The sequence below is a fragment of the Chiloscyllium plagiosum genome, unplaced genomic scaffold (genome assembly GCF_037043375.1).
Source record: "Chiloscyllium plagiosum isolate Xiang-an unplaced genomic scaffold, Cpla_swu_hap1 HiC_scaffold_12, whole genome shotgun sequence".
NCBI lineage: Eukaryota > Metazoa > Chordata > Chondrichthyes > Orectolobiformes > Hemiscylliidae > Chiloscyllium > Chiloscyllium plagiosum.
Window position 1 is genome coordinate 50,490,058 of NW_028270150.1, and position 144,179 is coordinate 50,634,236.

Genomic DNA, 144,179 nt, shown 5'->3' on the forward strand with positions numbered 1-144,179 from the left:
TTTAAAATACAACTTGCATTCCTTTGTCCCAAATTCCTTAGAATCCTTTAAAAATTCCTCACTGTTATATTAGTTAACAGGTTACAAAGCAGTGTGTTAGCAACATAGTTTACATTTGTAATATTAGAAATGCTTTTACTGAGAATCTGAAAACAAATCCCTGAAAGTCACCAGTAGCCATTGTCCCAAATTAAAAACAAAGTTTATTACCCTATGCATTTCATTGCAAGTTGTTAATTAGCTAATTTGTCATTAAACGCACGAGTTTGGATCACATTTAAAATACTATCCAGGTGGAACATTATCAAATGCCTTTTGAAATTCATGCAAATTACAAACATTCAGTCAAACCTAGATAAAAATAGGTTTTCTTAGCTATTAAGTAAATATCATGAGGCCTGTCATCTATAGTACAAACTGATTAAAAAGATTGGAATGTTTTTCCAATTAAAAATGGTCACCATGTATACCAATTAGGATTGTTTGAAAAAATAGCTGGAGTAGTTCCAGCCTCTTTACTTAATCTAATGCAGAAATTACATGGGTGAGTTAAGACTCTGGTTTCTTGAAAATGAACCTTTTTGACCATCTAATGTAACTAAAAAGCCTTGGGTGGCCATTTTATTTCAAGTTTAGTCATGAGTGGCTAAAAAAGGTAGAATAATTAGGGTTGAACAATAAGCACTGACTTTACTAATGATGTTCACCTCCTATGAATAAACGAAGGAAGAAAAATAGAAAGTTAATCTCTAACCTATAAGAAATTATAACCCTTACAATCCAATATTTTCTGTATAATACAGATAAAAGAAATTAGCTGATACAGCATTGATTTTCTCCATCTGAAAAGGCATAAATAATTTTAAATAGGCAGTTGACAAGAGAACATAAAAAGAATGTCACAACGCCTGCATTCCCAGCACTGGTTTAACTACATTGCTGAACTGACAGCAGGAAATCACCTGGTATCCTATGCTTATTTCTGTAAGTGTTTAGAAAGAACCAAGAATGACCTCAAACTGGGAGGTGGGCGTTCTGACATTTTGGGTATCTGTCATTTGATAGAAGAGTTTTAGATTAGATTAGATTACATTACAGTGTGGAAACAGGCCCTTCGGCCCAACAAGTCCACACCGACCCGCCGAAGCACAACCGACCCATTCCCCTACATTTACCCCTTTACCTAACACTACGGGCAATTTAGCATGGCCAATTCACCTGACCTGCACATCTTTGGACTGTGGGAGGAAACCGGAGGAAATCCACGCAGACATGGGGAGAACGTGCAAACTCCACACAGTCAGTCGCCTGAGGCGGGAATTGAACCCGGGTCTCCGGCGCTGTAAGGCAGCAGTGCTAACCACTGTGCCACCGTGCCGCCCACCGTTCAAACAGGTAATTGATACAAGGTAAACTACCAGCCCCTAGAAGTAAATTATACTAACAAGTGCTCAGGACAGGCTGCCCTTGTCAGTTGGCAGTTCTCATTAGGCTTCTTCAGATAGATGATTGGCAAGGAAATATGGAGAAAGACCAAGGGAAGAGCTCTTGAGCACTTTAACTAGAGAGCAGGATGTTGTCATCACAAGCTCCTGAGATCAATTCATTCCCTGGTATAAGTAACGAAACCCTAGCTGTCAGAGATTAAATATTTCTCCTGCCTATTTAGCTGATATATCATATCTATACTGTTACCTCTGTTACTGTTAACCTTAAATAAACTACCTTAAAATATTCAACTTTAAGATTTGTGCTGTCTGAATCCAAAATCATGCAAGTGACTACAGGCATATAGGATGGCAAATAATATGTGGCTTTAATTGCAAAGGTATTGGTGTACAACAGTAAGGAAAGCTTTAAGATATTTGATAATGATGTTAAAATTGTGAAAATTTAAATACAGTTTAAAAAGTGCAATTGTTTCAGATGACTGCAGCTTGAAAACCTAGGAGGCACTGATCTCTGGGACTGGGAAAGATCCATAGGTGACAATTCCTTTTTAATGCAATGAATATTTAGGATGTAGAATGCACTAGGTGGATGCAGGTTTAATAGTAGCCATTGACCAGCAACTGGATAAATATTTGAAATAGAGAACAGGTAGGGAGATGGGAAAAAAGCAGCCAAGTGGCACTGACTGAATCGCTCCATGAAAACATCATTCAGACATTGGTAAATGCCCTGTTTCTGAGCTATGCAACTTTTTGTCCCTATTTACAAATCCAAGTATCCATGTTCTTATTTAAACACATTATCAACTCAATCTGTAACCTTCATACAATTTTGAAATGCATTTCCAGGATTGTCTGTTCTTACACCTCTGCAAATTTATGCCTGTTGGATCACAGTCTCTCCATGGTGCGTCTCCCAAAATGTATCACTTCACACCTGTCAACATTGAATTGTATTTTCCATCTGTCAGCATATTTCATCATTCTGTCATTCTGAATACTGCTACTGTCATGCCACTATTTACGATGTTGCCAGGTCTTGTATCCCACTAACTTCAAATTATAATCCCTACAGATCTATTGTATATCAAAGGAAAATCTCTCAAGAACACCTTCTGGGGAACACCTACTTCTCAGAAAAGATCTGTTTGTTACTCGTCTCTGCCTCCTGTCCTTCAGGCAATTTCGTACCAATGTTATCGATGCCCCTTTCATATGAGATTGTAATGAGATACTTTATCAAATACATTTTGAAAGTCTATTTATAAAGATATAAAACTATTTCACTACCTACAATCCTCTCTGTTACATCACAAATCATTTTTAGTATTTGAGGTTAATGATGTAAGGTCAGAAAGTGAAAGGTCATCAACCTGTTAACTGTTTCTCTCTCCACAGGTGCTGCAAGATTTTCTGGGTTTTTCAAAAATCTCTAACTTTTATTATTGTCAGATATGATTTGTCTTAAACAAATCCTTGTGAATGTCCCTTACCTACCTGTGTTTCTATGAGTGAGAATTTCTTTTGTCTTTGACAATTGTTTCCAGCAATTTTCCATCCTCCGATATTAGACTGATTGACCAGTAGTGACCAGATTAATTCGCTGTCCTTTTTTTGAACAGCCTACAAATCTAAATTTACACAAAATACCTAAAGGAGGGTCATACAATATGATGGATGTGATTAGTTCAATTACAACAATTAAAATTAGTGTGAAATTAATACTTCAGACTTATTTTCTTTTGTAACCTTTAAATTCAACCACATGCTATTAGATTACTTACAGTGTGGAAACAGGCTCTTCGGCCCAACAAGTCCACAGCAACCCACCCAGACCCATTCCCCTACATCGAACACTACAGGTAATTTCACATGGTCAATTCACCTAACCTGCACATTTTTGGACTGTGGGAGGAAACCCACACAGACACAGGGAGAATGTGCAAACTCCACACAGTCTGTCACCTGAGGCAGGAATTGAACCTGGGTCTCTGGCGCTGTGAGGCAGCAGTGCTAACCACTGTGCCACCGTGCAATATGTATAACATGCCACACATCTCACAAACAACCAACTTCTTGACTGGAAATAGCTTCAAATATCAGGGATTCTTGAACTATGAGATTGGTGTATGCAGAATGAGGGCAACACAAAGGTTAAATGCCAAATGCAGGGAATATGCTAGGGTTGCTACACATCATTCCATGCTTACACTCACTTTAGGAGTGAACTTATGGAATCAGTATTAGAATAAAATGGTGGAATAAGTTAAAGGTTTAATAAATGCTAAGAATTTCATGACTGGGGGCACATTTTTAAGGTGAGAGATTTTAAAAAGACATAACTGGCAATTTTTTTACACAGAGGGTGTTTCACATGTGGAATGAACTTCCTGAGGAAGTGGTGGATATAGGTGCAATTACAATGTTTAAAAGACATTTGGTTGGATACATGAATAAGAAAGGTTTGGAGAGTTATGGGCCAGGAGAAGGCAGGTAGGACTAGTTTAGTTTGGGATTATGTTCGGCGTGGACTGGTTGGACCGAAGAGTCTGTTTCCACGCTGTATGACTCTATATGTTTATCTAACTTCCTTTTAGATGCATGAAGTTATGCCATCCATTCCTTGTGGTAACAAATTGCACAATCTAAACATGTATATAAGCTTTCCCTAAATCCTCTTTTATGTTTATTAGTAACTGTTTTATATTTGGCTGAGTTTATTGCCACCTGAACTGCAGGGGGTACACTCACTGTCCATGTAATTGTGCTGCCCATAGACCACTGCCAAATGAAGTAGGAAGACCTAACAAGGCACAGGGAGATCAGATGGAAGGGATGTGGCTGAGATGGGTGCTAGGATTCTCTACTGGGAGTGGAAACACTGGTACTCTCTTTGTCATGACACTATCTAAAGTGCATTTACAGATAAAATGACTTTTAACATACCTGTATCTGGTGCCTGTTACTACATTCCAATGTTATAGGCACACTCTTGATTACTTACTTTAAAATCTGTTAAAAGTCCTGCAAATGGCCTTATTTTTTTTCCTGATGTGTTTCTCTACAATTATTATTCATATGGTGATAAATGTCTGAAAAATTAAACAATTCTCAAACTAATATCTGTGCTTAGAATGTGCTGTTTAATATTTGGAGTGATTACCATTAATATTTGGATGTTCTCAGTATTAATAGAAATTCATTCATTATTCATAACAGAACTATGCATAATGCAGGTAATTTATCTTATCCAACAGTTGACTTACAAAGCAAATATCCCAGAGATTTTACAGATGCATGAGGATGAATGCCCCCTGAAATGGCCTTACAAGCTTCCAGGCTGTATACTAAAAGGCAGCTCAACACTTCCATTTCAAGGGCAATGATAATAAATGTTGGCCCCATGAGAAACACACCAAGAATGATTAAAAGAAACAAACCAAGGAGAAAAAACGGGGTGATCAAAAGGTTAGTCAAAAAATTGTCCTGTTTTAGAACGATATTAAAAGAAGTGGAGGGGCAATGCATTATAGGAAGGGAATTCCTATAATCCATTAGGCGGCATGGTGGCTCAGTGGTTAGCACTGCTGCCTCACCAGGGATCTAGGTTTGATTCTAGCCTCAGGCGACTGTCTGTATGAAGTTTGCACATTCTCCCTGTGTCAGCTTGGGTATCCTCTGGGTGTTTCAGTTTCCTCCCACAGTCTAAAGATGTGCAAATTAGGTGAATTGTCTGTGGAAAATTGCCCATAAGGTTCAGGATTGTGTAGGTTGGGTGCATTAGTCACGGGAAATATAGGGTAAGGGAATGGCCCATTTCCACACTGTAGGGATTCTATGGTAATTCCAGAGACTGGAACTTACATTACAGAGGTCAAAGCTAACAACCATAGACCAAAGAGTGGGTGTGATTGGGGAATCTCAAAGACACTATTCTGGGAATGGAGCGCTAGGGTGAGGCAGTAGTGATGTGAATGGGACAGGGGATTGGGGTCAGGGAATTCACAAAGAAATTTAAAATATGAGATCCGTGAGGCTAGGCATAATAGCAATAGGCAATGCTGCATGATAAGTTTTGGGCAGCAGAGCTTTGTATAAGATTTACAGATGGTAGGAAATCAGGCAGAAAGCATTGGAGCCAATGGGCACTATTTAATGGAGGCAACAGAGCTCACCTATGGCTGAGAGCCAGCAAGGCACAGTGGCACAGTGGTTAGCACTGCTGTCTCACAGCACCAGAGACCTGGGTTCAATTCCCATCTCAGGCAACTGTCTGTGTGGAGTTTGCATATTCTCCCCGTGTCTGGGTGGGTTTCCTCCTGAAGATGTGCAGGTTAGGTGAATTGGCCATGCTAAATTGCCTGTAGTGTTAAGTGAAGAGGGGAGTGGGTTGCTCTTCGGAGGTCGGTGTGGACTTGTTTGGCCGAAGGGCCCATTTCCACTGTAAGTAGTCTAATCTAAGAATTCTGTGCCATCCCCTTTTGAAGAGGCCTGCAGTGGGCTTTCCCTGAGATCAAGAACTGGAGTTTGAAATCTTGCTAGCCAAAAGATGTCAGCTAGAGGTGTTCAGCTTTTCATTGATTGATAGAGCGACCAGGAAAAGTTGTAACTGCTGCCAAAACTACACCCACCCAAAGTTGACAGGATTGCCATGGATCCAGACACAAATGAGTGATGGCAAAATGGAGTGATGACAACAAGACAGGGAATTACCAGCACCCCTAATCCCCTCATCTCTCTTTCCCAAAGCCAGGTCCCTTCATCATTCATGCAGTGCCTTTGGATAAAGAGAGTTCACCTTGCCTCCAGGAGCCCACAAGTAAACACCAAATGTTTGTTTTTAATGATAACTGGTGATAATTTCATGGTTACTGTTACTGAGGCTAGCTTTTCATTCCAGACTTATTTATTAATTGAAATAAAGTTCCACCAGCTGTCATGGTGGAATCTGAAACCATGGCCCCAGATCATTAGCTCAGTGACAATATCACAATCCAACCACCTTGGCACAAAGTAGTAATGTATTTGCCCACTGAGGGTCTCAATTGGTAATGGGGAAGGAAAGCCAACCACAAATTCCATGGCAGTAATACAGATTCATCCACAGAGTTGACTTACCTTATGCATATTTATTTCCCTTTCTCTTTATGTACTGATTACGCAGATACCAAAAGTATTTGAATTCATGCTGTATTTATGGGCAGACTCTTAAAGGGGCATGAACAATGTTGACTGTGGCAAGGTTTGTAGCAGAATCACGCAAGAAGTTTACCAAGATCTATCTTAATATCTGGCACAACTTGCTGCATTTTTTATGCTGCAACTCACCTCATTAATATTCAGCTTCCTACTTTAACAAGTTAGACATCAAGAATTTTCAACATGGAAGTCAGAGCAGGTACCTGGCAACTTCAAAACAGCAACTGCTCATGGCACCTCTTTAATCCACTTGCATAATACTTAGGATGCACCCAACTGCAGAGCACACCAGCAATGTAAGTTGAAAGGCTGCAGCAGGAATTCTGTATGTAGGGACAGGGACTCAGCTCACAGATCGGATCAGGACTGCTTGCTTGCTCTTTTAGCACTTGCTTGTTTAACGCTTACTAGCATGTTCACAGCATCTGTGCCTTACCATGCGTGTTGGTGCTTCAAAGGCTATCAGTACTGCAGCCTTTAACACAGACAGGCTGCTTTCCATGGCTGTTAATAATGGCCTGTCCCACAGAGGGACAGTTTGATGGACAGCATACTAAGGCATCAATCTACACAGCATGTGCCAGCTGCCAATGTGGCAAACATACTGAACATTTATTCAAGAAGTGAACATATCAGAAAGTAGGTGAAGGCTCATCCTCAGTCCAGTCTTGGTAGAAGGGAATGCCATTGATGGTCAAGAGGCCCCAGCACCATCAGTCCCTGGTATGGTCTGCACACTGTCTAGGGGCTTGTCCACAACTGGTCTGGAGACAGGTCCAGCTGCAGTTTCTGGACTGGTCAACACTCAATCCTGAAGGAGAAAGTGAGGACTGCAGACTCTGGAGATCAGAGTTGAAAAGTGTAGCAGTAGAAAAGCACAGCAGGTGAGGCAGCATCCGAGGAGCAGGAGAGTAGGCATTTCGGAAACAAGCTTTTCAACGGGAATGTTGGACGGGAGAAGGGCGCTGAGAGCTCCTCGGATGCTGCCTGACCTGCTGTGTTTTTCCAGTGCCAACTTTTCGACTCAGTCCTGAAGAGCCATCACAAACAAACTTGAGAATCATGTATCCACTCAGGCAGGTTCGTCATCATATCTAGGGGATGTTCATTGAAGTCGGTAGGAAATCTCATGTAAACACAGTCCTAGGGATCCGTGCATTGATTGTTGAGGAACATCCAAGGACACCCTGTAGGGGCAGTGGGAAGATCACTACCAAAAGTGATGAGGGAGTCAAAGCTGAGGGGGAAGCTGAGACTTATGCAAAGATGAAAACAGGAATGGTGATGGGGAAACTCAAGGTGTGTGAGGAGTGGTGGAACAACATTGGAGGGCATGGAAAGTTACAGAAGTGGAGTTATTGGCAGTGAGCACCATTGTGACTGGGTCAACACCCAGGGTGGTTGGAATCAGGGTCACTTTGATGGGTGCAAGCACGTGATCCAGGTCTATTGGGCACAAGGACATTGTAAAGGCATGAATACATGAAGAATTGTTACTGATTAATAATTACTTAGCCAATACAACACCTTCACCAAAACTGTGTGCATGCTGTGATCAGGACAGTGGTGAAGTGGAAGGTTCCTGAAGATGCAGTTCTGCTGCTTAGACCAGTCAAGAGTGGAGTCACATCCTCACGTGCTGTACAATGCATAATTGGAGAAGTCAAAGGTGTGATGTGATAGATGCTTAGGAACTGGGGGAATAGGAGCAGTCTTTCAAGGAGGAGGATGAGGGGAGGAGGGGGCACTCATTTTGTGTGACAGAGCTCAACTGTAACAGGCTGGTTCCTGTAGATGAGATCAGGAGGCAGCAGAACATCATAGACTGTAGAACAGTTGTTGATCGTGACGTTAACATCTCTTTTACATTATGGGGTCGAATAGCAGCTTTTATTAATTTTGTCTGTGTTTACCTTTGGTTTCTGGAAAAAAAACATGTTTGGAATTGCCTGATTGCTTTCCTGCATGTGATGTTCCCTCACTGGGTACTGGAGGCAGGGTAGTGGTGATGTAGAGAGGTATTTAGGTGGATGTAGCTGAGGGCATGCAAGCTATCTGGTTTGGTGGGGTAAATGGTAACTAATTTGAGAGAAAGGGGCTGTATGTGTGAGGGATTGTCAGCCATGTGCTGTGAGCAATGAGGCCTTTTAAATATGACATGGCCACATTGGATGCTGGTCTTTTGCTGGAACTTTGCTGAATGGAGATTGTTCATAGAATGGCATGTAGTAAGATAGGAATAGAATCAGGTGAGTGAGAAACCACTGGGATGGGTAGGTAATTAAAAAGGGAGGTTTGGTAAGATATAGCATATAATCTCACAAGGCCTTGCAGCAAGAAATCTTCCCAAACAAAAACTCAACATAACTGGCACTTAATCAAAAAAATTGAGATTCCGCCAATCATGATCCAGCTGTAGTCCAACTCAATTTGCAACAATGCTTTCATTTTCGACTCTAATGATTCAAATTGTGCTTCATATTGTGCTTCACAGCTGATATTTCTGCTTGAACTTTAATCCATAATTAATCAAGAGGGAATAGCAATGCTGTCCAACATGTCTGTGTCTGATCCTAGCTGACATTTGTGGTCAGATTATTTAATATATTGCCAATGGGTTCCTGTTGAGATTCCTGCCCTCACATTTTATGGACATTGGTTTCAAGGATTAATCCCCAAATTTTTACTTTATTTACAAATATTGTCATTGCAATTGATTGCCGAGGCTTTAAATATTTAATATTTCAGGTGATCATAACAATCCTGAACACTGTGTTGAATGCCTTCCTGTAACCTTTAACAGAGAAGCTCTATGGTTCATAATAAAAAAAATATCAGTTTGTGTAAACTAAAATTTGTTACAAGCATTTTTAATGAATATTAAAAAGACTTAATTTAACCTTGCTTTTATTATAATGTCAACAGTATTCACTTTTGCAGAGACAGTATTTGCCAAAACAATGCTTGTGAGCTTTCCCTTATTCAGCTGAAGAAGATTATCTGAAGTATAATTTAAGGTGTTAGCCATAGCTCATTGATAGCACCCTTGGCTGTGAGACTGAAGGTTCAAATTCCACTTCAGATACTTGAGCATATAATACAGGCTGCCATTTCAATGCAGTACTGAGGGAATACTGCATTGTTGGAAGAGATGTTAAATCCAAATCCCACCTTGCTGTCTTTGGTGAATGGAACATACTATCAAGAAATAGATTATCTGAGCGTTTTGTCATTGCTGTTTTTGGAACTTTTCTGTGTTAAAATCATTGCAACATTTTCTCACATTAAAACAGGGACTACACTTAAAAGGTATTTCATTCACTGTAAGGTGCTTTCAGTTGTTCAGGGGTAATGAATGCAAGCTTGGTTCTCATAAATACAAAGATGTGGTAAGGAGAATGAGGAAAATATAGATTAAAGAAATAAACAGAGAGCAAGTTGTATAAACCAGGTACTTTTCATTTCAAATATCTGAGATTTTATCCCAGGGCCTTATTTTCGCACCATGGGAATTAGTATTCAATTTCAATTACTCATCTTAAATTACAAATATATCAATTTAAGAATACCTTTAAACATGTAGAATTAGAAGATTTGTTGTTCACAGTATAGATAATTAATCTTAAACTGAAGAGTTAATCGTCATCATCGTCATCATTATCATCATCGTCATCATCATCGTCATCATTGTCGTCATCATCATCATCATCGTCATCATCATTGTCGTCATCATCATTACCATTGTCATCATCATCATTGTTATTGTTATCATCGTCATCATCTTCTGTATTGACTTTTCCTGACAGAACATCATGAAGCCATTCTTCTAGTTCATCAGTTGATGGTAGATCATCATCATCTTTAATATCCATCCAGACACTGTCAGCCTATAAGATAATAGATGTGAAAAGCAGTGCTAAATCACAATCAATCAGGAAAATTATAAATTATTAACTTTCAGAAACATGCATATAAATACAGATATTATCATATATATATACCTACAAACGCTACATGAAGTCCTACAATCATGATTGTTAGGAATGGACATGACTATGAATAAATTCATCAAGAAATCTCATTAGCAGGAAATACAATAGTCTTCGACTAAATCAGCAAAAGTTATTCGTCAGAAAGAGACTGGTTCCAATTAGGAAAAAGCAAACTCTAAAACACTTAGGAATTTTTAAGTCTACGGTCAAATTTTCCAGTGAGTGATAATTTCGCACAGATTGGCCCTCCAGCCATTTGTTTTTTACAAAAGAAGGGAGCTCTGCACTTCTGAGAGGAGATTCAGCACAGGGTTCTTAATTCCATTTTGGCAGTTCTTTTATAATGCAGAACTATCAGTGGAAGGCAAATCATGTCAATTTTTCACAGCAGTCAGATGCTGTAATCTGAAACTTAAAGGTCTTGACAGACACTTTGACAGCAGCTGTCAAACCATAGGTACATAAGATAAGTAAGACGTTATGGTGCTAGGAGGGCTGGATGCCAAATGGGTAACGAGTATGGTGCCAGGCAAATGGCGTACCTAGTGGGTAGGGTGCCAAGAAAGTAGGATGTCTGCTAAAAACGCATAGGGAACCGGGTGATAGAATGCCACATGGAGTGCGGGTAAGATGTCTGGGTGCATGGTGACAAGGGGATTAGTAAATGTTTAGGATAGGTCAGGATGAGTGGGTCCTGTAGGGCACAGGGAGGGTAGGCATTGTGTCTGGGGTGTCAGTGGTTATAAATGATGTAAATATGGAGTCAGTTTACTATTTACTTAGGAGTTAGACTATGTATTTAATATTACATATTGTTCCGAGTAACTATTTCACTTAACTTCATCTGAACCATCCAAAGTCTCCAATTTTAATAAAGACTTTTTGTAGAGATCCAAATGTAGTGGAATTGCCCAAGGAAAATACAATTTCCTTGGCAATTCCTTAAGAGAGTGCTCCAATGGAATTTCACAGGGTCCCCATCCTCAACTCCATCTACGTCCACACAATGACTGACTGGCCTACAGAAAATGTACCCCAATATTCTGTTGCTGTATGAGGTGCAAATCCTTTTCTGACTTGCAGGGTACTGGCTGGAGTTTTGGATGACTGATGTTATGCAGTGTGGTAGAACATCCGACAACAATTCAATAGATTTCACTTTTGGCACCCAATTATTTTGCTTCCTTTCATTGCATTGGACTTTCTTGCAGAGATTACAGAAGTTGGGATTGTTTTAAAGCACCTTCACCTTGAGGGAGATTAGTTCTTTTTTCAATTATTCATGGAACATGGGCCTTGCTGGCAAGACCAACATTTACTGCCAACGCTAAGTGCTCTTGAAAAGGTGGTCATGTAATACTTTCTTAAGGCTCTTAGTCCACAGGGTGAAAGTACTCCTATAAGACAGTTAGATAGGGTGGCCCAGGAATTTGATGTAACAATGATAAAGAAACAGCGATATATTCCCACATCAAGATTCCATGTGTCTTGGAGGGGAACTTCGAAGTGGTGATACTCCCTTTCGCTGTTGCCTTTGTTCCTCCAGCCAGGAGGGATGTGGCCTCAGGCAATGTTTTTTATGATCTGCGGTGAGTTTTCAGATATACATTACAGCAATGGAATGTTTATAAGCTTATGAAGGGGTGCCAATCAACTGGCTTTCTTTGTTCTGATTGGGATTGAGATTTTTGAGTGCTATAGCAGCTGTACTCATCCAGCCAATTGAAGACTATTGCATCATGCTCTTAACTTGTGCTTTATAGATGATGAAACAACTTTGGGGAGTCAGGAGGTGAGTCAATCCCCACAGAATACCCAACTGTGGTTATAGTATTGATGTGGCTGATCCAGTTAAGTTTATGGTCAATGGTGAACTCAGGGCATTGATGGTGGGGATTAGGCAATGGTATTGCTATTCAATGTCATGGGAAAGTGGTTAGCCTCTTAGAAGTAGTCATTGTCTGACACTTGTGTGACAGGATTTTTCATTTGTCATTTATCAGTCCAAAATTGAAACCTATCTAGACCTTGACATCTACAGACATGAACTGTTCCTTTATATGAGGAATTGTGAATAGAACTGAACAATGTGCAAGCACCAGCAAACATCCCCACTTTATGAAGGAGTTGAAAGTCATAAATGAAGTAGTTGAATATGTTGATCCCGGGTTACTGTCCTAAGGAACTCCTGCAGTAATGTCTTAGAGCTGAGGGGATTGGGCTCCAATAGCCATAACCATTTTCCTTTGTGTTAGGTATGAGTCAAGCTAGTGCAGAGGTCTTATCTTCACTCTGAATGACTTCAACTCTACCAGGGTTCCGTGATGCCACACTTGGTCAAATACAACATTAAATGTCAAGGGCAGTCACTCTTACCTTACCTACAGAGATCACCTCTTCTGTTCATGTTTGATTGTAATGAGATCTGGTGCTAAAAAGTCTTAGTGGAACCCAACTTCAAGCATCAGGGTTTTGGAGAATAGGAGAAGGGTGATATGACAATCCGTGGACTAATAATCTAGGACCCCTGGACACAAGGTTCACATCCCACCATGGCAGATGATGGAATTTAAATTCAATAAAAATATTTTTAAAACACAGAATTAAAAACAGATTCTAGCCTAAGAGTGAGCATGTGATTGCCACTGATTGTCATAACAACACATCTGGATCACTGATGTCCTTTAGGAAAGGACATCTGCTGTCCTTACCAGATCTGACCGACAAGTGAATCCAAACCCATAGCAATGTGTTTGACTCTAGACAATTAGGGATGGCAATAAATGCTAAGCAAGCAATACTCACATACTATAAATTAATAAAAAAAAAGGAGCCATTTGATAGCATTGTCAACAGCCCTCACATCATTTTTCTGATAATTGGGATAACTGCTGTAATTAATCAGAATGGATTTGTCCTAATTCTTGTGGGCAAGTTTTCAGTTTCATGGCTAGATGTTAGTTTGCTGTTTGGCTGGAGGTATAGCTAGTTATAATGCTAGTTACAAATTTTCAGTACAGCATCTGGAATGTGATTCTCTTCATTATATCCAGTGTGTTTGACTGTTTCTTCACATCACCTGAAGTGAGTTGAATTAGCTGAAGACTGGTTTCTGTGCTGAAGACCTCAGGAGCAGGATCCACTGTTGATTATCCATGCAACATTCTGGCTAGTTGAAAATGCTTCAGCCTTGTCTTTGCCTACAAATGCTAGTCTCATCCATCTATCAGCATGGAACCTTCTCTTTCCATTGTTTAACTATACATCACTATTAATGACGAGGTAGCACAGAATTGCAGACTTTAGATCTGATCTGTTGGTTGTAAGTGTAGTCTATAAAAAGCTACTTTGTGGTTTATTGGGCATGTGCTGTACCCTATTGTGGTTGCCACTTCATTCTAAGGTACATCTGATACAGTTTTTCACATGTTTTATAATGCTCCTCACTGAACCAGGTAATGGTTGAGTAAAGATGATTCTGGGTCAAGAGATTACAGATTATGGTGGGATACAGCTTTACTGTTGAGGTTAACCCACAGCACCTTATGGATGCCCAGTTTTGAGATTTCTTCTAAACTGAACCTTTTTATGTTGATGGCACTGCCACACAAACTGTGTTCATTGCAAAGATGATCTTGCCTTTATAACTGCTGTGTAGTGGCCAATACCACCAGTACAGTCATGGTTAGATGCAACTGTGAAAGACAAACTGATGAGGATCAGGTCAAGAAGGTATTTCCCTTGTCTTGTCTCTTAGCACCTATCACAGGCCCAATCTAGAAGCTAAGTCCTTCAAGACCCAGCCAACCTGATCAGTCCCGATTCAGTATACATAACGGGGTGAATGGTTAATCTCCTTTTGTGCTGTATTCTTTCATTAGTAGCTCTAGGAAGTGATCAATAACTAAAAATGAATCCTGGTCATTTCTTTTGCACTCACAGTCAACGTCACCGATGCCTTTACCCCAAACTTTCTTGCACCCCCAAAAAAAAAGTTCTTCTTTCATTCTGGATACTTGACTTGCATTCGTCTGAAGCTTTAAGTATGCACACACATTTCCTTGCAAATCCATCCATAGTATCTAATCCCATATGTTTATGTGAATAATGAAATTGAAAAATACCATCACATAGTTACACAATGTTTTAAAGAAATAGATATTGAGTGAATATGTAGTGATATCTTTTGACAAAGGGTCAGTTAGACTCAAAACGTCAGTTCTTTTCTCTCCTTACAGATGCTGCCAGATCTGCTGAGATTTTCCAGCATTTTCTCTTTTGGTATGTAGTGATATCCATCTGCAGTCACAAATAGTATGTAAAATCACAATTAAAACAAAACATGCAGACATAAAACATGAACATGCATTCCGACAGTTCTCTAGATCATGGTAAAATATAGTTATATGAAAAAGATTAAAAGAATACCAGACCAATGACTGGATTTTGCTGATACTACTTACATCAGTGACATTAACTATACCAATCTGAGGCTTGTGAAGGTCAATCTTGAAAGTTTTCTCCCAATAGGTAAACAGCTGAAATAGTCACAGAAGGAAAGTAAGATTAAATTACTACAATATAATTCCTACTTATTTGTTACTCTGTGACATGCGTACTCACCAGTGGGAAGTCATCAGGGTCAATCCACACAATGCTTAGGTCTGGATTATTTGTGTTTTCTCTTGCTACCTCTTTTAAAATTGACAGAAATTCATAACCATCTGTAAAGGAATAGAAATTCCTTAGTTACCCCTAAGCATGTGACCAAGAATTACTTAGATGAACAAATATTCCAGAGATAACAATTCACTTCTAGCTGCCTATGAAATACATTTTTGGTGGATTGAGGCATCAACTTTGTAGGATAGATACAATCCTTGAAATAATCATCACCAATATTAGTGAATAGACATTTAATACACTCGAAAACCACAGCAGGTCAGGCACCATCCAAGAAGCAGGAAAATCGATGTTTTGGTCTGGAGCCCTTCACCAGAAATGCCCCACTGTCTCCTATTTAATACACTTGCAATTTGAATCTAAAGTACTTGAACGAACACTCGAAATGTCATAACGCTCAAGGCTAATGGCCAAGTGTGAAAAGTGGAATTAATGTAGATAAATTGGTGCAGACTTAATGAGCTGAATGTTTTCTTCTATGCTGAATGACTCTTTGAATTAACACAGGAAAAGCAGAAGGCTATTCAACCTCTCAAGCCTGTTGAGTGGTTCAATTCAATCAAAGCTGATCTATTTTGCTGCATTTCACCTATTTTCCTTGATAATCTTTAATAAATATCTGACTTTTTTTTGTCTTAAGAGTTTCAAATTCCCAACATCCTTTTGAAGTAGATGATTGGGTACTTTATCAATATTATTCCATTGTTGAATATATTCAAAGCTGGAATAGATATACTTTTGATTTCTCTGAGAATCAAAGGACATGGGGAGTTAGCAGGAAAGAGGAGTTCAGGCATAGATCAGCCATGAACACACTGAATGATGGAGGAGACTCAAGGGACCATATGATACCTAATGCTGCTTCTGTTTCGGAGGATCTTTTATTCTCTTCATTCTTTCCTAATGTTCCTGTCCTTTCCGAATATTTTGTCGAGTGGTGTTGCTCAGTGTTTGGCACTGCTGCCTCTCAGTACCAGGGATCCGATTTCGAGTCTTGCCTCGGGTAACTGTCTGTGTGGAGTTTGCACACTCTCCCCGTGTCTGCATGGGTTTCCTCCCACAACCCAAAGATGTGCAGATCAGGTGAATTCGTCATGCTAAATTGCCCATTGTATTAGGTGCATTAGTCAGGGGTAAATGTAGGGGAATGGGTCTGGGTGGGTTGCTCTTTGGAGGGTTGGTGTGGACTTGTTGGGCTAAATGGCCTGTTTCCACACTATCTAATCTAATCTATTACTGCAACAACTACAGCTTCAATTCATTTAGTGTTTTTAACATAGCAAACATTTTATACAATACTTGTGTTAAGTCTACTATCTACATTTTATTTTTACAGACAGCAATTTCCAGTCTAATTTGAATATAAGGCCCAGATTTCCTGGAGAGACACAGCATATCTGGATGAATCTCTGGCAATCCCTACCTGATATGGATTTACTGCAGGGCAGGTATTTAGTTGTGTCTTTTCTCATCTCTTATACAATTTACGCTTCCCTTTTTTTGTTGAAGCACTTACTTGTTTGTTCACATATGTGAATGTGTTTTTCCTAATTCATTTTAAATGTGTGAAAAAACTGATGATTTTTTTGATGTGAGATTCACTGGTTAATTCTTTTGTACTTGTCCACAGATGCTGTCTGACTCAATGAGTGGTCCAATATATTTTCTTACAGTTTCAGACTTCCAGAATCAACATTCTCATTTTATGTCTACAGTAGTGTGAGCTGTCCCACAAAAAAGCATTTTAATAATAACTTAAAGTTTATTCAATAACACGAGGACTTCCTTTGAGCAGTGAGGGTAGGAAAATTTTAAAGTGATCCTTTACAAAGAGGTTTATAGTTTTAAGTTTCAAATCTAAGATATCTTCCAGATATTGCCGTATAAGGTTTCACCCACATTCCTCAATAATGTAACATAACTTAGTGATATGAATAGAAAAATACACTTTTCTAAAAGAATCACTCAGTGCAAGGCAACATTTCCACAAAGGTATATAACAATACATACAAAAAATTGGAAAATGATCCTCAACTGGTAAACTAAAAGAAAAAGAAATACTTAAGTATCACATTTCAAGATTTGTTTTCAGGAATCTCATAGGCAGACTTTTTTTTCTTGTGAGAACTCTTGCCACAACATTTGCAGGGTGTGACCTCTGCCAGCCCCTGTAGCTCATCATTTTTCAGTCGTGGATTTCAGATATTCACAGTTAGGGCAGGGCACAGCAGCTGAAGTCAAGAATACATTTTATTTTTAACTTTATTACGCAAAGGGAAATTAATTGATTATCTTCCTTCAAGGGGTGAGGTAATTATATTTCCAAACTTCCCACAAAGCTGTATGTCATGAACACATTTGTGTTACTTGTGTCCGGTGTTGCTATGGTATTGATGGGATTACATAATGTCATCATTAGTACATCATTTGAATGTACATTCTCTCTTTGGCTTTCATGTCTGGCAGAAAGTCCCACAAGTAGCAGGAGGCTCAGGAAGACAGCTGAAGAGCTCCAAGCCAGAAATCCTGCTTCCTGCCTATCCTGCATCTTCTCAAAATCAGGCAAATGTGACAATGAATTTAAACAGATGGAATTATTTTGAAATCGGATCAACTATTGTCCACTTTAACATAATTCTCATAACATTTAAACTGTATTTAGATATTCACTTGCATTGCCACAGCCTCCAGGGCTACGGGCCAAACTTTGGAAAACTGGTTAGTGTTGTCACATTTTTGTTGACTGGTGTGGACACACAATGGGCCTCCTTCGAGCTGTAAGCAACTATGTGTCTCAGTCAGCATGATAATGTCAAATAACTACAGTTAACATAACAAGTCATTGGACTTCAAAGTGATTCACTGGGCTGAATTTTACCAGAAATTGGCTAAGTATCAATTCTGGGCAGTTTCATGGAGAGTGTTGTGACAAAGTCTAGCAAATTTCTCACGTTACCTTCCAAACTTCACCTCCTTAGCCATCTATCATAGCCTTATGGTACTTTGCCTTTCATATTCTCTCATTTGCCGTAAATGAAAGTACTTGGCACTACTAGACTATCCCAGGATTCCTGGCATCAGTATCAGTGCACTAGTTGTGCGCCAGGTGAATTGTTGGCAGACTGGAGTTGCTCTGGGCAGTTTGTGTTGTTTGCCCTGGACATGTTAGACAAAAGAAAATCAGTGCCCTGCTTTGAGGACAGGAACCTGAAAGGCCCTGGTGATGAGGTGGTACACAGGAGGGCCATCTTCTTGCCCCAGGACCAGCCAAGAAGATCACACCACAAGACCTTGGCCTGCCTAGTCGAAGACTACCACTCAAGTCAGTGCAGTGTCGACAATTTAGAGAAACATCCAGCAGTGCAGGATGATTAATATTAAATAAATCTAAATCTAAAGAAGGTCAATGACCTTCTCTGCTCCACAAGGATAAGTGCCATCATCATCTATATTCCACCTCACACTCACTCTGTCTCTGTTACTGTACCCACCTCACACATACTCTACCATTCTTCCCCAGCCCACTCTCATCCCTACCATCTACGAATCCTGCAATCCCTCTGTACTATACTCACCCACCCAGGGTGTGAAGTTAAACTACGGTTTAGACAAGTGAGAAAAATAAGTGATATGTCACATGGTTTTATTTGTATTATAGCTGATTCAGCTTTAATAGAATTTACCAGGGTCTTCTTCTTCAGCAAAAGCAACAATCTGGATCCCATCCATATCATCCTCCTATACAAAAGAATGACAAGTTTATGTTACTTTGTGAGAGATTTGAGGATGTTCCTGAATATCGAAAAAAAATCTTGTACATATATGGTTGCTTTTACATCTTTAGTACATCTCAGAGTGATTTACATGCAACATATATTTATCTAAAGTGGAGTCATTATTGCTAGATTCACAACTGCAACAGCCAATTTGCATTCAAAATCCCACAAACAACATGGAGATAAAATCTGTTTTGGTGGAGGAATAAGTATTTGATTTTCTCTTTGCATTGTGTAGTACAGTGGGATCTTTTGAATCAGTGTAGGGTGTCAGGACTTTATGTTAAATTCCAGATTAAAGATGGTATCTGCAATAATGCATTACTCCCTCAATACTGCAATGGTGTCAGCATGATTAAACACACAAGTTCTACAGAATGGCACGAACACTCCTTACATGATTCAGAGATAGCACTGAGTCATGTTGAAATTATAATATCATACAGTATGATACTTTTTGAGTACACGTTGTGCCTGAATTTTGCTGAGAAAGGAACCACACTCTTCAGTATCTGATTCTCCTAATCTGTGGCTTCTAATTTGTTCAGCCTAGTCATCCTCCTCCTTGGCTGTCTTATTTATTAATGATGCCTCTTGACCTACCATTTTTCTCATTGAGAAAATAAACCAAATTTATTTAAATTTAACAGCTTCCCATTCTTGCTAATAACTCAAAATGTCATTTCAGGTTTGTCTTACCCATGTCTCAAACACATCCTCTGGACGCAGTTTCCTGAGGGTTGATCTAAAAAGAGAACAAACACAGCTTTAAAATAGTTACTATGCTCCACTGTTCAAGATTTTCCAACCTACCTCTCCTTGTGTGTATTCGTAAAGGATTGACCTTATTTTGGATCATGTTTGTATGTCTTCTTGATACTGATTTGACTGTTGTCTCTATCAGAAAATCTGAAATTGACCCTGATGTCCACCCAGAACTTCCCTATAAAGTCCTAGCAAGGAAGGGATAAAGTGGATGACCGTCTGCATGACCACGACTATATGACAGAAATATAAGCAGAAGGTAGAAGACATAGGATGGTGGTGGAGGGCTGTCTTTCAGACTGGAGGCCTGTGACCAGTGAAGTGCCACAAGGATTGAACCTGGGTCCACTTCTTGTCATCATTTATATAAATGATTATGATGTGAACATAGGAGGGACGGTTAGTCAGTTTGTAAATGACATCAAAATTGGAGGCGCAGTGGACAGTGAAGAAGGTTACCTCAGAGTACAACAGGATCTTGATCAGATGGACCAGTGGGATCCTACCACTGCTAATGATTTTACAGTGGCACGGAGGCCCTGTGGTTAGCAGCACCAGGGACCTGGGTTCGATTTCAGCCTCAGGCGACTGTCTGTGTGGAGTTTGTATACTCTCCCCATGTCTGCGTGGGTTTCTTCCGGGTGCTCCAGTTTCCTTCCACAGTTCAAGATGTACATGTTAGGTGAATTGGCCATAATAAATTGCCCATAGTGTTATGGGATGTGTAGATTAGGTGTATCAGTCAGAGGAAATGTAAAGTAATAGGGTAGGGGAATGGGTCTAGGTGGGATACTCTTCGGAGGGTTGGTATGGACTTGTTGGGCCAAATGGCCTGTTTCCACACTGTAGGAATTCTATTATAGGTGGAGTTTAATTTAGATAAATGTGAGGTGCTGCATTTTGGAAAGGTAAATCAGGGCTGGACTTACACTCTTAATGGTAAGGTCCTGGGGAATGTTGCTGAATAAAGAGACCTTGCAGTGCAGGGTCATAGTTCCTTGAAAGTAGAGTTGCAGTTAGATAGGATAGTGAAGAAGGCAATTGGTATTCTTGCCTTTGTTGTTCAGTGCTTTGTGTATTGGAGTTGGGAGGTAATGTTGTGGCTGTACAGGGCATTGGTTTGGCCACTTTTGGAATACTGCATGCAATTCTGGTCTCCCTGTTATAGGAAAGATGTTATGAAATTTGAAAGAGTTCAGAAAAGATTGATGTTGCCAAGGTTGGAGAGTTTGAGCTATAGGGAGAGGCTGAATAGGCTGGAGCTATTTTCCCTGGAGGGCGGAGGCTGAGGGGTGACCTTATAGAGGTTTATTAAATCATGAGGGGCATGGACAGAGTAAATAGACAAGGTCTTTTCCCTGGAGTGGGGGAGTCGAAAACTAGAGGGCATAGGTTTAAGGTGAGAGGGGAGAGATTTATAAGGGACCTAAGGAGCAACTTTTTCACGTAGAGGGTGGTGTGTGCATGGAATGAGTTGCCAGAGGAAGTGATGGAATCTGGTACAATTATAACATTTAAGAGGCATCTGCTTGGGTATATGAATAACAAGGGTATAGAGGGATAATGGTCAAATGCTGGCAAATGGGACTAGATTTATTTAGGGTATCTGATTGGCATGGATGAGTTGGATGCAAGGGTCTGGTTCCATAACTCTCTGACTCGAACTAGCCATTCAAATTCTCTGGCAACATCCGAGGAACAGGAAAATTAACATTTCCTGGGGACCTGCCCGAAAAGTCGAATTTCCTGATCCTCGGATGCTACCTGACCTGCTGTGCTTTTCCAGTACCACTCTAATCTTGACTCTAATCTCCAGCATCTGCAGTCCTCACTTTCGCCCATTCAACTTCTCTGCCATTCCAGAAGATCCTGACTGAGCCATTTGTTTTACAAATACTACATTCCTATCGACCCATGATAATCTTTGACTCACTGCCTAATAAGAATCTATAAACTTCTTGCTTTAATGACCCTGCCTCCCTCTCTCCTGAGGGAGAAATTTCATAAGTCATATAATCCTCTGACAGAAAAAGCTGTCCTTACATCTGCACTAAAAGGTGGCCTCCTCTTCTAAAACAGATCCCCTCTCACTCACTTCACAAGAGGATACATTTTTTCCATGTCCACCTTAGGACCTTATCCACTTCAATCAAATCACCTCTCACTCTGTTTAAAGTCCAGTGGAAACAAGGCCAACCCATCTAACTTATCCTGCTAAGACAACCCACTTATTCCAGGTACGTACCTAATGAAATCAAATCAAAACAGCCATTGTTATCTACCTTTTATGTTCTTGAATAAATTCTACGATTTCTTCCTCTGAGTGAGGTTTATCCGGAATCGTGACCGAATCATCCATGAAAGGCTCATAAAAATCCACCTCATTCATCTTCAGTGAGAGTTTCTTTGCGACCTACCCAGAGAATGCATCAATGAAGAAAATGATAAACATAAAAGGATAAACTTAAATAGACCCAAATAATACTGTAAAGTGTATCCTGCCACAATTTTAGCATTGAAGAGTATGGTGCTGGAAAAGCACAGCCGGTCAGGCAGCATCTGAGGAGCAGGAAAGTCAATGTTTCGGGCATAAGCCCCTCATCAAGAATGAGGCTTGTGGGCCAACGGGGCTGCGAGATAAATGGGAGGGGGGTGGGGTTGGGGGGGAACGTAGCTGGGAATACGATAGGTAGATGAAGGAAGGGCAGACGTGATAGGTCAGACAGGGGGGTGGAAAGGAAGGTGGACTGGTAGGACCATTCAAAAGGGTGGTGCCAAGTTGGGAGGTTGGAACTGGGATAAGATGGGGGAAGGGAAATGGGGAAATCCACATTGATCCCATGTGGTGGGAGGGTCTCAAGATGGAAAATGAGGCATTCTTCCTCCAGGTGTCAGATGGTTAGGGTTTGGCAATGGAGGAGGCCAAAGACCTGCATGCCCTTGGTGGAGTGGGAGGGGGAGTTAGTGTTAAAGAGGTGGTGGGGTTGGTTGGTGTGGGTGTCCCAGAAATGTTCTCTGAAATGATTCGCAAGTTGCCGTCCTGTGTCCCCAATGTAGAGGAGACTACATCGGGTGCAACAGTTTCAGTAGATGATGTGTGTGGAAGTACATGTGAATTTCTGTTGGATGGGGAAGGATCCTTTGGTACCTTGAACAGAGGTGAGGTGGGGGGGGGGGTGGGGGGGGGAGGTGTGGCTCAGGTTTTGCAGTGGTGGCTGGGTAAGGTGCTGGGAGGGGAGTTTGGGTTGGTGGGGGGTGTGGACCTAACAAGGGAGTTGCGGAGGGAATGGTCTCTCCGAAACGCAGATAATGGTGGAGAGGGAAATAGCCCCACTCCCCTCCCATTTTTCTGTCAGACTCCTTGGCCCAAAAGCCTCATTCCTGATGAAGGGATTTTGCTCGTAACACCGACTCTCCTGCTCCTCAGATGCTGCCTGACCGGCTGTGCATTTCCAGCACCACATTCTTTGACTCTGATCTCCAGCATCCTCCGTCCTCACTTGCTCACAATTTTAGCATGTCAATCCAAAGGATAGAAAATGACAAAATATATATTTCACAACAAACTAATATAAGCCTCCAAAAAGCAATGTATTTCAAAAACAACACCAAATAAAGCAAGCTTATACATGTAAGTGGAGGCTGGAATTCCTGACATAGCTATACGATACAAATTAAGCACATTGAGAAAGCAATTATAATTAAATGGTTTTCACTTATAACCACAGCTGCATTTCTGTTTTAAATGTTTCCATTTGGAAGCATGTAACGTTATTAAATTAATTAACATTCATTATGAAATGCTGAATAGATAGACATTGTTTAACAACATTATTACTACAGGCAGTACCCAGGTTGCAAAAGGATTCTTGAGTCCGTTCACAAGTCAATTTTCACACAAGTTGAAGCACAATGCAGGAGAATGCAAAGCAAACATTCGTAAGTACAGGAAATGGTCATTTCTAAATTGGGGACTTCTGCTACTGATTGCATCACTGTAATGGAGGGCCCATACTCTTCATGAAAGTTATTTTTAAAAATCTGACAAAACATCAAATGGCATATCTAACTGAAGTCTAATAAAGACATTAAATACTATAGATGCTGGGAATCTGACATTATCAGATCTGCTGAGGTTTCAGTGGGAACCTTATGTTTCTTATTTTTGCTTTTGGACAGCAGCAGTTCATAATTCTGTTATTCTCACTTTCTCTGGCCCTGTCTTTTGTCTCATGTTTGTTTATCACGCCCTTTGGCTATTCCCATCGATTTGTAATTGTCACATAAGGTTTCCCATCCTCTGCTCAGTCACAGGCTTGATTATTTTTTCATTGTTCCAATCTTCCCATCTCATCTCCTTAAAAATGATTGCATTTAAAACTTTTTCCAGTTCATTCGAAAAGTCATGACCTGAAGTATTAATTTTGTTTTTCTCTCCACAAGTATTGCCAATTGAATATTTTACAATTTTCACAATTTAGTGGTTTTACTAAAGGGGGTTTGTATTTGACAAATCTATTGGAATGTTCTGAGAATATAACTAATGAAGAAGATAAAGATGAAAGCTGTAATAGATGCATTTTCAAAAATAAGCATTTGATAAAGTGCCACAAAAAAGGTTAATAGGCAAGATAAAAGACCATGGATTTGATTTAATATGTTAGCAGAAATGGACGATTGGATAACAGGCAGGAAGCAGCTACTAGACATAAATAGGGCATTTTTAAAATGCCAAGTAAGAATGGTAACATACCACATGGATTAGTGCTGGGACCTCTGCTATTTCCAATCTATGTTCATAACTTAAATGAAGAGACAGGGACTGCTGTGTCTAAATTTGCTGAAGATATAGAGCTCGTGCAAATGGAAACTATGGCGAGGACACACAAAAAGGCTCATCAATAAAGAGATGACCTTAGTAGAAACAAGATGGCAGATGGATTGTATTAAACTGAACTATGCAGTTATTCCTTTTGGTCATTTGACTAGACAGGCAGATTTTTTTTTAAAAGCGTGAAACTTGTAAGTAAAAGCAAAATATTGCATAAGTTGGAAATCTGAAGTAAAAACAGCAAGTGCTAGAGAAACTCAGTAGATCTGTCTAGTTCTGAACAGTCATAATGAACTTGAAATGTTAACTCTGTTTCTCTTTCCATAGATGTTGCCGGACCTGCTGAGTTTCTCCAATAGTTTCTTCTTTTATTTGAAACTTTTAGGTATTTGTTAAAGATTGGTGTCTTTGTAAAGGAATGCAGAAAGTTGGCATTCAGATACAGCAAGCAAATAGGAAAGTATATCATATATATGCCTTTGTTGCAAGTGAATTGAACTACTGAAATAAAGAAGGTTTGTTAAATTTGACCAGGTTTTGGTGAGACCACATCTGGAGGACCATGCCTAATTTCCAACTCCATATTTAATAAAAAATATATTTTGTTAGGACTGTGAAAGGAAGGCCAATTGATCTTCCTCTGTTTAACACCCTCTCCATCAGCTGCAACAAACAATTTTTTAAAGACACTGCTATAACATTCCGAGTGTACTACAGCAAATTATCAGGATTTGCTTCGGTAAAAGAAAACATGTCATCAAACATAGTGAAGGTAATAAGTGTAAAACAGTGAGTAACTGGTATAGCATGGAGAAAAATGCAGTTCAGAATCCTACAGTCATTGAGCTGTTATAACTGAACCCACAATTATTTGTTGTCTGTTATTTTCAAGAATTGTGAAGTTTGAGGGATCTTTGAGCTTTTGATGAAGATTGTTTCCCCAGAATGTTTTTTCACCAGGTACCATTTCCTGGGGTGATGAGAGAAATTGGCAGTGAGAGAAAGAGGGAGAGAGATAGATTTTTCTAGTTCTTGCTTCAAATCCATGTTTCTTTCTCTCTGCTATGCTGCATAAAAGCAGCTACTTAAATGATAATTCAGTGTATTTACTGGAGTCTGGCTCCATTTTCTGTACAAGTCAGATAACTAGCAGGTAAACTTTTCATCTCCCAAATCATGGAAATTATCATAAAAATATGATATGTAAATTTCTTGACACTGACTCAATTGCCTGGTTACATTGTCTTTCAATAAAATGGTAATTTCAGTGCTAATGGATTAATTAATTGCACAAGGTGCTGATGAGATCACATCTGGAGTACTGTAAGCAGTTTTGCTCCCTTTATTTACAGAATGATGTGATTTCATTGGAGGCAGTTCAGAGGAGGTTCACTAGGAAGATGATCTCTGGTATGGAGGGATTGTCTTATGAGCAAAGATAAACCACGTTGGGACTCTACTCATTGAAATTTGGAAGAATGAGGAGTGATCTCATTGAAGCATATCAGATTCTTAATGGGCTTGACAGGGTAAATGTTGAGAGGATCATTCCCTTTCATAGCATAATTGTAGAACAACTAAAGACTGAGATGATGACAAATTTCTTCTCTCAGAGGGTCGTGAGACTTTGGACCTCCTTGCCATAGAGAGCTGTGAGGGCAGAGTGCTTGTTCATATTTAAAACTGAGATGGTAGATTCTTGATCAGCAAGGGAATCAAGGGTTACTGGGAGAGGGCAAAAAGGTGGAAGTGAGGATTGTTGGAGAACCATAATCCTATTTAATAGTGGACAGGCTCAAAGGGCCAAATGGCTCACACCTGTTCCTATCTCTTATGGTCTTAAGAACTTACATTGTTGGCAATGCAGTGTATCTTCACTAAATTAGCCCCTGGGAAGACGGGGTTGATTTATGATGAGAGGGAGAGCAAACTGGTTCGATTTTCTCTAGAATTTAGAAGTATGAGACAATCTCATTAAAATATACAAGATTTCAAAGAGGTTTGATAGGGTGGATGCTGGAAGATTGATCAGAGAATCTAAAATGCATGGGCACAGTCTTGTTACTCTGTTCCTAATACAATTAGTGGCAATGGTTTGCACATTACTCTTCCATCAGACTTAAGTTTGTACTTTATAACTGGATCTAATCAGAGTGATAAGTCAAAGCGTTGATTGTTTCTGGTTTAGATGAGGAGAAATTAGTTCACTCAAGGGTCATGAATCTTTGAAATGCTCCGTACCAGAAGGTCATGGATGTTCCATCATCTGATACATTTAGGACTGGAATGGACTGGTTTTAGATCTCTCAAGGAACTAAGGGATATGAGAATTTGGCAGAAACGTGAACCCTCACCCCATAAAATTCAATGCATGCTTTTCATAAAACCTTTAGAACACGGCAACGCATGAACTTTGGAGTTTTTTTCAAGTAGCTTTTATCGTAAATAATTTTCCAGGTAGTCCTTATTTACTGACAGAAATATGCAGGTAGACATTGACATTGAATGATAGAAATTGATGGACAGATTAAAAAAAACTACAGAAACACAGGGAACCTAGTTTTGATGATGAGTCATCTAGACTCGCAAGGTTAGCTTGCTGTCTCTCTCCAGATGTTGCCTGACCCATTGAGATTCCCAGCAATTTTTGCTTTCAGTGCAGCAACACAGTTAGCAAGAGGTTTAGACAACAGCAAGATTGAATGAATTGAACAGTAACATGAAGCCAAAAAATATTACACAACATTAAGCTTCTGTAAATGGAATATTGATTGTATTTTTCAATGTATAATCTCAGTTACATCACACTGTAAACTTTTGCTATAAATTCTATGTCTTACAATTGTGTACTCCACAATCACCTGATGAAGGAGCAGCGCTCCGAAAGCTAGTATTTCCAATTAAACCTGTTGGACTATAACCTGGTGCTGGGTGATTTTTAACTTTATACACCCCAATCCAACACTGGCATCCTCAAATCATAACTGTTCCTAATATAATTCGTGGCAATGATCTGCATATTAGACTTAAATTTGTTTTTTTTGACTGGATCTAATTAGAGTAATAAGTCAAAAGAATATGTAGATCAGTATTTAGCAACAAACTGTTTTGCCATTTGGCTTTGCTTTTTGCTGAAACAATGGTTGGCACAGTAAATTGCAATGGCATTACATCGTTTTGTTAATTATTTTTGAAAAGCACATTAAACCAAGACAAGACATCCTAACAGCCTGTAGAGCAGCTACATAATTAGAGGCAGTAGAATTAGGAATGTAAGTGCAGAAATAGGTCATTCAGCCTCATGAGCCCGGTCCATCATTCAATCAGTTCATGGATAAAGTGTATCTTATCTTCATCCACCCACCTTGACTCCATATCCCTTTATACCCTTGGATAGCAAAAATCTATAATTGTACTATCATTTAAGTTTTATTTGTGGGAGATTGCCAAATTTCTACAATGTTTTCTTTAAAAAAATGTTTTGTAACATCTCTCCCAAATGGCTTGATTCTGATTTTACCTCCTTGTCTATGAATCCTGAACTAGCAGGAAAAGTCTGTCTCCATCTACCATATCAACTGCTTTCAAAATCTGAAAAATCTCAATCAAATCAGTCTCAATTATCTCTATTCCAGAAAATACAAGTCTAGTTTATGTATTGTGAAATCTCTCATTAGTATTTAATCTTTAGTGCTTTGTAATATTCTGAGGAATCTGTGCCCTTCCAACGCTGATATATCCTGATAAAGGTGCGCAGGACATTTCGTACTACTCCAGATGATGTAACCATGATTTTAAATAAGTAGAAAAAGCTAAAAATCACACAACACCAAGTTATAGTCCAACAGGTTTATTTGGAAGCACTAGCTTTCAGAGTGCTGTTCCTTCATCAGGTGGTTGTCCTGATGAAGGAGTAGTGCTCTGAAAGCTAGCGCTTTCAAATAAACCTGTTGGACTATAACCTGGTGTTGTGTGATTTTTAACTTATTACACCCCAGTCCAACACTGGCATCTCCAAATCATAGAAAAAGCTATTTCCAATTATACTCTAATCTTCCAGGTATAAAGATTAACATTCCAGCAGTCTTTTGGATTATATTTCACACCTGACTGCTACATTTTATTTATCTGAATGCATAACATTAAATCTCATTGGAAATCTACGATACTAGCTTTTCACCATTTAGAAAGCAGTGGATCTACCTTTCTTGGTCCAAAAAATATCAAATTTAGTATTATGCAAAAATAAAAACATAAAGTGCTGGATAAACTCAGCAGGTCCAAAAGCATTTGTGGGATGTTTCCTGGAATTTCCGAAGCAGAATCATTGCCGACTTGAAACATTTAACTTTTTTCTCTCTCCAGAGATGATGCCAGACCTGCTGGGTTTGTCCAATATTTTCTTGCAGCACTGCTGCCTGTACTTCTGGATTGTAGATACAGCACTGACCCAGGCAATGACCACAGACCAGGCTTCCAGGGTCTGGTGGTGTGGCTTTTTCTGACAGTCTTCCATGGAACGTATTTCCCTCTTCTAGGCCACCTGGTCCACTAGGGTGTCCAGGTGACTGTCGGAGAATTGCAGCGCCATTATCCCTATCTCCACCACCTTTGGAATGACTGTCCTTCGAAGAGCAGGGTCATCTTTGGAAAGCCGAGCTCACCTGGGTGCATAGTGGCCTTTTAAAAATGGCACACGTGCCAGAGATGCTGGGTCTTTAGGTGGATATGCAGTAAGTGGTGAATTCTTCCGGGAGCAGCAGGGTGATAGATTGGGGTTACAATTGGGAAAGGTGGCCACTATATAGTTGGGGTATGTAATTAATGAAATATTAATATTATTAATAATTAATAATTGGTAAGACACAGTGACAGATCATGCTAGACCTCATGTAGAGAAATCCCTATGAAACTCGCCGAAATTGACATGCAGCCAGAAATAATGGAAGATTTAGCTCCATGAGCTTTTCCTTGCCATTCCACTGCATGCACAGAATCTGCATACATACATGAAGTGTTGTGGCAGAAATAACTGCATCTATTTATTTTAATCAAACTGTTCAGATATCTTATGGCTAGCCTCAACAGCATGTGGGACTTTAGCCAGAACCACTAGACAGAGATAGGGATGTTGTCACTGTGCCACAAGACCTTTGAGTTTTTAAATTTCACAAATTGCTCACGTGATTTGAATCCACGTTCATTGGTACTAAGGTGAACCTTACAATTACAAGCCCAGTGACATTACCACAACACTAGATCTCCCCTCTTAAATAATAAAGGGATGATAACCTTATTGGGATTGTATTATAGACCCCTCTAATAGTCAGAGGGAAATTGAGAAACAAACTTGTAAGGAGATCTAAGCTATCTGTAAGAATAATAGGGTGGTTATGGTAGGGGATTTTAACTTTCCAAACATAGACTAGGACTGCCATAGTGTTAAGGGTTTAAATAGAAAGGAATTTGTTAAGTGTGTATAAGAAACTTTTCTGATTCAGTATGTGGATGTACCTATTAGAAAAGGTGCAAAACTTGACTTACATTTGGGAAATAAGGCAGGGCAGATGACTGAGGTGTCAGTGGGGGAGCACTTTGGGGCCAGCGACCATAATTCTATTCGTTTTAAAATAATGATGGAAAAGGATAGACCAGATCTAAAAGTTGAAGTTCTAAATTGGAGAAAGGCCAATTTTGACAGTATTAGGCAAGAACTTTCAAAAGCTGATTGGGGCAGATGTTCGGAGGCAAAGGGACGGCTGGAAATGGGGAAGACTTCAGAAATGAGATAATGCGAATCCAGGGAAAATATATTTCTGTCAGGGTGGAAGGAAAGGCTGGTAGGTATAGGGAATGCTGGATGACTAAAGAAAATTGAGGGTTTGGTTAAGAAAAAGAAGGAAGCATATGTCAGGTATAGACAGGATAGATCGAGTGAATCCTTAGAAGAGTATAAAGGCAATAGGAGTTACTTAAGAAGGAAATCAGGAGGGCAAAAAGGGGACATGAAGTAACTTTGGCAAATAGAATTAAGGAGAAACCAAAGGGTTTTTACAAATATATTAAGGACAAAAGAGTAACTAGGGAGAGAATAGGGACCCTCAAAGATCAGCAAGGCGGCCTTGGTATGGCACCGCAAAAAATGGGGGAGATACTAAACGAATATTTCGCATCAGTATTTACTGTGGAAAAGGATATGGAAGATAAAGACTGTAGGGAAATAGATGGTGACATCTTGCAAAATGTCCATATCACAGAGGAGGAAGTGCTGGATGTCTTGAAACACATAAAGGTGGATAAATCCCCAGGACCTGATCAAGAGTACCCCAGAATTCTGTGGGATGCTAGAGAAGTGATTGCTGGGCCTCTTGCTGAGATATTTGTATCATCGATAATCACAGGTGAGGTGCCGGAAGACTGGAGGTTGGCAAACGTGGTGCCACTATTTAAGAAGGGCAGTAAAGACAAGCCAGGGAACTATCAACCAGTGAGCCTGATGTTGGTGGTGGGCAAGTTGTTGGAGGGAATCGTGAGGGACAGGGTGTACATGTATTTGGAAAGGCAAGGACTGATTAGAGATAGTCAACATGGCTTTGTGCGTGGGAAATCATGTCTCACAAACTTGATTGAGTTTTTTGAAGAAGTAACAAAGAGGATTGATGAGGGCAGAGTGGTAGATGTGATCTGTATGGACTTCAAATAAGATGTTTGACAAGGTTCCCTGTGGGAGATTGGTTAGCAAGGTTAGATCTCATGGAATACAGGGAGAACTAGCAATTTGGATACAGAACTGGCTCAAAGGTAGAAGACAGAGGGTGGTGGTGGAGGGTTGTTTTTCAGATTGGAGGCCGGTGACCAGTGGAGTGCTACAAGAATCGGTGCTGGGTCCTCTAATTTTTGTCATTTGCATAAATGATTTGGATGCAAGCATAAGAGGTACAGTTAGTACGTTTGTAGATGACACCAAAATTGGAGGTGTAGTGGACAGCGAAGAAGGTTACCTTAGATTACAACAGGATCTTGACCAGATGGGCCAATGGGCTGAGAAGTGGCAGGTGTAGTTTAATTCAGATAAATGTGAGGTGCTGCATTTTGGGAAAGCAAATCTTAGCAAGACTTATACACTTAGTGATAAGGTCTGAGGGAGTGTTGCTGAACAAAGAGACCTTGGAGTGCAGGTTCATAGCTGTTTGAAAGTGGAGTCACAGGTAGATAGGATAGTGAAGAAGGCATTTGGTATGCTTTCTTTTATTCGTTAGAGTATTGAGTACAGGAGTTGGGAGGTCATGTTCGGCTGTACAGGACATTGGTTAGGCCACTGTTGGAATATAGCGTGCAATTCTGGTCTCCTTCCTATCGGAAAGATGTTGTGAAACGGTTCAGAAAAGATTTATAAGGATGTTGCCAGGGTTGGCGGATTTGAGCTATAGGGAGAGGCTGAACAGGTTGGGGCTGTTTTCCCTGGAGCATCGGAGGCTGAGGGGTGACCTTATAGAGGTCTACAAAATTATGAGGGGCATGGATAGGATAAATATACAAAGTCTTGTCCTGGGGTTGGGGAGTCGAGAACTAGAGGGCATAGGTTTAGGGTGAGAGAGGAAAGATATAAAAGAGACCTAAGGGACAACTTTTTCATACAGGGGGTGGTACGTGTATGGAATGAGCTGCCAGAGGAAGTGGTGGAGGCTGGTACAATTGCAATATTTAAGAGGCATTTGGCTGGGTATATGAATAGGAAGGGTTTGGAGAGATATGGGCCAGGTGCTGACAGGTGGGACTAGATTGGGTTGGAATATCTGGTTGGCTTGGACGTGTTAGACCGAAGGGTCGGTTTCCATGGTGTACATCTCTATGACTCTATGCAGTTTACCCAGTACTCTTCGTCCATTGACAAATCAATCTCCCAGCTAGGATGATACTTCGCTTTCAATTTCATGAATTTTAATTTGACTTTAATTACTTACCCCTTTATTAAACGTTGCAAAGAACTTGATGTAAGGGTGGAAGTGCTCTGCTGCATCTTCAAAAGCTTTGTAATCTGCATTAGAAAGAGAAGACAAAATAGAAACAAGGGTAGAAATGTAAAATAGAATACTCAGTGCATTTTAAAGATGTGATTTTGTAAGAACATTATGCAGTATCTTCAAATTTCCATGTTTGTGTTCCGAATCCCACAAGAGCAAAGGTGTAGAATAACAAAGTTTGTAAGATCCTAAACAGTTATGACTGAGACGGATATGGAAAGGATGTTTCCCTTTGTGGGTCAGTCCAGAACTAGGGGAGATGGTTTTAAAAGTAGGGGTTGCTGTTTTGGCTAGAGAGGAATGGAAATCTTTTCTTTCAGAGGTTTGCGTGACTTTTGAACTCTCTGCATAAGATAATTTTTAAGACAGATGCAAAGATGTTTATTTGGTGAGAGAATCAGAGGTTATTGGGGAAATGAGAATGTGGAATTTCAGCACATGAACAGATCAACCATGATATTATTGAAGATATGGTGGAGCTGGCTTAGATGGGACAAATCACCAAATTCATATGCTTGCATGCTTGGTGCATAAAATGTCTCAGTATTTTAGCCAATTAAAAGTTAATTTTGATATCACTAAAAATGTTATGAAATGTTGTTATTTTTCCATTGGCATCACTAGAGCATCATATAAACCATCACTGTTAAAATTCCTCCCTTAGTCAGTGTGGGCTTGCCCATACAATCCAGACTTAATAGATGAAATGTGTGCAATAAAAAGATGTGCTATCGTATAACCTGCAGCTGCTTGACATGTCACCAGTGAATATTTCTTTCATTTCAAGTATCTACACATTTGGATTTGGCTTCTGACTATTTCAAACTCAGACAGCCAGTCACACCAGAATCCAACATTTGTCGCCCATCTCTAATTGCCCTTGAGAAGTTAATGGTTATCTGTTTCTTTGAAATTTTGCAGTCCATGAGATATCAATATTCATGTGGTACTGTTCAAAAGGGAGTTTTTGGATTTTTGACTCATCAACATTGAAGTACGGGCAATACAGTTTGAAGTCAGGATGGTTTATGGCTTGGAGGAGAACTTGCAGGTTGTGATATTTGTATTCCTCAGCTGCCCTCGTCATTCCAGGCAGTTAAACATGCAGGATTGGAAGGTGCTATCAAAGCAGGTTTGGGAGTTGCAGTTGTGCATCTTGTAAAGGGTACATGCAATGACCACAATGTACCAGTAATGGACTTAATAAATGCATAAAGTGGTGGATTTCAGGCTGCCTTGTCCTGAATGGTATCGTATTTTTCAAGTATTGTTGCAGCCATTCTCATCCAGACAAATGGAGAGCATGCACCATGCTCCGCACTGTGCACTTAAGGCGGTGGATATCATCAAGAGTCAGGAGGTGAAGTTACAAGCTGCAGATTGTAGCTTCTGACCTGCTCTTGAGGCCATATAATTATAATGCTGGTCAATGGAAACCCTAAGGATGTCAATAGCAGGAATTCAGCGATGGTAATGCCATTGAACTTCAAAGGGAGGTAATTAGATTCCCTCTGGTTATAGGCAGTCTTTGTCTGGTAGTTGGGTGGCATGAATGTTATTTGCTACTTAGCAGCCCAGTCTGAATGTGGTCCAGATGTTGCTGCATGTGAGTACTGCTCAGTTCTGAGGTATCATAAACGATATTGAAAACTTTCGATTAGCAGCAAACATCCCCACTCCTGGCCTAATGATGGAGGGAAGGACATTGATGAGGCAACTAAAGATGCTTGAATCTGGGACCACCCTGAGAAACCCCTGCAGTAATATCCACACCAACTTCCTTTATGCAGGTATACTTTCAACCAGTGGAGAGTTTTTTTCCCATATCCCACTGACGTTAACTTTTCTTAATTTCTTTGACATCAGTCTTGGTCAAAAGGCACTTTGGACAGTCACTCTCATCTCATGTATTGAATTTGACTCCTTTGCCCATATTTAGACCAAGTCTGTCATGAGATCTGGACTTGACTTAATGCCTAAACCAAAGAAATATACAGGTATAAATTATTGGTGTAACAAATTGATTAATTCTTGATTAAATATTGCACTGACTGCAACATTTAAGATATCTGAGCTTTCTGCAGAACAGAAAATAATGATCAGGTTAATTATTCTAATTTTTATATCTGACAATTGTTTCCAACCACAAATTCTCTTATTAAATTGTCACTGTAAACCACTCCAAGTTTAAAGATATTTTAAATGCTACAATTGAACAGGCAGAGTAAGTTTATGCAGCAAATATGAGGCCATTCTGAGTTTTCTTCTGTTTAGATACATTCAGGATACCTTATCAATGCTACAACATAGGCACAATTCAATTTTTAAAAATCTATTTTTTTTAACATATCAATACTTCTGTTGTTTAAAAACATAGAAATAGGTAAACTGAGTAATTATAGACCAGTCAGTCTAATCTCATTGTGGGCAAATTACTGGAAAAAAAATTAACACGTTTTAATTGATATTTAGAAAGTCATAGATGATTCAAGAACAGTCAGAATGATGCATTGTGGCAAGGTCATCGAGTCATAGAGATGTACAGCATGGAAACAGACCCTTCGGTCCAACCTGTCCATGCCGACCAGATATCCCAACCCAATCTAGTCCCACCTGCCAGCACCTGGCCCATATCCCTCCAAACCCTTCCTATTCATATATCCGTCCAAATGCCTCTTATATGTTGCAATTGTACCAACCTCCACCACTTCCTCTGTCAGCTCATTCCATACACATACCACCCTCTGCGTGAAAAAGTTGCCCCTTAGGTCTCTTTTATATCTTTCCCCTCTCACCCTAAACCTATGCCCTCTAGTTCTGGACTCCCCGACCCCAGGGAAAGACTTTGTCTATTTATCCTATCCATGCCCCTCATAATTTCGTAAACCTCTATAAGGTCACCCCTCAGTATCCGATACTCCAGGGAAAACATCCCCAGCCTGTTCAGTCTCTCCCTATAGCTCAAATCCTCCAACCCTGGCAACATCCTTGTAAATCTTTTCTGAACCCTTTCAAGTTTCACAACATCTTTCCGATAGGAAGGAGACCAGAATTGCACGAAATATTCCAACAGTGGCCTAACCAATGTCCTGTACAGCCGCAACATGACCTCCCAATTCCTATACTCAATATTCTGACCAATAAAGGAAAGCATATCAAATGCCTTCTTCACTATCCTATCTACCTGCGACTCCACTTTCAAGGAGCTATGAACCTGCACTCAAAGGTCTCTTTGTTCAGCACCACTCCATCGGACCTTATCATTAAGTGTATAAGTCCTGCTAAGATTTGCTTTCCAAAATGCAGCACCTCGCATTTATCTGAATTAAATTCCATCTGCCACTTCTCAGCCCACTGGCCCATCTGGTCCAGATCCTGTTGTAATCGGAGGTAACCCTCTTCGCTGTCCACTACACCTCCAATTTTGGTGTCATCTGCAAACTTACTAACTGTACCTCTTATGCTCGCATCCAAATCATTTATGTAAATGACAAAAATTAGAGGACCCAGCACCGATCCTTGTGGCACTCCAGTGGTCACCGGCCTCCAGTCTGAAAAACAACCCTCCACCACCACCCTCTGTCTTTTACCTTTGAGCCAGTTCTGCATCCAAATTGCTAGTTCTCCCTGTCTTCCATGAGATTTAACCTTGATAATCAGTCTCCCATGGGGAACCTTGTCAAACGCCTTACTGACGTTCATATAGATCACATCTACTGCTCTGCCCTCTTCAATCTTCTTTGTTACTTCTTCAAAAAACTCAATCAAGTTTGTGAGACGTAATTTCCCACGCACAAAGCCATGTTGACTATCCCGAATCAGTCCTTGCCTTTCCAAATACATGTACATCCTGTCCCTCAGGATTCCCTCCAATAACTTGGCCACCACTGAGGTCAGGCTCACCGGTCTATAGTTCCCTGCATTGTCTTTACCGCCCTTCTTAAACAGTGGCACCACGTTAGCCAACCTCCAGTCTTCTGGTACCTCACCTGTGACTATCAATGGTATAACTATCTCAGCAAGAGACCCAGCAATCACTTCCCAAATGCGAGGTCTTGCACTTTGGGAAAAAGAATAGAAGCATGGATTACTTGCTAAACGGTGAGAAAATTCGTAAAGCCAAAGTACAGAGGGATCTGGGAGTGCTAGTTGAAGATTCTCTAAAGGTAAACATGCAGGTTGAGTCCGTGATTAAGAAAGTGAATGCAATGTTGTCAATTATCTCAAGGGGGTTGGAATATAAAAGCACTGTTGTGCTACTGAGACTTTATAAAGCTCTGGTTAGGCCTCATTTGGAGTACTGTGTCCAGTTTTGGTCCCCACACCTCAGGAAGGACATACTGGCACTGGAGCGTGTCCAGCGGATATTCACACGGATGATCCCTGGAATGGCAGGTCTAACATACGAGGAACGGCTGAGGATCCTGGGATTGTATTCATTGGAGTTTAGAAGATTAAGGGAAGATCTAATAGAAACTTACAAGATAATACATGGCTTGGATAGGGTGGATGCTAGGAAATTGTTTCCGTTAGGCGAGGAGACTAGGACCCGTGGACACAGCCTTAGAATTAGAGGGGGTAAATTCAGAACAGAAATGCGGAGACATTTCTTCAGCCAGAGAGTGGTGGGCCTGTGGAATTCATTGGCACAGAGTGCAGTGGAGGCTGGGACGCTAAATGTCTTCAAGGCAGAAATTGATAAATTCTTGATGTCACAAGGAATTAAGGGCTACGGAGAGAATGCGGGTAAGTGGAGTTGAAATGCCCATCAGCCATGATTGAATGGCGGAGTGGACTCGATGGGCCGAATGGCCTAACTTCCGCTCCTATGTCTTATGGTCTTATGGTCTCTAGCTTCCCACAGAATTCTAGTGTACACTTGATCAGGTCCTGGGGATTTATCCACCTTTATGTGTTTCAAGACATCCAGCACTTCCTCCTCTGTAATATGGACATTTTGCAAGATATCACCATCGATTTCCCTCCAGTTTATATCTTCCATATCCTTTTCCACTTTAAATACTGATGCAAAATATTCATTTAGTATCTCCCCCAATTTCTGTGGCTCCATACAAAGGCCGCCTTGCTGATCTTTGAGGGGCCTATTCTCTCCCTAGTTATCCTTTTGTCCTTAACGTATTTGTAAAAACCCTTTGGATTCTCCTTAATTCTATTTGCCAACACTATCTCATGTCCCCGTTTTGCCCTCCTGATTTCCCTCTTAAGTATACTCCTACTTCCTTTATACTCTTCTAAGCATTCACTTGATCTATCCTGTCTATACCTGACATATGTTTCTTTCTTTTTCTTAACCAAACCCTCAATTTCTTTAGTCATCCAGCATTCCCTATACCTACCAGCCTTCCCTTTCACCCTGACAGGAATATACTTTCCCTGGATTCTTGTTATCTCTTTTCTGAAGTCTTCCCATTTTCCAGCCGTCCCTTTACCTGTGAACATCTGCCTCCAATTAGCTTTCGAAAGTTCTTGCCTAATACCGTCAAAATTGTCCTTTCTCCAATTTAGAACTTCAACTTTTAGATCTGCTCTATCCTTTTCCATCATTATTTTAAAACGAATAGAATTATGATTGCTGGCCCCAAAGTGCTCCCCCACTGACACCTCAGTCACCTGCCCTGCCTTATTTCCCAAGAGTAGGTCAAGTTTTGCACCTTCTCTAATAGGTACATCCATATACTGAATCAGAAAATTGTCTTGTACGCACTTAAGAAATTCCTCGCCATCTAAACCTTTAACACTATGGCAGTCCCAGTCTATGTTTGGAAAGTTAAAATTCCCTACCATAACTACCTTATTATTCTTACAGATAGCTTAGATCTCCTTACAAGTTTGTTTCTCAATTTCCCTCTGACTCTTAGGGGGTGTATAATGCAATCCCAATAAGGTTATCATCCCTTTCTTATTTCTCAGTTCCACCCAAATAACTTCCCTGGATGTATTTCCAGGAATATCCTCCATCGGCACAGCTGTAATGCTATCCCTTATCAAAAATGCTACTCCCCCTCCTCTCTTGCCTCCCTTTCCTGTAGCATTTGAATCTGGAACATTAAACTGCCAGTCCTGCCCATCCCTGAGCCATGTTTCCATAATTGCTATGACATCCCAGTCCCATGTTCCTGACCATGCCCTGAGTTCATCTGCCTTCCCTATTAGGTTCCTTGCATTTAACTAAATGCAGTTTAATTTATTAGTCCTAACTTGTCTCTGCCTGCACTGACTGTTTGACTCACTTCTGTTCTCAACTGTACCAGTCTCAGATTTATCTTTTTCCTCACTATCTCCCTGGGTCCCACCTCCCCTCTTCCCCTCCCCCACCTTACTAGTTTAAAATCCTCCCAAGCAGTTCTAGCAAATTTCCCTGACAGTATATTAGTCCCCTTCCAATTTAGGTGCAATCCGTCCTTCTTGTATAGGTCACTTCTACCCCAAAAGAGATTCCAATGATCTAAAAAAGTGAATCCTTTTCCCATACACCAGCTCCTCAGTCATGCATTCATCTGCTCTATCCTCCTATTCCTGCCCTCACTAGCTTGTAGCACTGGGAGTAATCCAAATATTACTACCCTTGAGGACCTCCTTTTTAAAATTCTGCCTAACTTTCTGTAATCTCCCTTCAGAATCTCAATCTTTTCCCTTCCTATATCATTGGTTCCAATGTGGACAATGACCTCTTGCTGGCCGCTCTCCCCCGTGAGAACATTATGCACCCTCTCCAAGACATCCTTGATCCTGGCACCAGGGAAACAACACATTATTCTGCTTTTTCTCTGCTGGCCACAGAAACATCTGTCTGTACCTCTTACTACAGAATTCCCTAATACAATTGATCTCTTGGAAGCTGATGTACCCCTCGTTGCATTAGAGCCAATCTCAATACCAGAAACTTAGCTGTTCGTGCTACGCCCCCCTGAGAATCCATCACCCCCTACATTTTCCAAAACAGCATATCTGTTTGAAGAGGTGATATCAGGCTAATGCGATTGAATTTTTGGAAAAGGTAACAAGCAGGTGATAGTGTACATAATGTGATCTTAAAAGGATTTTTATCAAGGAGTCACATGCAGACCACTCAAAAGAATAAAAGCCCATGTGATCTTAGAAAAAGTACCAAATTGGATCTGAAATGTGCCCAGGGCAAAAAGAAAATAACCGATGTGTCTTTTCAAGATTAGAAGGTTATTTCCTGTGGTGCTCCATGGTGCTCAGTACTATGTCCTTGCTTTTTGTTTGGTATCTATTATTTGGATGTTAAATCAAGAAGTTCTCAAGAGATTAAAAAAATGGACAAATGGTTTATAATAAGGAAGAAAATGATAGACTGCAGGAAGTATTGATGGACTGATCAGGCAGATTAATAAATGTCAAAGTGAATTCAATCCAGAGAAGTGTAAAGTACTGTATTGTGGAAGGGCAAGCAAGACAACAAAATACACAATAAATGGGAAGACACTGAGAAGTGCAGATGAACAGTGAGACCTTGAGTGGAAGCCTACATAGGCAGAAGGCAGTAGACAAGGTTATAAACAAGCATAGGGTATACTTTCCTTTATCAGATATGGTTATGGTGGGATGGTCGAAAACAACAGTTACGCTAAAACTATGATACTACATAAAATACACCAGAAAGGGTGTATTTGCATCAGGGAGAGCAAGAAGAGATTTGTGATCCAAAAATGTTAACCAAGAGAAAAGTTTTAGTAGGTAGGGGTTGTCTTCTTTGGAACAGAGGATGCTGATGAAAAACTTAATTGAGATGCTTAAAATATTGAGGAGTTCATTTGAAGTGAATTCATGTTTCTGTTAAGAGAAAGCCATAGATTTAAAGTAATTAGTTGGAGAATTTGACAGGAATTGAGCAGAAGATTTTCACCCAGAGTGTGGTGACCTGGACCACATTTAAAAAATGTGTCGACATGTAGTTGAAATGTCTTAACTCATAAACTTATGGACTGAGATGTGGAATGTGGGATTAGGTTGCATGGCTTGATTTTCTGTCAAAATGGGTAAAATATCCTGCTTTTGTGCTGTATGCCTCTCACATTCTTTCTACTGTTTTATATTATCATTTGAAGGTTTCCTGTGTTTATAAAATCTTTCACACTTACAGTTAAGTTTCGAAGCTGATGTCTTTCCAACTAAACCATTACACAACAGTTATCGTTGGCACTAATCAATGAATCTGCTACAGTTCCTTTGCTGTTTATTTGCCTCAATGTGCAGTATCTTTATATTTATTTCTATGGTCAGGCATGCATGGCATCTTAAAAGTGACAGCGTGTGAACCTTGTGCAGTCCCCTTGATGTTCAAATTACACCTGCACAGTTTAAAGGGAACACTGAAGGTGACTCACGTTCAGAAACTTCACTTTTAAAGTATCCAATCAATTTGATCACTTCATCAGTTCTTTCAAAAGAGCGAACCTCTGCCCGAGATTCAATTATTTCCACTGGATCTTCCATCACCTGTTAATGAAAGGAAAGTTCCAACATCAGTCTCATTCTTAAACATTGTTATATTTCAGCGTAAAAAGATGTCCTTCAATACTTTTTTCTGAACTAAATACAGCAGTGTTGGATATCGCACATTCATAATACTGGCTTCTTTAACTTTAATGCAGCAACTGGTTGTTTTCTGAGGAACAGTTATTGTCATTTTGTATCTTCATAGCCTTCCCTTTGGTAGATGTTGTGAAGTAATGTAAGGATTTTCAGTCTAACTATCAATTGAACAGTCTGCAACATGAATGATACCTCCATGTCTGTAGCCATCAGTCAACAGGATAATTAGTCCTGAAGAAAAGGCAGCATCACAGGTGGAGGGAGGTCATCTGTTGGACTGCACATCCAACTTGATAGTCCTGGCTGCCCCAAGGCATACCAACCTCGCTATAGAGGCTTCAAATGTGCCTGGAGACCCATACTTCTACAATAACATAATTAAGGCTTCAGTGTGTCTATGTAACTGTTATTGTAAAGAGTAGTCCTGACCATTTTCATGTGCAATAATATCATGTTCCACATCTTTCAGTCATTTGAAATCTTCAATGTGCTTTGAAACCCTACACGTTGTCAAGCTTATACTGAAGGTGTTCACTTCACAGAATTAACTACTTTTTCCAGAGGAGAAAGTGAGGACTGCAGATGCTGGAGATCAGAGCTGAAAATGTGTTGCTGGAAAAGCGCAGCAGGTCAGGCAGCATCCAAGGAGCAGGAGAATCGACGTTTCGGGCATGAGCCCTTCTTCAGGAATGAGGAAAGTGTGCCAAGCAGGCTAAGATAAAAGGTAGGGAGGAGGGACTTGGGGGAGGGGTGTTGGAAATGCGATAGGTGGAAGGAGGTTAAGGTGAGGGTGATAGGCCAGAGTGGGGGTGGGGGTGGGGGTGGCGGCAGAGAGGTCAGGAAGAAGATTGCAGGTTAGGAAGGTGGTGCTGAGTTTGAGGGTTGGGACTGATACAAGGTGGGGGAAGGGGAAATGAGGAAACTGGAGAAATCTGAGTTCATCCCTTGTGGTTGGAGGGTTCCTAGGCGGAAGATGAGGCGCTCTTCCTCCAGCCGTCGTGTTGCTATGGTCTGGCGATGGAGGAGTCCAAGGATCTGCATGTCCTTGGTGGAAAGGGAGGGGGAGTTGAAGTGTTGAGCCACGGGGTGGTTGGGTTGGTTGGTGCGGGTGTCCCAGAGGTATTCTCTGAAACGTTCCGCAAGTATGCGGCCTGTCTCCCCAATATAGAGGAGGCCACATCGGGTGCAGCGGATGCAGTAAATGATGTGTGTGGAGGTGCAGGTGAATTTGTGGTGGATATGGAAGGATCCCTTGGGGCCTTGGAGGGAAGTAAGGGGGGAGGTGTGGGCACAAGTTTTGCATTTCTTATGGTTGCAGGGGAAGGTGCCAAGAGTGGAGGTTGGGTTGGTGGGGGGTGTGGACCTGACGAGGGAGTCACGGAGGGAGTGGTCTTTTCAGAATGCTGATAGGGGAGGGGAGGGAAATAAATCCCTGGTGGTGGGGTCCGTTTGGAGGTGGTGGAAATGACGATGGATGATACGATGTATATGGAGGTTGGTGGGGTGGTAGGTGAGGACCAGTGGTGTTCTGTCCTGGTAGCGATTGGAGGGGCGGGGCTCAAGGGCGGAGAGGCGGGAAGTGGAGGAGATGCGGTGGAGAGCATCGTCTGGGGGGAAATTATGGTCTTTGAAGAAGGAGGCCACCTGGGTTGTTCGGTATTGGAACTGGTCCTCCTGGGAGCAGATGCAGCAGAGACGAAGGAATTGGGAATATGGGATGGCGTTTTTACAGGGGGCAGGATGGAAGGAGGTATAGTCTAGGTAGCTGTGGGAGTCGGTCGGTTTATAGTAAATGTCCATGTTGATTCGGTTGCCCGAGATAGAAATAGAGAGGTCTAGGAAGGGGAGGGAGGAATCTGAGACGGTCCAGGTAAATTTGAGGTCGGGGTGGAAGGTGTTAGTAAAGTGGATGAACTGTTCAACCTCCCCGTGGGAGCATGAGGCAGTGCCGATACAGTCATCGATGTAGTGGAGGAAAAGGTGGAGGGTGGTGCCAGTGTAGCTGCGGAAGATGGACTGTTCCACATATCCTACGAAGAGACAGGCATAGCTGGGGCCCATGCGGGTGCCCATGGCTACTCCTTTCGTTTGGAGGAAGTGGGAGGATTGGAAAGAGAAGTTGTTCAGGGTGAGGACCAGTTCAGTCAGTCAAAGGAGGGTGTCAGTGGAAAAGTACTGGTTGGTACGGCGGGAAAGGAAGAAGCGGAGTGCTTTGAGTCCTTCGTGATGGGGGATCGAGGTGTACAGGGACTGGATGTCCATGGTGAAGATAAGGCGTTGGGGACCGGGGAAGCGAAAATCATGAAGGAGGTGGAGGGCGTGGGTGGTGCCCCGAATGTAGGTGGGGAGTTCTTGGACTAAGGGGGACAGGACCGTGTCGAGGTATGCAGAGATGAGTTCAGTGGGGCAGGAGCAGGCTGAGACAATGGGCCGGCCGGGGCAGTCAGGTTTGTGGATTTTGGGCAGGAGGTAGAAACGGGCGGTGTAGGGTTGTGGGACTATGATGTTGGAGGCAGTGGATGGGAGATCCCCTGAGGAGATGAGGTTCTGGATGGTCTGGGAGATGATGGTTTGGTGGTGGAAGGTGGGGTCATGGTCAAGGGGGCAGTAGGAGAAGGTGTTCGCGAGCTGGCGTTTAGTCTCAGCGGTGTAAAGATCAGTGCGCCAAACTACCACCGCGCCTCCCTTGTCTGCCGGTTTGAAGTGAGGTTGGGGTTGGAACGGAGGGAGTGGAGGGCTGCACGTTCCAAGGGTGAGAGGTTGGAGTGGGTGAGAGGGGTGGAGAGGTTGAGGCGGTTAATGTCACGGCGGCAGTTGGCTATGAAGAGATCGAGGGCAGGTAAGAGGCCAGCACGGGGTGTCCACAGGGACCTTTTCCAGAGTCTACTTCATTTAACAACATTTTCTTCATTTGAATGCAGAGAATTTTTTGGGTGTGCACGGTTCAGTACCCTGGTTGACACTCCTGAGATTTATAAAACTATAAATTCATTTAAAATGCTTAAGAGTAATCTCACAACTGCATTCTCTCCTATTGTTACAAGACAAAGCAGAACAGAAAGGATAACAGTTTTATACGCCATTGATCTTGTTGAAGGATTTGGAGCATAGGAGCAACAGTAGGCCATTCAGCCACTCAAGCCTGTTCCACCATTCTAAGTCATGACTGATCATCTATCTCAATCCCAGATCTCTTGATGTCAACAGTATCCAGAAATCTATCGAAGTCTGACTGAGTTCCACAGCTCTCTGAGATACAGAAATCCTAAGATTCACTACCGACTGAGTGACGAAATTCCTCATCACCTCAGTCCTAACTGGCTTGTTCATAATTCTGAGACTGTGTCCCCTATTTGTGGAACCCTCCCTCAAACCAGTTTGACATTCTTTTTGCATCTACCATCTCAAGCCCTGTAAGAATGTTACAAATATCAATGAGATCATCTCCCATTCTTCTGAACTTCACAGAATACAATCCCAGAGAATACAGAATAAATGCACTGATTAGAGACAATAATAAATACATTTATGAGTATCATGTATGATACACCAGACATTAGAGTTCTTTTGGTAATGCTGGCCTAGCAGTTGGCTGTAAAAATTTCCACAAAGTGTCACAGTTCCAAATTCAAGATTTTTCCTCAGCTCAATTTAAATTTAGAGCATTAGGATATAAGGTCATTTAGTTAACATTTGAAAGGAAAACTCTCATCTTCAGAGATGGCCTCTTTGTTATACGTTAGGCACAGGGCTATTTGCTGATCAAATGCATATTATTTAGCTGCATTCACAATTCCTCTGAGGATGAAGAGGCCCAGGTCAGCCCACATCAGGACTTGAGCTTAAAAATGTGTTGCTGGAAAAGCGCAGCAGGTCAGGCAGCATCAAAGGAGAAGGAGAATCAACGTTTCGGGCATAAGCCCTTCTTCAGGAATCCTGATGGGTGAGGGGTTATGGTGGCAGCTTGGTTAGGGATTAGAAGGGTAGAGTGCCTGGAATGCAGGGGGGAGGAGTTTGGGGGAAGGGAATAGGACGTCTAGTAGTTTCGGGAGTATTGTGGCAGATAAGCGATGTAATATTTAGAGTTGATCAAAGGTCAGGTTGGGAGGATGATTGGCAATGTTCATACCAGGAGGAGGTTTGTATTGGGCTGGAAAGGGTGGCAGGGTAGGTAAGGAGGAGCACATCAGGACTTGGTCAACATCTAAAATTGAGCTATCGTGTTTCAGTGAATGTTCATGGCAGTTAAGTGCTAATATTAGCTAAATTGAATGGGAGGCCCAGTTTTCTCCAATTAACCTGTAATTCTTCATCCATACCAAGCACTTCACGATCAATGCGTTCGTGGCCACTAACCAGAAGGTGAACTGAATCAGCACTAAGCCTATAAGAGCAAGGCAAAGTTGAATATTCTATGCTGAGTTGCTCATTTCCTTAACCCTCAACTCCTCTCTTCCATAGAAGCTCAAATCAAGGGATTGATAGAATACTCACCCCTCCCTTAGATGGCTGCATATATAACAAAATTGACTAAGCTCAACTTCAATTAGAATAGAGCAGCTTGCTCAATCATTGCCCCTGTCACTGGACTCAATGACTCAGAAATTCCAATTAGCATCAGAAACCCAATTTCTGTCCCTAATTAGACAAATGTACATGCCTTTAGATTACTTCTACACTGGTAATTCCTGGACAGGAATTCCCTGATCCAAAACAGGGGAGATCTATCAAAGACTCTGTGTAACCAGCAGGGAGAAATTGTCATTGAAAGAACACCCTCCTTTGTAGCAGTCAGTGTGTATGTTCTGTAATTTTAGAGTCCAACAGCGAAGTCAGTCACTCTGGCAAATACTGTGATAGGTAGATACATAAACTAGGTGTAGGGGTAGGGGGGCAGATGGTGAGAGTAGGTTGAGTTTGTCAGATAGGTGAGCAGGGTAGGGTGGCAAACGGGTGAGGGCTTATGGTGGCAGCTTGGTTAGGGAATAGAAGGGTAGAGTGCCTGGATAGCAGGGGGGAGGAGTTTGGGGGAAGGGAATAGGACATCTGGTAGTTTCGGGAGTACCGTAGCAGATAAGAGATGTAATATTTAGAGTTGATCAAAGGTCAGGTTGGGAGGGTGATTGGCAATGTTCATACCAGGAGGAGGTTTGTATCGGGCTGGAAAGGGTGGCAGGGTAGGTAAGGAGGAGCAAATCCAGTCGGGAGAGTGTCAGATGCTTTGAGTGGGGTGGGTATGGGTGTTTGATGGTGGGGTTGGGGTCAGTCCAGCAGGGGCCTAATGTTAGGCTGGGCTGGGTTGAGGTGATGTCATCGTTGGTCAGTGGTGAGCCAGGGATTCAGTTTAACAATTATTCAGGATTTGGGGTAGGCTTTTAAGCCTCTAATGTTTCCTGGGTAACTATCAAACTTACCTGAGATGGAACCCTCTGAAATCCCTGATTTTGAAGAGCTTTTTTTGGAAGGTTCCAAACCCAAATAATTTATCCATTGGAATTTTCAATTTCCTGGGCACCACCTTTGGAGTCACCAGGGATTTCAGCTCGGTCTTGACTCAAGTCCAGTCAATACTCCTCTAATGGGTAACTGACTATCAGAATATCTGAACCAATCCTGACTCCACTCCACTACGATATAATGTGGTTATATGTACAATGCACTGTTAACACTGCAATCTGAGATTCTGGACTTGTTAGCCAGCCTATGTCTTCCCTTAGTAAGTGTGTGGATGGATGTCAGGGAAAGAAAATTTGGACTCAGCTGTAGTGTTGAGTAGCTGCTAACACATGAAACATGACTACGTGTGACCCTGCCACACATATGGCACTGAAAAATAGACAAAAAAACTATATCTAATTACTTGAGAAGAAGGTACTGGTAATAACAGAGTTAGTTTTACTCACATCCAGAAGGAATGCAACAAGAACTTCAGGTGAGAGTTCGCCATCATACTCAATCAGATGATCATCTTTAAAAATATATACGCTTCCAATTTCGATCAAACCTGTGAAAAATGGAGACATTAAGTGAAACAGAACATATTCTGGAAGCTGGATGTTATTCTGAAAGCTTTAAAATCTCACACAACATACGGAAGAAAATCACATTTCCATGAATATTTACTGCTCAGCTTTGAGTGGCTCCGATGCTTCAACAAGTAGTTCTACTATTGATGCAAATTGCTGTTTGAATTCAGTCCTAGTTATGATAATCTTGCAGCTCATACAACAAAATTTGATCGTGAAACTGGGCTTCACAGTCTGAAATCTGTAAAAAGTGGTCATCATTCTTTGCAGACACTTCTAGTGGCGTCCATACAGTGGCCACACACTGGAAAGAATGCTGGGATAGGCATGGCATGCATATGCTGGAAGAATCTGAAGTGTTTGGAATGTGAAGATTCCTCTCCAAGGCAGTCTTTGGTTGCTCCCCAACCCAAACAGGAGAAATGACTTGCAGATCTGCTGGGTGTGCCAATCCCACAACCTGCCACTGGGCAGTTGGCCTTCTTATTTCCTAACAAGGCACAGGAACCTTCACAGGCGTCAAACCACACAACTCTACAATATTCATTCTCCTCCATTTCAAGATCGGATGCTAGTATACAAGTAGAAGCATTGTCATTATATTTCCTTGTTTAGACAGTAGCAGGATGATAGGTCATGTGGACTTACCACACAAACCGAGCTTGCACTGAGGTAGGGAACCATTTTTTACACACATGTGACTCTGTTGGTATTCTGTGCTGGGCAGTTACTGGCTCCAGTCAGAACTAATAAAGTACAAACTCATTGTTTGTTGCAACCTAACAGAGAAGTTTTTTTTCATTCTGAAGCAGTGCACTTTGTAAAAGATAAAATAACTCTGAACAAACTCATGAGCATAGGCTGAACACTCACCAGTGTCACTTGACCCACCTCTTCAAGAGACACTGTACCATTATAACATACAGCAACTCTAACACAGAACACCCTTCCCCATTTATTTTCAAACTTCCTCTTAAATAAAACTCCCAGTATTTACATTGTTCCAAATACAATATATATTTAAGCAGCAAAACACTCACGGAGGCATGATACACTAAACACAACAAACAGGGATGTGGGGTTGGGGGGTTGGCAGTGCTTATAATAATAATCTGTTCAGTGTGTGTATATTTTTCACTAGCTGTCTTTTTACTTTTGGTGTTGGATTCATTTAGTGATATGTGGAACTCTTGCATAAAGAGTGCTTAACTCTAGAGGACACACAGACAGTATCTTTCCACAGGGGCAGTATCCACACTGGCTCTAGTGAGTTGCTCTGGAGACAGTGTGCTGTCTTCAGGAAATAATGATGTGGAGGTGCTGGTGTTGGACTGGGGCAGGCAAAGTTAAAAATCACACAACACTAGGTTACAGTCCAACAGGTGTATTTGGAAGTATTAGCTTTCAGAGTGCTGCTCCTTCATCAGGTAACTCTATAGTTGGATTTTTAACTTCAAGAAGTAAGGCAGTGGTCCTGTATTGAGGTTATGTGGTGGTTGGAAGCTCCAAAACTTGGGATGTTCTGCTAACAGCTGGTCAGGATGCCTTCACCACACAATCTTGTCAAGGATCTGGACCATGTAGGATATGAGACCCATCTTGGACAGGACTGTGACAGGTACCCGCACTGAAATAACTCCACAGAGGCTGGTATCCTGTTACCAAGTCACCCTTTATTTACATGTGGACTGTCTTTGACACTGACACAGCTCCCTCACAGCCCACTCTGAGTGAACAGAATCTCTGACATTCCTGTTTATATCTGTTAGCCAGGGCTCCTCGACTGGACCAGGTTAACAGCACAAATCAGGGAACTCATATTCTATGACGTCCATCAGGCTGACTTTGTTACTATCATTCCACACCTCAGTCGTGGTGTAGCTTTGTGCCAGTACCTGGTCACCTTACAAAAGGAATACTTCCTGGAGTTTGTTTCCCATCTGGACAGCTGGGCTAAATTACTCTTCTTGACAATGCATCTAGATTAGATTAGATTACTTACAGTGTGGAAACAGTAGCAATCTTCAAGTAGCAATAAATTGAACATAGCTCATAACTTCTAATTCAACTACATGTATGCCGACAAGTTCTGGTCATGGCATGAAGGTGTTTTGGTACATGGTCAGGAAGCTGTTGGTCTGAAAATCAAGTGACCACTCCCCTTTTATGCTTTCAATTAGCGCTTTAATGGCTGTACAAATCCTTTCACAAGACCATTGGTCGAAGGATGATAGAGTATTGTGCTGAATGTCATTCCATTTCATGTGGTCAGTAAATTCCTGCATGAGAAACTGAGGACCATTGTTGCTGACAATATGCTGAGGGCTACTGAACCTTGCAAACATTTTGTCCTGTTTCTCAAAGGTTAGGTCTGCACAAGTGAATTTCATTACTGTCACCGCTGGCTACTTAGAATGAGCATCAGCTATCAGCAGCAGCATTTGACCCTCAAAAGAGCCGCAAAATCAATGTGGACATGGTGCCATGGTAGTTTGTGCTATTCCCAGGGGTGTCCCCAGTGACAATGGTGGTGTGTTTCTGATTTTGCCACAAGCCTGGCACAAGCTGTGTTTTTTCTTCAATTTATGCATCCAAATTCAGCCACCTAAAATAGCTCTTGGTGAGTTCTCGATGGCGCTTGGTGTACCATTGGATTGGAGGGATGATCAGCCTCATCCTCCAAAGTAGACTGTCATTCTGAACCAACAACTCCCACCTACAGGATATGGATGGCATGACCTCTGGGTGGCTCCTTCCATCACCTGTCACCGTCATTGGCACAGTTTCTGACTGGGAGAAGTAGAGAATAGAAAATCATCAATCTACTATGGATTGCATTTCATTCAAGGTTGGGAACAGTTTGGACTTGTGTTTGTGTGTCCCTCTAACTACTCATATTTTATACCATTTGAGTTTGCCAAGAGGAATAGGGCACACTCTGGCCGCCATTGAGGAAATCTCAGTATGTGAGCTGAAGATTAACTTAAGGGGATGATTGTTAGCAGAACGAAGTGGCAGCTGTATTAGTGACAATGGGCTGAGTTCAATTTGATAAATGTGATGCTGCATTTTGGAAAGGCAAAGCAGGGCAGGACTTAAACATTTAATGGTAAGGTCTTGGGGAGTGTTACTGAACAAAGAGACATTGGAGTGCAGGTTCATAGTTCCTTGAAAATGAGTCACAGGTAGATAGGATAGTGAAGAAGGTGTTTGGTATGCTTGCCATTATTGGTCAGTGCTCTGAATGTAGGAGTTGGGAGGTCATATTACAACTGTACAGGACATTCGTTAGGCCAGTTTTGGAATACTGCGTGTAATTCTAGTCTCCTTCCTATAGGAAGGATGTTGTAAAACAAACAGTTTCAGGAAAGATTTGCAAGGATGTTGCCATGGTTGGAGGATTTGAGCTATAGGGAGAGGTTGAATAGTTTGTGACTACTTGCCCTGGAGTGTCAGAGGCTGAGGGTTAATCTTATTGAGGTTTATAAAATCATGAGGGCTATGGTTAGAGTAAATAAGCAAGGTCTCTTCCCTGAGGTGGGGGAATCCAAAACTAGAAGGCATAGGTTTAATGTGAAAGGGGAAAGATATAAAAGGGACCTAAGGAGCAACTTTTTCACACAGAGGGTGGTGCATGTATGGAATGAGCTGCCACAGGAAGTGGTGGAAGCTGGTACAATTATAGCATTTAAAAGGCAGCTGGATGGGCATAGGAATAGAAAGGGTTTAGAGGCATGCAAGCCAAATGCTCTATGACTCTATGACTAAATAGTGGTAAAGTTTCCTCACACCAAAAATGATGCCGAGGTTCTCCTTCTCCAATTGACCAATCACATCTCTACATTCATGAGCACATGCAAAGTGAAGACAATCGATTTCCCCTCTCCATTGGGTAGGCTGTGTACCAATTCTGTATGGTGAGGTAACTGCAATTGCAAGGGCAACCTAGGGTCAAATGAACCAAAATATCTGACCTTCGGTGCCTGTTTAACAGCAAGATCCAATCGCTCATAGTCCAGGTTCCATTTCCAAGACCTTTGCACAGAAGATTGTGTAATAGCTTCAAAAGCGACACCAAATTTGGAATAAATTTTCCATAATAATTCAAGACCCAAGAAAGATCTTAAATGGGACCCTCCAGGACTGCCTCCATTGTCTTTGGTGCCTTGTGAAGCCCCTTACAGTTGATGATGTGCCCTAAGCATTCAGTCAAGTTCTGGAAGCAATCACACTACCCTTTTTTTTACTTGCAACCAATGTACTTGCATGCATTTTAGGGTCTCCTCCAAACTCTTCGAGGAGAAAGTGAGGACTGCAGATGCTGGAGATCAGAGCTGAAAATGTGTTGCTGGAAAAGCGCAGCAGTTCAGGCAGCATCCAAGGAACAGGAGAATCGACGTTTCGGGCATAAGCCCTTCTTCAGGAATGAGGAAAGTGTGTGGGAGGAAAAGAGCTTCTTCAAGGAAGGCATCCTTGTAAGAGGATTCGCAGTAGGGGCATTTCCAACGCCCCTCCCCCAAGTCCCTCCTCCCTACCTTTTATCTTAGCCTGCTGGACACACTTTCCTCATTCCTGAAGAAGGGCTTATGCCCGAAACGTCGATTCTCCTGTTCCTTGGATGCTACCTGACCTGCTTTTCCAGCGGCGCTTTTCCAGCAACACATTTTCAGCTCTCCTCCAAAATCCTCAGGTTCTCTTCCTTTGTGAAGCAATGATCAAGAAATCATTAAGGTAGCATTGTAGCACTTTTAGTCCACTTCGAATTTGGTCCATAAATCTCTGAAATAAATCAGGCGCTGACATGATCACAAAGGAGAGCCCTGTACAGGTAGCCTCCATTATCAAACGTAGAGCGTTCCCAGGAAAACCTTTTGTAAGCTGAAAATGATTTATATGGGAAGAAGTATCATCGCTTTTTGAAAAAGCGAAAATCCTCTTCAGGTTAGCGAAAACAGATACTAAGATAGATCTTTGGTAAAAGCTAAATTGCATAAAGTGAACGTTTGAAAAGCAGGGGATACCTGTACCTGTATAGCAAAACAAGTCCCAATGAGTCACTATGACCAGCAGGTGTTAGTATTCATCAGCGACTGCCATCTGCTAGTGAAAGCTTCATCTTTGAGATTTTTGACACCCCACCCCTGCCAGCCCACTGAACAGATCTTCAATCAAAAGGCAATGGGCATTAATCCTTGAAGACACCACAGATTTGGACTGATCCTTAATGTTTTAAAACGGTTGCAATTAGAGTTGTCCAATCACTGGTCGTTACTAGCTCAAGTACACTGGTGTCCACTAGCCTCATTAATACTGACTCTACTTTCAGATGATGATGTATGTAACAGTGCATTCTCTCAGACTTTCGAGTTGACTATTTGAGATTAACCTGAACTTCCTTCATTTCTCAAAGTGTGGCTTTAAAAACAATGTGGTGTTTATCTACAATGTCTTGTCTAATGGTCTCAGAATCGACCAGCTTGTTCATAGTCTCCCTCAGTTCAATCTTAGTTTCTGTAGCTATGAACACCCAACTCAGGCAATTTCCTTCCACAACCATCGTAAACAAGGATGTCTAGGTCTCTCTCAGTGGAAATACTTCCAATTTCTGGCAATTCAAAAAAATGTCCTGCGTTTATTTATATTTTGTACCAAAATGGGTGACCACATATTTTACCACATTATATGCCAACTTTCATATTCTTCCACATTCACCCAGACAATCAGTGTCTCTCTGGAAACTTTTGGTGGTCTTTTTACACTTACTTTTCCACCTAATTTTGTATTGTTAGTTAACTTGCACATGTCACACTTAGTCACCTCTTCTAAGTTATATACCGTACGACTGATTATAAATAACTGAGGCCCAAGTACTGATCCCTGCAGCAGCTGAAACTTTATTGCTGGAACAGCACAGCAGGTCAGGCAGCATCTAGGGAACAGAAGATTCGACGTTTCGGGCACATGCCCTTCTTCATTCCTGAAGAAGGGCATGTGCCCGAAACGTCGAATCTTCTGTTCCCTAGATGCTGCCTGACCTGCTGTGCTGTTCCAGCAATAAAGTTTCAGCTTTGATCTCCAGCGTCTGCAGACCTCACTTTCTCCTGATCCCTGCAGCAGCCTATTAAAGTCGTAAACCCAAAATTGACCTGCTTATTCACACACTCTGTTTTCTGTTCAATACCTAATCTCACGATCCCTTGCATCTTCATTTTATGTTTTGTGTGGGACCACATGGGTTTTTAAAAAATTGAAATGCATTACATCTACTGGCCTCCACCTATCTATTTTACTCTAATAAATTTGTCAAAACATGATTTCCATTTTATAAAGGTATGCTGATTCTGCTTAAACATATGAGGATTTTCTACATGCCCTTTTACCATATCCCTAACAAGAAAATAGATGAGGGAAGAAGGGAGGAGGCTCGAGTAAATGCCACATGCACTAGTTGGATCAAATAGTCTGGCTCTGTGCAATATATCCTTTGTAATCCAATGTCAGTCTGGCTTGTATTAGCTCACATGCACATAAATCAAAAGGTCTTAGGTCCAATCGCTCTCTCAGACTTGACATTTCGGTCTGATGCTGAGGGAATGTCATTAGATCAAAGGTGCTGTCTCTCAGAAGAGAGGTCAAGCCAAGGCTCTGTCAATGTAATCAGATGGATGTAAAGATCCCAGGGTATTATGTGAAGACAAGCTGATTGTCTGGCCAACATTTACCTCTCAAATAACACCACTAGATTCATTACATATCACATTATTGTATTTGGCTCTTTGCTTTACTACTACATTTGCTAACATAGCAATAATTACTTAATTTCAGGAGTAATTGTTTGCTTGTGAGTATTGAAATATTCTGAGAGTGGCCAAAGTGCTATAAAATGTGAATTTTTCTGTTTGTATTTTTCATGACCTGTTTTCCAGTTCTGCAAGTAGTGTATGCTGTCATGCTTATCATAAGTACCAAAATGTGCCCTGGTGTTCACTTGGTAGAGTGCCCTGCAGTGCCAAATTGGGCAACCTTGTACCTACCCTCTTGCATCGAGGTGTTTCTCAAGCCATCCCAAAAACAGGGAAATAACAGTTGTGAGCATATGAAAAGAACAGGAAATAAAAACATTTTGGTCCACCCAACATGCACTATCTAGATGTAAACCAACCCACACGAACCATCAACTAACATAAATTTCTAGGACAGAGAAACAGGGAAAAAGAATTCAGCCAATTTAAGAAAATCTTTAGAAGTACCCTTTTAAGCCTGAAAAGAAATAAAGTAAATTTCAGAACATTTAAATGAACATTTAAGCAAAGTAATCTCTTCTCTTTCTATATAACTTGAAAGATACTTGACTTTCAAAAACGAATCTAGCTTTCATTTGAAAGACAAACTGTACATTCCCTGCAAACTCAATTTTGTATGTTATTCCCATCACCTTACCCCCTTCTTCAGTTTGGCTGTAGCTCTCAGACAGCTGAAATTAATTTTGGAGCTTTACAATGCTTGATATAGAAGTATATTTTTTTCCCATTCCTTCAATTTTATTTAATATGCATTTGATGGTAAGACATTTGGCTTCCACCATTGAGCTTGGTTGATACACAATAGCCAAGTTGCATTGCTGCTATGGTTAATGACTCAAATGAGATTAAGAAAAAAAAACAAACTATGGACAAAGTCATACAGATAGCATACATGCATAAGTAGACTTTCTGTTTTCCCAATATGGATTGCTCACATAAATCCAGAAGTAGAGCTACAGATTAGCAACAGCAAAGTCAACTTATGATACAAGAACTATACTTAATATAAGACCATAAGACATAGGAGCAGAAATTAGGCCATTCAGTCCATCCGGTCTGCTCCACTATTCAATCATGGCTGATTTTTTTTAACCCCATTCTCCCACTTTCGCCCTGTAACCCTTGATTCTCTTGATACTCAAGAATTCACCTAACTCAGTCTTAAATATACTCAATGACCTGGCCTCCACAGCCAACTGTGGCAATGATTTCCATACATTCATCACTCTCTGATGGAAGAAGTTTCTCCTTATCTCTGTTCTAAAAGCCTTTACTCTAAGGCTGTGCCCTCAGGTTCTAGTCTCTCCTACCAAAGGAAACATCTTCCTGACATCTACTCTGTCCAGGCCATTCAGTATTCTGCTTGTTTCAATTAGATTCCCCCCAACCCCATCCTTCTAAACTCCATTGAGTATAAACCGAGAGTCCTCAAATGTCCTTCATATGTTAAGCTCTTCATTCTCGGGGACCATTCCCGTGGAGATCCTCTGAGCATGCTCCAGGGCCAGTATATCCTTCCAGAGACATGCGCCCATAACTGTGCACAATATTCCACATGTAGTCTGACCAGAGCCTCAGAAGTAAATCCCTGCTTTTATAATGAAGTCCTTTCAAAATCAATGCCATAATTGCATTTGATTTCCTAACTATTGACTCAATCTGCAAGTTTACCTAGAGAGAATCCTGGACTAGAACTCCCAAGTCTCTTTGCACTTCAGATTTCTGAATTTTCTCCCCATTTAGAAAATTCTTCCTACCAAAGTGCATGACCTCACACTTTCTCACATTATACTCCATCTGCCATTTCTTTTCCCGCTCTACTAACCTGTCCAAATCCTTCTGCAGCCTCCCTCCTACCTCAATGACACTTGTCCCTTTACCTATCTTTGTATTGTCTGCAAATTTAGCCCTCAGTTCCTTCATTTAGATCATTAATGTATAAAGTGAAAATTTGTGATCCCAACACTAAGCCTTGCAGAACACCACTTGTCACTGGCTGCCATCCTGAGAAGAACCCTTTTATCTCCACTCTCTGCTTTCTGCCAGACAGCCAAGCTTCTATCCAAGGGAGCACCTAGCCTCTGACAACATGTGCCCTTACTTTACTCAGTAGCCTCCTGTGCGGCACCTTGTCAAAGGCCTCCTTGAAGTCCAGGTAGATAAAATCCATTGGTTCTCCTTGGTGTAACCTGCTTGTTACTTCCTCAAAGAATTCTAGCAGATTTGTCAGGCATACCATACTTTTGCCATACTTCCCTTTTAAAACAGGTAAGTCATGTTAGCAATTTTCCAGTCATCTGGCATCCTTCTGAATTCTAGTGATTCCTGAAAGATCATCACCTACGCCTCCATTATCTTTTCAGCTATCTCCCTTAGAACTCTGGGATGTAGTCCATCTGGTCCAGGTGGTTTATCCACCTTCAGGCCACTCCATTTTTCTAGCATCATCTTGTTGGTGATGGCCACCATACTCAGCTCTGCCCCCACATTCTCCTGAATTTTTGGGATATTACCCGTGTCTTCCACTGTGAAGACTGACACAAAGTAATTATTCAGTTCTTTAGCCATTTCCTTGTTTCCCACTACTATCTCTCCAGCATCATTTTCCAGCAGCCCAATGTCCACTTTTGCCTCTCTTTTGCCCTCTGTTAATCTAAAGAAACTTTTACAGTCTTCCTTTATATTATTTAGATACAAAAAAAACCTGCAGGTCCTGAAGAAGGGTTACACATGTTACGTTGACTTCTCCAGCTCCTGATGCTGCCTGGTTTGCTGCGTTCTTCCAGCTTCCTGCTTGTCTTCCTTTATATTACTGGCTAGCTTACTCTCATATTTAATCTTCTCCCTCCTTATTTCTTTTTTGTTGCCCTCTGTTGGTCTTTGTAGGCTTCCTAATCCTCTCGTTTCCCACTGCCCTTTGTCACTTTTTTGCTTTTATGCTATCCCTGAATTCCCTAGGAGCAACAGATATTGTTCTGTTAAAGCAAGCTAACAATGTGTTACTACCGGTTAATCCATGTTGAAGGATATTTTCCATGTCACGTGAAAACTACTGTTATTGTTATCGCTTTTTCACGCTTCTATTCAAGTTGTGCTATTTGGAAGTACATTCTGACAGCAATCTGATCACACTTCCAGTTGGAATTTTATTTAATAACAGCTATGACTTCTTAGCTTGGATCCCTGAGAGATCCATTCTTTTTACTTCTTAAAATCTTAATTTTCCATTGTGTTAAAGCCATCAGCAAATCTAGTCTTATGCAATTTTTTTAAAGGGGTAATAATGAAGAAGTAGCCTTGTGAAGCAAAGCACAAACCTACTTCAAAAATATCAGAATTTTAAAAGTGGAGATAATTAGGTACAACACTCCAAGTGAATTATTATAAAGAGTAATGTCATATAAATCCATAGTTTATCCAGTAACTTTTGTTTCTAAAACAAATACAGAATGCTGGAGAAACTCAGCTCTGACAGCATCTATGGAGATTTCGGTTTATTTAACAACTGTTTCTGTTTATATTATCAGACAGAACTATTTTCTGTTAAAGTTTAACTGCATCAGAGTACTGCAGCATTGGTTGCAATAACTGTCAACTTTTGACTCTTTTAGAATTCTTCATATATGGAATTTATTGAGATTGTAAGGAGTATTAGTAACACAAATGCAAACATCACCATCTCACAACTTTTGAAATTAAACTAATATTCCTTCAGAGAAGACAAATTAAAACAGTGAACATAATATCTTGTAGCAGAAACTAGACCTTTCCAGTGCAATTTCATTGATACTTTAGGATGGAAATTATTGAAAGTATAAGCCGCTATAGTTGCAGCAAGGAAACTGATCTGAGTGAACAGGGCCAGCAATAGTACATAGCCTCAACCAATCAGACTGAAAGAATTAAAAGTGCAGGAGAGGAAAATGTAAATTACCGTTAAATTATGGTAAGGATGTTAAATCAGATATATAGGGTTTGTGTGAGAAGAAAAATAAGTGGCAGAAAGTAAGATCAAGATTAAAAGGAACAGAAGGAGAAAATAACAAGAAAGGAAAAGAAAGATTGGATTAAAGGATTCTGATGAAAGTTACTGATCTGAAATATTAGTTCTGCTTGTTTCTACAACTTTTGCCTAACCAGTATTTTGTGTTCTTGTTTTTATATTGGATTTCTGAGAATTATTGAGAGGAAGGTCTGTTTCCATGCTGTACATCTCTATGACTCTAAGATGTAATTATAAGACTTTCACCTATTATTAAGCAAAATAAAATTGAATTTTAAATAAAATAAAAAATAAGTTTAAAAGGGACAAGAAAGAACAGGTTGAAAAATAAATGTTACCTTTTTAAAAACATCTCTTATAGTAACATAAATTTTAAGGAATGATACTCCATACCTGTAGTAGCTCTTTTTCAGCAGCAGAGAGATCAGTCAACTTTAGCCAGCATTTACAATGCTATTAATGGGCACTTAGACTGAAATGGACAGGATTTAATTTTTGTTGGTCAGATTAGCTCACATCTGCTGTACAAGTTGAGGACTTTCAGTCATAGAACAGTATGGCACAGAAGGGAACCATTTGGCTCATTGAATCTGCACCATTTCTTTTAACAACCAATCAAGTTTGTCCCATTCTCTGAATTTTACCCATTATCTCTGGGTTTTTTTTTCTTTTTCCTCCAAATATTCATTACATTCCCTTTCTGAAGTCAGAATCTGTACACTTCAAATCCTAACAACTTGCTGCATTGACATGATCATCCCAATGTCACATTTGTTCGTTGGTTAATTACCCCAAATCTGTGCCCTCTGTTTCTTGACCTTGCAATGTGACATCTCTTCTAGGAGATACTATACAGAATTATTGTAATAAAGAATCTCAAGACTCTTCATATTGACAGGAAAGGGATCTGTTTAGGAGTGCATTTTGTGTATCGTACAGTGAAAATGCTGCTAACTGAAAAAATACCTGATTCATCAGCATGATACTATGCATACTGTACCTGTGCTACATTTAACCAGAACATGACTGTAGCAAAAATAAACAGTATTGACTAATTTGGGAACATTGTAAATTCAGAGGAGCATATTGGTAAACTTAAGAGGACACAGGCAAGCTGGTGGAAAAATGAACTAACCAGTGGCAGATGAAATTTAATGTACGGAAATGTACATTTCCATACATTTTGCTACGAAGTTTGAAGAAAGGTGATACAAAATGAAGATTAAAATTTCAAAGACAGTTCTGAAAAAATAGACCTGAAGCTTTATGTACATAAAATGCTGAAAGAGGGAGTGTGGCATAAGAAATTGGTTAAAGAAAAGTTCATGATTCCTTGTTTTATAAAGCATGGAATAGAAAAACAAGGAATTTATGATAAACATTTATAAAACATTGATTTGGCCTCAATTACAGTACTGTGCAGTATTTTGTCTAATTCTGGGCATCACATCTCAGAAAGGCTTTAAAGAAGATGCAGGAAATATGTGAAGAGGGACTTTGGCACAGTTGATAGATTGAAGCAGTTCTTCTCCTTAAACAAAGTTGAAAGGCTTAACAGCAATCTAGGTTTGTTCCATATATCACATCAGTTGGATGACACACTGATCTCTTGCTATAAATTTTGCATCCTATGATCCTGCTCCACTAACTGCCTGAAGAAGGAGCAATGCTCCAAAAGCTTGTACTTTCAAATAAACCTGTTGGACTATAACCTGGTGTTGTGTGATTTTTAACTTTAAAGCTGAAAGGAGATTTGATATATTTTATGAAATGATGAAGGGTCTGGAGTGAACAGAGTGAGAAAAACTATTTCCATTGTCAAAATGGTCAAGAATCAGAGATTAAAAACTCAACACATTTTGTAAAAAATGCAAAGATGATATTAGGAAATCCTTTGCACACCATTAAGTGGTCACAATTTGAAATGTCTTGCCTGAGTTTGTGCCAGAGGCAGATTCAAATTCATACTGTTCAATGTATTTGAACAGTGAGGAATATAGCAAGATGGTGTTTTTGAGAAGCTAACAGTGAGGTGAGCTTGAATAGCAACCTTTGCATTTCTGCATTCAGTTACTCATCTGTCTTTGTCTGATATTGCTATTGTATTTGCATAATGCCAACAGTAAGCATTCTTAGCCTCACTGTTATTTTGATAGATAATTATGGCCCTATATAAATCACACAATTTCTTGCAATTTCTCCTTCAAACTGGTAACAATCATGCCTAAAAGAATATCTCTGAGGCATGGACAGGATTGATACAACATACTGTTTTATAACTGATGAAATTTCTTTCATTTGGTCAACAAAGATGGTTAACTCAATAATTTTGTTGTGCATAATCTGACATCTTGAACAAGTATTGCATGGAACAATAGTAATTACTCCAATGTTGGAGTTGGCTGTTAATGTTAAAAGATGAAGCGGCGCCCGAATACTGTACTCTTATCTCAAAGTTGGCTGCCCAGAATAATTAATATATAGCATTCCGTATCAGTGATCACCTACTTTGTCAACATCTTTTCCAAGATGCTGTATGTCAATCCTGAAGCAGATAATACCACAGTGACAACTCACTTTTCCTCAACTTTGGTTCATAAACACTTTCATACGTTTAAGAGCAAAGTCAACATTGTTGGTTGGCTGCAATGTAAATCTCACATCAGCAAACATATTTAACCAGGTACCTTCATCAGGTGCCTCATTAGAGGCAGCACCTAGAAAAATAATGCTTCCAAATAAACTTGTTGGACTATAACCTGGTGTTGTGTGATTTTTAACTTTGTTCACCCCAGTCCAACACTGGCACCTTCAAATCATGAGCAAACATGAAAGTTTGACTGGGTTGGTTTACAGAACATGCTAGTTTTATTTTACATATTTCAGAATTGTGCTTAAGATGGGTAGTTGTTGTCAGTTGATACAGGTTTTTTCAAAATTGATCAGTGGAAGTAAACATTGTTATCAAATGGTTATCATGGTGAGTAATAACCTGCTGACTGATGCTCAATTTGGTTAAATTTGAACAAAAGAACTGAACTCCTGAGGATGACTATCCTTGACATCAAGGCGGCATTGGACTAAGTATAGCATTAGGGAGACCTAGCAAAACTGAAGTCAGGAAACACTGCTTATTGGTTGGAATCATACCCAACACCAAGGAAGCTGATTTTGGTTGCTTGAGATCAATCAGCTCAATCCCAGGACATCTCTGCAGGGTAGTTTCCTAGGCCCAGTCATCTTCAACTGCTTCATCAATGCTTCTTTTTAAAATTAGGTCAGAAATGGAAATATTCACTGATGATTCACAGACTCAGTGCCATTTGCAACCCCTCGGATATTGATGTGGCCTTGTCTAGATGCAGCAAGACCGAGATAATATTCAGGGTTGGATTGATAAATGGCAAGTTAATTTTATGCCACACAAGTGCCACACAGTGAGCATTTCCAACAACTTGACCACCTCACTATGATATTAAAGGCATTACCATCACTGAATTTCCCAGTATCAACATCTTGGGTGTTATTATTGACCAGAAACTGAACTGGATGAGCACTACTGTGGTTAGAACAGAAATTCAAGGCTAGGAACTCTTCATAAGTGATTCACCTCCTCACTCTCTAATGACTTTGCATCAAATGCAGGGCATAAGTTAAGAGTGTGATGGAATATTTGCTTGGCTAAGAGGAGCTCCAACAACATTCAAAAAGCTCAGAAGATCCAGAACAAAAGCAGCATGCTGGATTTGCACCCCATGAACCTTCAACATTCTCTCTCTATACCACTGACACACAGTGGCAGCAGTATGTACCATCAACAATAAACACTGAAGTAATTCACCAAAGCTTCTGTTACAGCAGCTCCCAAACATATGAACTCTCCATCGAGAAGGATAAGAGCAGCAAATGCATAGGAACACTACCTCCTGCAAGTTTCTCTCTAAGCCACAAACTAACCTGACTTGGAAATCTATAATGGTTCTTTCAGTGTTGCTGGTCAAAATCCTGAAGCTTCCTTCCTAAAAGCATGATGGATATCCCCACACCAAGGACTGAAGCATTTCAAAAAGGTAGCTCACCAACGCTTTCTAGAAGGTAATTAGAGCTGGGCAATAAGTGCTAGCCCACATCTCATCTTTGAATTAAAAAAAGAGTCTGAAGATGTGAAATAAAAATATCATGTTCATTTATGAGTCTAAAAAGATTATCCTTTATAAATTTCTGAAGTGGTAAATATAGAATTTGTTGTCAGTGCTAACGGAGATTCCCAAATTGGAAAATGATTAATAGAAAGTGGCAACAGTGGTTACTACTCCAGTATTAAAGACATGGTAGAGCTGGCCATTAATAAAGTCTGAACACTGCCAAGCATTGTAGTGCTGCTTATCTGCATGCTGGTTGCCCAGAAGAATTAGATTACATTCAGGATTTGATTGCATCACATTCCTAAGGCTGCTGAAACCCATCCCATGCTGTCACAATAAATGTTTGCAGCCCAGATGCATAACCTTATAAGGGAAAGTAAACCACTGGTTCACAATTAAATATTTTTCCAAATCTTTAAATTTTCCAAAAGGCACTAATGACATAATAATGTAATAGGCCCCATTTTCCACTTCAATTACACTGCTTCTTTTTATTTCATTTGCAAGCACATTTTGATGTCTCTGCATTTCTAAACTATTTATGGCTCTCTCCTTCTTATCTCTTGGTTCCTCTCATCACCTCATGTTCTGGACTTAATATTGAGTTCAACATCTTCAGATTGTGAACTCAACACAGTTGTTCCCTTTCTTTTACCCTTTCTTGTTTCATTCTCTATGACCATCTCTTCTCTTCCCTCCCCCGACTCCAGAGGGACCACCTGTTCTTTCCAGTTTGGCAGTTTGATACACCATTTTTCGGCCATTCTCACATTCTGATCACGTAATGCTGCCCCCTCCATACCTCACGTCAGCTCGAGATGAAGAGTCATCTAGACTCGAAACGTTAGTCTGCTGTCTCTCCATGGATGATGCCTGACCCGCTGCGATTTCCAACATTTTTTTGTTTTCAGTACCTCTTGTCATCTCTCTTGCCTGTCTCAGTATTAATATTCTTTCAAACCTTTCTTCTTTACATTTTGATCATGGATGATGATAATCACCTTATTTGCCTCAACAAAATATACCACATCCCCAACTTTAACTATTGTAATGGATGTGTGACCCTTAGCACCCAGTTATGCCTTGGTCTGTACTTTGTTTTCTTCGAGGAACTTACCCTATTCTCTCTTTCTCATTTCACTTTTAAAATTGTCTTGTCCATGGTTTGCTCAGTCCCCACCCATGCTTCTCTCCAAAATATGTTCCCTCTTCTACACTTGGTATTGAACAACTAGTCATCCTCAAAGATTTCACTCCCCATTTCTATGGCCTTTGCCCTCACTCCTTTAAATTTAATGTCCTCCTTTATCTTTCACACAACTGCTCTGGTCCAGATGATGAAAACATTTCTTCAGCTTACCATTATTAGTTCAACAACACTTGCTTTTGTGGCACAGCTTTCATTGCTGGCCTCCGTTACGGCTAGTTTCTTTATGGTGGTCAGAAGCCATGAATGAAAGGACTAGCCCTTGCTGCACTGAAAATTAGTGGCCTTGCTTTAATGAAGATAGTACAGAGGAGGTAATACACATGTATGATTTACGTTTATGGTCACAAAGCAGTTGCATTTTGAGGGAGTCAAATCTCTTTAAATAAAAGTGCTGAATTGACGTGGGTAGATGTATGAAGGGTTATGGGGGAAGTGGTCAGTGGCATCAGTCTCAACAAGCATTAGTGACTATTTACATGCTCTTCAATACTTTAAATAATTGTAATTTCAGCCACCAGCAGAGAAACCTCATGCTAATATGGAAGTCAGCACATTCTGGCATGAAATGAGAAAATGTACCCTAACTGCCATGTTGGAAGCTTATACCCATTTTAACACTTTGAATTTCGAAAACAAAATAACTGATGATATCATAAACCTCCAAACCAAGTGGTCATATGAAAAATAAATGCTGTTTCGTATAAAGTAAATTAGATAGGATTGAGGATATACAGGCAAATGTAAAGAGGCTTCAAGGCAATTTAGGTAAGTCAAGTGAATGAGCAAATGTGCGGCGAATGCAATATAGCATGGGTAATTCAGTAAGAGAAAAAGAACAGCAGAGTATTCATTAAATGGTGATAGGTTGGGAAACATTGATGACCATTAGGATTTGGGTGCCGTTGTACACTGACAGCAAGCATGTTGTTGCAGCCAACAGTTACGAAGTTAAATGGAATGTTGGCCTTCACAGCAAGCTGGCTTGAGTAAAAGAGCAAAGAATTTGTATTGCTGTTGTACAAGGCCTTGGTGAGATCAGATGTGGTATAATGTGCAGTTCTGGTTTCTTTACCTTAGAAAAGATATATTTGCCATGAAATATAAAGGTTCTCCAAACTGATTCCTGGGCTGGCAGGTTTGTTCTATAAGGGGAGTTTTTGTTCACTGGGTCTGTATTCACTGGAGTTTAAAAGATTGAGAGGGGATCTTACTGAAACATACAAAATTCTGATAAGGCTGGAAAGAAAGTATGCAGGATGGCATTTCCTCTGTCCATTGGGCTTCAGAACAATGACCAAACAGCCTCAGAATATCGCACAGGCTATTTCAGACTGAGATGAAGAGAAATTTCTTCACTCAGATTTCACTGAACTGTGGCATTCTCTGCCATAGAAGGCCATGGAGGCGAAGTCACTGAACATGTTTACGAAAGAACTAGATTTCAAGAGGCTAAAGATGTGAAGGGGTATGGGGAGAGGGTGTGATAACGGCATTAAGGTAGATGATCAATTCAATTTACGCAGACATGATGGGCCATTTAGCCTATTCTTATTTCTATTTTCTATCCTTCTATGTTTTTACATTAATGTTGGATAATGCACCTGTGCATTAAAAATATTAAAACTTCTTTATGCAACATTAAGCATTTCGCTTAAAATACGTCCAGAATCATTGTCATGCTGTAAGCTAGGGAATTAGATTAGATTTCCCACAGTGTGGAAACAGGCCCTTCAGCCCAACAAGTCCACACCGACCCTCCGAAGAGAAACCCACCCAGACCCATTCTCCTACATTTACCCCTGACTAATGCACCTAACACTACAGGCAATTTAGCATGGCCAATTCACCTAACCTGCACATCTTTGGACTGTGGGAGGAAACCGGAGCACCCGGAGGAAACCCACGCAGACACGGGGAGAATGTGCAAACTCCACACACAGTTGCCCGAGGCAGGAATTGAACCAGACTCCCTGGCGCTGTGAGGCAGCAGTGCTAACCGCTGAGCCACCGTGCCGCCCTGAATTGGTTAGTTCAGTCGGCTGGATGACTGGTTTGCAATATGGAGTAACACCAACAAGGCAGGTTCAAATCCTGTATCTGAGGTCACCATGAAGGTCTGACCTTAACTTCACTCCTTGCCTAAGGCATGGAAACCCTCAAGTTAAACTCACTAACAGTCATCTCTCTAATGAGAGAGTGGGACTATGGTGATTTTACTTTCCAAGATAAACATAATGTTACATTGTATAACTAAAAATGTACAGAGCAAATCCAAGAAAGTCATGTTGGCAATGCACAAAACAAAGTCAATTAATTCCAAGCATAAGGCTGGGATTGAATTTTCAGTTTATTTGCTATAAGCAGTATTTAAAACAACTACTTTTGCTGGGCAGAGAAAAAGGCAAGTAAATGATCTCAATATTTAAAAAACATAAAAAAAAGTGGGAGTGATGATGAAAAAGTTCTCTGCCAGGAGCAAGGTGAAGGGGCTTTTGGAAAGGTTACAAATTGAGATCGCAACATGCCTTCTACTCAGGAAGCATGTTGTAAATAAATACGTTTGATTTGATTAAGTGTATAAGATCCTGTGCGGGTTCGTTTATCTCAATTGGCTGGACAGTTGGCTTGTGAAGCAGTGTGATGCCAACAGTGTGGGTCCAATCTCTACACTTGGCTGAGATGACCACAAAGGACTCTCCTTCTTAAACTTACCCTTTGCCTGTGGTATGGTAGCCCTCAGGTCAAAATCACCATCAATCGTCTCTCTCTGAGAGACCAGCCAATGGTCTGGTAAGACTATGGTGACTTGATAAGATCCTGAATAGTCTTTACAAGGTAGACATAGAAAGGATGTTCACACTTGTGGATGAGTACAGAACTAGTGGACACTGGAAATTAGGGATCACCCTTTCAGGACAGAGATGCAGAGAATTTTCTTTTCTCTCAGGGACTTGTGCAAATTTGGAACACTCTCCCTCAGAATGCAGTGGTCATAAAATACTTTTAAGACTTTTAAAAATTTTACTTTTTACTTTTTAATACACCTGATGGGGGTTGTGAGGGGACGATTGCGATGGTGGGACTCCAAACAAATGTATCAGTCACGATCTTATTGAATGATGGGACTGTCTCAAAATGGACTGGAAGTATGATAGGACTTGCCTTTTTACATAAATGTTTCATTAAACGATGCCCCCATCTTCTGTGGTTGTTATTACATTCAGCAATGTCAGCAACAGTAGTTAGTAGTCTGAGGGGTTCTCAGCTTAGGAATTGTTTTCAGTAGTTAACATGTGTCAATTAGTTTCAACAATTTACTTCTCACCCAGTTTCTTAGCCAGCTTTGCATCCTTCTTCTCATCTACAAGCCCAAATCCAATGTTCTTGTCTTGCAAGACCTGAGCTGCCAGCTGTCTCGTAAAGAGAAGGGAAACAAACATAAACTATTAGCTTTGATCTCTTGCAATTTTCAAATAAAATAAAGTTTGCATGTGCCTTTACTATGCAAAAGTGCGGAGTTGATCAAAGTCAGTCCTCGGCAGTAAACATACTGCTGGAAGTGTTTTAAGTACTTTGTCCAAGTTTAAAGAGTCCCCAACAGGATCAACCCTGAATCATGCCTTACCTCGAGAACCAATTCCGCGCGGTCAAACCGTTTCTGAGCAACTTTGTCTCCCGCAGGGACCGACGCGTGATACAACAGGCACAGGATATCATACTTTTCCAAAATCTTTTGGTAGTTTTTCATGTCGACGTCGGCAACTCTGTCTTTTCCATCATACCGGGGGAATTCAAGTCCATCTTCTGCTCTACAGCTGATGCAAGCGATAAAGACAGCCGCCAAACAGAGCCAGACTGCATTCATTGTAAAAGTTATATTATTCACACAATACCACACACAAAAACAAAAACAACAGGGGTAATAAAATTGGTTCGCTGGAAAGATTTTGCCTTCCTTCTTTAGTACTTGTTACAACTCCTGATCAGAGAAACAGGGAGAGGGAGAGGTAACAAAGTTAGAACAGTCCCTGGAGAAAGAATAGACGGAGGCAGAGCCCAGATACCTCACATACCAACCTCCTGCACCCTTACCATTACAAACTCCATTTTAAGAAGCCAGTTGTTTCCAGCTAAAAATACTCTGCACTGAAACAGCAAAGGCACGAGGCAAAGGGGGATTCGCCATCCTCATTTTGAAGGGCTTTTCTGTGGAGGGAGGGAGAGATTGACCTTTCAGATAGACACTGCAAACAGTAAAAAAAAACACCTATCAGCCTGATATTAACGTTACCTTCCATCTCTCAAAGCAACTAAAGCTGAATGCAGATTATGTTTCCATCTTGGCACGCTGACGCTGTTTGGAAAGGTTACGGGGATGAAGAGAGAATACTTCACACGCAGGCGGAGTGAATGATTGTACCGTTCTGCTTTATATAGACCATTAGAACCCATACCCAGGAGGCCAGCCAGATAGTTTATTGTAGGATCTGTAACACTAGCAACCCGATCTGACTGTGTCATAGTGCACTTTTCAATGTATTCAAAAATACATTAAAGAATAATCGAACTTCTTTCTCAATTTTAAAATAAAAGTGTAATAATGTAAAATAGTTTAATCTAAATTCATCACTCGAGCTGTAATGTTATTCAATGCGTTATGTTCTGAAGAAAACATATTTCATGGATATATTTTAAAACGCACTGTCGAAAATTTCCGTGGCGACAAAATAAATGCAAAGATGAATCCTAAATTTATCATTTACAAGAAGTCTGGTTTCAATTATTTCAGTGATTATTAACGGTTCATTGGCTTTACCTTATCACAATTCTAACTGGTTCACAGCGCGCATCATTCTCAGGGTTTCAGCATTATAAAGGATGTGCAATGAGTGTTAATGATTGACAAGTCGATAAAAGAAGCCACCTTCTATCTCCCTCTGACAATCCGCAAGGATCAGTTTGATCTCTCCAACACAACTGAAGAACAGCGCCCTCCACTGAACTATAAAGCAATAAACCCACTTTCGGAGTCAAAATGCCACATGGATGAATTGTGTATACATATACATTTTTATTCAGATTCAGAAATGCACTGTACATATGTTTCGTATCTGTGCATGTTATGCCAACAGTTTGTAAACGAGTCCTCTGATTCTGTTAATAATACTGACCAAAATAGTTGTGTTATCTAAAGGATTATAATCTACATTTCATATCCACTGGTTATACATTAAGTTTTTCTCATCAGAATAGTGATGATTTTTCCTCACTGTGGGAATCTGGGGAAGTGAAAAACTACTTCTCTGTGCCACTGAACCTGATTATGTCATAACTTGTTGCTTTTCCTTAGAAAACCTGTTCATGGCTTCTTTTCCAGTCTAAAGGCTGGGGATGCACGAGATTTGATTAATTGAGTGCACTAAAATGATTTCCTTGTTTTTCTTCTTTTTAGAGTGCTAGAACTACAGCCTAGAAGAAAGTAGCTGCATTTCTGCCATCAAGACATGGCCTGGTGCACCATGTTTACACCTCTTTGTACTATCTTGAAAAATGTGATGCTGGAAAGATGACCACGACTAGCACCTTGTGACATTTGTCACCTCTACCAGTATGTGGTACTGGATAAGGGATGCTTGAGTCAGTTCGCAACCACCAGTTCTCTTCTGTTTTTGCTTTGTGCTAGGTATATCTAGTGATTAGTGGCAAAGGGTACACCACTGTAGAAGAGGCACTGTTCTTAGATAACAATAAGGTTTATTGCATTAACCAGAAGACCATAACACATAGGAGCAGAAATAGGGCATTCAGCCCATCAATTCTGCCCTGCCATTTGATGAGATCATGGCTAATCTGATAATCCTCAACTCCACATTCCTGCTTTATTCTCATAACCCTGATTCCCTTATTGATTTACAGCATCTGCAGTTCTTTCGGTTTTTATTTCCCCTATTGATAATCTGACAATCTCAGTCTTGAACATACTTAACAACTTAACATCTCCAGCCCTTTGCAGTGAAGGTGTTCACAGATTGAATACCCTCGGAGAGAAGAAATTCTTTCTCATTGCTGTCTTAAATGGGTGACTCATTATTTGAGATTATGCTCTCTGACAGGGGAAACAACTTTTCCACATCTATCCTGTCAAGTCTGTTAAGAATTCTATATGTTTTAATACGTTCACCTCTCATTCTTCTAAACACCAATGAGAACGGACAAACCCAATCTAATCAATCTCTCTTCATAAGACAGTCTCTTCATGGCCAGGATGAACCTGGTGAACATTCGCTAGACTTTCTCCAATGCCAATACACCTTTCCTTAGATAAGGGTCAAAACTGTTCACAGTATCCCAGCTGTAGTGTAACAAGTGCCTTGTATAGTTTTCCCAAGACTTATTCAAATAGCCTAACATGCAGCATCACTGGCCACTACAATGCTAAATTACCTATACCTTGCAAAACCTTTACTTCAGTCAAATCATTACCTAGGAGCAAGTCAACTCCATCTATGGGAAATTTCCTAACAACTACTACCACCACTGCTCTGGACAACAATCTATAGTCTAATTGCACTTTGGACAACCAATATGCCATATACTCTTCACTTATCCTGTTTACTAAAGTTCTTGCTTTCATTTCACTCTCAAGTGAAAGCTAGGTCTGTCTACAGAGAAAATTGTTTGAAAAGTGATTGTGTTCCTTAATACAGTTATGAATTTAGCTGCATCATTTGAAGGAAAAGGAGTTATCTTCCCTCTTCACAAAACACTTTAGATCTCTCAACTACCTTATTCACCTCTCCTGCACTCACAGCAGTGTTTACCTTCAGTCTCATAATTAGAGTCATACAGATGTACAGCACGGAAACAGACTCCTCAGTCCAACTCGTCCATGCTGACCAGATATCCTAATCTAATCTAGTCCTATTTGCTAGCACTTGGCCCATATCCCTCTAAACCCTTCCTATTTATATACCCATCCAGATACCTTTTAAATGTTGTAATTGTACCAGTCTCCACCACTTCCTCTGGCAGCTCATTCCATATACGCACCACCCTCTGCGTGAAAAAGTTGACCCTGAGGTTCCTTTTAAATCTTTCCCTTCACACCCTAAACTTATGCCCTCTAGTTCTGGACTCACCCATCCCAGGGAAAAGATCTTGTCTATTAACCCTATACAAGCCTATCATGATTTTATAAAACTCCATAAGGTCACCCCTCAGCCTTCGACACTCCAGGGAAAACAGCCCAGCCTATTCAGCCTCTCCTTGTAGCTCAAATCCTCCAACTCCAACAAGGCAACATCCTTGTAAATCTTTTCTGAACCCTTTCAAGTTTCACCATATCCTTCCAATAGGAAGGAGACCAGAATTACATGCAATATTCCAAACTGGCCTAACCAACATTCTGTGCAGCCGAAACATGACCTCCCAACTCCTGTACTCAATACTCTGACCAATAAAGGAAATCATTCTTCACTATCCTATCTACCGGTGATTCCACTTTCAAGGAAATATGAACCTGTACTCCAAGATCTCTTTGTTCAGCAACATTCCCCATGACCTTACCATTTAGTGTATAAGGCTACAATTTTATCCCTGACATGTTCCTTTAGAGCTCCTTTTACAGACTCACTCTTCTGAGCCCCAGTAAATTCTATGGGTTTCCTTCACAACTTCCATATTCTGAATGAAGGTGTCCCACTTTATCACAATGGAGACACTTTCGTTTTGTTTTTCACTTCCAACCTTAGCACCTTCCTTTCTGATCAGAGATGATGATCTTGGACAGTCCCAACTGTCCTTTCTTTATCCTGTCTACGTGCCTTCCTTTAACTTTTCCAACCTTCTGGTGGTAATGGAAAAGAGGTCTAATATGATGAATCAGATCATAATCATCAGCTGCTTATCTAGCAGTTGCAAATTTCTTGTCTTCAACATGGGTAACTTATTAGAAAAGATTGAGGTTTTAAATTCTTAAAATAATTTATATTTGTTCAGAGCTTTATATGTAGTTTCAACTCATAATTCTTGTATCCAAATGTTAAAATTACTTAGCTGAACCCTTTCAGATTCAACATAGGATTGTCCAGGCTGTTTTCTTAAATTATGAAACATTTTCCTATATGAGAGTAAATCATATGCACACAAAATAGTCTGTTTTACAGCATCATAATTCTAACAAACCTCTTCCGATATCGATACATAAATTTGAAATACTCTTCCTGTTAAATGGGCAAATGTCCTGGATTTCCTTTGGCCATTTCATCTGCCCTTGCTATTTTCTCAAATGACAAAGAATAACTCTACATCCTTTTCTTCAAATTTTGGCAGGCCTTTACAAACCTAAACATTTCCTACTAGATTTTAGATATAACTAGGATTATCCCATTAATTCGCAAATCAGCATCTCACATTTTTTTAAAAAACTGTATTACTTAAGCTTATTTCTGTGTTCTCTCTCTTTCTCTGACTTGTTCCTCTTTCCTTTCTCTTTCCAATTCTAATTGCAGTGTCCTAATTTATCTTTTTTGTTTTTTCTTTCCTCTCTGGAGTTTTTATGAACGAAAGTATTTTTAAGCTTTAGTTCCTTCTTTTTATCTCAAACTGCTTTAACTGTAACTCAATATGAACTGATTCTGAAGTCTCACTATTTGGAGAACGTGGTCTCTGTTAAGCTCAAACGCTGTGCTAGTCCTTCAATTATTTCTGTCTTCTGAGTCCAGCACACCAATTAACTCAACCTGACCTTTGTAATCTCTTTTTCAGGTTTGTCAGTGACAACCTGAAGGAAGACTTTAGCGTTATCAAGAGGCATAAAACCCAAACATTATAAGAACTAGGAACAGAAGTAGGCTCTGAAGTCTGCACCATCTTTCATTAGGGCCGTGTCTGATCCAACATGCCTCATGTCCACTCTCCTCCCTATCCCCATGACCCTTGATTCCCCTACTGATCAAGAATTTATCTATCTCAGCCTTCAATATCCAAAAGGACCCTGCCCCCACATTCTCTTCCAAAGACTCACAACTCTCTGAGAGAAGCAAAACCTGGTGTCATTTATCACTTACTCTAATTCCACACTTAATTTTACGTTTTTTTTGTTGCAATATCTTGGATACGTCCCTAAACATTACAATATCTCACTGGGGCACTGTGCTGGAACTCAAGCCCAACTCTTCCTGAAAATGTAAAAATTTGTTTAAGTCACCAAACTGCCAATTTTATCAAACTGTCTAATTCTGGTTAAATAAATATGCAGTCCAAATTTTTATTAGTAACAAGGCAATCATTGCTTGTTGTGATCAAATTGTTTTTAACCAACAGCAAAAAAACAAAATGAACTGTTAACTTATAATTCTATAACTAACCCCTTTTAAAATCCCCACACACATATAAACATATACACAAAGAGACAAGACAAGACACAATATTATGGGTGGTGAAGGAAAAAAAAGTCAAAATTGCAGTTCTTGTACCAGTTTGGATTAAAGATGTCAGTTAATTGCTTTCTTTTGGCTGCCTTCCAACTGCTTCCAATTCTTTGCTAATAATGCAAGCTTGTGGATACACCAATTCTCAACCTTTCATTCACTGAAGACTCTCTCATCCAGTGTATTTTAAAGTAGGTTTCTCCTTTCCCTGCCAACAAGGGAATTTGTGGAGAGAACAGTTTAATGGGAAATAATGAGTGAGAACATCTATCAATACTTCTCCACACAGGAGGGATAGAGAGATTGAAACAAAAACAAATGTAATGTTTTGAATCCAGTAACTCCTCATCAGAACTTCATCAGAGCAGGTCACACTATTTTGTGGTGTCCCAGGACAACTTTATTCAGGGATGGCTTTGCACCTCATTACTGTGGAAGAAATGATATTGAAGATGAAATACCGAGGGTCTCCTTAGCAATTTCTTCATGTAGAGGCTATTTGATGGCCATTAAATATTGCTGCTGTTCCTGGGCTTGCTGGCATATGTGGTCCTCCTCAATATTTGTGGACCTTCATTGTGCATTGGTTACAGTGATGTTAATGCCCATTGTGGCTGGATTCATTGGTGATGTTTCCAATTAATCTGTGTGGGGAATATCAGAATCAAAGCAGCTCCTTAGCAATGAGAAAACTCAGGAGTTACAGCACACATAAATGGTAGCCCTTAATACAGTTGGACATGGAGGTCTCTGACAAGGTGGGCCTTAGTGGTTTTACATGGATCTTTTAAATAACAAATCTTGTTCAGTTGCGATTTGTACATAGCATGTTACCTAAATACACTAGGAGATTATAATGCAGGTAGGATCACAGCCCACACATCACTATGAAAAAATTGCACTGCATATAAGAGTAGGTTTTGACATAATTACAGTTCAATGTGAAAGGAAAGTAATTCTGAGTTTTTATGCAGCCTATGAGACTTTGGAATTTGTTTTGTAATTGTGGCCAGTAGGTGAGATTTTAGAGCTTCTTGTGGACACTTCTGCTTCACCAAGATTACTAGGAGTAATTTATAATGATCAATGACATGGTCAGGTTTGCTTCTGGCCAGGATTTGTAATCTTATGCAATCTACATAGTTGGTTTACATACAGTTCACCTACATACAAATGAACTTTACATACACAATTTTGTGATTGTAGATGTTCTTGTTCTGGAATCTATGGGAGCCTGATTAATGTAATCGACCTTTGAAGGGCCCCACGAGAGCACTCCCACAGATATAGAAAGACAAATTTACTCTACCCACTGTGGATGCTTTGGCAGTCATTTTTCATTTTCATTGCACAGTTGAAAATCAGAAGAAAATGGAAGGTTACACAGTGCTCCAAAGAGCTACCTGTTACTTTATGTGCTCTGCTCCTTATCTTCATGTTTCTTTCTGCATTGCACTCCCTGTCAGCCCCACCAAGTTTGAGAATCTTCATGTTTCCACTCCACTCTTTTTGACTGTTCATCACCCCACTTTACTTCCTGAGCACGAAGCCTATGCCTCAGTAATGCTCAACATTTTAATGCATTCTCCCCATTAAAGCTAGAGTGTAGGGTGGTGGTGACCATTGATGTGACACCCCGCAGCACCCCTGGCCCTCCCACGCTCTATTTTCTTTCACCCTTATCTGTTAAGTTGTCTTCATAGTAAGTGTTCCCTCTACATCCTTGCATGCTGCCTCCAAATCCCAGAACTGACTTTCTCAAATTCCTCAGTACAGTATTCATCCCTCAGACTATGGTCTGAGAGTCATACAGTCATACAGCACTGAAACAGACCCTTCATTCCAAACAGTTGACCTTTAACATACAAACTCCCAGGAGTGACCATGGCCCTGTGACTAACTTGGAATGACATGTTGGCTGATGGTGGACCGGACTCCTCCTAACCTCTGCGCAGCTCCCTTGCTGCCATACTGTTAATCCCTGGACTAGGTGGACTCAACCTACAAGATTGGCCATGTAACTGGAACCCTGTAACCATGATCCAGACTATAAATACACAGAACTCTTGGCCCTGGTTGTACCAAGCATCCAAATAACTGCTTATGTGAGATATACATTGTATGGACTTCAACCAAATGGCCATAGCTGGATGTCTAAGGGGAGTAGTCTTTTGTCCAATCAAGGGTGCCAATGGTCAGGTGGGGTATCCCATCACACACAATAAAGGGCAGTATCATTGGACTGAGATTAGATTGAGATTAGAGATTAGATTGACGATAACCAACAATCCATCCTGGACTTCCCATCTGGATGCTACGGTCCAGAAATCACAACAATGCTCCTTTTTCCTCAGGCAGCTTAGGGAATTCGACATATCCATAAGGACCCTCTCCAACTTTTACAGATATACCATAGAAAACATTCTATTCAGGTGCATAATGGCCTGCTCTGCCCAAGACGTAAGAAACTACAGAAAATTGTGTGCACAGTCTAGACAATCACAGAAACCAACCTCCTATCCATGGACTCCATTTACACTTCTTGCTGCCAACATCATCAAAGAGTCCCCTCACCCTTGTAATGCTCTCTTCCAAGAGAGAAGGTATAGAAGCTTGAACACATGCACCAACAGGATCAAGAACAGTTTCTTCCCTGCTGCTATCAGACTGATGAATGGACTCTCTAACTTCAAATGATGTTGTTCTTGTTAATGTTGATTGAATTAGAACTGCAGTGTGGAAATAGGCCCTTCAGCCCAACAGGTCCACACCAACCCTCTGAAGAGTAACACATCCAGACCCATTCCCCTGCCCTCTCTTTACCCCTGACTAATGCACCTAGCCTATACATCCCTGGACACTATGGGCAATTTGATCTTGCCTCACCCTGTCTAAGCACCCTATGATCTGTATGTCCTTGCATGTTATGATCTGCCTGTATTACTCACAAACAAAGCTGTTCATTGTACTTAGGTACAAATGACTACAATAAATCAAATTAAATTAAATCAACATGCACTCAGTGAAAGGTTTACAGTGCCCTCTTAGGTACAAAGGTACCTAGGTACAGATTCTCAACTACAAGTTCTTCGGAAAAAATTAGAAAAATAAAGAAATAAGAAGTATAGCATTACAGACCTTTGTCATCTTAGGCACTAAAAGTACAAAATCATAGGAATAAATTAGAAATATAAAGAAATAAGAAGTTCAGAATATTAGTCCTTCCAACCCAGTCCATGTCAATATGTAGCCTCCAGACTGCACTGGGCTACACCTTGAGGCCCTCGAAGCCAGGATGCTGGAAGTCCACTCCAGATTCATCTCGAGGGCAGAGTCTGCATTAAGGCTGGGAGCCCTCAATGGCTTCACCCAAAGGCTCCAGAGGCTAGGAATCCACACCACCATTCCTTTAGTGTCACTGGGTCAAAATCCTGGAACTCCCTCCCTAAGGGCAACGCGGGTCAACATAGAACATGTGGATGGCTGCAGTTCAAGAAAGCAGCTCACCACAACCTTCTGAAGGGCAACAATGGACTGATAATAAATGCTGCCCCAGCCAGTGATACCCATGTCCAACGATGCTGCCCAGTACTGTCTGTGATGGATATCCCACCTGACAATTGTCACCCTTGACTGGACAAAAGACTACTCTGCTTGGACATTCAGATATGGCCATTTGATTGAAGTCCATACAATATATATATCACATAACCAGCTGGCACATGTTTTAGGTGTGTCATTGACATATCCTAGTGCCATTCCTTGATTGAACAGCACTGGAAAACATGACTAGCTACCTATGTCTGCCGGCTAAAAGACAAAACAAGATGAAACTACTATGAGCCTGTAAGTTCTCAATGAAGTGGCAATGCTCAAAAATGCAAAGCAAAGCAGAGATGGCTCTGAATCTCCAAGTAAGTACAATGTGAGTGAGGGCTAAAAGCAAGCTATGCTCCTTGTTTTGATATAGGAGATTGGTATCTGTCCCTATGTATTAAGTGGCCTGGCAGTGGTATTGCAATTAAGATGTCAGTGAGCCCCAAAGTACAGAATTAAAGTACTGAATGCTAATATAAATTAGTCTGAGATGTGCCATCCAAGTACTAAAGGTGTAGACAGTCACTGACCAGGGAGGGTACCCTGGAATGTTGGGGAGTTCTGGCTAAGATGGATGTCCAAAGAAGGGCTGCAGCCACCAGGTAACCTTCTGACTTTTAAGTTCGGAATTGGCATGAACTAGTTTCTCTCCATTATCTGGAAAAATAGCAATCTGCATATAAATGAAGCAAGATTAGGTAATATGAGATGTTAACACATCGAAATAGGCCCCCTCACTGCATTTTAGCAAGATTCTTACCTAACTTTTGCAGAAAATCATACTTTTCCTTGTGAAGTTGATTATTTTTTAAAACTTTCTTGCTTTATATTCCTAAATGTCTCATCAAAGACTACGTTATTTAGAGGCTGACAAAATTCAGCCCACTAAATTGGCTGCTCTTTCCACACATTTGCCTGATCAAATTAACCATCAACATCTCCTGGGTAATTGCATGTATATAACAATGCATTGAAGTTAAATATAGAAATTAGTAGGTTGAGTTTGACTACCCAATGTGCTCACAACTTTATGCACTCGTATCAAAATTCTCCCATATACACTGCACCTGACAGTTATTTCTCCAACAAAGGTTGGGTCTAGAAACAGAAAGGTCTAGGAAGGGGAGGGGGGAGTCCGAGACTGTCCAGGTGAATTTGAGGTCGGGGTGGAAGGTGTTAGTGTAGTGGATGAACTGTTCAACCTCCTCGTGGGAGCACGAGGTAGCGCCGATTTCTCCAACAAAATCATACTCTAATGTGAAAACTTATATAGATGTTAGTACAGTAAAAGATATTAGTTCTAAAGATGATGTTGTAACTGTGATCTCAAAAAATAGTACTTTTTGTTGGAACTAGATATATCGATATTCTGACCAAAACCCTTAAGCAATGTTTTCAACTTTTGTAGATAATACAGGTCTGTAAGAAGGAGCAATTGTTTTGAAATGCCTCTAGATGGTGGTAAATGAATATCTTTTTGCACCTTACCTCAGAACATTTCCCTGGTGAAGTAGACCGCTAATATTTAAACATTTATCTTTTAATAGTGTTCTGAAGATATTTCATTATTAATATTTTGAGGATCTGCATTTAAAGGATTGTGGAAAGTCATTGATTTGAAAAGATGGAGGGGACACAAAGGGATCACAAAAAGAACACATTGGGAGTTTTTTTAAAAGACAATTTTTTGGAAATCGCATGGGTTTGGAGTTATTTACTGGAAATCAAAAGCCTTGAATACTTCAGGAGTTATTTCTTGATTTGGTTATTGTTGGAATTGAGTAAGTGTACAGCAATGAAAATGTGTTGCTGGAAAAGCGCAGCAGGTCAGGCAGCATCCAGGGAACAGGAGAATCGACGTTTCGGGCATAAGCCCTTCTTCAGGAATGTACAGCAAAGAGATTTAAGGATTAAGATTTGTGTGAAGTCTAGTTTTTTTCAAATTGAGCAATTGACTAAAATTAATCTTTAAACTAAGAGAAATTAAATTTTATTTAAGCCTTAAAGCAAGACCATTCAAGATCCTTGAGAACAGCTACAGCTAGTGAAACAGCTGACTGGGTAAAGCTGTTTTTCAGAGCTTGAAATCAATTGTTTTTCAAGCAGGACATAGAGAGGACTTGTCAAGGGATTTTCAAGTGCAGAAGTAGTGCTTGGGCCGAAGCCCACCTGACGCAGGCGGTGTGAGATAACATTAAAAAAACAAGTTGAGTGTTGTATAAGATTGAAAGAAAATTGACAGATATAGTTATAAACCTGAGGATTAGGACAATTTTCGGTGACAGCAAAAGGAGGACAAAGAAACTGATGATTGTGAAAGAGAATCAAATATGAATGCGAATTCACAAAAAACATTTAAAACATTCCTACACACATTTAAAAAGAAAACATTCAGCTAAAACATATGTTCCATTTGCAGAGTCAGAAGAAAATATCTTGGAGAATAGAGAAATGGCAGAAAAGTCAAATTATTATTTTCTGCCAGCAAATATATTACAAACAAAAGCTTTCACACATATGTGCAGGCAAGAAAGCAGCTGGGAGAGTTTGGGCCCAGATTTGCTGTTGGATGTCACTGGCACTTTGCATGCAATTATATGATCAAAGTTAAAATCACACAACACCAAGTTATAGTCCAACAGGTTTAATTGGAAGCACTAGCTTTCGGAGCAGCGCTCTGAAAGCTAGTGCTTCCAATTAAACCTGTTGGACTATAACCTGGTGTTGTGTAATTTTTATCTTTGTACACCCCAGTCCAACACCGGCATCTCCAAATCAATTATATGATTATAAAGCTTGAGTGTCACCACCCTGAAATGTTAACTAACATTTCAAATGCCAACTGATCTGATGCTGGAATTTGACATCTATACTAATAATTTCTCAAAGAGTACTATTAAACCTGAACATTAGCATTGTAAGAAGATCAGTAGAAACTGCAGGGAAACTTCATAAGTAACTTCTGAAAAAGGGTCACTGGATCCAAAACATTAACTCTTCTTTCTCTCCACAGATGCTGACAGATCTGCTGCATTTCTTCAGCCATTTCTGCTGCTGTTTCATAATTAACTACTCATCCTGTTCTTCTTGGGTTTCCATGAATTCTGCTGAGGTCAGTAATTAGGAGAACATTTGGCCTTTAGCACTTATAATGGGTGAAGCTGTATAAGAGAACAAAGGTTACTTACACCTGAGCATTCAGATTATGCAATTTAATTCCTACTTTAAAACTGTCCTTATTTCTACAGACTTTTTATAGATACTGTATTGAGAGGAGAATAGAATGACAATGGGGCAAGTTTAACTATGTAGTTCTATTATAAATGCAATCAAGGGAGATTCAAGATGGTGGTGACCCAACAAGTCTGAGTCTGTAGGGCTCTGTCTAAGACTCGGCCAAAGTGGGGCACCCGCTTCACCATACCCTTTAAATCATTTAAGATAGCTTTTGCCCAGATAGTTAGTCATTTTACATTAAACTTGGACAGTTTGGTGCTGTTTTTAAAGTGACTAAGGGCAAAAAATTCCCGCAGTTCACTACAGACAGGGACCCCGCCCCCACCCCTCCCACAGCAGCAGAGATGTCCGTGGCCACTTCCACAGGACTTACCTGCAGAGGCAAGCCTGATCTCTGGGATCAACAAACTTCAAGAGAAGATCGATGCCTTTATTGAGGAGTTCAGGTCCAGGTGGGAGTTGTTCTTGGTCAAGCTGCAGAGGGGCGGAGCAACGAGCCATGGCCTCAGAGACTGCTGCCGAGTCGTCGGTGGGTTGGGTCCGGGCTCTCGAGCAGTGAATCCGGACCTTGGAGGAGCACATCAGCAACCTCAACAATCAGCGCCATCGAAAAAATATTCGGTTGCTGGGCCTTCCCAAATGGGAAGAGGAAGGCCAGCTTGTAGACTTTCTGGAATGATGGCTCCCACAAATATTAAAGTTGGAGTTGGGATCAGGCCAGGTGTGGGTGAAGTAGGCCCACCGGGTTGCTATACGCAGGCCCGGTTGGACCAGCGCTTCTGCCCAGTTCTATTCTGACTCCAATGTTATACAGAAAAACAAATGTTCCTGGAAGCCTCCAGAGTCCTGTGGAAGGTTCCCCAGGACATGATGCACAAGGGTTCCAGGATAATGTTATTTCAGGACTTCTCTCCAGCAGTGGTCAGCAAGAGGAGGGCATTCGATGAGGCGAAGAAGCGTCTAATATTCAATATAAATATTCAATACTCCATGCTTTACTCGGCAACACTGCGCTTCAGCCACGAAGGATCCGTATATAACTTTGGAAAAAGCTAAAGAATTCTTGGACTCTCTTAAATAGCCTGCGGGATTTAAACTGTATGGATAACGATTTTATTTTGCTCCCCCCCACTCCCGTTTACTCTTTTTTCCTTCTTCATCTCTTTTCTACTATCTTTCCCTGGGGGTGGGAGGGGGGTCTTATTCTTTACTCTCTCTTTGGTTTCTTTTTTACAGGTCGTGTGGCTTATTCAATTTGTGTGTGGGGGGGGGGGATTTGTTTTGTTCTACCTCTCTTTAGAGCGGGATTTTCTTCTTTTGTCATTTTACTTAGTCACCTAATACTTGCTGGGATTGTAACTTTGTAGTTTTATATATTTATATTTTGTATTATGCTTCTTAAACACACCTAGGTATTGGTGTGGGGTTTGGTGGTGGGGGTGGTGGGGGTGGGGGGGGGGGGCGGGGGTCACTCACTTTTAACTTTGGTTTTATAGAATACTTGAATTTGTCTACTTCACTCTATAACACCTGGGCCGAGAGCAGGGCCCTAGTTAGGAGAGGTTATGGTGGGGTTATTGACAGGTAGCCATGCCCCCTGGGAGCAAGAGGGAAAGTCTCCTTTCAAATATGTTTTGCATTATTTTTTACTTTGGAATAGGTTTTAATTTTGTTGGTGTAAATGTTTTAAAGAATTTTTGCATTTGTGAATTTTTTATGGTCTTTATTCAAGGTATTTTGGGTGGAGTTCTTCCTCCTGGGGGGTCTCGGGCTTGCCTGGACGATCATGGCTAGCCATTCACTTAGGTGGTGCACCTGGAATGTCAAGGGGAGTAATTCACCAATCAAAAGGAAAACGATATTATCAAGTCTCAAACAAGAAAGGTTGACATAGCTCTCTTACAGAACACACATCTACAGAAGAACACTTAAAGCTACAACAGGGTGGATTTGATCAAGCTTTATTCTCATCTTTTAATTCAAAAAGTAGGGGAGTAGTCATTCTCATTTGGAAGAATCTTCCTTTCCAAATGTTAAGCCAGATAAAAGATGAGTCTGGACAGTGTATACTGATCGAAGTCCTAATATATGGATAGGAATATGGAATTTGAACCTTTATTGCCCCCCCCCCCCCCCCCCCCCCCCCCCAGTGCACCCTTTTAAATTCATAATGGAATCTAATTTGATGGCTTTTGGAGTCTGCCATACAATTATAGGAGGAGATTTAACTGTATTATGGACCCAGAGACAGAAAGGATACCTAAGAGCACTATGGGTATATCTCTTAGATCTAGACAATTGACGGATATGAATAAGGAGCTAGGGCTTGTAGGTGTGTGGAGGTGCCTTCACCCCCAGGGTAGAGTCTTTACTTTCTGCTCTAACCCACACAAGTGCCATACTAGAATTGATGTGTTCTTTGCTCCCTTGACCCTTTTGAATTCCATATTGTCTTGTAAAATAGGTAATATAGCTATTTCTGATCATGCTGCAGTATACATGGAAGTCAAGACTAGGGATGATGGGATAGGCCCCAACATTGGTGTATGGATTCTTTCTTATTGAAGGATAGCAAATTAATAAAATATTTTTCTGAGGAATTCAAAGCCTTTTTGGAAATTAATTCAGGTATGACCAGTAACCCGTCGATGATGTAGCAGACCATTAAGGCTTATGCGTGAGGTTTGGTCATCTCATATTCTGCGACCCAGAAAAGACAAAAGGGAGAACAAAAGTGCCTGCTCGAGGCTCACTTGAAGGCAGCTGAGACAGCGTATGTTGATAGGCCCTCCATTACTAAGCTACAAATGATCACAGCCCTTAGGGCAGCCTTGAATACCACACTTACCCAAACAGCAAAGAGGGAAATATTATTCGCAAAGCAGAGATTATATGAATATGGCGACAAGCCTGGCAGATACCTAGCATACCTTACTGTGGAAAAAAAAGTTCCTCAAGCTATTATGTCCATTAGAGAAAGTGCTGGTACTCTGACTTGTGATCGTAAAAAGATCAATACAGCCTTTAGAAAGTTGTATTTTGAACTGTATAAATTGCAGGACTGTGAGGATAGAACTGAGAAAATGGAGACCTTCTTTAAAAACTTGGCCTTTCCGAGCTTAACCTCGGAGCAGGTGTCGATCTTGAATGCCCCCCTGACAACCCAGGAAGTACTCAACGCAATTAGACAGCTTCAGAGCGGCAAAGCGCCTGGACCAGACAGATTCCAGGTTGAGTTTTATAAAGAATTTATAGGGGTAATGGCTGGGCCATTTATAAATATGTGTAATTATTCACATAGTCAGGACTGCCTCCCGCCTCCGTTGAGAGAAGCAAATATCTCGCTCATTCTTAAAAAAGGAAAGGCCCCAGAAGATTGCTCATCATATAGATCAATATCCTTGCTAAATGTGGATTTAAAAATTATTTCTAAAATGTTAGCATTAAGATTGGAGAGGGTCTTACCATACATCATAAAAGAGGACCAGACGTGGTTTATTAAGGGCCGCAGATCAACTAATAACATTAGAAGGGTCATAAACATGATACAAGCCTGTCAATAGGGAAGAATACCGGAGTTAGTTGTCTCCTTAGACGCAGAGAAGGCATTTGATCGGGTAGAATGGTCATATCTCTTTTATATACTGGAAAGGTTCGGTGTCGGAGAGGTATTTTCTAAATGGTTCTCAGTATTATACAATGACCCCAAAGCAGCTGTGATCACCAATGGTTTAGGTTCCAATAGTTTCAGTGTTGCTAGGGGCTGTCGTCAGGAATGTCCTATCTCACCATTATTATTCACACTAGTAATCAAACCCCTAGCGGACCCTAACATAGTGGCTCCAAGGGTTGGTTCGGGTAAACATAAAATTACTTTATGTGCAGATGATGTTCTCCTTTTTCTTAAGTGATCCTTTGATATCCGTGCCTCGCCTAATTCAATTAGTATGTTCTCAGGCTATAAAATCAATTTTATGAAATCGGAGGCCATGCAGTTGGGTGGTCTCGCCAGTATAACCAACTTACCAGACAGATCTTGCTTTCCCTTTCGGTGGTCACTGGAAGGCTTTCTATACTTAGTTATTTTTATCACCCCAGTATTTGGTCAGCTATATAAACCCAATTTTGTGCACCTATTAGAGAAAATAAGGCAGGACCTTCAACACAGGGGAGATCTCCCAATATCCTGGTTAGGCAGAGTAGCCCTAGTTAAAATGAATATTCTCCCTCATCTTCTATATCCTATGAGAATGCTCCCTCTGATGTTGCCGAGACTGGCGTTGCATAAGCTCCACGGCTGGCTTGGTTCCTTTATCTGCAATCATAGACGGCCCCTTATCAAATTAGAAAGGTTGCAGCTTCCACAGGCAAGGGGAGGACTGGACTTTCCAGACTTTAGGAGGTATCAGTTGAGCTCTTTATTATCTTATGTAGATGATTGGGTCTCTTGTGACTCACAATCAATTTGGTTAGACATTGAGACCTCCCAAGCAAAGTGTCCCCTCATCAATCTTTTATTTATGGATAAGATGAGAGCTATTATGGACTATTGCAAAACCCTCTTGTATTAAATACAATTAAAGTCTGGAGGATAATGCGACAAGATAAGGGTAACCTGCAAAAAACCTCCCCTTATACTCCTATAGTGGGAGCATCAGGATTTCAGCCAGGGCTGACAGACGTTACATTTAAAACTTGGAAGTCCAGAAGCATCTCTTGCTTGGGGGAGCTGTTCGATGGGGAGGTTATGATGTCTTTTGAGCAGTTGCACCAGAAGTTTGGACTGCCTAACAGGGACCTTTAATGGTATTTCCAAATACAAGACTATATACAGAAGAAGACCACACTGATAGGCAATCCCTACAAATCGAATAGGGAAAGAGGAGTGCTATGGCCGATGGGGCCGCCCTCGTTCAGTACTCTTTATTACTCATTATTCACTGACATATCAAAAGACATGGAACGATTATTTAAAACATGGAACCAAGAATTGGGATTAGAAATCTCTTTAGAAATGTGGGAGGACATGTGGAAAAATGCCAGAAAGATCTCTATTTGTAATTGAACTCAAGCTATTCAATTAAAGATACTCCACAGGGCTCAAATAGCACCTGAACGACTCACAAAACTTAAGGTAGGAGCATCCCCAATGCAAAATAGAAGTTGGCACTCTCACGCATTGTCTATGGACATGCCATAAGATCCGTAGGTATTGGGACAGAGTATCGAATGCCTTGACATAGATCTTGGGTACGGAGATCAGATTGGATCCAGTGTCTCTACTCTTAGGCTTTTCAGATTTTCCCTCCCTGGACGTGCATGGGAGGAAACTATTTTCCATTCTCTCCTTTTGTGCAAGGAAAAATATTTTAGTGAATTGGGTAGCTGAAGGCCCTCCAGGACTTTTGAACTGGCAGAGGTTAATCATGGAATATATCCCCCTTGTCTGGCTGTGGTAATGGTTCTGGCTGGTCCAGGGGGCCCCCGAAAGGAGGAATCCCGTATAAATACAGGTTTTATTATGACTTGATGCAAATCTATTTTGAGCATGTACTTAGCTATTTAATTATTCTGTTGTTTATCGCTAGTAATGTATGATATCCTATTTTATGTTTTGGTTGTTTGTAGGATAGATCAGTAGTTAGTTGGGTTTTTCTCTTTTTTTTGTTACGATTATTATTTATTTCTTTTCTTTTTTCTTATTTATTTAATTTTATATTGGTGTTTATGCTTGTTTGTATTACTTTTGTAACTTCGTAAAAAAACTTTAAAAATTTCCTTTTTTCAATAAAAATACCTATTAAAAAAATGCAATCAATGTCCTTTGGTGACTTGATTTTGTAATTGAGGATAGAAAATAATCAAATGTACTTTGATTATTCAAATGTACTTTTACTGGAAGCCCTCCAATCTGCCTGCTTCTTTCTCGCAAAACTTTCCCATGATGTTCTGTGATAATTATGCCTGGGAAACAAAAACAAAGCAAGTTCTCCATGCTTGTGTTTGAACAGCATGCTTTCAAATGTTGCCAGTATAATAAAAACTGAATAAACAAACCACACTACCATGAAGAAATGAGGATTTAAAAAGTCTTCAAGCTCATGTCACTTCCAGTTTCACCATTCCATTGAATTCATATCCTGGAGGAATCTGAGACTTGTGTAATTGCTTATTTCTCTGAATAAATTGATAACTATTATGCTTTCAGACAAGCAATTTATAACATATTTTCATGAAAAAAACAGACGTCTTTGACTTTTTTTTATAGTACTGCTTTCGAATCAACTTAAATGTGGCACTGTCACATAGGAATCATGTCAACAATATGGTTTCCATGAAAGCTAAAGACATGATGAGGCAGTGAGATATTACTTATGGTTGTTGCCTCTGAAATATCCGCAATCTATGGCAAACTAAATTTAAAATATTCCTAGGTAGGCGCATGGACACCAGCAACACTTTTAAATGTAACAATAAACGAAAAGAAGAGAGAGTTTCCATTTTGTTAGCTCTTTCCTCATGTTAAAATCAAAGAATCCTGGAACTGTACAGCACAGAACACTTCAGCATACAAATGAAAATATAAATTAGGAGCAGAGTAGGCCACTCTGCCTGCCCCTGATCACCTTTCACCCCCTTGCTTATCATGAATCTATTGACCTCTGCCTTAAATATATTCAAGGACGCTGCTGCCACCTCATTTTGGGGAAGAGAGTTAAAAACATAAACAGCTTGTGAGAATTGTTTCCCTTTATCCCTGACTTAAAGGTTAGCTCCATGTTTGAAACAGTGTTCTCTAGTTTTAGTTTTGCCCACAACAACCCTTCCACACACATTCTGTCAAGACCTATTCTAAACTGTTGAACTTTTCCTCATAAGACAAAAAACGTTTTCCAAGTACAAGTCTAATAAAACTTCTCTGAACTACTTATAATTATCTTAATCAATTCCTTAAATATGACCAAGAATGTAAACTACACTTCAGATGTGAACTCACCAACACACTGTATAACAGAAGCATAACCTCCCTAAGTTTGGATTCAATTCCCCTCACAAGAAATGATTTCCTAATTACTTGCTGCACTTGCATTCATGCATTAGGATCTGAAATCTTTCATGATTCAAATAATATACTTTTGTTCACTCATTTAACCTATCCATATACCACTTTGTAGGTTACTTATGTCCTCTTCACAGCATAATTTCTTGCCTATCATTGCATCATCAACAAATTTAGCAACCATATCCTAGGTCCTTTTAAGGATGCCATTTACACCACCACACCTATGCTGCCACACAAAAGATTAATAATCGAGATAAGAAGATTTTGGCTTGGATGTATGCAGAACTGATTAGTGGATGGGAAGCAGAGTGTATACATAAACAGGAAATTATCAAATTAGCAGGAATGTATCAATTCAGGTCCAAGCCAGTCAGTGAGACAGAAATTAAGACTTTGTGGATAGAGTTTATTAACTTCTCACTCCTACATCATTTAGATCAATTACTTACAGTTCTTTGTTGGGCTGGCAGTGAGCCATGAGGGTAAATGCTATAGTGAAAGCTACTTATCTATAATACTATTACTCATCTTTAATAAAAATGAAAATGAAGAGACTGAGAGTAGTGCATTTAAGTTTGCTTCCATTATAAAGCTTCATAAGAAAGTAGGTAAGAAAGTAAATTATGCTACCTTGATTTCAGAGGCAAGGACTTGTAAGGGAATGTTGTTCAAAAGGATTGGTTCCCTCATTCTTCTTCTCATTTATAGAGCCGTTGAATCACAACGAGTTGTACAGCACAGAAATAGAGCCTTCAGTCCAACTCATCTATGCTGATCCTAAATTAATCAGTTCCATTTGCCAGCATTTGGCCCATATCCCACTAAACCTTTTCTATTCTTGCACCCATCCATATATCTTTTAAATATTGTAATTGTACCAGTCTCCGCTACTTCCTCTGTCAGCTCATTCCATACATGGACCACCCTTTGGGTGAATGAGTTGCCCTTTAGGTCCCTTCTATGCCATTCTCTTGTCAATTTAAACCTATGCCCTCTAGTTTTGGTCTCCCCAATTCGGAAAAAAGACCTTAGCTAAATACCCTATCTATGCCCCTCGTGATTTTATAAACACTCTGTAAGGTCACCCCTCAGCCTCTAATGCTCTGGGAAAATAGCTCCAGCCTATTTAGCCTGTCCATTCAGCTCAAATGCTGCAACCCTGGCGACATCCTTATAAATCTTTTCTGAACCCTTTCAAGTTTAACAATATCTATCCAATAGTAGAGAGACTAGAATTGAACTAAGTATTCCAATTAATCAATGTCCGTACATCCCAACTCCTACAGTAAATGTATTCACCAATAAAGGCAAGTACACCAAATGTCTTCTTCATTCCTTTGTCAACCTGTGACTCCATCTTCAAGCAACTGTGAATCTGCAACCCAAGGTCTGTTTGTTCTGCAACACTTCCCAGGACCCTACGATTAAGTGTATAAATCCTACCCTGATTTGCCTTTCCAAAATGCAGTTCCTTATATTCATCTAAATTAAACTCCATCTGCCACTCTCTGGCCCACCTGCCCACCTAATCATGGAGGAGAAAGTGAGGTCTGCAGATGCTGGAGATCAAAGTTGAAACTTTATTGCTGGAACAGCACAGCAGGTCAGGCAGCATCCAGGGAACAGGAAATTCGACGTTTCGGGCACATTCCTGAAGAAGGGCCTGTGCCCGAAACGTCGAATCTCCTGTTCCCTGGATGCTGCCTGACCTGCTGTGCTGTTCCAGCAATAAAGTTTCAACACCTAATCATGGTCCCATTGTACACCGAGATAACCTTTATCACTTTCCACTACACTACCTATTGTGGTGCCATCTGCAACTTCCGAACCATTATTTTATCAAAATAGGGGTTAGTAGGCTGCAACTCCAGAACCACATGCCGCTCTTTAACATCACTGTTGTGGTTCTCATTCTTTTGAATCATATCATGAAAAATAATCTAAATATGTTCTGTCAAGAAAATGACAAATCAAAGAACAAGCCAGAGAACTATAGACCAGTGAGCCTGACCTCGGTGGTGGGCAAGTTGTTGGAGGGAATCCTGAGGGACAGGATGTACATGTATTTGGAAAGGCAAGGACTGATTCAGGATATTCAACATAGCTTTGTGCATGGGAAATCATGTCTCACAAACTTGATTGAGTTTTTTGAAGAAGTAACAAAGAAGATTGATGAGGGCAGAGCAGTAGATGTGATCTATATGGACTTCAGTAAGGCATTCGACAAGGTTCCCCATGGGAGACTGATTATCAAGGTTAAATCTCATGGAATACAGGGAGAACTAGCCATTTGGATACAGAACTGGCTCAAAGGTAGAAGACAGAGGGTGGTGGTGGAGGGCTGTTTTTCAGACTAGAAGCCTGTGACCAGTGGAGTGCCACAAGGATCGGTGCTGGGTCCTCTACTTTTTGTCATTTACATAAATGATTTGGATGCGAGCATAAGAGGTACAGTTAGTAAGTTTGCAGATGACACCAAAATTGGAGGTGTAGTGGACAGCGAAGAGGGTTACCTCAGATTACAACAAGATCTGGACCAGATGGGCCAATGGGCTGAGAAGTGGCAGATAGAGCTTAATTCAGATAAATGCGAGGTGCTGCATTTTGGGAAAGAAAATCTTAGCAGGAGTTATACACTTAATGGTAAGGTCCTAGGGAGTGTTACTGAACAAAGAGACCTTGGAGTGCAGGTTCATAACCTCTTGAAAGTGGAATCGCAGGTAGATAGGATAGTGAAGAAGGCGTTTGGTATGCTTTCCTTTATTGGTCAGAGTATTGAGTACAGGAGTTGGGAGGTCATGTTGCGGCTGTACAGGACATTGGTTAGGCCACTGTTGGAATATTTCATGCAATTCTGGTCTCCTCCCTAGCGGAAAGATGTTGTGAAACTTGAAAGCGTTCAGAAAAGATTTACAAGGATGTTGCCAGGGTTGGAGGATCTGAGCTATAGGGAGAGGCTGAACAGGTTGGGGCTATTTTCCCTGGAGCGTCGGAGGCTGAGGGGTGACTTTATACAGGTTTACAAAATTATGAGGGGCATGGATAGGATAAATAGACAATGTCTTACCCCTGCGGTCGGGGAGTCCAGAACTAGAGGGCATAGGTTTAGGGTGAGAGAGGAAAGATATAAAAGAGACCTAAGGGGCAACGTTTTCATGCAGAGGGTGGTATGTGTATGGAATGAACTGCCAGAGGATGTGGTGGAAGCTGGTACAATTGCAACATTTAAGAGGCATTTAGATGGGTATATGAATAGGAAGGGTTTGGAGGGATATGGGTTGGGTGCTGGGGTGGGACTAGATTGGGTTGGGATAGCTTGTCGGCATGGACGGGTTGGACCGAAGGGTCTGTTTCCATGCTGTACATCTCTATGACTCTATGACTCTAACTGGGCAGCCACATAATTACTTTTATTGAGTTATTGATTTGCTTCAGCAAACATTTAGTTTCTACACTGCAGGCTTCAGATGTGGTCTGGAACTTGTCCAATCTTAACAAGCAACAAAATGTGTTGTAACATGCAGACATGCCCGATTTTTGACAAAAGAATTGTGTGTGTCACCTGAATAAAAAAGTTAAATTCTGCACATCATTGTTAACAAAACCCAAAACCATTGCCAAAACATGTAAAACTTGAAGTGGAAGAAAAAGCACTTGTACGATTGTCCAGAGAAAATTGAAATTAAGCTGAAACTAATTTTAGGATCTGTCCAGCAACATAATTGAATTTGTAAACAAAAATAATGTTACTGAGAATTGGAAAATTGTTTTTTTGCTCAACCCAGATGCATGCTTAATATTATATGAAATCCAATAGTAATTGCGGTAATTCATATGAGGATCAGAGAGTAGTTAAGTCAAATAACTTCCACAGCGTCAAGTAATTACATAATATATCTTATATTATGTAGTGAGATAGGAGTGACTGTCATAGACATCAAGTTGACATTTCATTGAATGTGACATCAAAGGATCCTGTTTCAAAATGGAATCAATGAGAATTAAGGAAAAACTCTCTGCTTGGTGGCACAGTGAGGAAGTGGTTAACACTGCTGCCTCACACACCAGGGACCCAGGTTTGATTCCAGCCTTGGTGACTGCCTGTGTGCAGTTTGCGTGTTCTCCCTGTGTCTGCATGGGTTTCCTTCCAGTGGCTAAAAGATTGGTGTGGAAAAGAGGGATTCCATTTGATGGGATATTAGCATCAGTTTTGGAACCGGGGCTATCTGTACCAATGGGACGGTCTCCACCTGAACCGATCTGGAAACAGTGTTCTGGTGGAAAGAATAAATAGGGTGGTCACTAGGACTTTAAACTTGTGAGTCAGGGGAAGGGAAAGGGAAAGCATCAGGGAGTATGGAGTCAAGTAGAAAGATAAGCAGCAGGTTAGCAGGTGTGCAGGATTTAAGTTCGAGGCAGACTAGGAATGAAGCAAAAAGGAAGGATAACTTAGGACATATTACTAGAGATGATGGAAATCACGAGGATAAGAAAATTAACATTAAGGTGCTTTACCTGAATGCTCATACTATTCGTAACAAAGTAGATGAATTAATAGCACAAATCATCGTGAATGATTATGATGTGGTAGGCATTACAGAGACGTGGTTGCAGGGGGTTCAGGATTGGCAGTTAAACATCCAAGGATTTACAACTTATCAAAAAGACAGGGATGTGGGCAGAGGGGGCAGGGTTGCCTTGTTTGTTAAGAATGAAATTAAATCTATGGCACTGAATAACATAGGGTCAGATGATGTGGAGTCTGTGTGGGTGGAACTGAGGAACAACAAAGGCAAAAAAACCATAATGGGAGTTATGTACAGACCTCCCAGCAGTCAGGACGAGGGGCATAAGATGTACCAGGAAATAGGCATGGCATGTCAGAAAGGCAAGGTTACGGTGATCATGGGGACTTCATTATGCAAATAAACTGGGTGAATAATGTTGCCGGTGGAGCCAAAGAAAGGGAATTCATGGAATGCTTACGGGATGGCTTTTTGGAACAGCTTGAGATGGAGCCCACAAGGGAGCAGGCTATTCTAGACTTCGTGCTATGAAATGAGCCAGACTTCCCAAAGATCTTAAAGTAAGGGAACACTTAGGAGGTAACAATCTTAATATGGTAGAGTTCAGTTTGCAGTTTGAAAGAGAGAAGGCAAAATCGGATATAATGGTGTTACAGTTAAATAAAGGTAATTACAGGGGCATGAGAGAGGAACTGACGAAAATCAACTGGAAGCAGAGCCTAGCGGGGAAGACAGTAGAGCAACAATGGCAGAAGTTTCTGGGTGTAATTGAGGACACAGTGCAGAGGTTCATCCCAAAGAAAAGAAAGATTATCCGGGGGTGGATTAGACAGCCATGGCTGAGAAAGGAAGTCAGGAAATGTATCATAGAAAAAGAGAGAGCCTATAAAATGGCCAAGAGCACTTGGGAAATCAGAAGATTGGGCAGACTACAAAAACAAACAGAGGATAACAAAGAGAGAAATAAGGAAGGAGAGGATCAAATATGAAGGCAAGCTAGTTGGTAATATTAGAAATGATAGTAAAAGTTTTTTTCAACAGTAAGAAACAAACGAGAGGCAAAAGTAGAAATTGGGTCGCACCAAATTGATGCAGGAAGGCTAGTGATGGGAGATAAGGAAATAGATGAAGAACTTAATAAGTACTTTGTGTCAGTCTTCACAGTGGAAGACATGAGTAATATCCCAACAATTCAGGAGAGTCAGGGGGCAGAGTTGAGTATTGTAGCCATTACAAAAGAGAAAGTGCTAGAAAAGTTAAAAGGTCTAAAAATGGACAAACCTCCTGGCCCGGATGGGCTACATCCTAGAGTTCTGAGGGAGGTGGCTGAAGAAATAGTGGAGCCGTTGGTTGTAATCTTTCAATAATCACTGGAGTCAGGGAAAGTCCCGGATGATTCGAAAATGGCTGTTGTAACGCCCTTGTTCAAGAAAGGATCAAGACAAAAGATGGAAAGTTGCAGGCCGATTAACCTAACCTCGGTTGTTGGTAAAATTTTAGAATCCATCGTTAAGGATGAGATTTCTAAATACTTGGAAATGCAGGGTCGGACTAGAACAAGTCAGCATGGATTTTGTAAGGGGAGGTCATGCCTGACAAACCTGTTAGAATTCTTTGAAGAGGTAACAAGTAGGTTAGACCAGGGAAACCCAGTGGATGTTATCGACTTAGACTTCCAAAAGGCCTTTGATAAGGTGCCTCATGGGAAGCTGCTGAGTACAGGGTAAGGGCCCATGGTATTCGAGGTGAGCTACTGGCATGGATTGAGGATTGGCTGTGACAGAAGGCAAAGAGTTGGGTTAAAAGGTTCTTTTTTGGAATGGCAGCGAGTGACAAGTGGTATCTCACAGGATTCAGTGTTGGGGCCACATCTGTTCACTTTATATATTAATCATCTGGATGAAGGGACTGGGGGCATTCTGGCGAAGTTCGCCGATGATACAAAGTTAGGCAGACAGACAGGCAGTTCTGAGAAGGTGGGGAGGCTGCAGAACGATTTAGACAGTTTCAGAGAGTGGTCCAAGAAATGACTGATAAAATTCAATGTGAGCAAATGCGAAGTCGTGCACTTTGGAAAAAAGAATACAGGCATGGACTATTATCTAAACGGTGAGAAAATTCATAAAGCCAAAATACAAAGGGACCTGGGAGTACTAGTCCTGGATTCTCTATAGGTTGACTTGCAGGTTGAGTCTGTGGTTAAGAAAGCAAATATAATGTTGTCATTTATCTCAACAGGATTGGAATGTAAAAGCAGCGATATGCTACTGAGACTTTATAAAGCTCTGGTTAAGCCCCATTTAAAATACTGTGTCCAATTTTGGGTCCCACACCTCAGGAAGGACATACTGACACTGGAGCATGTCTAGCGGAGATTCACATGGATGATCCCTGGAATGGTAGGCCTAACATACGATGAATGGCTGAGGATCCTCGGAGTTTAGAAGGTTGAGGGGGATCTAATAGAAACTTACAAGATAATGCATGGCTTAGAAAGGGTGGACGCTGGGAATTTGTTTCCATCAGGTGGGGATTCTAGGACTCATGGCCACAACCTCAGAGTTAGAGGAGATCGATTTTTAGAATGGAAATGAGGAGACATTTCTTCAGCCAGAGAGTGGAGAGCCTGTGGAATTCATTGCCATGGCATGGAGGCTGGGACATTAAGTGTCTTCAAGGCAGAGAATGATAAATTCTTGATCTCGCAAGAAATTAAGGGCTACAGGGAGAGTGCGGGTTAGTGGAGTTGAAATGCCCATCAGCCATGATTGAATGATGAAGTGGACTTGAAGGGCCGAATGGCCTTACTTTCACTCCTAAACCTTACGGTCTTATGGTTTTATGGTCCTCTGGGTGCTCCAATTTCCTCCCACAGTCTAAAGATGTGCAGGTTAGATGGATTGGTCTTGGGAAATACAGGGTCACAGGGGTAGGATTGAGGATGGGTCTGGGTGGGATACTCTTCGGAGGGTCGGTGTGGAATTGATAGGCCAAACAGTCTGCTTTCACACTGAAGAGATTCCATGACTGGATGTATACGTGGCACAAAGGGAAGTGATTGTGGTTATTGGAGATCTGTATCTTAATTCCAGGACATCTCTGCAGGAATTCCTCAGGCTTATATCTGAAGCACAAACATGTTTAGCTGTTCTATCAATGACCCCTCCATTATAAGGAGGGAAGTAGTGACGCATGCTGATGATTGCACATTGTTCAGCACCATTTGAGATTTGAGATACCAAAGAGTACATGTCCAAATGCAGCAAGAGGTTATCCAGGTTTGAGCTGACAAATGGCAAGTAATATTTGCACCACACAAGTGCCCGGCGAAGATCATCTCTAATAAAAGATAATCTTACCATCACCCATTGACATTCAATGGCATGGTTGAAAAGTATAGCACTGGAAAAGCACAGCATGTCAGGTAGCATTCGAGGAGCAGGAGAATCGATGTTTTGGGCATAAGCCCTTCATCATGAAACTTCAATTTTCCCTTGCTCTGCAGATGCTGCCTGACCTGCTGTGCTTTTCCAGTGCCACACTTTTCGACTCTATTCTCTAGCATCTGCAATCCTCACTTTCTCCTATTCAATGGCATGGCCATCAGTGAATCTCACACTATCAACATCCTGGATGATTATCATTGACCAGAAGCTAAACTGGACTAGTCACATAAACACGGTGGCTACAAGAATATATCAGATAAGAAATCCTGCGGTGAGTAACTTGCCTCTTGACTCCCACAGGCTATTCCCAAGGCACAAGTCAGAAGTGTGATGGAATACACCCCACTTGCCTGGATGAGAGCAGCTCCAACCATACTCAAGAAGTTTGAAACCACTTAAACCAAAACGGCTCACTTAATTGGCACCACATCCACAAACATTCAGTCACTCCATCACTGACACTCAGTAGCAGCAGTGTGTACCATACAAGATGCACTGTAAAGATTCACCAAGGTTCCTTAGACAGTACCTTAAAATAAGAGTCAAAATTCCATTAGCCTTGTGCATATTTAAGTTTGAAATAGATAGATTCTTGATCAGTAGGGGAGCAATGGTTATATTGAGACAATCCAATTTTTCACCAAATGTCCTGATAACCCAATGGGAAGGGCAGGAAAGTGAATGTAAGTAGTGTCAGATCAGCTGTGATCCTATCGAATGGCAGAGCAGGCTCAAAGAGCCAAGCAGTCTACTCCTATTCCTACTACTTATGGTCTTATGACCAGGAGAGTCAAGCACATTTTTTTTATTGTAAATTATTAAAAGGGCCAGGTTGACATCCATAAATCAACCAGTCAGTAGGACTGTGACAAAAGTCATGCCTGGCAGGCTATGTGAAGGGGAAAGTCAAAGAAATACGCTAATTAAATGAAACAGAAGAAAAGGGAAATTGCCCTGTGCTTTGAATAGCATTGACAGTAGCCGTGTTCAAATTATCTTTGGTCATGACATTAGGCTCACCCAGAGGGCTACAGTGCTAAAGACTGGATAATGATTGAGATGATGCGGAACTGTGTGAATGAGAGCTGGTAAACAGGGATCCAAATTTCACCCCAAGTGCTTTTATGTAGTCTTACATTTACCATCACTTGTTTTACAGTATTTCATTCACTAATGGCTGGGTGAATTTTTTCATATGATATGCTGTGTATTTCATCTGCTTGAGGCTAAGATTTCTGCTGCTGCCTATGCCTAATGATTTTACTTCTAGCTGCAGTGACAATTAGGAGGGGTACTGTTGGCTTTTACCAAGAAGTAAATGAAGGCTTGACTCAAGGTGGGATTTCCACAGCTTGTTTATTGCACGTAATCTTTCCAGGTGTGAGCCAAATTGGTTTCATAAAGTTTATTGGCTCTTCAATCAGTTTGACATTATAGTTTAAAGACTGGTAGTTCTACCTTTCATGTGCATTGAATATTTATATATTAACTGTCATCAATAACTTGTTGAGAATACACATTTATGTTTAGGGACTTTATAAAAACTTAGTGATGTGGAACTGTTTAGTCACTGTCTGTGGGCTATCTGCTCTTCACAGAAAGTCAAACAGCTTTGGAGAAAAACTTTAGGGGGATAAGCGATGGGGCTTATGAACCTTGATTACTGGAGTAGTGCCTTTGGAAAAGACTTTGGGGAACGTTTGTGGTGATAATTGCCTAGCAAACCTTTTTTGGACCTACGTAATCAGTATAGAAAGAAACATATGGAATTTCAAGTCTTTCTCTCTCTCATTCCCTCTTTCCTCTTCACTTAGTAGAAGTCTTTTGAAAGTTGATAATATTTTGAAATAAGTGTTTCCAGTGCATCTTATAAATCTTGAAAAACTGAATTATGGCCACTTTTCAAAGACTCAGATTCAGCTCTCTTCCAACCTGAACTGAAGATCTTAAATCAGTATATGGCTGTCATAGAGTCATACAGCACAGAAACAGACCCCTCAGACCAAATTGTACATGCCAAACAAGTTTCCCAAAGTAAACTAATCCCACTTTTCCTATTCATGTACCTATCCAAATGTCTTTTAAATGTTGTCACTGAACCGCAACAATTCCATCAACACAAAGCCTGAGGGACAGAGAGGTCATCAAATTATTTCTTTTGTTTCCAGACAACTTGGCCAACAGAGGTGTTTTCTCTTTTGCCTTTTTTAAACATTATCATTGCAGTGTCATGTAATCTTTTCTGTTGTATGAAAGTATTTGTTTTGGGATTCAAAGGAGATAGAGTTCAAATTGTGAATGAATTGTGAACCAAATTCACCACTTGTTTGTAGAAATTATATTGTTTTTGTTAAACTAATTATTTCTTTGAGTTCATGAAAAAAAGCCTGAATAAAGTCATGCTATACTTTTGAAATCTTGAAAAACTGAATTATGGCCACTTTTCAAAGACTCAGATTCAGCTCTCTTCCAACCTGAACTGAAGATCTTAAATCAGTATATGGCTGTCATAGAGTCATACAGCACAGAAACAGACCCCTCAGACCAAATTGTACATGCCAAACAAGTTTCCCAAAGTAAACTAATCCCACTTTTCCTATTCATGTACCTATCCAAATGTCTTTTAAATGTTGTCACTGAACCGCAACAATTCCATCAACACAAAGCCTGAGGGACAGAGAGGTCATCAAATTATTTCTTTTGTTTCCAGACAACTTGGCCAATAGAGGTGTTTTCTCTTTTGCCTTTTTTAAACATTATCATTGCAGTGTCATGTAATCTTTTCTGTTGTATGAAAGTATTTGTTTTGGGATTCAAAGGAGATAGAGTTCAAATTGTGAATGAATTGTGAACCAAATTCACCACTTGTTTGTAGAAATTATATTGTTTTTGTTAAACTAATTATTTCTTTGAGTTTATGAAAAAAAAGCCTGAATAAAGTCATGCTATACTTTTGGCTAATGGTACAAAGAAGAGATTGCTTGACCATTTGATTATTGCATCAAAACATTTAGACCGGTCCAATTGGTCAAGTAGTGGAGCTTGACTACCAGTACACTCCCCCGTCACAGTAGTAATAGCTTGAGATTTTGGATGTAGACAATGGGAATCTGGATGTGGAGTAAAAATAATAATTCCTAAAGGAGAAAAAGACAGATACCATTTCTGCTCCTTGTCTATGCCTACTGATTTTACTTATGGCTCTGTGATAATTAGGAGAGATGCCATTGGTTTTTACCAAGGGTAACATCTTGACTTGAGGTGGGATTCCCACACAAGTTGTTTATTGCAAGTAATATGTCTCATTTAATAAAAACAGAATGGCACTGGGAGCAGATAAAACTTTCCTGCAGATTTACAAGGTTTAACTATGGCTAAGCTAGTAAAATTGGCAAAGGAATTAATGGTGGATTGGCTTAACTGCCCACAATGAAGCTGACGGACACCTGCTGGAGATCTTTTCATATGCCTGCAGATGAAGGAAGAATCAGGTATTGGAAAATATTGTAAAGTGATATTGCAGGTACGATTCCGATGGTAGGACATGTGCCAATATGAAAAATTTAAGCATTGATAAATTTGCATTATTACTAGTTGGGTCTACACAGGGTTATAGTAAAGTTTGTAAAACATGTCATTTGTGTCAAGCAGTGGGAAAACCTCACCCTGAAATCAAACTGGCACCTTTAATGCCAAGACCAGTTTTTGAGAAACAATTCTGTTGGGTGTTGCTTGACTGTGTAGGACAATTACCAATAATAAAAGCAGGCCAGCAGTAAATCATTACTATTATGGATAAGACAACTCTGTTCTCAGAGGTCATTCCTTTGAGGACATTCGCAAGTAGTGGTGGAAAAAATTAACTCAATTTTGTACTCATTCTGAGTTACCAATAGAAATAATGTCAGATTAAGGTTCCAATTCGATGCTTAAAACATTCTAATGCATAATGTTTAACTCGGGCATAAAAAGTTTGCACTCCACAATACAACTTCCGGAGACACGGGAAGCTTTTGATTAAAGAATATTATCATGAATATTTTCATGATTGGGACTTTTTATGATATTCTGTATTTTCTTTTATATGATATCAGATATTCACCAAGTGAGTCTACCAGATTTGGTTTATCTAAATTACTTTTTGGCCATGACATCCTGAGGGACAGGATGTACATGTGTTTGGAAAGGCAAGGACTGATTCAGGATAGTCAACATGGCATTGTGCATGGGAAATCACGTCTCACAAACTTGTCTGAGTTTTTTGAACAAGTAACAAAAAAGATTGATGAGGGCACAGCAGTAGATGTGATCTATATGGACTTCAGTAAGGCATTCGACGAAGTTCCCCATGGGAGACTGATTAGAAAGGTTAAATTTCATGGAAAACAGTGAGAACTAGCCATTTGGATACAGAACTGGCTCAAAGGTAGAAGACAGAGGGTGGTGGTGGAGGGTTGTTTTTCAGACTGGAGGCCTGTGACCAGTGGAGTGCCACAAGGATCGGTGCTGGGCCCTGTACTTTTTGTCACTTACATAAATGATTTGGATGCAAGCATAAGAGGTACAGTTAGTAAGTTTGCAGATGACACCAAAATTGGAGGTGTAGTGGACAGCGAAGAGGGTTACCTCAGATTACAACAGGATCTGGACTAGATGGGCCAATGGGCTGAGAAGTGGCAGATGGAGTTTAATTCAGATAAATGCGAGGTGCTGCATTTTGGGAAAGCAAATCTTAGCAGGACTTATACACTTAATGGTAAGGTCCTAGGGAGTGTTGCTGAACAGAGATCTTGGAGTGCAGGTTCATAGCTCCTTGAAAGTGAAGTCGCAGGTAGATAGGATAGTGAAGAAGGCGTTTGGTATGCTTTCCTTTATTGGTCAGAGTATTGAGTACAGGAGTTGGGAGGTCATGTTGCGGCTGTACAGGACATTGGTTAGGCCACTGTTAGAATATTTCATGCAATTCTGGTCTCCTTCCTAGCGGAAAGATGTTGTGAAACTTGAAAGGGTTCAGAAAAGATTTACAAGATGTTGCCAGGGTTGGAGGATTTGAGCTATAGGGAGAGGCTGAACAGGTTGGGGCTGTTTTCCCTGGAGTGTTGGAGGCTGAGGGGTGACCTTATAGAGGTTTACAAAATTATGAGGAGCATGGATAGGATAAATAGACAAAGTCTTTTCCCTAGAGTCTGGGAGTCGAGAACTGGAGGGCATAGGTTTATGGTGAGAGGGGAAAGATTTAAAAGAGACCTAAGGGGCAACCTTTACATGCAGAGTGTGGTACGTGTATGGAATGAGCTGCTGGAGGATGTGGTGGAGGCTGGTACAATTGCAACATTTAAGAGGCATTTGGATGGGTATATGAATAGGAAGGGTTTGGAGGGATATGAGCCGGGTGTTGGCAGGTGGGACTAGATTGGGTTGGGATATCTGGTCGGCATGGACAGATTGGACCGAAGGATCTGTTTCCATGCTGTACATCTCTACGACTCTATGACATAAGAAATCCAATAAAATTGAGCAAGGAAAAGGTTTCGAGATAGAAAGACAAATCTTCTATGTTTAACTATGTGGCTGTACCCCAGTAGAGATTCATGGGAGCCTGCAGAGCAGCATGGAAACATTTAAAAACTTCACAAAGGTGAAGGAATAAGCAGATAATCATGCTGGAAACCAAATATTTAAACAGAGATGAAGTGTTGGTATTGTTACCTTTACAGGGTTAAAGCAAGATTCAATGGTCTCTACAAGATAAGAATAGTAAAGTGAATTACCTGTTATACACTCAGCTGCATCCTATGTTGAAACAATATCGTCATTGTGAGGAAGATATAAAGGAATTAAAGGTACGTCAGGTCATAAGAACAGTGAAGAATCACCAAAACAATGACAGTGAGGGAAAGGATGTGCAGGCAATTCACAAATTGAACCTCCTGCAGTTTGGTTAATCAATAGTGAAATAATAGGACAATAAGAATGTGTATTCTTATATTTAACTGAAAGACAATGAGAGGATCTAGTGGTAAGTCTGGCCAAGAATGAAATTGTGAAGTATGGGTAACTTAACACATTGTAGGGCAAGGGAAACTGTTGTCAAGGACAGAAAAAAACCTAACAAAGATACAATTCCCTATTCCTAGAACTAAACAAACAATGTGAGATTTTTGGAAATGTTTGTGCCAATCTTCGGCACAATAGTTGTCCCCCAATAGACATATTGCAAAAGCAAATAAAGATATTGTGGTCAAAAGCGTGCTGAACAGCTTTAGAGAAGCAGAGAGCAATCGTAACAAATTAATCAGTGTTTGATATCCCTGAAATTACTAAACCTGCTAAAATGGCAATTGATGCTTGTGGTTTGGGTTGGATTGGGTACAGCTTTATGACAAGATGATGTATCAGTCATGGAGAAACCAGTAAAGTACTTTTTTAAGAAACTAAATCAACATTAAAAGAAATATTGTATAGTAGAAAAGGAAACCCTGAGATTATTACTGATTGTTAAACATTTTAACGTTTATGTGCATCATAACCACAAAGAAAACATTATATACAAGGCGACACCTATATCGGCACAATTGTTTTCCGTGGTTTCAGTTACCCGTGGTTTGCTGCAGCCCGAACAAATTATAGAGAACTTTCCAGAACCAGTCACCGCGGGCTGCCAGAAATATAAATTTCCCATTGCAATGAATGGGTTCGCTCCTATCTGACAGAAACAGGGGAATATATTACGGGGAACAAAGGAATGGCAGAAGAGTTGAATTGGTGGTGTCCTTCCTTATCTGTAAGGATACCAGTGTGAGAGGGTCATGTCGTTTTGTGGCTAGTTGATGTTAATGTATCCTGGTAGCTAGTTTTCTGCTTGTTTGTCCAATGTTGTGTTCGTTACAGTTCTTGCAAAGTATTTTGTAGATGACATTAGTTTTGCTTCTTGTCTGTATAGGGTCTTTCAAGTTCATTAGCTGCTGTTTTAGTGTGTTGGTGGGTTTGTTGGCTACCATGATGCTAAGGAGTCTGAGTAGTCTGGCAGTCATTTCCAAGATGTCTTTGATGTAGGGGAGAGTGGCTAGGATTTTTGGATGTGAGGCGCACTGAATATTTTACTTAGTATGGTGATGAAATGTCTGAAAATGAATCTTCCAGCTCAGCAAGCAAACCTATATCCCCAACCTTAACCTGTCAAAACTTAAATTGTCAAAACTCGCCAATATCTTCATTTATCATCTAACAGGAAACCCTCAGCAACTCAGGTAGCAAATGTACAATGAGAAACATTGTGCCACTGAAGTCCAGTTATGCTTTATTTCTCCTGCCATTCTGTTATCTGAAGAAAGTAAAGCTATTCCATTTTCCTTCTTTATCCTTTCTGAATAGGTTATAATTTACAATGTTTCCTTCATAGTCTTGATTTTCCTGCATCCATGTTTCAACAATCTCTACTGTGTCTGTTTTCACCTACCACATGGTTATTCTGTTTCACTATGAACATTGTGTGCATTGTTTATACAAACATTAACTATCTTCTGAAAATCCAGTTCGATAACACTAATTGAGGTATTATAGAGAAAATTGATAGTGTGGAAATAGAGGATTTCTGAACAAGAAAACATAATCTTAAAATTAGAGTTTGTCCATCTGGGATGTGCAATATTTTTCACATAAAAATGGTATTGGAAATCTGGAATGATCTCCCAATAAATTGCGGATGCTGGATCATTTGAATTGTTCAAACTGATGTTAATAGATATTTTGGTTAGGTAAGGAAATATGAGACAACAACAACTTGCTAGTATAATAAAATGGTCCAATGGTCATCAGAAGAATGGTATCAGGCAAACTCTAAAGCTGGAGAAAAAGATCTGTAATCGGATGAAGGCTGGGCAGGAATGTACCATAGATCCTCTCTGTTCTTCTTACCTGTGTCCACTGACATAAAAATGCATGTTTTCCTGTTCCTCCCCAATCTATTCCACCCCGCTTCTTCTCAATTCACCTTATTTCATTGATAATTCATTCAACTTTAAACTTACGTTGTTCCTATTTTGTAAACACCATTCACAGCATCCAATAAATCAAGCAGGCGGGCAAGTGAAATCTTCCTCCGCTCCACTATACCCTCAACCATCATACACAACTGCGCAAGTGCGCCGCGGGCCGCCACATAAAACTTGGCAACCAGTGCGTCATGAGCTGACAGTTGTCTGCGTTGCCAAGGGACTGTTGCTATGCTAACTGATGGCTCGTGCCCGGCAGCTGTTGGGAAGAGAACGGATTTTGAACGCAGCAGTCGAGCGGCAGCCAAAGCGGGAGGCGGGCGGGGGGTGGGTGGTCGCTGAGAGAGTAAGGGCAGCGGATGGTGCAGCGAGGTCGCCATGCACAGGTAGGTGATCGCAACATTCTCGCCCTATACTGAAGGGTGTTCAATGCCGCTCACTGCTGACAGATCGAAATTCCAGACTCGCCATTTTCCCTGTTCTCTTTTTGATACCTTCTAATAAACCTATTCTCAGATGTTATTACACAACTCCGAAGCAAGTAGGACCTGAATCTGGGCCTCTTGTTTCAAAGATAGGGATGCTCCACTGTAACTCCAAGAGCCCTACTGTTCTCTTTTTGGGTCTTGCACACTAAATACGCAACAACTTCATTCAATTAACGAATAATCCAAATTATGGATGTTTTAAAAAAAGTACGCAAAACAAATTGGCAAACGATTGTTGGCATCTTGTGGGATATGCATCCATTTTATGTTTATTAATTATGGGTTTATATTTATTAATGTGGCTGCATCTGAATTCTCAACTGAGTTTTGACTGATTTAAAAAGAATTGAAAGTCTTCGAAGACAAATACTTATCAACACGTTTGACGAATAAGAACCAATAACTGCGGATGCTGAAAAACAAAAACAGAAATTATTGGAAAAACTCCGCAGGTTGGGCAGCATCTGTTAACGTGAAGCAGAGTTAATGTTTCGGGTGCAGTGACTCTTTAGTCCTAAAGAAGGGTCATTGGATCTAATACATTAACTCTGCTTTCTCTCCAGAGATACTGCTAGACCTCCTCAGTTTGTTCAGCAGTTTCAGTTTATCAACATTTTTGATCGGACATTGCTGTGGGTTGTCATATCAAATTGTGTTATTGGGTTATAAATATCTGTTAAGTGTTTTTAAAATAATTATTTGCATATGATAATTACATAAAACAATTCTTTTCTTTTAAGATAATCCTAAATGGTAATATTCAAATATTGTGTTTAAAATATTGATGCATGACAATGGCCGCACTATTTGAAAGTTAGGACATATACAGTATCCCCAATAAGGTTTTCTGACTTAGTTATCACTTTAGTATTGAAGTGTAGATGAAGTGTAAATCTAGCTGGATACCGCTCTTCTGTTTGTAACTGTAGTTGTATGATTTTGTCTCTTTGCCTTCCCAGGTCAACATTCCTGCACAATCATTCTAGTGGGGCTGAAATTTTATTTTTAGGTTATAACATTGTTCCAATCGAGTAGAAGAACAGCATCTGAGTATCATCCCTTTTCAGCATAGTTCAGTCTTCTGATTTAAACATTAGTCACAATAATTGGTTTCCATTCCTTTTTACATACTTAATGTTCAGATTTTCTGGCCTTCAGATGTTCATGTACATAACTTAAGTGATACAACCTTTGTTCAGCACAAATTATTAATTCTTCTAAAGCTATTGTTGACAGAATCCCCTCCATGTGAAACTTGAACTGTCGACCTTTACATGTTCTCTCTTCCTTTCTTAAATTGGAGTACATTTTTAAAAGCAAATTACTGCGGATGCTGGAATCTGAAACCAAAAGAGAAAATGCTGGAAAATCTCAGCAGGTCTGGCAGCATCTGTAAGGAGAGAAAAGAGCTGATGTTTTGAGTCTAACTGACCCTTTGACAAAGCTTTGACAAAGGGTCAGTTAGACTCAAACCGTCAGCTCTTTTCTCTCCTTACAGACGCTGCCAGACCTGCTGAGATTTTCCAGCATTATCTCTTTTGGTTACATTTTTAAAAATTGCGTACACATCTGGACTTTGCATTTTTTGTGAGATGATGACTAATTTAAGTTTTTGTTTAATTTCATATCCTTTATGGCAACCATTGTTAATAAAAAAGATTTACAAGGATGCTGCCAGGGTTGGAGGGCTTGAGCTATAAGGAGAAGCTGAATAGACTATTTTCCCTGAAGCGTCGGAAGCTGAGGGATGACCTTTATAAAATCATGAGGGGCAAAGATAGGGTAATTAAACAAGGTTTTAACCCTGGGGTAGGGGAGCCCAAAACTAGATGGCATAGGTTTAAGATGAGAAGGGAAAACAACAATTTCAGACAGAGGGTGGTGCGTGTATGCAATAAACTGTTATTCAAATAGTTTATCAGCTTCAACTTTGAGCCGAAGTTGTGGGTTCAGAATATTGAAGAAATAATTTGGACTGATGCGTGAGTACAGTACTGAGGGAATTCTGTATTATCAGCATTGCTGTGTTTCAGTTAGACTTGAACACAGGTCCCTGTCTGTCATTCGCAATGGACAGTAAAAGTTCCAAGGTACTATTCAGTGAACAGCAGGTTGATCTCCCAGTCTGGTCAATATTTGACCATCCATCAAGATCGCTAAAACATATGACCTAGATTTCCGATGGCCAGAAAGTTGTGGGAGCAACTTAGACTGGACTGTACAGAATCCCTGACACATCTGACTTTGTGGTCAATTCCCTGGAATTTGAATTTACTGATGGCAATTCCCTTGCAATTAGACCCCTAAAAAGTCCATAAAGTCAGAGAATTCAAAGATTTTTGATGTAGTTGAGCTTAATAGATACCCAGGAAAAATTAAAGGATTTAAAACATACCCTAACAACTGGGTGAGTATTAACCTGAAGTCCCCACTCACCGCTGAGCCCCACAAGCATACTTTCCCAACCCTTGACACTCCCTTGGACCCCCTAGCAGCTACCCTCTAACCAGTCTACCTCTCCCTCAACCCATAACCTAACTTCTCCACCCACTATATCAAACCTGACCCCTTAAGAAATGATACCTTCTCCCACCTGTTCAATTCAGCACTCCACTCCTTCCTGGATCCCAGTCTCGCATTTCCACCCCAATGGATCCAACAATTCCCAACCCGAACCTACCATCCTCTGCCACCACACCACCTGCTTTCCCCCTTCCTCTCAATCAAACCCCTGGGCTGGTGCAAGCCTTTCTTTCCTCAACCCTGAACTGATCTACACCCACCTGACAACTCCTTGATGGAATCAACAACTTCTCCACACCCCCATACCAATCTGTTTGCCTCCGGACATGATGACACCTACTTCCCTGCTACCTGGCCCCCTCCCTAGACCCAACACTCCTAATCTACCTGAAGCACTGATTCACTTACCTGGCACCATTGCATTCTACTCACCTGGCACTCTACCTACATCATCCATCTGGTACCTTACCTCTTACACCTGGCCACCATAGTTACATAGTTAGCCTTTGACAGAGGCCACCAACGTGGCTGGCTGTGCTGCTGGACCCTTGAATTAAGGAACATAGCAACTGTTTGCTGCAAACACGAATGTTGGTTCTAAGAAAATTTTCTTTGCTGAATCATAAATCCTGAAAAGTTTCATAACAGGAGACCCCTGTCCAAAGTCTCCAGAAATAGAGTTACTGACCCTGATCGGAATATCTGGGCAATGGTTTTGTTTTATGTTTGTTTTGGAATCTTTTTACGTGAACATTTGCTCATGCATTTGCATACATTGATTATACTTTAATAATAACATATTCATTGTGAAGCACTTTGTAAAGTCTAGAGGTTATGAAATGTGTTGTATAAATGTAGGTTCCTTCTGTCTTATTATCCCACTTAATTGGATAAAATAGGAACGTAAATGAATGCAGATTTTTAAAACTGCAATATAGTCTCTTACATTAGTGAATGTGACAGAACTCTGGTATTGATACATTCCATTAGGTACTATAATTTATGGTTTCAAATGGACAAATAGAAGTTAAAGCTAAGTCCCCACTCAGAAACTTTTGCTGAGTACATTTTAAAATACCTGATATCCCTTCCCTGTTAACTAAACCAATTCCTCTGCTATTGTAGGAGTGAACAAATGTTAATGTTACTGTATTTTATGAAGCTTTCACTTTGTGTACACTTTGTTATAAGCATTCTGTTCGAGGTGATAGAAAATACTGACGACGTACAGTTTGACATTTTACATTGTGTACCGACTAACTTCATGCCCCTGCAACTATAGCTATAAGAACAACTGCTACAAGACTGCATCCATGTAAAAGATATTTCAATGTTATATTAGTTATAACAAACACAAGCATAGACATGCAACATAATAAATTATTGTGTTTACTTCACTATAGCAACCTCAGTGTGCTTTTATTAATTACTCCAACTTTGTGCTGAATTTTGGTTTTCAAACGTAGCAAAATGTGTAAGCTGGCCATTTTCTGTGCCACAATCTTTCTGTGATGTAAAGTCCTTTATTAAATCTTTCAATCAAAATTTCCTATTTGCATCAGTGACTAACTTGATTGAAATTAGCTGCCAGGCATGTACATAAGCAAGATGCTTGTGTAGGAAGTCAAAATGCTCTATGTCAAGATGGTTGATATGGTTGTGTCTTGTGTATACCTTCAACCTTTCTCAGAATTATGATGATGCAATTGGTAACCACAGGAACTAGGTTATGCGATCAGGCATGAGTGTGAGGAACTATGTGACAAGATACTTGTGGTCTAGAAATAGGTCAAAAATTGGAAGTACTTTAGAAAATAACCATATAGTTGTCAAGTCCCAGTCCCAACTCTTGTGATGAATTATCTGGCATATGGAATTGCTCTGATATTTTCCAAAGAAGGGAAAATTGGTCAGATGCTCAATCATGTTTGTTGTCCTTGTTTTAAAGCACATTTATTCTAACTAGAAAATTGGGTTAGATTCTGTTATGATGCTCTCCAGCTTTATCACCTAACATTTTTCACATCCTGGGTATAAATATGAAGTTGTTTGATTGAAGACAAAATGGAACTGTACTTCTATGATAATGATGACCTACAGAAAAGGTGAAGAGGGAATAAATATTTGGGTAGGGGCAATATTTTCTGTTCATGGATAAGGCCAGCAGTTATTGCCTATTCCTGTATTTTCTTAAGAAGGTGCTGGTGAGCTCCTTCTTGAACCATTGCAGTCCATGAAGAGTAGGTACATCCATAGTGCAGTTAGGAAGAGAATTGGAGAATTTTGACCTAACAGTAGTGAAGAAACAGTGAAATAATTCCAAGTCAGGATGGCATGTGACTTAGGAGATGATTTGAAGGTGAGGGTGCTCTCATATATCTATTTAATATCTGGATGTTATCACTTGCAGGTATTGAAGGTTCTGTTGAAGAAGCTGTAGTGAGTAGCTGTGTAATTCGTTTATGGATATATACTGCTTCTTTGTGTTGGTTGTGAAGGATTGACTGTTGGAACTCATGTTGGGGTGCCAATTAAGTTGGCTGCTTTGTCCTAGATTATGTCAAGCTTCTTGCGTGTTGTTGAAGTTTCTGTCATCCAGACATGTAGGGAGGATTCCATCGTACTCCTGACATGTGCCTTGCAGGTGGTGAAATGGGTTTGGGGAGTTAGGAGGTGAGTTACTAGCTGCAGAAGTTCTAGCCTCTGATTCACTTATGGAGCCACAGTATTTATATGACTGATCCAGCTCATTTTATGGTCTTTGAATGTCCAGGGGAAATAGATTCTCTGTGTTGGAGATGATCATGGCATGAGATGCAAATGTTACTTCTGTAGGTCTTGTTGCATATATACATGGTCTGCTGTATTCTTGCCTCTGCAAATATTTGTGCTGGACATAGTGCAAGCATCCACGAACATCCCTTCTTCTGACCTTATAATGGAAGAAATCCAATGATAAAGCAGCTCAAGATTGTTGGGTCTGTATAGTAGGGATGGTTCATCAACCAAAGAGTGGCTCTAATTTGACTATGGGAAGTTGCTGCAAAAGTCCTTATGTTTACATTGTGAAACATACTTTACTGTGAGGTATTCCTTCTATCTCTCTCAGACTGTTCCTTACATTTCCTCAGACTGTGAGGAAACCGCATATAACGCTGTTAGATCATCAATCACAGTGTGGTGGTTGTGCCACCACATCATCATGGAAGCTATTTTCAGTGTGAAGGCAATGCTTCATCTCCACAAAAACTGTGCAATTGTTACTATCATGAAGAGATACATCTGCAACAGGTAGATATATAAGAAAGAAGTCAAGTTGTTTCCTCTTTTGTTTGTTCCCTCACTACCTAATGCAGAACCAATCTAACAGATATGTTCTTTAAGACACAGCCAGTTCAGCTACACTGGTGCTATTAACTCATCTTCGGTGTTGTCAGCAACATCAGATTTTGTCACATGCCTCCAGATAGTAACAAAGAAATCTTTGTCACATCAACAGGGTTAGGTTTGCCCTTGTTGTTTCTGATGCTTATGTTGATTCTGGATAACCTACACAATTTCATCCCTTTCTTTAGCCTTTGTAGTGATTTTGATGCTGCCTGGGCCATTTCATAGGATAATTAAAGTAAACCACATTGCTGTGGATCTAGAATTACATGCAGACCACCCAGGTAAGGATAGCATTTCCTTCTCTAAAGGATATCTGTGAACCTCTACCTGAATCAGTCTGGTACCAGTATTCTAGTGAAAAGGATAAATAGGGTGGTCACTAGGACTTTAAACTAGTGAATCATCAGGAAGTATTATGGTAAATAAAAAGGGAAGCAGCAGGTTAACATATGTGCAAAAGGATTTAATTACATGGCAGACGATGAAAGAAGTAAAAAGGAAGGATGACTGAGGAGATATTATTAGAGATGTTGGAATTGATAAAGAGGGTATAAAAGCTAACATAAGGGCACTTCACCCAAATGTTCGTAGCATTCGAAACAAGATAGATGAGTTAATGGCAAAAATTACCACAAATGAATATGATTTAGTAGCCATTACAGAGACATAGTTACAGGATGGTCATGACTGGGAGTTAAATGTCCAAGGGTATCAGACTATTCGAAAGGACAGACACGGAAGTAAGGGAGGTGGTGTAGCTTTGATATTTAAGGGTGACATCAGGGCAGTGGTGGAGATAATATAAGTTCTATGGAGAATAAGGTTGAATTCATTTGGGTGAAAATTGGAAATTCTAAGAAGAAGTAGTCACTGATAAGTGTAGTCTATACGCCACCAAATAATAATGTCATATTGGGGCAGGCAATAAACAAAGAAATAGGTAAGGCCTGTAAAAATGGTACGGCAATTATCACAGGGATTTTAATCTACATGTCTAATGGTCGAACTAGGTCGGTCAGAATAGTCAGAGGAGGAGTTTGTAGCATGCGTCCACGATAGTTTTCTTGAACAGTATGTAATGGAACTGACGAGGAAGCAAGCTATCCTAGATCTGGTCCTGTGTAATGAGACAGGAATAAATTAGTGATCTCATAGTTAGAGATCCTGTTGGAAGGAGTGATCACAGTATTGTTGAATTTAGAATACAGATGGAAAATGAAAAGATAAAATCCAACACCAAGGTCCTGTGCTAAAATGAAGGAAACTACAATAGGATGAGAGAGGAGTTGGCTAAAGTAGTCTGGAAAGCAAAGACTTTATGGTGGGACAGTTGACAAACAGTGGAGGACTTTCAAAGCAATTTTTCAAAGTGCTCAGCACAAGTATATACCAGTGAAAAGGAAGGACTGTAGGAAAAGGGGTAATCTGCAGTGGATACCTAAGGAAATAAGGAAGGCATACAAAATAGCAAAGATTAGCGGGAAACTAGAAGTTTGGGAAAACTTTAAATGTCTACAGAAAGCCATAAAAAAACTTAAAAAGAAAAATAAGATAGATTATGAGAGTAAACTAGCTCCGAATATAAAGACAGAAAGCAAAAGTTTCTATAAATGTATAAAACGAAGAAGAGTGGCTAAAAGTAAACATTGGTCCTTTTGAGAATGAGAAGACGGATTTAGTAATGGGCTATGAGGAAATGGCTGAGGCATTGAACAGGTATTTTTTGTCAAGTCTTCACAGTGGAGGACATGAATAATGTGCCAGTATTTGACAAGGAAACAAAGATGAAGACCTGAAAACAATCATTATCACAAAAAAGGTCGTGTTGGGCAGGTTAATGGAGCTAAAAGTAGCCAAGTCTCCTCGCCCTGATGTAATGCATCCCAGATTACTATAAGTGATTACAGGAGAAATAGCAAATTCCCTTACAGTAATGTTCCAAAATTCGCTGGATTTTGGGGCAGTTCCAGCAGATTGGAAAACAGCAAATGTGACGCCACTGTTTAAAAAACTGAGCTCGACAAAAAATGGGGAATTATAGACCTTTTGCTTAACTTCTGTAGTGGGGAAAATGCTTGAATCTATTATCAAGGAAGAAATAGCAAGATATACTGATAGAAATTGTCCTGTTGGGCAGACTCAGCATAGGTTCATGAAGGTGCTTAACTAATCTATTGGAATTCCAAGAAGACATTACGAGCACAGTGGACAATGGGAACCCAATAGATGTGGTATATCTAGATTTACGAAAGGCATTCAACAAGATGCCGCACAAAAGGCTGCTGCATAAGATAAAGATGTAAGGCATTACAGGCAATGTATTAGCATGGATAGAGGATTGATTAGCTAACAGGAATCAAAGAGTAAGGATGAATGAGTGCTTTTCTGATTGGCGATCAATGACCAGTGGTGTGCCTCAGGGATCAGTGTTGGGATCACAATTATTCACAATTTATGTAAAAGATTTGGAGTTGGGGACCACATCTAGTGTGTTAAAGTTTGCAGAAGATGAGTGGTAGAGTGAAATGTGCAGAGGACTGTGAAGGGACATAGGTAGTTTAAGTGAGTCCGGCAAATGGAATACAATGTTAATAAATGTGAACTCATCCATTTTGATAGGAATAACAGTAAAAGGGACTGTTACTTGAATGGTAAAAAAATTGCAGCATGCTGCTGTGCAGAGGGACCTGGGTGTCCTTGTGCATAAAACACAGAAGGTTGACCTGCAGATGCAACATGTAATGAAGGCGGCAAATGGAGTTTTGTCCTTCGTTGCTAAAGGGATTGAGTTTAAAAGCAGGGAGGTTATGTTACAGCTGTATAGGGTGCTGGTGAGGCCACACTTGGAGTACTGCATGCAGTTTTGGTCTCCTTGCTTGAAAAAGAATGCACTGGCACTTGAGGGGTTGTAAAGGAGGTTCACTAGGTTGATTCCGGAGTTGAGGGGGTTGGCTTATGAGGAGAGACTGAGTAGACTGGGATTATATTCATTGGAATTTAGAAGAATGAGGGTGGATCTTACAGAAACATATAAAATAATGAAGAGAATTGATAAGGTAGAAGTAAAGAGGTGGCAGGTGAAACTAGGACAAGAGAGTATTGCCTCAAAATTAGGGGGAATCAGACTTAGGACTGAATTGAGAAGGAACTTCTTCACTCAGAGGGTTGGGAACCTATGGAATTCACTGCCCAATGAAGTAGTTGAGGCTTCCTCATTAAATGTTTTTAAAGCTAAAATAGATAATTTTTTTGAACAGTAAAGGAATTAAGGGTTATAGTGAGAGATTACAAAAAGATCAGCCATGATCTTATTGAATGGCAGAGCAGGCCTACTCCTGCTCCGAGTTCTTATGTTATTATTTACCGTCAAGAAGTGTGGTGTTGGAAAACGCACAGCTGGTCAGGCAGCATCTGAGACAAAGGAGATGCGGCATTTCAAGCAGAAGCTCTTCATCAGGAATCATTCCTGATGAAGAGCATATGCTCAAAACATTGACTGTCCTCCTCGGTTGCTACCTGATCAGCTGTGTTTTTCCAGCACCACACCTTTTGACTCTGATCTCCAGCATCTGCAGCCTTCACTTTCCCCCTCTTCTTATTTACCGACAATTAATTATGGTTTTATGGTCACCATTATTCTAGTTTTTGGTTTGAATTCTACAAGCTCGGTTAGCTTGATAGTTGGTTTGCAATACAGAGTAATGCCAACCACATGTGTCCAATTCCCACGCCAGCTAAGTGTACCATAATGAACTTCCTTTCTCTGTCTGTCCCTTCATCTGAGGTATGGTGACTCTCTGGTTAAATCACCCCAGTTGATTGTCTGTCTGTATCTCTCTGTCTGTCTATCTCTTTCTCTCTCTCTTGCTTCCCCCCCCCCACAATGAGCTAGCAGCCCAGCTAGTTCATTAAGCAACATTTCAAAAAAATCAGTGAAGCACAATCAGAGACCTCAAATTCAGACCCATTATAATATAACTAAAGCTTCAAAAATTAAAACTATCATTTCAGTATCACTATCCAAATGAAATTTGTTACTACAGGTACACAATCCTTTATCCGAAATCCTTGGGATCAGTTGTTTTTAAGAATTTGGAATTTTTCAGATTGCAGAATAAATGACATTTTCAGGGAAATTTAAAAAAATTACCTAACAGCAGATGCACATGTGAATAGTACAAGTGCTGAGACTGAGTAACATGGTTTAAGTGGGTGTGGAATTGGGTCACCTGTTTGCACGCCAAAATGACGTTCCACACTCCACGAAAAACATTTTGGAACTTGGAGCTTTTCGGATTTTGGAATTTTGGATTAAGGATTGTGTACCTGTATTAGCTTTCCTTTTATCCCACTAAAGGACCATTCATGCAAATCACAATAGCAACTTGAATTTATATGACTACTTTGATTTGGAAAAAGAAAACACCACAGAAGTAGAACATTGTGCTATCTTCTTTGATGGGACCCGTGATGCAGGGTATGGGGAGGCCAGTGCTGCCACATCTTGTCAACTTCACTATCTATACTGGTGGATCTTTCCAGGCTGGATATTTCTCAATTTAATATGCATCATTGCATTCAGGCTGTCACTAAGGTCCTTTAAGAAAGAATGTCCTTTTCGCTCAGCAGGAGGAATGAGCACATGACTTTTCCAGGTAGAGAACTTCCCAATGGCACAAGGGGCTATCAAGCATGCACATAACTCTGCAGTTGCCACAAGTCCAATGAGTAGATATACTGCAACCGCAAAGGGTTCCACTCCTTAAACATACAAACATACGTGATAGGTGATCATGGATAGATTGCCATAAATCATGCTGCTCTTTCAGTAGTTGCCATGCTTTTACCCTATGTCAGTCAACCATTTCTGCCTCAAACCATCACATTAAACCAAAAGGTAGTTGCTCAAAAATCAGGACTACTGTTGTACATCTGTATAATGACCAAACTTGGATAGCACATCTCCTAATAAGAACCATATTGCTAAAAAAAATCATTAAGAAGCAATCCATTTCTAACAGAATAATTTTTGCTTAGGGATGTGTGACAAAATGAAATTTACACCACTACAAATACTCTGGAGATGAAATTCCCTGAGGCCGTATTCATCATAGCTAGCAACTTCAACCTGGCCAACCTCAATAGGGTGCTGCCAAAATACCAACATATCTTCTGCCCCGCTAGAGGACCAAACATCCTTAACCACTGCTACGCAACCATCAAAGACACCACCTATTGATGTATACTCTGTACCCACATTTTGGAAAATCATATCACAACACTATTCCGCTTCTCAGCTTACAAGCAGAAGCTGAAACATCTGAAGCAACAAAACAGCTTCTTCAGGACTTGGAATCAGTGGACTGGACTATATTCAAGAAGACTGGACAACCTAGACGAGTAGCAAGTGCAGAGGACTGAGTGCCAAAGAAATCAATCCGTGTGTTGCCCAACCATAAACCTTGGATGAACCAGAAAATCCATTGCCTACTAAAGACCAGGCATGCAGCATTCAAGTTGCACGATCAGACTTATACAGAAAATCCAGATATGACCTTCGCCAATCCATCAGAAATGCAAAGAGGCAGTACCAGACCAAGTTAGAGGCCCAAACCAACAATACCGACACCTGCTGCCTGTTGTAAGGCCTACACAACATAACAGGATATTAAATGAAGCAGAGCAAGATAGCAGACAAAAACACATCCTTCCCTGATGTGCTTAATACTTTCTATGCTCAGTTCACCTGCCCCCTCTGTAACCGCTGCAGATGACAGATCAGTCTTCCTGAGAGACGTCCTGAGGAAAGCAACTGGCTCAGACAGAGTCCCTGGCTGGGCACTTGGATCCTGTGAAAACCAGCTGGTGGAGGTATTTGCTGGCACCCTCAACCTCTCCTTGCTACAAGCCAAAGTCCCCACCTGCTTTAAGAAGGGCACCATCATCCCAGTGCCAAAGAAAACACATGCAAAGTGCCTTAATGAATACTGCCCAGTGGTTCTTAATGTCCATAATCATGAAGTGCTTTGAGAGCCTGGTCATGGCCCACATCAACTCTAGGCGCCCAACCTGGCTTGATCCCCTTCAATTTGCCTACCAGCAAAAAAGGTCCACAGCGGGCACCAATACCCTAGCCCTACACTCATCACTGAAACATCTGGATAACAAAGAGCACCTGCGTCAGGCTCCTACTCATTGACGACTGCTCCACCTTTGACACCATGATCCCATTTGGACCTAGGTCTTTGCTCTGCCCTCTGTAATTGGATTCTCAACTTCTTGACCCAAGACCACAATCAGTGAAGATAGACAACAGCACTTCTTACATGATAATCCTCAACACTGGCACTTTACAAGGATGTGATCTCAGCCCTCTCCTGTACTCTCTGTACACCCCTGAGCATGTAGCCAAATTCCAAACAAATGCCATCTGCAAGTTTGCTGACAACACCACGGTGCTAGGACAGATATCAAACAATGATTAGTCAGAATACAGGGAGGAGATAAAGGGCTTGGCGTTATGGTGCAGTGATAACAAACCCTCAATGTCAGCAAAACAAAGAACTGATCATCGACTTCAGGAACAAAGGAGGAAACGACCCTATCTATGTCAATGGAGCTGAGATGGAGAGGGTTGAGAACGTCAAGTTTTCAGGAGTGACGATAACTAGCAATCTGTCCTGGACCTCTCACATAGATTTGACAGTCAAGAAGGCACAACACGCCTCTTCTTCCTCAGGTTGTATAGGATATTCTGCATGTCCACAAGTACCCTTACCAATGTTTACAGATGCACCATAGAAAGCATTCTATCTGGGTGCATAACGGCCTTGTATTGCAACTGCTCAGCCCAAGACTGTAAGAAACTACAGAAAGTTGTGTGCACAGCCCAGACCTTCAGGGAAGTCAACCTCCCATTTATGGACTCCATTTACACTTCTCACTGCCGCAGAAAGACTGCCAAGATCCCAGTAATGCTCTCTTTTAACATCTTCCATCAAGCAGAAAATACAGAAGCTTGAACACACATTAACAGGTTCAATAACAGCTTCCCTGCCATTATTAGACTACTGAATAGATCTCTCTATTCAAATAATATTGATATTGCTAACATTGCTTTGCGCACTACCTCTGCAGCTATAACTATGTATGCCTTGCTCTGTCTAAGCACACAATGATCAGTATGTCCTTGTTTGCTATGATTTGCCTGTATTGTTCGCAAAACAAAACTTTCACTGTACTTACATACATGTGACTACAAATCAAACAAGGTGGTGGTGGGTAAGAGATATTGTGGGGAAGCCCTCCGTTACCTGTTGGATTATGTTTTGCGTTCCTAATGGCCTGCTGCATCCTATACAGTACAAGTTGACAATCATGGCAAAATAGGCTTCAGTGCCTTCCTCAGGAAGAGAAGGAAGGGGGGAGGCTCCCAAAGTGTCATTGAGGCAGATGGGCTGTCTGTGACATTCTAATAATGGCATCAAGTCCCCTTTTTAAAAAAAACCCATAGGTTACAGTTGCTCCACATTCTACCTCATCTTAATGGATTGTCATTGCATATGTTGGTCAAAAGCCTGAATTAAAATACATTTTAGTTGCAAAGCAATTATTGCCAACCAACTTCATCCGAACATCACTTCCAATAATACATGCAGTACTGAATGTTCACTCTTGTGGTTTCTCTCAGTACTTGCCCTCAGGATATAACTTTGACTGCCTTTGTGCTTCTGCAAGTGCTTTCTTTTAGCTAAATGTGGCTAAAAGAAGCCCTTTAGATCTAGTTTTGAACTGCACCACCTTGGTAGTATCCAGGGCTGACTGGCTGGTGATCAACAGCAAAGGTACTAATCGAGTGACTTTGGAAGCAGGAATCCTGTCATCCTGACAGAGGACTGGAGATTTTTGCACCACTGAGTTAGAACTGCTGTCTGAGCATCGAGGTTTCAGCAGATGAACTGAGGTTGACCAAGGTGGGCGGCACGGTGGCACAGTGGTTAGCACTGCTGCCTCACAGCGCCAGAGACCCGGGTTCAATTCTCGCCTCAGGCGACTGACTGTGTGGAGTTTGCACGTTCTCCCCGTGTCTGCGTGGGTTTCCTCCGGGTGCTCCAGTTTCCTCCCACAGTCCAAAGATGTGCAGGTCAGGTGAGTTGGCCATGCTAAATTGCCCGTAGTGTTAGGTAAGGGGTAAATGTAGGGGTATGGGTGGGTTGCGCTTCGGCGGGGCAGTGTGGACTTGTTGGGCCGAAGGGCCTGTTTCCACACTGTAAGATAATCTAATCTAAGGTGGAAAATATTACAAAGATGGAAATATGAAGTCTGGCTGATTCTGCAATTATGTGGTCGGGAGCTCATCTCTGGGTCAAATGGTCTAAGTTTCGAGAGTTTGGAGCTGGAAAAGCACAGCAGGTCAGGGAATATCCGAGGAGCAGGAGAATTGACTTTTCGGGCATAAGCCCTTCATCAACACTAAGATTGCAATTTGTTTGGTTTAGCTTCTGGTTGAGCAAGGGATAGACTCAGTATCAGGGATAAATGTTTGTGCTGGCAATCAAAGTTGATAGCATCTGTCTTCCCAGTATTAGTTGGAGGAAATTTCTGTTTGTCCAGTACAAGGTGTTAAACAATCTGATAGTTTAGAGACTATGGAGGGTTAGAGTAGTGTAGCTGAGGGGAAATCAAGGTGGGTGTCATCAGCATGCATGGAAACTGCCACTTTGCTTCTGTTGAGAAATAGTAAAGTGACCAAAGATAGCTCTTTGGGGCACACCAGATATAACGTTTAGTAAATACTTTCAAAAAAATACAAATTGTTCCTTACAACTTTACAGTCTCTGATCATGATGCACCTTTATCTTGGAATTGTATATTAAATTACAGAGCTAGATTATTTGTCCATCAATGCAGCCATCACATTTTCTTCATTTGAACAATTAGGTCTCATTTTATTACTCGACAAAGTCCTCACAATCAATCACTTTATATTTATTTTTCCAAGAAAACATCATCTTATTATCTATAATTTCTTGTGTGAGACTGACTTGAACAGAATGTTTTGCTCGATGTGGAAATGCGTATATTATCTGTCATTACATAAAAAACAGGGCATGCATATTGTGGCAACGCAAAATGTACATAACTATTATGTACAAAAATTTACATTATTGGGCACATAGGCATCTGGTTTCCCAGGAGCATGCTTCCAATGGAATGCCTTGCTTAAAGTGATCAGAGTATCTCAATGGCGTATGAGATCTTTATACCCTCAGGTTACTTAATATAATGTACTGATAATATAATAAGCATGCCTCTTAAAGGCACATACTGACCATGAGATATATAACAATTTTCTAATTCTAATAAATTTGGTCAGTTGATAAGGTCTTTTAGACACCCCTTCTCACATCTCGAAAATTTCTGTTTATCTTGCCTTATCAGCTCAAATACTTTGCTCAGAGGTGGCTAGTGCATGAAATACGCTATTGGAAGAACAGCTAGAGTATGAAAACCTGAGAGCATTAGAGATGAATGATGTAAAGGTAGCTATAATATTTGGACCTAACCAAACAAAGTGCAGAAAATAATCTAGTCCCTGACTCTTATGTGTTCAAATGCATCTGCAAGAAACTACTTATTTCTGATTTCAAAGATAGCTGATGCTTAGTTTCTAATTTAGGTCTTTTAGGTTTCTTTAGAATCATAGAAAATAAGAGCAGGAGTAGGTTATTTGACCCTTTGAGTCTGATCCACATTCATTATGATAATGGCTGATGATCCAACTCAATAGCATGTTCCTGCTTTTCTCCTTGAATTGTTTAGCCCCAGTGTTATAGGCAACTCCTTCTTGAAATCATACAATGCTTTGGCCTTGAGTGCTTTCTTTGGTAGTGAATTCCATAGGCTCATCACTCAGTGAAGGAATTTTCTCCTCTTCTCAGTCCTAAAAGGTTTATCTTGTATCCTTAGACTGTGACCCCTGGTTCTGGATTTTTCTGCCATCAGGAACATACTTCCTGCATCTACCCACTTACCCATTACTCAACTTGTCCCAATCACACTGGAGCATTTCTGCATCATCCTCACAGCTCACCATCCCACCCCAGCTTTGTGTAATCTGCAAATTTGGAGATGTTACATTTAATGCCCTCTTCTAAATCATTAATATAAATTGTGACTAGCTGGTGTGAATTGTAGTGATCACCCTGATACTTCTCTAATAATTACCTGCTATTTGAAAGAGTCCCTCTTGTTCCTATGTTTTGTTTCCTACCTTCCAAACAGTTTTCTATCCATTTCAATACACTACTTCCAATCCCATTAATCTTACCTGCTAATGTATTATGTGGGACTTTGTCAAAAGTCTTCTCATACTTCAAATAAACCAATCGACTGGGTCCCCTTTTACTAGTTACATCTTTGAAAAATTCCAGTAAAGTTGTTGAGTTTGATTTCCCTTTTGTAAATCTATGCTTACTCTGTCTGATCCTGCCACTGTTTTCTAAGTTCTATGCTCTTAAAACTGCTGTAATGGACTCAAGCATTTTCCCTATTACTGCTGTCAGGCTGACTAGTCTATAATTCCCAATATTCTCTCTACCTCCCTTTTTTTAAATAGAAGGATTACATAGCCACTTTACAATCTGTTGGAACTGTTCCAGAGTCTATAGAATCTTGGAAGATCACTGCAAATGCATTCACTACTTCTAACGTCACTTCCTTTTGTACTCTGGGGTGTAGGTTATGAGGCCCTGGGGACTTATTGGTCTTCAATATCCTGTGACATGGGCATATTCTGCTCTTATTTCTTCTGTGTTTCTTCTGAACTTCTGTTTCGCTCAGCATCTGAATGATTTTCTTCAGAGTCGGGTCTTCCTTGAATTATAATAAATCTGACCCAGACTGTTGAGAATTTCTTACCATAATTCCATCCGTATGAATCCTGAGTTGAAGTTACCATCTGTAGAGATCATTCATTAAGTTGTCTATGGATTGCCCTGGAATTTCGTTGACCATTGTCAAAGACTTTCAGTATCTCTTCAAAAAATATCTGTTGCTTCTTCTACCTTTTGGTGAACCATAACGTCATCAACTACATACCCAATGTGTTTAGAAGCATTTACTTTGATTCTAACTTAGTATCTAATTTGGAAGCTATTCTACAGCCCAGAAATTGTTTTATTCAGGATGTCCAATTTTGTATTCTGTTTGGCCCAACATGTAAGGTGTTGAGAATGCAAGCTTCACCAACCAGCATCTTAACGCTGGCAGTGATTAGGTAACAAAAACTTCATAGTCACTGTAGAGAATTGTATATATCCCTGTAATTATCCCATCCCTTCTATAACTACATTCTTTTTAACTTACTCCACTTGGATGCATCTCTGACCCATAATGCTGTGGTCAATTTTATCATCCCTACAATCCCTGTTCCTGTCCATACAAATTGCAGGACCACAGATTTATTGGAGAATTGCAAGATTTGAAACTTGTCTAATGGTACCTTTTTAGATCTCCATACCAGCTACACTCACTAAAGAACACCTCCCGTTCCTGACTATGGATTAATTTCAAAGTATCTAGACTGAACAGTATGCCTGCCCCCAAAGCAAAGTGTATCGGTAACATTTGCCTTCTCTGATGCATTGCAGCGTCTAAAGTTTAACAAAGAATAACTTTGACCCTGGGATTGTATTATTTCTTAACACCGAACCTGGAAAGGAAATCTACAGTGACCTCAGCTATTGTTTGGCTTTTTAAAGTAGTCAGAAACACAAGATTTTATCATTCTAACTCCTTGTAAACTGATGGAAAACACCTTCACAGTAGTTAACTTTCTCAATGCAGTGATGTGTTCAGAATATCACAGTGGTGAGCTGAGATATTTGGTATTTGCCTGACCACAACAGAAAAACGAGTAAATTTTGGAAGCATATCTTCTGTTAAAATCTAGACAAAGGCTCTGTCCTCTACCTGTGTGCCAAGAATGAGATTGAAACACTGAGCTTATAAAAGATACAAGCTGCAGAAGACTTTGACGTTCAGCTCAAACTTCTCTTCCTCTCTCCTATCCTCCTCATTTCAATTTCTTCCAATCATACATTGTACTTGTTTATTTTTCTTAAGCTTAGCTAAAAGACCACCACATCATAATGACTTTTAGTTTTAAATTAGGTGTTATTAGCTCACCACTAGAGGATTTAAGGACATAAAGTAAATCACCTTATCTATTTATAACTATAGAAACATAAAGATGTAACCTTGAGAAGATTGGAATTGTCCAAGGCTATCTTGTGACGAGTTACGGCTTTATAATTTGTTGACATTCTAGGGATTTGCCTGTCTGTAATATGTGAGTGTTTTAGTTTTATATTTTCATTATGGAGCTAATGTAAACTAGTATCTGATATAAATTGACTATTTTGCCAAATCTTGATCACTAACAGGAAAAATGTGAAGATACAAGAGAGGGTACAGAAAAGATTGACAATAATAGTTTCAGGATGAGGGATTTATGCAGTTTTGGTAGATTAGAGAAACTCAGCTGTTCTTCTTAGGAAAAAGAATAGTGCGAGCAAATCTGATAGATGTTCAAAATGATAAATCTGACCAGGGTAGATGAGGGGGGGGGCGGGGGGCGGGGGAAGATTGATCCCATAGGCAAAATGGTTGAGAAACACAGAGTACTAATTTTAAGCTGAATGGAAAAAGAACTAAGGACATTATGAGAAATATTGACACAGAGTAGGGTTTGGGCAATGACATTCGTGCCACTGACTTTGGATATCATTGTAGTGACAAGACATACCATTGTGAGATTCAGCCATTTCACAGCCAACTCACAATCTCTATCAAAGAGATCTCAAATGTTGAACTGTTTTTAAGTTCTAATTATAAATCAGTTTTGCATATCTGGCATTAATATTACAAGCCATCTGTACATTTGGTGTGATGACAACTGTTTTCTAACATTTTAGAGCTTTGGTACACAATACTCTTTGTACAAATATGCTGTGCATTCTTAAGATTCTTCTATTATCAAATAAATCATTTGATCAAGTGGCCACAGCATAGAAGGCAACCATTCAGCCTGTTATGTCCATGCCAACTCTCTGCAAGGTAAAGTCAGCTAGTCGCACTTCCCTGCCTTTTCCAAATAGCCTGTTATTTTTTAGTTTTAGATAACTATCTAATTCCCTTTTCAAAGCCATGATTGAACCTACCTCTACCAGAGTGTCGCAGCATGCATCCCTTATTCTAATTATTCGCTGCGTCAAAAAAAGTTTCTCATATTGGTCTTAGTTCTTTTGCCATTTGCCTTAAAATTAGTACCCTGTGTTTCTCAATTATTTTGCCCATGGGATCAATTCCACACCTCCCTGCCCCCCCCCCCCCCCCCCCCCCCCCATCTACTCTGCTCACACTTTTGTTAGGCCACAGGTAGAATATTGTGTGCAGTTCTAAACTCCACAATCACAGAAGGATGTGATTGCAATGGAGAGGATACAAAGGAGGTTTACCAGAATCTTTTCTGAACTGGAGATTTTTAATTATGGAGTTCAGAAAGGCTGCTGTTGTTTTCCCTGCAGCAGAAGAGACAGAGTCATGATTGAGATGTACAAAATCATGAAGGGGACATAGATAGGGCAGGTGGGAAGGAACTTTCCCTTTTTGGTGGAGAGATCAATGACCAGAGACTTAGATTTAAATGTGCATCCGGAGGAACTGCTTCTGCAGATAATTAGCTATACATAATGTAATATGTTTTGTTGAGATTAAGGGTATGATATGCAATTTGCTGTCATTGTGTACTGTACATAACTTCAGTAAGTTAGCCTATATTGGTAGACACACACCTCTTGAAACCCTCTAACTCTTAGAATAAAAATTGCAATGTTTAAGTAGTAAATCTTATTCTTACTATACTTATTTTTAAATCTTAGGAATTCCTAAACAAAAATGAGTGAAGAGAATAGTGTTACTTCACAATTTGAAGAATATGAAGATGATTTTGAGAAAGATCTTGATTGGCTAATCAATGAAGAAACAAAAAATAGTGATGAAGAGCCAGAGGTAATAAATGAAAGCAGTTGTGTACACCATGCCAAATGCTTGTCTTGATACTTATGTGGCATAACCACTTTCCCAGAGGTGTAGACTTAACCTTGGTGTCAAGACATTTAATATCTAAAAGTTTTTTTTTGTTAACCAGCATAATAAAATTGACAGATGTGTTGTTGAGTAAAATGAGAAATATATGAACATCAATTATTCTGGTTTTTCAAAAAAAATAAGCATTTGCAAGAATGCAAAACACAAAAGGAAATGAATGTAGTCAGACATTCCAAACCTATTTAATTGTGATCAGTTTAAAGTATTGTTTGAAGTAACATTTGTAATCATTTTTCCCATGATTAACTTTGTGTATTTCCTTAAATTTGGTAATCTCCTTTCAATTTAAAATTATCCTAACTTTCATTTCAAGTAATAGATCTAAATGCTTTGTGCATGTATAATTATAACTTTAAATGAACATTATTGACTTGATATTCTGAGATATCATGTTTCGCCCAAAATCCAAATATGCAAACCTACATGGTGAATCCTATTTGTTGAAATTAACAAGCATCACTACTGTAATTCAGTCTTTATCAGAACCTTACGATCGTGGAAATCTAACTTTTTTTAACCTATTTTTGCCATTTACTCTCTATTCCTTTCTTTCCTGCTACTTCCACCCTCTCAAACCTCACCTTCACCACCCCTCCCAACTTCCACACTTCTACTTTATGCCTCTCCCATTGAATCTCCCTTTTCCTCTAGATCTACTCACCCCCAGGATCTGTCTGCCCTTTCAATCTGCCGTACTGATCCAGACAGCTGATCAATCCTCTTCTGATCCCTCTCTGTTGCTCCCTCTGTCTCTATCCACTGTCTTGAGTCCTATTGCCTTACTTGATTGTATGTTATCTATATTTATCCTCTCTTTCCCTAGTCCCTTTACACTAATCCACTCCATCCTCCCTCCCTCGGCTCTAATTCCCTTCTTTCTATTCTCTCTTTATCTTCTGTTTCCTTCCTCCCTCTGTCGCTCCCTCCTTTCTCTCCTTTGCCTCCCTATCTTACCTCCTTTATCCTCTTTCCTTCAGTTATAATTTACTTATGTGTCTTAATAAACTGAACATTTAAGTTGTTCAGTATGCCATATTTTAATCCTTTTTTTTTCTACTGTTCTTTCCCAGAATGCTTGCTTTCTCTCCTACCCTTCTTATTACTTTGGCCATTTGGGAGATATAATGCAGGCTAGATTTTTTTTGCCAGTGGTTATGAATAAGGGGAAAAAAATCCAAGCTACTTGTGGTAAATGTTGTTTTCTCAAGGATAGTTTATACAGCTAGCAAAGAATCTCCCATCAACACTAAAATATAACGTCTTTTTTCTAGATAGATGGTAAATTTTAAAGCTTTCCACACTGTCATGATCCTTCTATAAAAAAATTAAGGTTTATTGAGATTAATACTCTGATTTTCCACAGGTTTATGAAGAAAGTGAAAACATTGATGCCAAACTTAATAAAGAGCTGGATGAAGAAGAAAGAGAAGAAAATAAAAATTCCATAGATGAGAAACAATCTGCAAGCTTTGTAGAAAAACCATGTGAACGGAACAAAGATTTAATAGACCATGCAGAGATCGCTAGGGGAGAAGAAAATGTTATTGTCAATCAACCTGATCCTATATCAGGATCAGATAGTGAGGGTTCATTTCATGAATTAAAGCAGGATGATCAGCAAGAAGCAGAAGAGCAAACAGAGGAAGTAAAACGCTATATAGTGGAAAAGATTGAGCAAGCCAACAAGAAGTTGCAGGATGAAGATCCTATAGATCAAAATCGAGAACGCAGATTGAAGTTCAAAGACCATTTGGTTGACTTGGAGGTCCCCCCTATCCATTTACCTGAGACAGAAAAGGATAATGGAGAGGTCACAGGTCAAATGTCTGAAATGTGCATTTCAAGTGATGCTCAAAAGGTCAATGTTAATACAGGAAATAAAGGCGATGAAGACAAAATCAAAGACAAAAAAGTGTTGATGGAAAAAGATGGAAAATTTGAACTAGTGAGTTTACAGGATTTTGGGAATCAAGGTTTATTACCTCAGATTGCTGTAGCATTCAGTGAAAATGAAAGTAAACAATCTCACTGCTTCAATTCAGATAATCCTAAAGGAAACAACTTTTCAAGTAGTCAGACCAGTTTATCTCCAAATGAAATTCTTCATATTCCCAAACCGCCAGATGAACCAAAGGATCGAGCAACTTCTGCAGCTAATATACAGAAGAATGGAGCTCAAAAGATACTACCTAGAAGGGTCCAATCTGCAATAATGTCTCCCAAACCATCTCCCCAACCGAACATCTCAAAGGAAAAGGAGTTTAATTGGCGAACCCAAAAGAAAGGTCAACTTAAGACTGAGGTAAGCTTGGAATACTTAAGTTATGTAAACCAAGCTCTTTTGGAACAATTTGTTTTATTTATGTTTGTGAGGATGTGTACCATGTTCAATGAAAATATTATTTGAGGAAATAGAATATTTTGCTTTCTGTGTGGTGACACAGGATTACTAATTATCCAAAAAACACAAAAGTTTACTGTACAGACAAGAACCTTTGCTGTATCTGTGTCGGATCTTTATGCATGATCAATCCCAAACTACCTTATTACTTTGTTTTCAATGTCTTGTATCTTTGTATGTCTTGCTAATGTTGATAAATGTTGATTCCATTTTAACTTGAAAGAAAATGTCTGTTTCATCTCTGCAGCAAAGTATTTCATGCTCCAAGAACCATTTGAAACAGTAGAAAAAATATATAATGAAAACCAGAATGAACATGAAGGCACCTGACAGACAATCTATTTAATACACCATGAATATTAGTGTATTAGACTTTTATAAGTGACAGACAAGTTGGATCTTTGTACTTGTTTTATAAAAAGCAAAGATTATCAAATACAATGATCAAATACACATCAAGAATATGCCAACATTTATTAAAGTAAGGTGTAGAACACTAGTATACTCAAATTCAATATTGAAGAAGGTTTACACTAGAAGATTTGCAAATCACATTTATCATTAATTGACTCTTGTACTCAAAAAATCACAAATTAGATAAACATGACAAAGTTCATTCAATCAATCTTACATCATCCATCGACCATGAACCTACATTTTTCTTAAATAATTTCAGATTGTTGCCTTCATGTCTAAGAGGCCACTTGACATATGAATTACTCATTTCAGTGCACCATTTTTTGCAGACAGGATTAAGCTGGAAATGTCTTGTTTGATTTTTCTCCGTGTCTAGACTTGACTTCTACAGTATTGCCCAATATTTTTATCTATGTTTTCATGTGACTGAGTGTCATTACTCCTTTTAATTTTCATTTCCTGTTCTTCTAAGATCCACACAGCTATTTTCCTGATATTTCTGTTCTTTACACCAATTTCAGCTCTATTGTTATGAGATCATTGTTGTGGTTTCAAATGAGCATCAACATGACATTAGACTTTCCAAGTCATGTTGGTGTTATGTGCACTGAAACCAAGGTTTCTGAAATCACTTCACACTGAGAATTCCAAACTTAGTATTCTGCTAAACAATTGCTAAGCAGTTTTTCAACTAACTAGGATGTTATCAGTAAAATATAAAATTATCTGTTGCATTTAAAATTTAACCATTCACTGAACAGAACTCTGTGCATGAATATTCAAATACTCCCATGTCTCTTGGCAGGGTGAAATGCAAATCCCTCTGATTCAAATCCATAGTTTAATGCAACACTATTTTATTCAAACTTACTCTTTCACCAGACTTCTGAAACTATGGAACCAATCTTCCTTACCTTCCTCTGACTTAATTTTGTTCTCACAATATAAGTTTTATAATCAACAGTCTGGTTTCAACACTATCTCTTAATTTATCCTTCTTGTTGATTGTGGTATCGGCTTCCATTATATGGCTTGGCCTTTCATGTGAGGTCTCAAACTTAAAGAAGTCACTGAGCTAATGCATTTAATGTATCTTAATACAGTCTGAAAATATTATAATTTGATTAAAGTGTATTTTAGGATAGCTGTGAATATTTAAATATCTCTAAGAAATTGTCCCATGCTTTGGAACCACTGTATCGGTGAGAGGAAAAATGAGAGTGGAGTTGGTCAGGTGGTTTTGTCAGTGCAGATGATGATTAACCTCCTGTGCATTGGTTAAGTTTGATCTGTTGTGTAGGTGGGGGTAAGAAAAACTGAAGAGGAGATGCGGAAGAAAGAGGAAAATAAGATGGCTTTTGGGATCTGGCTTCAAAAGAAGAAGCAGCAGCGCCAAGAAGAAAGAAGAATTCAATGTGCGAAGGAACTAGAAAGAAAGAATAGTAAGGTACTGTAGTTAGACATGTTGAACCTATTCTGAAACTTGAACTGCTAGCTCTGCATAACATATCAACTTACACTGTAACGCCATCTCACTTTGATTACAATAGTTACCATAAGCACCTTTGCATGTGAAGGGGATGGTATCCATTTTGTTTTGTCTTCTTTTGTCAGTAATATTATTACATTGTTTTAATTTCATTTTAAAACTTTTATGTCTATCATTTTTCAAAATAATTTTCACAAAGTTTTCTATTTTGTTGCAGTCTATTATAAAGCTTTATAAAGCATTATATTAAAGTAAAATCACACCGATAGCTCATACATTTTAATAAATAGCATTTATATGCGGGGTATAGCATTTTGAATGTATTACATCTTCCCCTGAGGTCTGCAGCTTCATGGATTTTAGTCTTTAAACCATTCAATTTGCTTCACTTGACATCAAGAAACTTGATACTACAAAGGCTATGGGCCCTGACAATATTCTGGCAATAGTACTGAAGATTTCTGCTCCAGAACTTGCCACCCCCTAGCCAATTATATAGCTATAAACCAGCAACTACTTGATAATATGACAACTTGCATAGATATGTCCATAAAGATAAAGATAATAACATGGTCAATTAGCACCCCTAAGTTGTCTACACTCTACCATCAGCAAAGCAATGGAGATGTTGTGGACAAAACTATCGAGTGGCACTTGCAATGGAATAACCTGCTCACTGATGCCCAGTTTAGATTCCACCAGGGCCACTTAATTCCTAACATCAATGACCATGTTCAATTATGGAGCTAAGAGTTGAACTCCAGAGGTGAGGTGACTCCCTTTGACAACAAGGCAGCATTTGAACAGGATCATATAGTCCTCACAAAACGAGTCAACAGGAAGGCAGCATTTGCTAATGCTGCTTTAAACTACGTGTGCACAGACAAATCATTTTTGGAGGTGGTGGGGGGGGCAATGGTGAGGGGAAAGGGGTTCAGGACTGGAGACAGAAGGGGAAGATCAGGACTCAGGAATACTCCACCCTCTTCCTGGGTCACAGTCTCCCTCTGCCTCACTGTTCCCACTCGTCTGCACTTCCCAACCACTACCCCCCTGTCCCCCAACAGGCTCTCCCGCCAGCCTGCCAAGGGACGGGGAGGAACAGGACCCAGGGGTACCGGGGACAGAACTGGAGATGGGAGCCCCAAGATACATCTGCAGGAGTTTCTCAGGGCAGTGTACAAGGCCTAACCATCTTCAATTCCTTCATTAATGGCCTTCCCTCCATTAGCAGACAGAAGTGGGGTTTTTCATTGATGACTGCACAATGCTTAGCACCATTTACAATCTCTCCGACACTGAAGGAGTTCATATCCATGTACAGCAACAGCATTCAGGCTTGGGCTGAAAAGTGGAAAGTAACATTCACCTCACACAATTGCTAAGCAATAACCATCTCCAACAAGAGATAATAAAACTATCATCCATTGACTTTCAATTACATTACCATTACTAAATTCTCCATTGTCAAATCCTGGGGATTACCATTGCCTAGAAACTGAACTGGACAAGCCATATGAATACTGTGGTTACAAGACCAGGCCAGACCTGTTTCCTATCCATTATCTGCATGAGACCAGTCGGGAGCATTTGCCTGGATGAATGAAGCTTCAACAGCACTGAAGCCTGATGCCATCCACGTGATTAATCCCCCCGTCCCCCATTCATTACCTTGAAGATTCACTTCCTTCACAAGATGCACAATGACAGCAGTATATACCACCTGCAAAGTGCACTGCAATAACACACCATAGCTACTCTGACAGCACCTTGCAAACTCACAACTTCTACCATCTACATGGGCATGTGCAGCAGATGAATGGGAATACTGTCAGCTGCAAGCTCCCCTCCCAGCCTTACACAATTCTTATTTGGAACTACATCACTATTCCTTCAGTATTGCTGGGTTAAAATCCTGGAATTCACTTCCAAACAGAACTGTTGGTGCTCCAACAACTTCAGCTGTTCCATAGGCAGATTATCATCGCCATGACATCACCACAGGAAATGATATCACCAACCCAAAGAAACCCAAACATATAAATAGAAAGCAGGAATCAGTAGTGCTTCATCCGGAGGCTCACTGAAGATGTTACCTAGTATGGTGACGAAACGTCTGAAAATGAACCTTCCAGCTCAGCGAGCAAACCTACATCCAGAACCTCAACCTGAGCTACAAATCTTCTGAAAACTCCTAACACCTATGGGCACAATGCCTGCACGAATGCCTAAGATAACAGGTACTATCTAAATGTCTTAAATACAAACCTCTCCTTAACACCCCACTAGCCAAAAGAATAGCAGAGCAAAACAGCTGCAGAATGGGGCGGTGTATGGGACTATGTATGGGCTTAGAGAAATGATTAATGATGCCCACAACAGACTCCGTAAATACAACCAAAGATGTTTGCACCAAAAATCATTACTTACTCATGCAACAGACCATGAATGGACTGACAATGTACAACAAGCCGTAGACATTAGACAGCGACAAACACAGAAAATGAAAAAAAAACTAGACCTGCAAAAAAAAACTAGACAAACTTACACAAAGTAACAACACTGACAACACAGAAGCATGGATGAAAAACTTATCTGACCGACCCTTAACAGGCACTGAAAAAGCCATCTTAGTAACAGGATTAAATTACAACTTCCAGGATATGGGCAAGAAAGATTTCTTAGCAGCATTCGAAACAACACTGAAAGACAACCAACTCTCAGAAGTAACCCAGAAAACCATCAGACAGACAGTTGCACCAACATTAAGCAGAAAAAAGGAAGGCAACACACTCAATACACAAGAAAGGAAAGAACTAGAAAAACTAAAAAAAGATTTAAAAAAATTGTTATCCTACCTGTAGACAAAGGATGCTTGACAGTTATTTTAAATCAAAGAGACTACATTGAGAAAGTGAATGCACTACTTGCAGATACCAATGCTTACTAAGATGTGGCGATAGACCTGACCCCACAACTAGAGAACCGAATCACAGCCCTACTCAAAAACCTTCAGAAATCTGGAGAAATAAATAAGATCGACTTCCAAAAAAATGAAACCAGATGGATCCAACACACCATGCTTCTACGGATTACCCAAAATCCACAAACCAGGAGACCCCTTTGACCCATTGTCTCGCTACCTAGAACATCAACTTACAGATTGGCCAAGGAGCTACACTAAAGACTAAAACCCTTAGTAGGAGATTCACGCCACTCCATCCACTCCACCCAAGAATTCCTGAAGACCAAAGACACCAAGAAAGAAGAAGATGAAATAATGGTCTCCTTTGATGTAACTGCCCTGTTCACATCAATCAACATCAACCTGGCCAAGAAAACACTGACTACACTATTAGAAGACCCAAAGACACATACACCAAATACCAGCAACATAATCAGCAAGGACAGTCAAGCTAGTGGACCTATCCCTTACCACCTACTTCACCTTCAACAACAAAACCTACAGTCAAACCAACGGAACACCCGTGGGATCTCCAATATCAGGGTTCTTAGCAGAGACGGTAATGCAGAGACTCGAAAAAAATAGCTCTGCCAACCATCCAACCCAAACTCTGCCAACCATCCAACCCAAACTTTAGGTCCACTACATGCATGACACCTTTGTCATCACTAAACAAAACGAATTAGAGGAAATCTTCAAGACCATCAAAAATACCCTTACTGGCATAAAATTCACTAAAGAGATGGAAAACACCAACAAACTGCCATTCCTAGATGTCACAGTAGAACGAACAGCCAATGGGGAATTTCAAACTAGCGTCTACAGGAAAACAACACATATGGACCAAATATTGAACTAACAGAAGAAATCATCCCATCATCCACAAACGAAGCTGCATCAGAACATTATTCTAAGGAGCCACCACACACTACAGCACAGAGGAACTGCACAGAGCAGAGGAAAATCACCTATTCAGTGTATTCTAAAAGAACGGGTACTCAATGAACACAGTCCACAGATTTCTCAGCAACAAACCCAAACAAGTAGACAAAATGCATCCAGAAACCCTAGCCACTCTCCCCTACATCAAAGACATCTCAGAAATGACTGCCAGACTACTCAGCCCCCTTTGGCATCATGGTAGCCCACAAACCCACTAACACACTAAAACAGCAGCTAATGAACTTGAAAGACCCTATACAGACAACAAGCAAAACTAATGTCATTTACAAAATACCGTGCAAGGACTGTAACAACACTACACTGGACAATCAGGCAGAATACTAGCCACCAGGATACATGAACATCAACTAGCCACAAAATGACATGACCCTCTCTCACTCGTATCCTTATAAACGAATGAGAAAGGACACCACTTTGACTGGGACAATACATCCTTCCCAGGACAAACCAAACAGAGACACACATGAAAATTCCTAGAGGTATGGCATTCCAACCGGAACTCTATCAACAAACAAATTGACTTGGACCCAATTTACCATCCCTGAGAAAAATGAACAGGATAGGAAATGACATCACCACAGGAAGCAACATCACCAACCCAAAGAAACCCAAACATATAAATAGAAAGCAGGAATCATCAGCAGTGCTTCTTCCCGAGGCTTACTGAAGTTGTTACCTAGTATGGTGATGAAATGTCTTAGAATGAACCTTCCAGCTCAGTGAGCAAACCTACATCCAGAACCTCAACCTGAGCTACAAATCTTCTCAAAACTCGCTAACTTTATTTTACTCACAATGGATGCAATGGTCAATAACTCAGCTGAGAGATAAAGGGGCAATTCTCTTCAACAACTCACTATGATATAAAAAATAATCAATGTCATCACAACATTGTATTTCATCAATACCAATCTAATGTGCTGGAAAAAAAACATTGAGAGTACAAACCAGGAGTAATAAGAAGCAAAGTGACTATTTTGGGGGTTGTTGCAGAATGGGTTTCACAAGGAGAAGCATATCAAGGGGTTCAGAGGGAAAGAAAAGGAGGTAGCTTTCAATGATCACCTCTGAACCTCTTCAGCCCCCCCATAACTCCAGATTGGACAGATCAGGCCCATCTCCAACCCAGCAGGCAAGCCCCTCCATTTGACTAGTCAGGAATATTGACACTTTTCTCACCTGCTGGGACCACAGTTGATCAGGTGAATGACAGGATGAGGCCCTTAATTTATCATTTAAGTAATTAAAGGATCATTTAAAGCTCTCCTGCCCAGAACAGTTTCTGAAGTCACAGGAAAGGGGTGGCTGTCTCCCTGGTGCCAACATGCCCAAGCATTTGCCAGAGAGAAAAAACTGGTCACTGTGCCCTAATTAGGTCAAGTGAAATTGGGACGATATTCAGAACATTCTGGAGTATTAATTACAAGTTGATAAATAAGGTTATTTTTTAAAGGTTAACTTAATATTCACAAACTTGTAACATTCGCCTGTACCTCTGTTATAGTTTTTGCCGCTGTTTACCTATTATTTACTTATCTATGCTATATAACTTTGTGATCTGCCTGTATTGCTCACAAGACAAAGCTTTTCACTGTGCCTCGGTATACGTCACAATAAATTCAATTCAGTTCAATTCAATTGTACAAACTATCTTTAAAGTTTTGTAGCTATTTATGTTTTCAATATAATGAATTAAACAAATACACTTTCTTACTATATTTATACTACTGCAAAATGCATCTTCTCATCAAAATATTTCATGAATTGCCACACAAAAACTGTATTTGCATACTTTACTTGCAATTGTTCAGACAGTTGTTGCAGTTGAGGATCCACATTAGCTAATGTTGGGCTGGATCATTACTACCTATCCCACAGTTTATAGTATTAACCAAATTTGAATATCACAGGTATTTCCAAGTGATGGGCTATAAAATGGATTAATGTGGCTACTACACCACAACAATTACTTCTTAAACAAAACACTTCAGTTCGAGAAGAAATTTTAAAAAGATAAAAGGAAGACATTTCTTTAGTCATTTTCTGTGATGCAGAATGCAAATCTTCTTTACTGCCAATAATACAAAAAAGTGCTGTTGAACTTTTGTATTATTGGCAGTAAAGAAGATTTGCATTCTGCATCTGATTCTTGCTTTGTTCTAAATGCAATGTCTTTAGCAGCTTATTGTGATGCACTAATAACTTGTAATAAAGAATAGTGGACTAAAACTTCTACTCCATAATATCCTGCTTGATAATCTTTCAAACCTGTCTGTTACTACTGGGAAAATATCAGGTGGAATAGAAACACTATTATGGAAAGGAAAATCAATTTCCTGTCAGTCAGGGTTAATTTTAACTCTTTCCCTTAGCTATTTGCTGAACCACCAAAACACGATTTAGAAAAAGTATCTTAATGAGAAGGTATAGCTAAAACGGGAAGAGACAGTTTAAAACAACATATTTATATAATTATTGTACTTCTACAATTAAACTCAAACTCTCACAAAAGAAAATCTAGTGTTTTCTATATCTGCTGGGATAATTATGCCACTTTGTGAAACTGCTTATTTTTGTTTTCATAGGAACATCAAGATCCAAATGAAGCCTTCAATCTCTGGCTAAAGAAAAAACGGGAACAGCAAATTAAAGAGCAGCAAGTAGAAGCCATGAGAAAAAGGGAACAAGATTACAACTCAAAAGTTCACACAAGGGAAGATTCTGAAAAAGCTTTTAAGCAGTAAGAAAATTTTAATACTAAATTCCATTTTGTGAGAAAGGATTGGTGACTTAAAGTGCAAACAAGTAAAAAGATTGGATGCCACATTCCAGGAACAGTTGTGGGTAGTACTTGAATTGACTGTATCAATTGATGGCCTTTGCAAATACCTAAAGGTTTTGGAAATAGAGTTATGGAGATGTAAAGCATGGAAACTTATCTTTTGGTCCAACTTGCTTATGCTGGCCACGTGTTCTAAATTAATCTTGTCCCATTTGCCAGCACTTCCCTCCAAGTCCTTCCAATTTATATACCCATCCAGATGCCTTTTAAATATAATAGTTGTACCAGCCTCCACCATTTCCCTTGGCAGTTTATTCTATACCCGCATCACCCTCTCTATGAAAATGTTGCCCCTTAGGTCCCTTTTAAATCTTTCCGCTCTTACCCCAAACCTATGCCCTCTTGGTTTTGACTCCCCTACCCAGGGGAAAAGACCTTGACTATTCACCCTATCCATGCTCCTCATAATTTTATAAACTACCATGAGGTCACCCCTCAGCCTTTGATGCTCCAGGGAAAATAGCCCCAGCCTATTCAGCCCCTCCCTACAGCTCAAACCCTCCAACCCTGGCAATACCCTTGTAAATCTTTTCCTGAAACCTTTTCATGTTTAACAACATCTTTCCTGTAGCAGGGAAACCAGAATTGAATGCAGTATTCCAAAAGTGGCACCATGGAATCCCCACCCCAGGAAAGAGACCTTGCCTATTTACCCTATCCATGCCCCTCCTGATTTTATAAGCCTCTATAAAGTCACCCCTTAGCCCCCTTAGGGAAAATAGCCCTAAGCTATCAGCCTTTCCCTACAGCTCCATTCCTCCAACCCTGGCAAGACCCTTGTAAATCTTTCCTGAAACATTTCAGGTTTCACAACATCCTTCCGATAGGAAGGAGACCTGGATTACACGCCAAACTCCAAAAGTGGCTGAACCAATGTCCTGTACAGCTGCAACATGATCTCCTAACTCCTATACTCAGTGTAATGACCAACAAAGGCAAATGTACCAAACACCTTCTTCACTACCCGACCTGCAGCTTCAATTTTGAGGAGCTTATCTTTGTAATTAATTAAATCATAAAATATGAGAGGCAATATGAGGGGTGTTCAGTTTACAGGTGTAATTGTTTACTTTTAGTTTGCTTAATTCAGAAAGAATTTGATTCCGTCATTTTTCTTTCTTTCTTCTGAATCATTGCAGGTGGCTAAAAAGAAAGAAAGCTGAGAAACGGGCAGAACAATTGGCTGCAAAGGAGCGATGCAGGAAGTTTCTGATGGAAGCTAGAAAAGTTAAAAGAATGCAGACTTTACTATGCACCCTTAGTGAATCTAAATCATTTCAGTTTGACAATTATGGTTACAGGTTCTAGAAAATCATGGTTATGACATCTTCTTTTCATGTTTTAATGCCTCATTGCAGAATTCAAATGAGCAGAAATCTTTCAATGGTTTGCAAACCAGACTTTCAGTACTATGAATACATCTGAGGAAATTTCCACAATATTATTCTAATGTGTAATTTTAACATGCTCATACATCAGTGTTAACATTTGAAAAACGTCTGAGCATTCCACAACACATGATTAGGTTGGAATAAATTATCTGCACAATCTCTGAATTGTTAATGTTTTCTTCTATGCCAGTTAAAAGATTTTTTTTAAGTATTTATGTTCTTTTTGTTTAATAGGCTGAAGTATACCAGTGTTAACATTGATACTTTCCACAACAAATCATTAACAGTTGTTAAAAATAAACAAATAATTAGTGTTTGTGTGTGAAATGGTGTAGTTCTGTATATGCAAGCAATGAGTTAACTTTCACCTACTCATGTGAGCTAAACTCTTTAAACTTGGGGATATATTGTTTGACTATCAATCAGTTAGCATTATTATACCTACAGCTCATTTTACAGTTAAGTTTATAAGTTTCTCTCCCCTTTGAATGTTTGCATCCTTTTTAAGTAAAAATGGGTGGATGCCCAACTCTGTTTTCTGGAATTGTTAGTCAACAGTGTTTAGAAGTATCCTGCTGATTTGCTGCTTTCCATTTAGAAATTTCCCAACCTTATATACAGTTCTTCCATGATTGTCTTACTAAAATCGGGAGTTTGTGTCATCATATCCAGTCCAGGGACGCATACTAACGTGTATACCCTTCTTCAATTGTATATAGTTTCTCTGGGGCTTCTGCTCTTCTGGTATAATTTTGAATGAAACTTTATTTCTGCCAAAGTTACACTAGTAAGGTATAGAAGCTTTGAGGAAGTTCCGAGAAATACCATTTTTTTCTTAAGTACCTGTCTTCAGAGCTATTTACCAATAAACCTGCCTTCTTGAATGTCATAGGATTCTTTGGATTTCTTGGAATTGTGCATAATTGTTTCAGTTGTACCATGTTTCATTCAGATTCTAAGTAGACAAAATTTTAATAGCAGAAGACTAATCATAATGAGAACAATACCCAATATAATTTTGTTATACAGCTTTGCGTTATCACTGAAAACTGTACAGAAAAAATTATAACAAGCATGGAATTTGACTGTTCACTTAAAACGTTTCTTTCAAAGAGGAATTAATGATGCTTGGTCAAGGTTAATGATGCGTCAGTGTTATTGCATTGCTACTGTATCTACATAAAATTATATGTAGGTGTTGGAGGTAAATGTCATGACTTAGAGGAAAATGTGTAGCTTGTGGACATAAAAATGTTTTCCAAGAATTCAACCAATCTTTATGAATATGAAACAATGCACAAAGCTTTGTTATAAAAGAGTTTTGCTTGTGACATATAATGTCATCCAACCAATGTGTTTTTGAATTTTATGTGATATTAAAAATATTCTTAATTTTATCTATAGGCTTTCTTTTTGGTTCCAAAAGCAGCTTTCTGACAAACAAACCTGAAATCATTTAAGACATCTTTAATATTTTTAGGATTGTGACTAGTAATACAAAAGTAAGCTCATTGGCAGGTCTTTTTGATCCCTGCCTCTCATTGGTGGAAATGAAAAGTATTGTGGAGAACCGAGATCCATAGTCCAGTTGAGGTCAAAGGGTTGCCTTATTAAATCACAAAAAAATCAAACCATTAAATGCCTGATCATGATTGATCAATCTGTGAGGAATATGAAAGGCAATTGGCCAGCTGCTTGCTCACCATACCAATTCTTATTCAGCATGGTACCTTACTTGCTCATTTTTCTCATTATTATATTTGAGATTGGGGTGGGGAGAAAGGTACCTTGAAGAAAGAATATCATTAATCATTGAGCTTTATACATAGTTAAAGCATAGAGATGCCAATATGTTCATTACCCTTACCCTTTATCTGGATGCTGTTCAGGCTAAACTGCACTCGTTTGCATAAGGTAATGGTTCTGAAGTGTTAATGTTGGAAACTGTATTAAGTTCCACGTGATCTGATAATGCCATATATACTTGAGAGGAGAACGACAACATCATAGCATCTAGTGGGGTGGGTGAAGGTCTATTTCCCCATGTCTCCCAGTAGTCTTAGGAGCAATGTTTAACTTACTAATCTAATGTACTTAGTTGCTACCATGTATTAAATTACATCTTGCTTAAAACAAGAGCCTTGCCTCTTTAAGACTTATTAGCGGATTTCCTCTATCACTGTAAACTAATTAGGCTTTCAAACGTAGTCAAGAAAAAAGGATGTTGGCAGCAAATTAGGCCAACCACAAACTGGTAATGTTGGCACATAGCAGCAGTGGGCATTATTACTCAATACCACAGGGTAACAATGAGAATTCCAATAGAACCAAGAACTAAGAATTATAGTGGTCCTAGTAGCAGTTCTGGATATTCATGGCCTTTATGGTTTTAAAAACAACTTATGTAAATATTTGGCATCTTTGAAACAATAACCAGGTTAATCTTCCAATTATTGATAAGTATGACTTGAGTATTTTGGAGTTTAAGTTAAATAATTTTAGAAGGACATTCATATTTAAAAACTTGCTTTACAGCATAAGTAATTGTCCTTTGCAATTTTTAATGTTTTTAATGTGACTAAGAATGTAGTTATTAATATTCTTGTTCATTGATTATTCTGCAGTAAAATTATTTTGTTTTAAACCATGAACCTTGTAACTTCGTTCTTTGAATAAATACCTAGGTTTTCAGATTCCAGAGAAAATTCTAAAAACTGGTGTTGACCGAGATCATAACAAAATAGAGACCAGACCTTTGTATTGTACTTTTATCGTATGGACTAATTAAGGTTTGACACGAGTTTAACAAACTTTTGCTTCTATTTTGGTTGTATCAGCATTGCAAACTAACATTTATAATCTATCACCATTTAGATTATATTAGATTACTTACAGTGTGGAAACAGGCCCTTCGGCCCAACAAGTCCACATCAACCCTCTGAAGAGCAATCCACCCAGACCCATTCCTCTACTTTTACCCCTTCACCTAACACTACGGGCAATTCAGAATGGCTGATTCACCTAACCTGTACATTTTTGGACTGTGGGAGGAAACTGGAGCACCCGGAGGAAACCCATGCAGACATGGGGAGAATGTGCAAACTCCACACAGACAGTTGTCTGAGGCGGGAATTGAATCCGGGTTTCTGGTGCTGTGAGGCAGCAATGCTAACCACTGTGCCATGAGGTGAATTCTAGCTGAACCTACTGACATGGTGGTCCTGATATAAAAAAGAAATTATGGTTTTTGTCCTTAGGAAGAATGATTTTGATAACTTTAAAGATTGTGTGAATGGCTAGCTGTGTTTTGTTATTGAAGGAGACCCACAGGTATTTGTTTCTGTCAATTCTCACTTATGCATTCTATATTTTAAGGAAAGTGTGATCAGTTTACTTTCTCTCTCCTTTGCTACAATGATTCCGTTTCCAAATCTCTTACTACAAATGTCATTGTTCGGTGGTGTTTGGGTTGGGGTGGGGGGGGGGGGAAGGTTTCCAGGTTAAGCTACTCGCAAAGGACCACTTCATTAACTGGGAGTCAGGAAAACTTGAAATTGCTAAGGTAAAACATTCCTTGAAGATACTAGCCTCTGGAGTTATTTCAGTGGCGATGAGAGAAAAGCACACTACCGAAGAAATGTACTTGCAACAGTTGTCTGTGAATTGTGGTATGCATTTCTGGCATCACGCCATATTTGGTAAGCTTGACTTGTTCAATCCCACTGTTAAAGACTGAGGCCAATATGTGGAAAGAACCTTTTATTTTCCAGGCAAATTACATTGGGGCAGATGAAAAACAATGAGTAATTCTCCTGCAAGTTTATGGACCTGCAGCTTTATTGGTTAACTTTCCCTGAGGCATAGATACTAAAACATTTCAAAAGTTGATGTATTTAGTTAAGAAATATTATGACACCAAGCCTCCTCTAATTCTGAGATGCCATTCGTTTTACTTGGCAAATTGAGATCCAGGATTTTTGGCAAGGTTAGGATGATTGGCAGAGGTATGTGACTTTTATTTAACCCTTAATGAGATGCTAAGAGACTGTTTGTTTGGTATGTGGGATCAATGATGTAACCATGCAAACCAGCCGACTAACTGAAGCCTAACAGGACTTCAACAGGCACTACAACTATCATTGGAGAATGTGGCAAGTGGAGCATATGATTTGCAGGGTATTCCAATGGTAGTGGACCTCCACGCCAGTCCGACTGAGCTTGGGAACACCACTTGAGTGAAGGCAATTGCATAACCTCACTCAGGCCATATCCTGAACAGAGGAACTCTAGGTCATTCCATAACAAAATCCAAAACAAAGCTAGGATTCTGTGTAATCCAAGATGGAGGATGAGAAAGATTTCTGGGTGTAACAGGCTGCTCCTTTTTTGAGGTATTGTAAGTGCTGGAAACTGAGTCCTCGAATTCCACGAGCAGCAATTACTGTTTTCTATGCTGTTGCATTGTTTTGGAACTTTGGAGAGGAAAAGTCAAAACAACGACACTTTTAAAACAGAGAGGAACAGATAAAGGTAGCACATGGGCTGTGCAGGAGTGGGGGGAGAGAGAGAGAGAGAGAGAGACCCACACTGCTAACTGACTTAGCAGTGAACCTGCGCAGTTACTGCCTTTGCTGTTGCATTCATGTATTGCTGGACATCGGAATGCATCTGGGGAAATGAACAAACAGTGAAATTCACAACTGATCTTGGGGGAACCTGCTTGGGAGAGGTCACAGCACAGAGACAGATAAGTGAATAGTTTTAAGTGTGGCCTTGGGGCCTTGCTGTAAGTCTGAAGTATTGAATAGAGTGGGTTCTTTCTTGATTATATGTTTTATTGAGATGTCTCTTGACTGAACTTAAAAATATAAGCCATAAGTATTACATTAGCCTGGAGCAATGTTCTGTAGAGGAATAAGACGGTGCAATTTTCTGGGTCTGCAGATTGGAAGCAGCAAAAATGGCCCTTAGAAGAGTGATATTCTCTTCTTGTCGGATGTGGAAGTTTAGGGGGAGTTTACGTTTTACTGAGGATTATATCGGCAATAAATGCCGTCGGTTGCGAATCCTATCAGATCAAATGGAACAGTTGGAGTGACAGTTCGAGGCAATGAAGAATTTACAAGAGCAAGGGGGTGTGATTGATTGCAGTTATGAGAAGGGGGAAAGTTGCAGATACAGTCACAGGGTTATCTCTAGGAAAGGTAAGAGAGCTAGGCAGGTAGTGCAGGAGTCTTCTGTGGCTATTCACATTTCAAACAAATATGCTGTTTTGGAAAACACTGGAACCAATGACAGGAAGGGAAAAGTTTGAGATTCTGAAGGAAGAGTACGGAGAGTTAGGCAGGAATTTAAAAAGGAAGTCCTCAAGAGTAGTAATATTGAGATTACTCCCTGTGCTATGAGCTAGTGAGGGTAGGAATGGGAGGATAGAGCAGATAAATGCATGGCTGAGGAGCTGGTGTATGGGAGAAAGATTCACATTTTTGGATCATTAGAACCTCTGCTGGGGTAGAAGTGATCTATACAAGAAGGACAGATTGTTACTAAATTGGAAGAAAACTAATATACTGGCAGGAAGATTTGCAAGAGCCGCTTGGAAGGATTTAAACTAGTAAGGTGGGGGGTGGGGTGGGTGGCGGTGGTGCTGGTGTGGGATCCCGGGAGATAGTGAGGATAGAGATCAATCTGAGACTGGTACAGTTGAGAAAAGAAGCGACTCAAACAGTCAGGGCAGGCAGGGACAAAGCAAAGAACGAGGTAGGACTGATAAATTAAACTACATTTATTTCAATGCAAGAGGCCAAAGAGGGAAGGCAGATGAACTCAGGACATGGTTAGGAACATGGGACTGGGATATCATAGCAGTGACAAAAACCTGGCTCAGGGATGGACAGGACTGGCAGCTTAATGTTCCAGGATACAAATGCTACAGGAAGGACAGAAAGGGAGGCAAGAGAGGAGGGGGGAGTGGCGTTTTTAATAAGGGCCAGCATTACAGCTGTACTGAGGGAGGTTATTCCCGGAAATACATCCAAGGAAGCTATTTGGGTTGAACTGAGAAATAAGAAATGGATGATCACCTTATTGGGATTGTATTATAGACCCCTAATAGCCAGCAGGAAATTGAGGAACAAATTTGTAAAGAGATCTCAGTTATCTGTAAGAATAATAGGGTGGTTATATTAGGGGATTTTAACTTTCCAAACATAGACCGGAACTGCCATAGTGTTCAGGGTTTAGATGGAGAGGAATTTGTTAAGCATGTACTAGAAAATGTTTTGATTCAGTATGTGGATGTAGCTACTAGAGAAGGTGCAAAACTTGACCTACTCTTGGAAAATAAGGCAGGGCAGGTGATTGAAGTGTCAGTGGGGGAGCACTTTGGGGCCAGCGATCATAATTCTATTCATTTTAAAATAGTGATGGAAAAAAAATAGACCAGATCTAAAAGTTGAAGTTCTAAATTGGAGAAAGGCCAATTTTGAAGGTATGAGGCAAGAACTTCAAAAAGCTGATTGGGGGCAGATGTTTGCAGGTAAAGGAATGGCTGAAAAATAGGAAGCTTTCAGGAATGAGATAATGAGAGTCCAGAGACAGAATATTCCTGTTAGGGTGAAAGGAAAGACTGGTAGGTATAGGGAATGCTGGATGACTAAAGAAATTGAGGGTTTGGTTAAGAAAAAGAAGGAAGCATATGTTAGGTATAGACAGGATAGATTGAGAGAATCATTAGAAGAGTATAAAGGCAGTAGGAGTAAATTAAGAGAGAAATCAGGAAGCAAGGGGACATGAGATAGCTTTGGCAAATAGAGTTAAGGAGAATATAAAAGGTTTTTACAAATACGTTAAGGACAAAAGGGTAACTAGGGGGAGAATAGGGCCCCTCAAAGATCAGCAAGGCGGCCTTTTTGTGGAGCCCGCAGGAGATGGGGGAGATACTAAGCGAGTATTTTGCATCAGTATTTACTGTAGAAAAGGACATGGAAGATGTAGAATGTGGGGAAATAGATGGTGACATCTTGAAAAATGTCCATATTAGAGAGGTCGAAGTGCTGGATGTCTTGAAATGCATAAGTGGATAAATCCCCAGAACCTGATCAGGTGTACCCTAGAACTCTGTGGGAAGCTAGGGATGTGATTGCTGGGCTTCTTGCTGAGATATTTGTGTCATCAAAAGTCATAGGTAAGATGCCGGAAGACTGGAGATTGGCTAACATTGTGCCACTATTTAAGAAAGATGGTAAGGACAAACCAGAGAACTATCAACTAGTGAGCCTGACATCAAGTTGTTGGAAGGAATTCTGAGGGACAGAAAGTATGTTTATTTGGAAAGGCAAGGACTGATCATGCATAGTCAGGATGGCTTTGTGCAGGGAAATCATACCTCACAAACTTGGTTGAATTTTTTGAAGTAACAAAGAGAATTGATGAGGGCAGAGTAGTAGATGTGATCTGTCTGGACTTCAGTAAGGCATTCAACAAGGTTCCCCATGGGAGGCTAGTTAGCAAGGTTAGATCTCATGGAATTAAGGGAGAACTATCCATTTGCATACAGAACTGGCTTAAAGGTAGAAGACAGAGGGTGGTGGTGGAGGATTTTTCAGGTTGGAGGCCTGTGACCAGTGGAGTGCCACAAGGATCAGTGCTGGGTCCACTACTTTTCATCATTTATATAAATGATTTGGATGTGAACTTAAGAGGTATAGTTAGTAAGCTTGCAGGTGACACCAAAATTGGAGGTGTAGTGGAGAACGAGGAAGGTTACCTCAGATTACAACAGGATCTTGATAAAATGAGCCAATGGGCTGAGAAGTGGCAGATGGAGTTTAATTTAAATAAATGCAAGATGTTGCATTTTGGGAAAACAAATCTTAGCAAGACTTATACACTTAATGGTAAGGTCCGAGTGAGTGTTGCAGAACAAAGAGACCTTGCAGTGCAGGTTCATAGCTCCTTTAGAGTCGCATGGAGATAGGATAATGAAAAAGGCATTTAGTATGCTTTCCTTTATTGGTCAGAATATTGAGTAGAGTTGGGAGGTCATGCTGCGGCTGTACAGGACATTGGTTAGGCCACTGTTGGAATATTGCATGCAATTCTGGTCTCCTTCCTAATGGAAAGATGTTGTGAAATTTGAAAGAGTTCAGAAAAGGTTTGCAAAGATGTTGCCAGGGTTGGAGGATTTGAAGTATAGGGAGAGGCTGAATAGGCTAGGGCTGTTTTCCCTGGAGTGTCGGAGGCTGAGGGGTGACCATATAGTGGTTTTAAAAATCATGAGCAGCCTGGATAGGGTAAATAGACAAAGTCTTTTCCCTGGGGTTGGGGAGTTCAGAACTAGAGGGCATAGGTTGAG

At 40.1% G+C, this 144,179-nt stretch overlaps 2 protein-coding genes across 4 annotated transcripts; one reads left to right on the top strand and one right to left on the bottom strand.

Moving 5' to 3' along the window:
- Positions 1-10,088: 10,088 nt before the first annotated feature.
- LOC122555501 (calsequestrin-2) lies at positions 10,089-67,926 on the bottom strand. Of its 3 annotated transcripts, none has more exons than XM_087992808.1 (12): positions 67,780-67,926; positions 67,114-67,343; positions 66,814-66,898; positions 47,205-47,305; positions 41,094-41,205; positions 32,662-32,735; positions 22,149-22,279; positions 19,801-19,846; positions 19,009-19,063; positions 15,266-15,366; positions 15,106-15,180; positions 10,089-10,537 (listed from the first exon to the last, which is right to left on the bottom strand). In XM_087992808.1, the coding sequence occupies exons 1-12, from the start codon at positions 67,784-67,786 to the stop codon at positions 10,286-10,288; spliced, it is 1,269 nt and encodes a 422-aa protein (XP_087848934.1). In that variant the 5' UTR covers positions 67,787-67,926; the 3' UTR covers positions 10,089-10,285. The 3 variants fall into 3 exon arrangements, with proteins under 3 accessions (XP_087848934.1, XP_087848932.1, XP_087848933.1); XM_087992806.1 differs by having other exon boundaries at positions 67,114-67,694; positions 67,780-67,875; XM_087992807.1 differs by lacking the exon at positions 67,780-67,926 and having other exon boundaries at positions 67,114-67,722.
- Positions 67,927-103,056: 35,130 nt separating this feature from the next.
- ccdc181 (coiled-coil domain containing 181) lies at positions 103,057-138,474 on the top strand. The gene is made up of 6 exons (XM_043700899.2): positions 103,057-103,168; positions 123,127-123,256; positions 124,719-125,657; positions 127,474-127,620; positions 134,176-134,330; positions 135,572-138,474. The coding sequence occupies exons 2-6, from the start codon at positions 123,143-123,145 to the stop codon at positions 135,738-135,740; spliced, it is 1,524 nt and encodes a 507-aa protein (XP_043556834.2). The 5' UTR covers positions 103,057-103,168; positions 123,127-123,142; the 3' UTR covers positions 135,741-138,474.
- The last annotated feature ends 5,705 nt before the right edge of the window (positions 138,475-144,179 follow it).

What these genes read in the sequence shown, in the direction of transcription:
- LOC122555501 (XM_087992806.1), bottom strand. Translation starts at nt 67,353, where the DNA reads ATGAATGCAGTCTGGCTCTGTTTGGCGGCTGTCTTTATCGCTTGCATC. An exon ending in TAAAAGTGAAGTTTCTGAAC is followed by an intron (nt 32,736 to 41,093) that starts GTGAGTCACCTT and finishes TTTCTAATGCAG; the next exon opens with ATTACAAAGCTTTTGAAGAT. An exon ending in AGGATGTGTTTGAGACATGG is followed by an intron (nt 19,064 to 19,800) that starts GTAAGACAAACC and finishes TCTTTTGTATAG; the next exon opens with GAGGATGATATGGATGGGAT.
- ccdc181 (XM_043700899.2), top strand. Translation starts at nt 123,143, where the DNA reads ATGAGTGAAGAGAATAGTGTTACTTCACAATTTGAAGAATATGAAGAT. An exon ending in ATAGTGATGAAGAGCCAGAG is followed by an intron (nt 123,257 to 124,718) that starts GTAATAAATGAA and finishes GATTTTCCACAG; the next exon opens with GTTTATGAAGAAAGTGAAAA. An exon ending in TAGAAAGAAAGAATAGTAAG is followed by an intron (nt 127,621 to 134,175) that starts GTACTGTAGTTA and finishes TTGTTTTCATAG; the next exon opens with GAACATCAAGATCCAAATGA.